The 144,179-nt window shown below is 39.6% G+C and overlaps 2 protein-coding genes across 2 annotated transcripts; both read left to right on the forward strand.

The window, feature by feature from the left end:
• The first annotated feature begins 13,203 nt into the window (after positions 1-13,203).
• LOC121359029 lies at positions 13,204-15,864 on the forward strand. The gene is given in 2 exon segments (XM_041477676.1): positions 13,204-14,877; positions 14,880-15,864. Coding segments are annotated over 2 exon segments (2,352 nt in total). The 3' UTR covers positions 15,558-15,864.
• A 5,367-nt stretch (positions 15,865-21,231) lies between these two features.
• On the forward strand, positions 21,232-98,410 carry SEMA3D (semaphorin 3D). Its single transcript, XM_041477719.1, has 16 exons — positions 21,232-21,388; positions 33,698-33,760; positions 35,361-35,480; positions 39,792-39,885; positions 43,139-43,267; positions 49,674-49,816; positions 61,779-61,893; positions 62,337-62,406; positions 64,206-64,350; positions 74,774-74,996; positions 78,019-78,107; positions 79,925-79,966; positions 81,190-81,347; positions 83,377-83,441; positions 85,644-85,783; positions 95,396-98,410. Exons 4-16 carry the CDS (start codon positions 39,795-39,797, stop codon positions 95,807-95,809), a joined length of 1,824 nt encoding a protein of 607 aa, XP_041333653.1. The 5' UTR covers positions 21,232-21,388; positions 33,698-33,760; positions 35,361-35,480; positions 39,792-39,794; the 3' UTR covers positions 95,810-98,410.
• Positions 98,411-144,179: the final 45,769 nt, after the last annotated feature.

A 144,179-nucleotide genomic window follows, 5' to 3' on the forward strand; every position in this document is an offset into this window, starting at 1 on the left:
AACGTGCATAGCTGGCTCCCAGCTGGAGTTGAAGCTGCAATGAAATGCATGTTTGTTATAGTCAGCAATCCCTATCCCTAAAGCTACACAAAGATTTTTCTGAGACCTCTTTCAGGTCCATTTACCTCTCTGTTTTAATTTTTCATCTGGAACAGCTTGTTTCTTCTAAGTCCAAGTAGCAGTCCAAAATTATTTTTTCCCTAGAAAATCCAATCTTCAAAAATAAGGGATGGCATTTTGCATTATTAGGAAGGCTACTGCTGAATCTCAAACACATTATGACTGAAGGATTTGGATGGCAGACACTTGAATGTAAATAGGCAGGTCAGAGAATTACTGGCAAGCAAGTGCAAACTTCACATATTTCACATCAGCCCACTTCTCAAGCCTGTTAAGGCCAAATGATAGCAATACTGGGGGATGTCAGATATTGCAGAGAAATTCTTCATAACAGTGCTGCAGGAAAGTTAACATATTTCCCTATAGGAAATTTCCATTACCTGCAAGAAGAAAAGGCCTCCCCATTCTCCCCTGTGAATTAAAGTTGTAGTGGAAATGGAGCAGTTAGAGCACTGTGAGGCTGGAGCAGAATTAGGGGAAAAGGTTGGGACAGTTGCTCTATCCCAGTGCTAGGAATCAGCAAATACCAGAAGTGGTAAAGCCCCTTTTTCCAAATATCTGCTTCCCTTTATGTAGGACTAGCTAATGGAAGCAGAGTCCTTTGGCTGTGAAAGGAAGCATCTGGCACCACAAAACACTTTCACTTATTTTGTCACCATCTTAGCATTGAATCATAGAATCAGTTCTATCATTTCACTGCTGTCCTCTCTCCAGACTGTTCAGTATTTGCCCAGAAAATGGAGCTACAAAGTGGAATCTCTTCTTTCCTCTGCCACTGCACAATTCAACATAACCGCTCTATCCCAGTGACACTGGGAAAGTGCCATTAAATGCCAAAATAATCTTAGCCCTGCTGTTGGGTTTTTGCTACATGAACCCACTGAGTTCCACAATGCTCACAGGCAGCTCCTTGCTGAGCAGGGAGTGCCAAACTTAGCACAGTCCTGAAATGATATTTGCTAGTCTTGGTACTCTTACATTCATTGCAGAGACCACAAGGAATAGGGGTTTAAACCACCAAGAACAGAAAAGATTAACTGAATTAGGGCTCTAGAGTGCAATCTGAGAGAGCTGGGTATTTTTTAAGCCCTTAGTGTTTGGTCCTTCTATCATACAAAGAAAGAGGCTTAATCTCTTCTTTCTCCATGTTTCTGCCCCAAACTGGGAGCTAAGGAGGAGTCTGTCCTTGTTGAAGATGTGCACAAATACCGTAACAGTAAGAATCAGAGGGGCAACAACAAACAAGATTTCCTCTGTGGAAACTTCAGATAGTGTGGAGGAAATGAGGCATAGTGTTATACTGAAGGATAAGAAATGGAAAGGAATCTCAGCAGTCTCACTCATGGAATACCATCCTGCATTAATGTAAGCTCATCCTGTGCTCTGCTGGATGCAGCCGTACTGCAGGAAAGAGAGGCTCACACAATAAAACAGGATCGCAATACACTTGTGCAAGGGGGCATGTAATGATCTGATTCTGAGTCCTGGTGACACGTCAAGGAGAACTTGGGATGGACTGTGTTATTTCATACTTTTATTCTCTCTGGTCATGCCTACAACCCAGAGCAATATAGTACTTAGGTTGGTTTATCATTTTTGCTCTCAGCCCAAGAAAGGGTTTTGCAATATTATCCATTTGTCTTGCAAATAATGTCCATTTCCAGGTGATTATGAGTAGTTCTTTGAATGTAGTATATACATCCAGATGGAGATTTTTAAAATAGTGATTATTTCATACTACTTATAACCAAATTTTGTTCTGTTTTACTCAATACAGAAATTAGGTAAAATACAGCATTCTTCTTACATCTGTGTTTATTGGCATGAATAAGAGTTTTCTACAAACAGGTAGATCAGGAGTCAGACCTTGCAAAAATAATAACATGAGTACAAAACACACAGGAATTTGCAGTGCTGTTGAGGTGTTTGCCTTCTGATTCACTGGCAATGTGGAAAACATAACCAGCTAGGCACTGGCTAAGGATTACAGGTCCTATTACAGGCTCCATTTCTAAACTATTGGAGTAATCTATGAATTTAAAATACTGCAAAGAACACATTTGCTTCTTTTCTTTGCCAGCTGCAAGTTTCCAAGTGCTCGGTCTGCCAGTCAATAATTTGTTTTCTTTTGAATTCTATGACTTCATTAAAATGCTTATAATATTTTTTGGCTGGTTATATTTAATTCTTTAACTATTATTCTTGATCTAGCATGACCTTTGAGTCTAATCAAGCTTCTGTTGGTTTGTTTTTCAAAGGCAGTTAACGAAGGCCAGACCTCTTTAAAAAAAAAAAAAAGTAATAATTTATGCTGGGGGTTTTTGTCAATTTTATCATAAATATAAGAAAACTAAATTATTACCTTCTTATTCTGTACTTTCCTAGGTCAAAGCTGGAAAAATTGAGAAGAAAAAGGGTGTAAAACTTAAAAAAAAAATCCAGCTGCAGCAAGTAGTTGCAGATACACACTTCAAAATTCTCAGTGAATCCAACACATTTTTGAATTAGCTCTGCTTTTCCTGTAATGCAGGAAAAAAGTCTTAGTGCCAGGTTATACTTGTATTTGAATTCAACTCAGGATATTACCCAGAAATCCAAACCAAGTGTGATTATTGATAGTCTCAGCATGTGTAGTGGAAGACAGCTGAGTGATAATGGATTTGTGTATATTTTGGTATCTCATCAAGTAGTATGGTACCTCATCAAGTATTGGATGTATTTGTGTCTCGTGCTACTTATCTCTAGCATGTCAAAAAAACATCTTGAGTACTTTAAGATGTGAAGCATGATGTGTGTATTTCCTCTCCAAGAAGCATGCTTTCCTCATTAGCATGAGGAGCACTTGCACATGCATGGGGAGGGATTCTGGGGATCTAGGTCAGGTGGAGCTACACAGTTTTACAAATTAACACTTACTGTACTGTACCGTTCACATTATTTACAGCAAAATCATCACACTTCTCAGAGAGATGAGGAGAAAGCACCACAAACCAGCATGTGAAGCATTATTTTTCTTTTGTAAATTAACAGATTAAATGACCTATGGGGGTAACTGCAGCAAGAGATATGCATAAGGATGAGTTCAAACAGTTCTTCACCCATGTGCACTGGAATGCTTTAGAAAACACAGGATGTGCACTCTTGTCCAAGGGATATTTCTCCAAATGCCTAAATGGTTCAGTCAGTGCAGGGGGGATACTCACACATTTGACAAAATTCAAATCTGCCTTTTACATCGGATCTCTGAGATTTTCAAGATCTGCCATCACAGTGGCTATTGTGTACCCAAGCTGCAAGAACGTCGCTAGAAACTTAGGGCCTTCATAAAGGGAGACAACACTGCAAAGGGCTTATCATCCTCAGTCAGATCAATATAAATACCCTGAAAACTCCCATGATAATATCATGGCAGATGTGTTGTTTTGGAGATGAACGTGTGGCTTCTGGAAGCTTGAAGAAACAGACAGCTGTGATCAATATGAATCCTATCTCTCTTGGATTATTACAGGGTAATGAAGAATGTGTTGGAAATGGATGTAACTGAGGGATGAAAAGTTTTAGGGAAAGGATCCCAGGTTTAATTTGCTGTGCCAGGACTGTCCATGAGACCCTTTCAGAAAAGTCCAGAGTACTGGCCCTGTGACAAGCCTCAGCAGCACGTGTATGACCTCTGGTTTTCCATTCCCACACTATCACCTCTTTCCCCCAAGCAACAACTGTCCACAACATACCCTCCTCCCACCTTCCGCGAGGATACTCTGAGGTAAAAATGAGAATCCAATATTTACACCCCTCTCTGTAAATGTCGGTGGTTGGTACTGTGAACAGAGTAATTACAAAATGCTGCTACCAGCAGATCAGTGATGGGACAGCCACACTTAGCACACTTAGCACAGGCTAAACCACAGTGTGGGTATGGAGCATGGAGGTGGCACCTGGGACTTGGAAATGCTTGGTTTGAAAGATAATTGATTCTCTTGCTCAGCAGTGAACCAGCATCATGAAAGTAATGGGGTTCTGCAGAGGAAGGACAAAACCTCTGCTGGAGTCCAGAGGCCACAAAGATGGTTTGTGGAACACATCTATGAGGAAAGGCTGAGGGGATTGTTCACCCTGGGGAAAACAAGGCTTCAAAGTGTTCTTATAGTGGCGTTCCAGAGCATAAAGGGCATCTACAAGCTGGAGAGGGATTTTTTCCAAGGACATGTAGAGATAGGACAAGGGGGGAGATGGCTTTAAACTGAAAGAGAGTAGATTTAGATAGATATAAAGAAGGAAGTATTCTGTGAGCATGGTTTGGCACTGGCACAGGTTGCCCAGAGAAGCTGTAGATGCCCCATCCCTGAAGTGTTCAAGGCTAGGTTGGATGGGGTTTTGAGCAACGTGAGCAACCAAGGACACAGTGGGAAGTGTCCTTGTCTGTGGTAGGAGGATTGAAACTAGGTGATCTGAAATGTCTCTTTCAGTCCCAACCATTCAACAATTCTGTTATTTTAAAGTGCAACTACTCTGAAAATAATCACAGTTTCCTCTCTATTCCTTGTTCACGAGGATAAAACATAGAACGTCTTTGTCCATATTCACTTATCTTATGGGGGTCAAAAGTGCAGATATAAAATCTAACAGCTTTCTTGGCCTCAGTCTGAGAAGCATCAGTACAGAGAGCAAAGGAAATGACTCCTAGTTGAGAAGTGGGAACAGATTCCTATGTTCCTCTTCTGCTATCATACATAGGGAAAAGTACATTTTGGTTTCTGGACCAGTGACTTCCCAGGAGCTTATACTGATTAAAAACAATCTTTTGCTTACAGCAAAAAGAAATCCAAAAGCCTATAAATATTTATGTCAGAGTCAAAGCCACAGAAAGATGAGTATGAAACAAATAAGGAAAAAAAAAAAAAAGCCTAGTACAATGGCTGGCACGTGAGGCAGACTGAATTCCATACTGCACTCAACCCCACTATGAGGATTCTGCAATAGGAAGAGGTGATGCAACAGAAGACTTTTGAAGAGATGCCCAAAGGAAGAAGAGACCTTGCTTTCTGTCTGCATGAAAAATTCTGGGTTGTGCTTTTTTCCACCTTCCCTGGATGGGAGAGGAGCCTCCCTGTGCCAAAGGTTCAAACAATACACGGCTGTTGGTGAAGAAGTAAGTGCTGTTCCCTGGATGTTTTCTGTTTTGCAGCAGGACTGTAACACTCTGTGTTCTATTGGATACAAACCTCTTTTAAAGGTATTTAAGTCACATGAAAGGAGACAACAGTCACTACTGACCTTCCACAGATCTTCCCTATTCATGTTCTTCTAATCAAGACAACATTCACCTTTCTTTTCTCTTCCACTGAAAGAAGAGATGAAACTTGCTCAAATTGCTGCAAATTTTACTGATATAAAGTCTTTACAACTGTAATTTGTATAAAAAGGACTCCAGCTCACTTTCCGTGTTCAGGGACAGGAGAGCGACAAACCAACATAGCCCTGAGGTAGGCAGTTCCAATGCATATTTTAAGTTTACTAATGACATATGCTGCTCAGAAAAATGAGTAGAATTCCATAGTTTTGAATAAATGGGGATTTTCCTTCCTGAAGACACAGAAGAACTTTCATAATTACACCACATTAGCTACATCTGGACAAAACTTGTCTTAAGAAGTGTATTCAAAATTGATTTATGTGACACGAGGTATGCATGTCAGGAGATTCCTGTAAATCTACTTTTTAAAAGAATAAATATTATATCTAATACTTACAGGCTCTATAAAGCTATTGTTAGAAATAATACTCACTTGCACAAATTTAAGAAGGTTTATTAAAACCTTATGAAAAAGATAACAGAAGACTGAATCGAGAAAATGTTACAGCTCCACAAGCAGAGAATCTTCCCCACCATGTTCTTGTCCACACAATGGAGGTTTTGCCTTTTAACCCTTTAGCCCCTCCCAAAGCTCTGTCCATCAACTCCTTCTTTGCTGTCCAGTGGTGGAGTTCACGTCCTTAAATCTTGATCTTGATCAGATGTTGCCATAGCAACAAGCCAACCCTCCCAAATCCAGGCCACCCCATGACAACAAGGCAAGCAGGGTAAAACATAAGTCTATAAAACTTCTCTTAACATACATATATACATAATATTTGCTTTTTAGTTGTGAGAGTCAACCACAGCATTACTCATCTATCACAGTATGTAAAATAAAATCTTCTTCAGCAAAAAAAGAAACATTAAGAAAATTAATGTCCTGTGTGACCAGCACAGTGTAGAGACACCCAAATGATGCATCTCATATTTGGTGTTATTTATAATTATGCAGATAAAAAAACACATTTTGGATACTCCATACAGTTTGAAAGAGTAACACATTTTAAAATAATCTAGATACAGTCTGCTTCTCAGACATTTCTGAACAACAGAGCAGTACTAATCAGTCTAGCTCTAAGAATGTTTTTTTTTTAAAGCTGCTGTGAACTTCACATTGTGATTTGAAAGGAATTCCCATCCCCTGCATCTTCATTAGTCATGGAGTTTTGAGACTCTCACACTGTGTGCAGCCCTGTGTTGCAGAGAGATTTCTTTCAGCCTAAACAGAGGACTCAGAAAGAGGAAAAGGAAGAGGTTCTATGTCTCCTGGTTAAGAAATATACAACAAACAGGAAAGATCTCAGGCGCCACACTGGTCTTGTATTCTTTAGGCCTTATTCCCAATCCACTCACTTGTCTGTGTTTTCAGAAAAGTATTATGGTAGCCTAAACTTTTTCAAGAAGATAAAAACACACTTACAGCAACTCTAAAACCAAAACCATTTGCTGGAATGCACTGAAAGTCAAGGACCCAATGGGACATGTGTTCAGGAAGACTGGTGAGCTGAGAAAAGCTGGACTGGATGCAGAGCTATAAAAACCACATGAGAGGAAGAGGAAACTGAGCAGCTATGAGGGCACTCCTGCCACACTTGCCAGGACAGGCTGCAAATGTGTATCCTCCCCTCCTTCTAAACACAGCCTGAAGGATATCTGAGAAACCCCTCTATGCCTAAAGGAACAAAGCATCTTTCATTTTGAGCTAAATGATACAGAAAGAGTTTCCAGAAGAATGGTGGTTGAAGACAGAGTATTTGAACACGTATAATTCAAGGTCATTTGAATGCTTGTCACATCATGTCCTGAAATCACATGATTTTTGTTGTCCAATTACTCCATTCTTACCTGAAGGCTCCTTGAGTTTGCTGTAGTCATTCAACAAATCTCTGCTTTTGTGCTTGTTTTACAGTTCATTTCTTCCCCCTCATTGCTTCATTTCAGAAATGAGGAAGCAGAAGGAGAGAGGAAATAAAAGCAAAAAAGCATATCTGGAAAATGCATTCAGTGATCAATCAAATCTGAGCAGGAAGCCTTCAGGAAGAGGAGCAGACTGGAAAGTGAGGATCACCTCTTATGAATCACAGGTCAAATCTCATAAAGGCTGCATCTGCTCCATTGTCATTGTGTTTCATGGGTGCAAATGCAGGGAGAAATGTTCAGGCTGCGTGAGTCACACTCCCCTGCAGGAAGAATCACCCAGAAAGGGCCATTGTGACAATGTGGATACCCATCCTTCATAACTGTGAGTGTCATAAGGGCAAGATAGTCATGCTGAAGGTCTCAACTCAATAATCAGAGGCCTTCAATACTATTATGTCACACTTTTGAAAGGGATAGGAAGCATGACAACAACTCACTATTACATCTGCCATTTCCCGGCCTCCCTCATGCTCGTTGTTGTACATTTTATCCAAGTCAGGAGGAAGGAAGAAGTCAAGACCAAATGGTTGATTTGGCTGGTTCTGCACACACAGATATTTGTTCAGAAAGATCTGAGCATAAAGAATACAGCAAATAAATTGTTTTTCCCTACTGTACTTCAATCTTGTTTCACTCCCATCTCCATTATGGCCTAGAAGTTCCCTAGATCTCTTTTCACAGAAAAACTTTTCCTCATAAGAACAAGGTGTTCAGAAATAGCAGAGCAAAAGCCCACCATATTCAGGTTTAGTAGAGGCTCTTTTAGATCCTTTCTAAAGGAGCAGGTTTCTATCCCAAAAGCTGAAAATATGTGAGCAGAGCAACAAGGTGGCTCTTCTCAGACTATGAAGAAGGAAACATGCTGGCATTAGCTCAAAATAATGTCTCAGACTTGAATTTCTTTAAGCCTTAATCATGCAATTTTTTCATTGGTAAATTTAACCTTTTCTTATCACTTTACCCTTCCTGGCAACTGTTTACATGCAGCACACATCATCATTGATAAAAGAATGGAACAGTTCCTGGAACTCTGGAACAAAAATTTTCAGTGCATTCTCTCCTGAAAACCCTGAAGTATTTATTGCCCTTACATTCAGCAGGGAGGAATCAAGCTGCAAGAGAATGAACTCTTCAAGCAATGCTTCTCCTTAATGTTTTATTGGCTAGAATGGAATTCCCCATTTTTCCTTGTCCCTTCCTCATCACTCAACACAGCTTCTTAGGAGCCAAATCACTTAATCCAGCAAACTCATGCCATCCCTAACACCTCCTCCTTTCTTGTCACACATTTAAACCTTCGCCTTCATAGTACCTCATGAGAACAATTTTTAAAATTTTTCTATAGGTTTTGAGAGTGATGAAACAAAGTTGCCATCAGGTTTTGTTTCTACGGACTCTTAAATCTTTCAGGTCTTTCCTTTTCATATGATGATTTTATATTGTGGATTTGCAAGCATTTTATTTTAGCTCTCCCATTACCATCATCTATTACAATGCACAGACTCAAGGAGACCTTCACTGGCTTCATTGTAGCTCTGTAGCTGTTTCTATTTACCCTTAATGAAGTCAGATTTCAGGATCAGAGACTTCAAAACCTGTTGGTCAGGAATCTGCATTGTGGTTTCCATGGAAGATCTTTCTACCATCATCTTGCCTCTCTAGAATAAAAAGCTGTATGTACAACTAAAACTGAAATTCACTGCATTTCAGGAAAGCCCGGAAAGTGCAATTTGTGCTTTCCTGATTAATTAGGAGATAAGACAGTCTTGTAATATCTGCTGAATAACTGATGAGTATCAGAATTGTTAAGACAATTTTTATCTTGGTTTCCAAGACTACTGAACTAAATAAACTGTTTCAGTTGTGCTGAGGAAGAAAGAAAGGGGGAAAGTAGAGAATAGTAAGGTGAGTAACATTTTTCACTGACAATTTGTTTTCTGCTCATTACTTACAAGACATAAAAAAAGATGAAAGGTGTTGTCATTAAGAATTAGAATGAGTGGGTTTCTTGGCAGAACCAAGAAAAAAACAATTAATATGCTGACCTATGAAATTTATAGGTAATATCAATTCAAATCAATATCAATTCAAATCAAATATCAAGTCAAACAACAATAAAATTTATTTGTCAAAATAGTAATAGATGTGAATAGTAAAAACAGTCCATGCTTTTTTATTTTTGACATCACTCTCTTCAGCCAAGACCATGATGTTCTTCATCTTTTCAATGGTTAAGAATCTAATTTGTGAGTAACAATGGTTATAAAGTAATGGCAAATTAATGAGAAACATAAATAGAAAACAATTATTTACATTTTCCTAGAAGGAAAAATTCACAATGAACATGACAAAGGAAAGCAACTAAGGAGCTGATTTTAAATTGTGTGTGACTACAATGAAAGAAAACCCTCCTTAATTGGGCTGTTATCTGTACCTTCAACACAGTGGTGCCTGTTATCATTCTTATAAAGTAGTGTCTGAAAGCCTTTCCTTTACAAACCTGTTTTTCAGGTATATGCAACTCTGCTCTTAAACAGAATGAGAGCCCACAATAGATTTAATTCATTTTCATTTGGCAAAAATACATTCCCTGATTTTTTTTTTCCATTTTATCTCAAGGACTGTGACTCCAGCCACAGAGATCTGGGCTATAAGATGTAGCAAAGTCATCTGTCTTGCCTCAGCATGCCATATTCATGTCCAAAAAATGGCCTGTTGTCAGAACCCTTTCTGAAGATGCAGTTAGTTGAAAATTGCAGGTGTAGGTGCTTGCAACTACTCCAAACATTTGTGCATCCTTCTGAGGGAAGCAAAGTCTGAAACATAGGAGTGGCAGTATTTTGAAGGCAAGTGCAATATAATGAGGGTAATTTGTTGGGAAAGGTAGGGATAGCACTACCTATAATTTCACAAAACATACTTTGAGAAGGAAGAGCTGCATGCCTTAAGGTGCTAAATATGATCAGCATGTTCCATTCTGAACACCTGGACATGCTTGCAAAATGCAGGGCATGTCTCTATCCAGCCTGGAAAGAAGGAGCCCACTGCTGCAGGGTGGAGTGGGTTCCTTTGTGCAAGTCAGCGCAAGTCCCAAAACCCTGAGGTGGTTTTGAAGGTACACAGCTTTTAGACACAAGCTATTGCCAGACTGTTTTTTAGTGTTGCCTGTTCTTCGGAGTGTGGACTAATCTCCACACTTCATTCCCCATGTCTGGTTTTTTTTTGTAAGACTCATGCCTTTCTGATTGGAGGTCATGGGCTTATGCAGCTGAAAGTAGCTGGGAGGTTGCTAAGCTGAGCTGAGCTGAGATGAGCTGAGCTGAGCTGAGGCGGTAGGCTAAGCGGAGCAGTAACAGTGATTCCCAGTCAGTGAGTTGACCTCAGGTCCTTCAAATAATGCAGTCCAAGAGGATTCTGCGAGTATTTCCACTGAAAGCTTAGCATGGGTATCTTGCTTTTTCTGTGTTTGACTGGCTGGTGCATTGGGAGGGACAAGAAACTGAGAAATGGCTGACCAGGGCATGAATGAAATTACTTTTTTCTTTAGCTGGTCCTAAGCATTTCAATCTGAAGTTCTAAGGGGAAAGACTAGGAGTAGCAGAGTTCATTTAAAGATGCGTTTTTCCCAGGCTCAGCAAATTCATAGGCTCTTTATCACTCTGGGTCTAATAATGTGGCCTTTCAGAATAGCTTTAGCTATAGGTGAATCTACAAACCACCTCCCTCAGAGTAGGGCAGAGTTTTCTCTTGTCTGCTTGATGCTCAAGTGACTGGAGGTTATAAGAAATTTTCCCTCCTATTCTTCATCTTAGCTACTCATGTGCCTCAGGTGAGCAGTGTGATGAGACTGGAAGCTTGTCATCAGAAGAGATATAAAAGGAGCAGGGTGATATGGGTTGCTGAAACACAATAGCCTATGAAATTCATGGCTCTCTCCTGTTTCTTCCTGGTGATGCCTGTGAATGACTGATCAGTGGCTGCTGTGATCCTGTCTTCCTCTGCTTCCCTCCCTGCTAGGTAACACTTGGGACATGAAGCTGTTCAATAGTGACCTCATTTAGATGGCAGAATATAGAAGACATTGTTTGTTATTATATAGGATAGTTCAGAAAACTGTGTTTTCTGAGTGCAGTCAGCCCTTGTGTCATGGGTGGAGAAGAGAAAGGCAATTATTCCGACATTCTGTGCTGTATCAGCCCTCAGCTGATAAAGAGATCATCCAAAAAGAATTTGAGAAGCCCAAGGGAGCAAAAACCTCCCGCTGTGCTGTGATCAGCATCAGAGAAACTCTTCCCAAGAAACAGCTCCATCATGTGCAGCAGCAAGGATCTCCAACCAGAAAAAAGCAAGGGAGGACGTTTGTACCCAGGATGCCGTCCAAATGCAGACATGTCTACATCCCATTCAAAAAAGAGTTTCCCTCAGAATGGCTGTCATGCTAGGGTAGCCAGTTGCAGCAAGTGGCAGGAGGGGCACATCTTTATGTGTTGTTGGGGGAGAGCACATTAGAGTGGAATGAGCTAAGCTTCAGAAGTTCTGTGTTTCAAGGACTTTTCTTTTTCCATTTTAAAACTTGTATTTCTTGATTACAGTGGCTTTCCCAATCTTCAGCCAGACTATTGATCAGCCATCTCTGGTGTAAGAAGTAGTTTGTATGGGCCTGAGGATTTTTACACTGCTGTGCAAACCATAAGTTGGTTGTGTGTGATCTTTCGTCAGTCAATAAACAGATCTTTGGAAGTGTTCCTAATTCAGGAGAGAAACCCTGACACATCTTTATTTTCACAAAAGATCTGTGAGGCAGGACAGTGCTGGTGTAAAGTAAGTGTAGGCCTTAAGACTGGATGATGTTACAACTTCCTGTGCATCATTCAAGCAGTGTGGATTTCTTTATTTCTCACTAAATCAGTAAATAAATATTAGCTGATATCACACGTTGCCCCAAAGTAATTGTCACAAATGGGTGTGCTTAAGATGGCCCAAAAAAAGAAAGAGCTGATCCCAGGTGGTGTGTCAAGGCCAAGGCCTAACAAGTATTTCTCAGACCAAACTGCAGCCTGGAAAGGAGCAAGGCGGGGGGAGATGCACCACCACAGTAATAAATGTCAATATTAATAGCAGAAAGTTCTGCCTTGAAATATAAATAAAAGCTTACACTTGTATACTGAAAAAATCCATGGGTCATGTCACCCAAATTTATATTTGACAAGAGTTGTGTGTCAGGGCACTTGTGCCTGCTTTGTCAAGGGAAGCTCTGGCGTTCCCAGGTTCCCGAGTGATGGGTCTGCACTTGGTGTCTCTTGGGGCTTTGGGTGCCCATGGCCATGATGAGTTCCCTGAGCAGGCTGGGGACAGCGGGCGGGGCTGGGTGATGCGCCCTGGGCTCTGTGACAGCACCGGGGCCGCATCACAATGGGGGCAACTATAAAAGGCCGCAGCGCAGGCTGCTGCCCCAGTAGAGCCTGGGCGAGCGGTGAGTGCAGAGCAGCGAGGAGACAGAGCTGGAGGAGAGCTGGGGCTGGAGGAAGGCTGCGGCTGGAGGAGAGCTGGGGCTGGAGGAAGGCTGCGGCTGGAGAAGGCAGAGGCTCCGCTACCGGGCCGTTCTGCCCCCGCAGCCAGGGCCCAGCGCCCGGCGGGAGCGCCTTGCTGAGGGCGCGGTGCTTGCCGGGCAGCGGTGCAGGCCTCGCGCCTGCCGGCCGCCGGGGGCCCTCTCCTTCCTGCCGCCACATCCCTGCGGCTCCTGACCCCCACTGTCTGTCTCCGTTCTGGCCCCACTGAACCCTTTCCTGTGTGTTCTCCTGCAGACCATGGCTTTACTACCGTTCCTGTTTGTGCTCGTGCAAAGCCTGATCCAGTACCCCCAGCCGGCTGGGGATGGGCTGGATGAGGCCACGCACCGGCGAATGCAGGAGCGTCAGGAGCTGCTGGACCATGAGATGGCTCGGCTGCTGCAGGAGCTGGAGCGGGGGCCCCCAGACAAGGGCTGGGGAGCCATGCTCTTTGGTGCCCTGCAGCAGTGGCCATTCTGGGTTCTTGCTGGACTCCTGCTCCTCTTGGGCCTGTGGTTTAGCTGCAGGAGAAGGAGCTGTGAGGCCAGCAGCAGCAGCAGCGAGGACCAGAGCTTCTGCAACACCTCGGGAGATGACGAGTGGGAAACAGAAGAGGAAGAAGTCTGTGTTGATTCAGAGGAAGATGGAGAAAACTCTGATGTGACTGTGGAGGCTGACGACAGCGGCAGTGGAAATGACGGAGAAGGCAGTCCTGTGACTGCAGATGAAGGAGACAACGATGATGCCATTGAAGGCAGTGATGATGTGAAGGTGAAGGAAGACAGAGATGTTAACAGTGACAATGGCCATGACTTAACGAAAGATGAAGGATGGAGTGATGGGAATGTGCCAGGAGACAATACTGCTGAAGGAGATGAAGAAGAACCTGGCAACGTTGCTGGAAAGGCAGAAGATCTGGATGAAGCAGATGAAGGAGAAAACAAGGATGTACAGGTGGAGCAAGACAAGGATGCTGGACAGGAAGAAGAAGGAGATGGAAGTGAAGAAAACACCAATGGTACAAATCTGAAGGTGGGCAACAATGATGATGTAAATGAAGGTGAAGACAACATAAACGGACAGGAAGAATACATGGATGTCAAGGTGCAGGAAAGCAGTGATGCCAGTGAACTGAGAAGCAGGGATTGCACTGGGCAGGAAGATAGCAGTGAACGTGGGAATGAAGCAGCCCATGGTGCTTTGGCTAAAACTGAGGAAGAAAATAAGGAAGTTACAGAAGATGGCAATGACAGAAACAAGGATGAAGAACAGGGTGATGTGAATGTGGAGGAAAACAAGAAGGAGGATAGAAAAGAAGACAAACAAGGTAATGTGGCTGCCAGTGAAAATGAAGACAGTGATGGTGACAAGGAAGAAAACAGCAGTGGTGGAATTGAAGATGGAGAAGACACCGAAGATATTGGGAATGAGGGAGCCATCCTTTTAGTTGACCGTGTAGAGTGGCCTGTTGAGGACCTGGAGAGAGGTTGCTCAGTGACAGCTGAGCTGATGGAGAGCTTCACGCGTGTCTTTGTGGACAGCGTGAGCAATAGCTTCTACCCAGTGCCTCAAGAAGCCATTGGTGTGGGCAGTGCCTTTGAGGGCTGGAGTCCCCGCGAGTGGGATGGGGTGTACCGTGTGCTGGTCCCACTGAATCCCCCGCCAGGGCACGCCTTCCACCTAGAGCTGAACAGCGCAGGGCAGATGGCAGCAAGGACCTTCAGCGTCCGCGTGGAGCTGGTGTGCACGTGCAAGAGGGAGCAGCTGGGCGAGAAGCTGTTGTGCTTCGTGCACGACTCGCAGGAGGAGCTGTGGCGGAAGCACAAGCGCAGCCTCCTAGAGACACTCTGCACCGGCTCCTACCTGGACGTGGAGAAGACCTCCCACTGGTTCCACCAGCTGGTGAGATGTTCGTGGCTCCATGTGCCTCAATCCATGTGCCTCATTCATACTCATGGCACTTGGTGTTTCAGTCCTGCAGCCGGTCCTGCCAATTCCAGCTGAGCAAAGGCAAGAAGAGCCTGATGGTGGAGATGCTCTTTGGGGTGCGCCAAGGGGACTCCGACATCTTTGTGGTCAGCCAGCCCACAGAGGCCCAGAAAGGTGGCTCCATCAACTTTGTGAGCAGTCAGCCTGCCAAGGCCAACATCATTGCAAGCACAGCGTGGCCTGAGACGTACGCTGTGGCAGAGGCGAAATTCTTCCAGCACATCGCCAGGAAGCTGCCATGTCAGAGCTTGCATCTGAAATGCCTGCAGGTCTTCACCTGCATCCTGAGGGGCACAGGGTTTTCCAGCTCTACCTGGAAGACTGTGGTCATGCACGTGCTGACCACAGTACCGGTGTCCCAGTGGCGCAGGCGGGAATTTGAGCGGCGGCTGTGGGACGTCATGGCGTACCTGCACCGCTGCCTGCAGTTGAAACGCCTGGAGCACTTTGTGCAAGGCAATGAGAGGCTTCCTGCAGAGATCAGCTTGCCGCCGGCAATGCGAGGGGTTGAGCCGCTCAACCTCTTCGAGCACCTGGCCCGAGATCCGGCCACCCACAGAGAGGCGATGCAAGCTTATGGCCAGCTGCGATATCGCCTCTGGATGATGCTCTCCAGCCACTGAGAGGAGTTCCCTGCACAGAGCTGTGCTGGGGGCATCACACCCGATGGCAGCCACGTGAACTCTGCACAATTGTTGCATTTGTCACTGGCAATCCCGAAGCTGCTTTCCTGCTCCTGCGGAAGGAAGATGCTGCAGCACGTGGATTCACTGTGCAGACGCATCTCGGAGTGGCCTTGTCCTTCACCTTCCAGTTAAAACGGTGACCAAGTCTGCGAGGCAGAAACTGGCTCCACCTGCACATCCTCATGGAAGACCGTGAAGCCGATAGAGGTTGCTTGGAACACCTCGAAGACAGCAACCTTTTAGGGTCTTAATGTAGTTATTTAGTTATAGCTGTAGTTTTAGTTGTAGTTGTAACTGTCGTTGTAGCTGTAGCTGTAGCTTTTGTTGTAGTTGTAACTGTAATTGTAGCTTTATTTGTAGTTCTAACTGTAGCTTTAATTAGACTTGCTTATAAGCGTTCCTTCCAGAGGCCCTTTAGTGTAGTCAGTTTTGTAAAATTACCCTTAGTTTTGTAAAATTTACCCTTCTTTACTGAATTGTCTGTTTTCAAACATATCTATGTTTGAAAAATTAATAAAAAGAGATGTTTCTCAAATTGCTTGAAATGTGTTATTCCTTGTACTTAACCCTCAGTATCTTAGAGGATGTCCTTCCTCTACCCTTATCTGAAATAAAGACTTTTTGCAATCAGATATGTTGGATATATTAAGTATGCGGTCTCTCAGGAATTCCCATAGAAATGCTTGAAGCTTGAATTAAAAAGAGCTTGAATTAAAAGTGCCTGAAATTTTGCAGCAGAGTACTCCTGAATTTTTTAGGAATCTTTGGAAAAGTTTTCTTTCCAGAGTCACTTTTATACACTCCTGGGGAACAATTCAGTCCAAAAAGAGGAAGACAGAGAAGTCCCTAACTGCAAAACATGTGGTTTAATACACCTTTCTTTCTCTTCTCATAACCAAGGTTTTGACACAAAATTGTGACAGCAGAACGTTATGTTTTCTCTATTCCTGTTTCTAGGAGTAGAGAAATATTTCTGTTTCTATTCCATTTTCTCTATGGTTATCTGTGTCCTTTTGGAGCAGCCCTGCTGATCTACAAATATAACCTTTTCCACCAGGCCTATGTAATATTGTATAGCAATGAGAGCCACTTGGCATGCACAGCTTTGTCCATGGTGAGATGCAGCTAAACAAAATATAATTTGCTTCTTGCAGTACATAGTAAGATTCATAGTAGTTTGGAAGTATTTATTCTCTTTGCCTTTGTACCAATACATCTGGGGTCAACTGGTCAATTTTAGAATACCTTAGGGATTGGATAAAGTGCTGCAGTTATGCTATAAATACTTTATCTCAAAAGTTTGGTTGAGAATTTCTACAATGCCCAGGTAAATCTTCATGTGTACTCTCCAACATGAGAAAGGACTTGTTCCTGCCTAAAGGAAAGTGAGGCGACCTCTGTTTTGTGCAGTATACGAACATTATACGACCTTAAATTTCAGAGGCCTTCAAAGGTGTCATTAGGTGTAACTGTTTTGAAGGACGTTGAGATGTTCCCTTTCTGCTAGTTTTGGTGTGGCTTGTCATTAAGAAAAGTCTGTAACTTGTCACAAAGGGAATTCTGAGTCTCAGCCAAGACATTGCTGCATTCTTACACTGTCCTGGAGCTGAGGAATGGTAGTAGCATGGTCACCACACATGTGACTTGATGCTAAGCAGTCTAAATATGTTTTATAAATGCAAATACGTATTATCAGAATGGTGTTTTTACTTTTGAAGCCTTTTTGCTGTGGCTCTGCTGCTGGAGGTGTTTTAAGTAAGCAATGATCATGCTGTTGTAAGCCAAGTCCACTGAGATACTGTGCTAAATGAATAAAATCCAGTCACTATTCCAGCTTCTACCACTCAGCAGTGAAATACTAACCCAGAAGGGGAGCTAGCTGGATGCTTATTTAATCACCAAGCTGGAAAAAAGTACTTAATTTTGAGGAAAACAGCAAATAGAGACTATAAAACTGAGTGCTGCACATGTACTCATGAAAGACCATCCCTGTAACTAACTTTGTTACTGTGCCTTGTGAGAATGCTGTTTCTGTGTTAGCCAGGCTGCAGAGATGCAGTGATTCAAATGGACAGCTTGCTCTAAGCTTGAAAATCATTGGGAAATGAGCTTTTCACAGTAAATTTTTCCAATGTAATGTCCTTGGTGATAGTAAATATGCCTCATTGTGAAGGGGAATTTCAACACATAAGATTGGATTGTGTTGTTTTATGGAGTGAGAACGGTGATTAATTTGGCTGCAATTTAATCAACCCTCTGTTAATGTTTACTTGTGAAGTTTTATTAGGTCATGTTACAGTTCCAGTCTTATCAACGCTCATGCTCAGAGTCTTACTTCCAAGCTGTGTTCAATAGTAAATGACTGGCCAAACCTGATTCTTCACTGCTTTGCAGCTTGTGTTGTCAGCTGCGTCAGTAAGAAAGGAGTGTGCTGTCTTGTCATTTCAATCTGGAATATTCTATGGATGTTTTCCTTATGATGTAGTGAAATAAATGATTGTACAAGGCATCAGACAGGGCTCACTCCCACTTGGGCATTTCAGTCATGAGGCAGCATTTTCCCTCACTGTTGTAGCTCTTCTAGGTGGGGTTTTCTTACTGAGAAATTCTAGAACTGTTAAACAACAGATGAGAAATGTCCATTTGGAGTGGTTTCTTCAGAGATCATTCCTTTCAAATAAAAAGGAAATGGGAAATAGAGAGGAGTCTCAGTCATAATCCTTCATGTATGTGTAGAATCAAATCCACATATTTTTGTAATTGACACTTTTGCAAAGGCCCATGCTTTTATTTGCACAAGCATATAATTTATCATTCCTTAGATCAAATTCCTGTGGCTGCAGATGGGAAGGAATTTTCCTAAATGATCTTGCTGGCAATTAATGAACAGATCTTTTAAAGTGTTACTAGTTTAGAAAACAAACCCTGACATCATTGTCTTCACAGAAAATATGAGAGAAAGGACAGTGCTGATGTAGAGCAGAGTAGTGCCCAGCATTGGATATAGTTTTTCAGTGTGAAGCAGGCTTTTTTTTCCAAAGAACTGCCAAATAAATCTCACCTAGGGGAACAGGAGTGGCAATACGCGACAATTTGTTTTCAGATTGTACCTTAACAACACCCTGCACTGAGCCAGACAAATGCACACAAACTTAAGTAGAAGTGACTGAGCCAAAAAATAACTGTCACAATTATATTCCAGTTAGTCAGATTAGTAATGATAAAATATTTTTCCTCCCAGAGTGCTGTTTTAGCCAGCACCAGAACTTAATTTTTTTCCCTGTCACATGGTTTGTGAGAGACCTTTGAGAAAAATGTTTAGGTGGGTTTTTTTTTCCCCCTTTATTTCATTCAGGACTTTTTTTTCCCCCTTTATTTCATTCAGGACATTTTCTCCAAAACACTGGCCCTAATTTTCATCATGATCAGGATGTGCAAATGACTTTCGCAGTAAGTCTGGCTTTTCTAGCAGGAATGCTACATTGTCCATCCAGTGCCAGGAAGGTGGAAATATCCTTAATTTTATGTTCCGTTAAAGACAGGATTTGCCTTTCTGTCTGATGATTTCCAAATAATTTAGCTTGGAGAGTTTGCTTGTGGAAGAACTGATTCACATGTTTATTTTCTTTTCCCCAAAGTAATGACTACCCAACAAGACTTAACTATGCTTCTGCTCTTTTCTATATGTTGTTTGTGTCCTCATCCAGAATTACGTCCACAGAGTATTCATTAGGCAGAATGTTACAGAATTTTTATTTTACAGCCCTTTAGTTTTTTTGTAGCTTTATAGATTCTTTCCTTAGTTTCATAGAGCATTTCTTTTTCCTAATTACGTTTTTAAAGAAATGTTCCGTTAAAGACAGGATTTGCCTTTCTGTCTGATGATTTCCAAATAATTTAGCTTGGAGAGTTTGCTTGTGGAAGAACTGATTCACATGTTTATTTTCTTTTCCCCAAAGTAATGACTACCCAACAAGACTTAACTATGCTTCTGCTCTTTTCTATATGTTGTTTGTGTCCTCATCCAGAATTACGTCCACAGAGTGAGTATTCATTAGGCAGAATGTTCCAGAATTTTTATTTTACAGCCCTTTAGCTTTTTTGCAGCTTTATAGATTCTTTCCTTAGTTTCATAGAGCATTTCTTTTTCCTAATTACGTTTTTAAAGAGATTTGAAGCTACTGTTAATTCACAGTAAAACTTTAGTGTCAAATTTTTTATTTTAATAGGGATCTTAGAGGTGTTGCTGCTGGATATTCCCCTTACTATACCATCCTCACTGAATTGGAATAAATTATCTTTGAAGATCCCTTGATTGGCTGGAGACAGAGGCCTGTGTAAGCGATGTGAAGTTCAACAAGGCCAAGTCCAAGATCCTACACTTGGGTCAGGGCAATCCTTGATATCAACACAGACTGGATGGTGGATGGATTGTGTGATGAATAGGTTGAGTGCAGCCCTGCAGAGAAGGACTTGGGCATACTGGTAAATGAATAAAAAATGGATTTGAGCTAGCAGTGTGTGCTCACAGGCTCCAAAGCCAGCTGTACCTTGGGCTGTACCACCAGAAGTGTGTTCAGCAGGTAGAGGAAGGGGATTCTGCCTCTGCAGTCTGCTCTGGTGAGATCCCACCTGCAGTCCTACATTCAGTTCTGGGTCAGCCACTTCAAGAAAGACTTGAACCTTGGAATGAATGTTGAGAAGAGCCCTGGTAATGGTCAGAGGGCTGTAACACCTTCCATATAAGGACAGGCTGAGAGGTTTGGGGTTGTTCCACCAGGAGACAAGATGGCTCTGAGGAGACCTTATTGTAGCTTTCCAGTTTATAAAGGGGCCTTGTAAAAAAGATGGGCAAGGACTTTTTACCAAAGCCTTTAGTACCCTTTAGGACAAGGGGCAATAATTTTAAACTGAAAGGGAGTAGATAGAAACTGGATATAAGAAAGACACTTTCTGTTATGAGAGTGGTGAGAAACTGGTGCAGGTTGCCCAGAGTTGTGGATGCCCCATTCTTGAAGTGATCATCTCCCTGTTAGGTGGGGCTTTGACCAAGCTGATCTAGTGAAAGATGTTCATCCTCATACTGCGGGGATTGATCTGGATGATCTTCAAACGTCCCTACCCACTATTTCCTGCTCCTAATTATTCTTGGCTGGGATTGACCTTCTTTGCTGCTTTGTATTTGGAGCACCAAATATGGTGAGGTATTGATCCTTGAGCATGTGTATCCATGAGTATGATAATATAAACATAATTAGTTTTCTTAGAATGAAAGATACAGCACACATTTTGCAAAGATCTGTCTTTCATGGTTTCTAATTTATGTTGAATTTCTGATTCTTCTGTGCCATACAGATTGTATATTAAGAAAATTTTACGTAGAAAAATGTTTTGTGAAAGGAAGTATTACCCAATTTGGAAGTTGAAAAAAAAGAGCCAGAGAGCCCTGAAGTTAATGGGAATTGTATTATGACTCTGGAAAGACGTGCTCCAAGACTGCACTTATCTCGCTGGTATACTCCATGCTGGTTGCATATATTTAGAAAAGACACTGATGAGTCATATATAAACATTTTGATTATAAAGATTTTCTTCGTTTTCCCACAGACTTGCTGCTTTCCAACAGCTGCATCCCATTCCTGGGCTCAACAGAGGGGCTTGATTTTCGAACCCTGCTGCTAGATGAGGAGAGGGGCCGGCTGCTAGTCGGGACAAAGGACCACATCTTCCAGCTCAACTTGGTTGATGTAAACAAAAATGTAAAAAAGGTCAGTGTGCTTTCCATGGAGTTTACCTCCTAAGTTAAATTTTGTTAAATTCCTTTTTTGTTTGTTTTGTTTTGTGTTTTTATTTATTTATTTATTTCTTCACTGGGTAACTGCATATTCATTTTGCAATGCAATTTACCAGGATTTGATAATCTCACCTCCCACAATTATACATATTATCTTTAAGCAATTGAATTTCTCATGCTGTATGGTCTCCTGTGTGACTGATGACCTGCAAGAGATTAGCTATGTGGAAGAGCCCTGCAGTGCATGAAAGTAGCATCAAAATATCAGCAAACAGGAAAATGTAGCTCAGAGTGTTCACTTCTCAACTCTTCTGGTCATGTTTACCCTCCCCATTTAAAAGCATTTGGAAGGAAATAACTGAAGACAGCTCTTTCATTGCTTCCTGGCATCACTGGGATTGCTTTACTGTAATACTGAACAGAGCAGAAGCAATTTGGATGGTTTAAATTATAGCAAAATATAAGTGGCAATTTTAGCATTTCTGTTAATATCTAGAATTACTAGTGATAGGAAAAGCTTCCACTGGGATCTGCTGTAGTCCCTTGCCTGTGCCCAGTGACAATGTGTTAAATTGAGATAATAAGATGACAATTTAGCCTTCAATATTTCTAGCAGACATGGTGAACTGGAGCTTTTGTAAGCGCAGTTGACTGCTATGAGTGAAAACCAGATGCTTGCACGGGAGCACATGAAAACTGGTTTCCTGCTTCTTCCAGATATGAAGAAAATTTGAATTCTCAGCTGTGTTTGGTATTTTCTTTAGGCACCAGAGGGGGGTTTTAAATTACTGCGTTCTGCTGCCAGCTCTGAAGAGGTAACTGACCCTGAATTAATGCGATTGCAGGCAGGGGCTGAACAGGTGGAACAAGAGACTATTTAGCCCACATGTTTGAGAGCAGCACTTGCTGTCATTGTACAGAAGAGATACAGTACCAGGCAGAATATCTTGTTCCTTATCTTGACTTCAGCAATGCTGCACATGCCAGTTTTTGTAAAACTCAGATTCTAAGTATTTCAGGAAATTTCTTCCTGGGATGCTTTATCAAGCACTTAACTTGCTTCTGTCATCTCAGTAACTGACTCAAAATCCACCACCCCCTCAGGATATTGCATTAATAACAGCACTGCTAATTATAATTGCAAATTTTCAGACTACAAATTGATTTTTGGTGTAGGCTTTCTGTACAAAGCAAGTTTTGTTTGTGTGAATAGCAGACTGCTGTTTCTATGGATGCTGCTTGCCTGCTGAGAGATGCTGAGTGCTGTCACTTCCCATTATGCTCAGTGCGGCTTTATGAGCCCAGACCTTGCTGGAGGTGGCAGCACCCTGTGTGAGCCACCCCTCAGTCCAAGCTGGTGACATTTTGCCTTTGGCCAAGCCCCCACTGATCATTATGGACCTGGTGCTTTCCAAGAAGAGCAGAACACAGAGCCAGGAGAACTGACCTGCAGTCAGACATTGGTATAGATGTTACAGAGAAAAGACTCTGTATTTGGAAGGAAAATTTGCATTTCCTAAGATGAATAGAGAATGTATGCTTACATATCTGTGGTAACCTGAAAGGAGGGAAAAAAATTCCTAAGCACTTGCATATCTAGACTAAATATGTGTGCAGGTTCAGATACTTCTTCTTCTTTTAGTAGTAAACTAATAACAATTTAACTATTCAGATAATATTTAACTTCTTAGAAAAAAACATATGAGGCAGAATATATCTAAGTGGGAAGAACTGACTTGAGAAGCCTTGCAGAGCATCCTGGTGTGATGATTTCCAAGGCCTCCATGGGCATCATAAATGTGTCTTGTTGCATAAATGCCCAGGTAACAGAAGGCAGTGTCACGCAAGTGTTTCTCTTTGATTCCACTGTGCTTGGCTGGTTGAATCTTGTCGGTGGAGGGAAGGGATGAGATGAAGGAAGTAGCCTGAGGAACTGTGTATAAATCTCAGTGCTGAGGAGGATGCTAGAGGATACTCTACAGTAGCAGGGAAGTGTCAGAAAGTAGCATTTGCCGGTGCTGTGTTTAGACTGACCGTAGTTTGGGTTGGCGCCGGGCCAGGCGGCTCCCTTCCAGGCTTTCCCAGCGTGAGGAAACCACACATGTTGGGACTACAAGGGTCTGAAGTGTGTCCTTTGTACTCCTCTGGAGTATGAGTCGTCTGGAAAAAATAATCTGCTTATACACAGCCACTAAAATGAGTAGAAATTGATTAGAATAATAAGTTTCTGCCTGTAAATGATGTGTTTATTAATGACTTTGAGGAAGGAGTGTTAAAAGCAAGCTGAGGGGGCAAGAGAGGTATAACAACTTTGAGACTAGAATGCAAGATTGTTCATAGTTTAGGGTTTCCTTTATTTAAAACAGAGCATTTAGAATGCTCTGTGCTGGGTAGATTCATCTTATTTTAATAAGGCTCTCAATTTCAGATATTTGTTTTGTTAGGAGCTACTGATACCTCCAAAAGCCAAGTCAGAATCCCCAGCAATTTATTCTCATATGAGGATATACTTACTTGGCAAGATTATATTTTAGAGTCTGAAGCTCTGTATTAAGACATTTCTGGAATAGTATCCAAAGAAGCATCCAAAGCATTGTATCCTGCTCCCTTCTCTAATGTATACATATATATAATTGAATAACTTCCTTTTTAAAACCTATTTATTTACCCAAATTAGTTAATTTGACTTACATATATTAAGTTATAGCTTTATTTCCTGGTGTATTTTTCCTTATGAAATAAATCAATAGTTCTGCTGGAGTCCCAATTTCTTAAATCACTCTAGTTGTTATTCAATTTATTGTGTAATAGGTTGAAAACTTCCTTAGCAGGCAGCTTGAAAAAAAGTCTGTCCGGTTTCCAGTGCTTGCAAACCTCATTATAAAACAACAGTAAGTACCACAGTGTAATAAGCAAGTCTCCCAGAATGACAGGCAAATGCAGAAAGCTAAAGTGATTATAGTCAATAAATATATAAAGTTTAGCAACAGATAATCATCTTTCTGTAGCAAGGATATATTTTTGCTGAAGTTTTCCTGTACAGAAGCCTTTAGCTTCTGTTGCTGGAGTGGCATTATCAAGTGCCATAGTCTTTTTTTGAAAGATCCTCGCATGCCTGACAAATTCTGCAAGCTGTTTGCAAACTGGAAGAATTGTGATTTCTTCCTATGAGTAAAATAAAGATGATCAGTGAAAGAAAGCAGCTCTGCTGAAGGCCTCTGTGCCATTACCCCAGAAGTGCTGTGGAAAACAAAAGGATGTTTAATAGCACGAGAGGCTGGAAGGCTGGAGAAGAAATTCTCTAGGAACACCAGGCTCTGGGATCCTAGTGGAAACATCACTTTAGTACATCAAGTTTTCTTGTGAGTTTGCTTAAAGCCTTTTCTCTTTTACTCCTTAAGCTAAATAAATAGGAAATACAAAATGTTGTCAGCTGGGTAAACAGTGGGTAAATATCTGCAAAGCCGTGGTGCCCCTTTCTGTGGCTGTGCTAACAGTGCACGCGGGGTTACATGTCAGCGCGATTATCACGGTGTGATCCGCAGCGCGACCCGCCCAGCTCCGCGGGAATAGGAATGCTATCAAGGCCTGACAAGCTTTTGAAAAGCTGCCAACCTGCAGGAGCTGTCAGTGCTAGAAGACACAGCCCCATGTGGGCCAAATAGATAAACATGTCAGATCCCCAATAGCAGCTTTGGAGCAAGTTGTTTTCATCTGTCCCAGTGTGCACTGGCTCCGGGTTACAAATTACCATCGCTTGGAGCATCCTTGGTTTGTAGTTGCTACTGTTTTTCTGGCATGTGCAGCCGTCTTGTGACATCCTTGAATGCCCTCTTGTATTGACTGTTTTCTGTATTTCACAGAGAAAAATATACATGTGCATAAATATATATTTATCTGCTGGGTAAATGCTTATGAAATAGCTGCACATATTTTTTTTCTGTAACTCCAGTGCTTGCCAGCAGTTCAAGTGGGCTTGTATTTCAGCACTGTTTGCAGTGTGACCCACCCATCTCTGCAGGAAGGGGAACATGTATGCAAATACATATGCATATTTATGTAAAACAGCACCCTTGAGATACAGGAGCAGAATTTTACATTCATTGCTCTGAGAAACTTTCTGTCAGTCTATATAAGCGTGGTCTCAATTAGCAATGAACCCAGTGGGAATTTAGCCAATACTGAAAGGAGGCTTTGGTTCTGGCCACCAGGCCTGAGCCTCAGGAATACATACAGAGTCTGAGGTGTTTATTGCAGCCTTGAAACACAGTAATACCAAGTTGGTCCTTCTTAAAAAATATGTGCTGCTTATTCTATAGCTCAAAGGAAGTTAGCTTCCTGCCTGTCAGCAAAACTGCAGACAGTCTGAGAGAAGCTTTCTTGACCTGTCAGAAGAAAAAGTTTGCTTCCAGGAAACATTACTGAAGGCCAGAGAGTCATGTGGAAACCACTGGAGATATCTAAACTTATGAAAGTGGGGCAGCAGGATAATCTAGGATAAACCCAGTGAAACTTCAGGTTAGGGACTTCCAGAGGCAGAGGTGATACCTTTGTGCTTGCGAGCCCTTGGAGGAGTCTTACCTCGGAGCTATTTACTCTACAAAGTTGTTTGACAGACTTAAATTTAGGCACCTGTGTAGACAAAGTGAAAGCTTTTGAAAAGTGTTTACAGTCACAAAAGCACAGATGGAGCAAAACGTGAAGAAAGCAGTATGAATCCAGAATGACAGCAGTCTTAGGTGGAAGAGAGTGTCTCTGTTATTTCCTTTTGCATTGTTGCTATAAATTATGTTCCCATAAACATCCGCTGTCATTTTTGTGTTTTGTCCGTGTGTTTAGCTATAAAGAATGGCCAGTATCCTGCTCTCTGAAAACATTTGGTTATATTGGTCATTGCCTTTTTCAAAGGTAGGATTTGTTTTTAGTCTGAAGTGGTAAACATGTCAGGAGCAACGCCATTTACCCTAAAAATCCTGGTGTATGGTTTCCTTTTAGGAGAAACAGACAATAGTCAGAAGTCTGCTGTGGTTACACTGTGGAAAATTAAGTGTAGAAGCACTGACACCTTTTAAGATTTCATCCAGTGTAAATGAAATCAGCATCTGGTCTATTTTCTTTAAGCTTTCACATGTGCTCATAACATACACATGAAAATGCACTTTTCAGAAAACCCTTGAGGATGGAAGTATTGGCTGCTACTTAAGCTGTGTTGGAGATCACAGTTTAAGAGGAGAACTGGGGCATGTGGAGATGTTGCTTTGTCGCAGACAGATGCAATATTAAAGCCCATTTGGTTCTAATATGAGGTTTCACTCTAACAGCCACCTGCCAAATTTGAGCTACCAAAATCTTGTGAATGTGTCTTCCAGATACGCAGCTTTTATTTTCCTCTGACTTCCAGTGCATTTTACTCAGTTTGACAGCACCATTAAAATAAAGAATGCTGTACACTAACACTGGCGTTCCTGCTGTGTTGTAAATCACTTTGAAACAAGCCTCATGGTCTCTCTTTCCCCCTTCCTGTTACATCAGATTATATCCATCAGAGATCCAATTTTCTGTTACTCTGAAATAATTGGAGATGGAAATTCTGGTAAGTTTATTTCCTGGATTCGTGTTGCAGGTATGGGAAATAGTACCAAAGGTGAAGGTCTGTGGCAGATATAAGAAATATTAAGGATACATTCTTGGCTTTTAAGGATCTCTTAAGTATTTCTGGGAGTTAGCTAAACCTTGATGAAACTGCTACGAGGAATGCTAGATGAAAAAACACTAAGGACAGCCTGGTTAGTTTTCAAATACAGGGAGAAATTTAGATTAGGAACTTAGATGTTTCAGCTTCTTTTGTTTGCTGATGACTTTAAAATATTGAATTCCAGAGTACAGCAATTACAGTGGGAGTCAGTAGCAAGACCTGCTTGGGGTAACCTTCCTGTTAGGGTTTGTGTGTGAGGACAATCTGTCCAGTTCCCCAAGCTGTGGACTTCCATACTGCCCACATTAATGCAGCAGATGTGAGATATTTAGAGAACAACTAGTGTACGAATATGGTGTGCTAAAATCAGATCATTTTTTCATTAATTAGTGCAGTTTGTTAGAGCATGGTGCTAATAATGTCAAGGTCACGGGGTCAGTCCCCATACAGGCCATTCATTTAAGAGTTGAACTCAATGATCCCTGTAGGTCCTTTCCAACTCAAAATATTCTGTGATTCTGTGATAATTGTAACACTCTTTGTTTTCCACAAAATAATGCAGAGAATGCATTAAATTCTTTCCAGTGTTTTCTGGGAAATTCAGTAAATTTTTAGTGCTTGCAGTAATTTTCAGTGAAGTGACCCGAGGTCAGTATACAGCAGTGACAAATGTCCTAGTTCTCAGGATACAATCCATGAACACCCACTCTTTTGCATTGGGGCATGACATTTGTGATATTGTCTTGTGCAGCAGGGTGACATTCTTATTGGATCACTGTCGTATGTTTTCTCAGTGCTCCTTGATCTTACTGTTTTTCTTTGCTTTTGATTTTTGAGCTATGAGTTACAAAGTTCTTCAGAAAATCAAGAAAATAAATTCAAAAAAAGAAAGTCACATTATGGTCATGTTACTGGTGGGAAAATTGAGACCTGACTGTCACATATAGTAAGGCAATAACAAAACTAGGATTAGATTGTCTCCTGGTTTTCTTCAGTCTGTTTGGCTCATGTTGCCCCCTTTACTGTACTCATTTTATGGTCCCATTGAGCTAAGTCATGAATCCTTTATTTTTATTTTTTTTTTCACACAGGGGGGTAGTTTTTCATGGAGAAGAGTTTCTCAAGGGGAGTATATTGCTTATGCCATTGTGACAAAGGGTTTACAACTCAATCTGGCTTTGTTCTTCAGCAGCTGCAGTTGGGACTGTCATATGGGGAATTTACCCATGCCAATGAGCCTAAGCTTCTGAGTTATAGTGTACATGCTTCACAAAGCCTTAATACGACATTTTGATGCCCAGAAAGCTGTAATTTTATTGCATACCTTCCCTCAAGCATCAATATGATGAATATCTAGTACTCAGAATGAAACAAGGGAAGAAAGCTGGCCTTCTCTTGCTGCATCAAGCAGTTGTTTAAAATCTGCATTTCCATTTAAATGCTTTTATCACTTTTTATTCCTTTAAAATAGGAAGGGAGCACTCCCTTTCTTCCCAAGCCCTAGATTCAGTGTGGGAGTATTTTGAGACCTGATGATCAGCTGATGCCCTTCGCTCCTGGCAGGGCCACACCCTGCTGATGCTCCATGCACCACTAGCAGAGCGCTTTGGGGTGTGTGGGACCAGGGGCTGCGCTGATTGAGAAGTGCTGCAGCACTTGCACAGCATCAGGCACAGGGAGAGGCTCTGGTGAAAACCCCAGGGCTGCTGAAAGCTGACAGCCTCAATGGGACACTCAAGTGCTTGCTGCTGGCATGAGCGTGGCTGTCCTGGGGATCTGAAACTGGAAGGAGTCACGTTGGTCAATTGGTCTCACTCCCTGCTATCAGCACCACCTACCTCATGGAGCAGTTATTCCTTTCATTACCCAGCTGTTGTAAGTGGCTCTTTGGGATACTTCATGCGACTTCTTTAGGAATGTTGTTGCCGTGGAACAGATCCTTGTTACTCCAATGTTTCAGATTTAATTTTTGCTAAAATCTACGATTTATGATAGATATTTATTTATGGGCAGTTTATACCCATTTCTGCTGGCTGTTGATATTTCTGGTCTTCAGAGCTCTTTGATTCTTCCTGCATAATTCAACTCCATTTGTATCACTGGTGCTTGTCAACTTTCTGTCACCTGCATGGGTTGTGACAGAGTTCTGAGTTTTTACCAAAGCTACTGAAGGGTACATGAAATAGGATGAGCTCTGTTCCTTGAGGGACGTCATGAGTAACTTTCTACCTCTTTACTTATCAGACCGTTTTTTTTTTTCTTGTACTAGTGCCTGTTTTTTGGAGCTGAGCTAATCAGTTTCCATGTGACAATTTAGTAAATACTTAAATGGAGCCATGAGGAAGAGCAGCTCTAGCACCTTAGTGTGCTTCAGCTGGGTTAATAAAGTGCAGTATTACAGTGAACCAATGTCTGTTTACCAAGTTATATCGTCTTCTCTACCACACTCCATTTTCATTGGAAACTTGTGTTTTCTTCCCTAACTAAAAACTTGTTTTGGAACCTTACAAACAGATGCAGTAAGACCAGTGGGTTTTTTAATGGTTTAGGTAGGTTATGATCTTTCTCTTTTGTATTGTGGACAATATATAGCATTTTCCACTCATTTTATGAAGTCCTGCACCATCCTAGATTTAGAAGACAAATTAGAAGTGATTCTTGAAAAAGCTGTAATTTCACACAACACTTTTTTTTTGTAATCAGACTTCACTGTTTTATTTTTGAGAATCCCTTCTCCTAAGGATTTAGAGTCTGAAGTGTTACCTTAGGAACAAAATCTGATAAAGATAGATACTGAAAAATGAGTAAAATACCAGTATTATTAATTCGTGACAGATAGCAGCTGAAATTAAGCTCTTTTGGAATGAGAAGGGTGGATCCATATATTTTTTATACATATATATGCACACACACATAGGTATATACACATGTGTATATATTTGTATATATATATATATATTTATCATCCACATACCAATTTTATATATATATATATATATATATACACACACATTTAAAATTTCTTTGCTTTCCTTTTCATTCCTTTCTTATAATAAAAATGCATATTTAGTGACAGGAAAATGTTACTTTTAGAAATCTGCTGCTCCTGATTTAGGAAAGACCTTTGTGGTTTTAAATGTTTTGTTTTAATTAGAAATCAATTTCCAGCTACCCTTTAAAGTGATACCTTATCTGTCCTACACTTATGTACTGCTTAATTTCATACTCCTGGGAGGTATTCTTTGTCTCTGATAAAAAAGAGCTTATTAACTTTCATTTATTAGGAGAATTTAATTTCTTTCCTGTTGCTAAATTTAAGAAAACATTTGAAGAATGATTTAAAAGTAATGGTAAGGTTGTTTTTTTTATTTTAATTGGGCAATAGAAGATAAAATCTGGAAATCATGACAGTAGCCAACCTTTGGAATTTTGATATGGTTATTTTAAAAGGAAAATAAACTGAAGATTAAGAAAAGTATTCTATTTTAAGTATATAGTTCACATATTCCAACTGGTTGGATTCTTGCCTTAAATTCAGTAACTCCACTAAGCTATTCTAAGATTTCACAATACATTTCAAATACAGATGCAACTATATATTAAATATATAATTTCTACTGTTTGTAACATGAAATGATTATAACTTAAGTCCGTGTTGTTGTCACCTTTAATAAATAGTGCCTGGTTATCTGGTTTTTGTTCCCATTCCTTGAAGTTTTTGCTTATTGAGGAATTTGGGGAAAAAATTTGTTAATAACCTGTTACCATTGTAAATAAAGCATGCAAATAAAAAAAAAATTGCCAATTTCAAAGCTTCAAACCATTTAAAAGCTCAATGATTTTAAATCTAGCAGAAACTGCAGGAGCATGTGGTCTTACTTTTTTGGGATATTGTAAAACTAAGTAACTCATCAGATTAAAATATAATAGTAAAACTTAATTTCACCCTCTACAGAAAAGTCAATACAGATGTGTGACGTTCCTTGTGTCAGTGTTTTCGGGAACCAGACCTGTAGTACTGTTACACAGCATGTCCTGTAATGAAAAATGAGGCTTATGCTTTCTTGCTCAGCATTTATTATGCAATTTTAGTGATCTATTACAATTTAGAACTGACAGTTTCTGGGAACCTCTCATTTCTCATTTATAAAGCAAATAAGCATCACTTTTACTCCTCCATATATAATTGAAAATTGATTTTCAAGTTGGATCACTTAGCTTCACTTTTCATTGTCTAATGTGGCCTTATATAATGCTAAATACTGAGACTGTTGAGTAACTAGAGAGTAAAACAATTGATTTTTTAATATAATGGTCTGTGGTCAATTACCATAGAAGTGGGAGTGTGTTTCAGCCTTGTAGGACAAACACTAGTTCCCATAAAGGAATCTGTAGAAGAATTGAGGTTAAGTCAAGTCCATTAACACTTCTGATGCCTTGAAGCAGATGTCTCTGTTTTTAACTCCTCCAGTTCTTCTGTGTATTTGACAAAGAGAGCTTGGCATTTTCAAAAGCCTACAAAGGGACATCTTGTCTGCCTAACTGGATAACTAAACTTTGGCCAAACATCTCCCAAGCCCCTTAGCCTCTAGTCTTTCCTGTAAATGATTCAGGGATCTTGGGCAGAATTTGGCATAAAGTTTGTGAACAAGAGAGCTGACAGCTCAGATAAATCTCCTTGGCCAGATGTGTTTGGAGATCCATGATCTTACATTCCTCTCTCTGTTCCTTCTCATCAGCTTTTCTTCACTGGTAACTTTTCATCAGCTCTTCTTCTTCAACTTAACTGTGTTGGTATCGAGACTCGTCCCACTCTGCCCAGGCAGAGACCAGACTGGACCTACCTTCAACCCTTCCTGACATTCCCAGTACTTGCCTTTGTGCTTCCTGGCACTGTGCACTGTGCCACCCACACACCCTGGCACGATTGGTTTCAGATTGCATTTTCATACCTGGATGCTATGACCACATCATTCTGAGAAAGTGCTCTGGGAAAGCAAAGTTGTGCTCCAGTGCTGCAATGCTGTTACACTGTCTTATCTCTGACTCCATGTAAATATTGTTGTAGAGGGTTCAGGTTTAAGTAACTTAAACTCCATTATCTCTACTAAGAGGTTTTTATCAGAAAGGTAACTAAATTCACGTGAGAGGAAATTAATTTCCTTGCAGAAATCCAATACATCCATTTTCACTGGGAATGAAAGAGGGAGAGGTAAAAAGTGTTTCCAGACTGAGAGAAACAGTGACTCTAGGTTTTGGGAAGTGATAAAGGTACTTGACACAGGACACTGGCTGTTTGCTTTCCTTACCCGTGTGGGACTGAGCCTGTGTATGTCAAGCCACTTCCTACAAGGTGCCAACAGCTGGGTGAAAGGGAATATGACAGCAGTCAACTCCTCTTGTATGCCTGTGGGTTATGCATCCTTCCTTGATGATGTTTTTATTCCTGATGCATATTGCAATAATTCTTCATTCTTATATATTTGCTATTTAAGATTTTGTAAAGAGTGATTGGAGACTACTCTCAGGCATTTGTGACTACTAATGACCTGCTGACTGGTGCCTGGGACTTGAGGAGTGTACTAATCAATATTTGCTTAAAAAAATTAGTGAGATTTATGGTGTTTTTGCTATTAGTTATGAGAAGTAACAATAGTTTTGTCTTGTCAAAATTAGAAGTACAGAATACCCATTTTTATCAGGGTGGTTGTAGAAGAATTTGTATTTAGCTTATATTTTAAATTTATGAGAATCAAACATGTACTAAATCATACCCAGTCTTGACTGCTTAATTGAAATCAATGAGACAGAACCTGAACTGTTGTTCATTGATATTTCTCCACTACCACAATTTGGATTACAGTAACTGATAGTATTTTGCCATCTGGATTCATCTACATCAAAACCTATTTTATAGAATTCTTCAGGGCAGATTAAAAAAGAAAGAGAAACGGTATCAATACTTAATGCCACTTATCTAAGGTCCATGATTGTACTCTAAACCTCTGTTTCATTTTCTCAGTAAACTCAGTTGATGTTGATGGGTGACATTTTTTAACCGTGCACTGTTGATTTCTGTCAGATGTACTTTTTGTTCTACAAATTTCCCTCGAGCTATCCTTAGTTTTTTTAATCTAATTCTTTTTATTTCAAAATAAAAGAGAAAGTATTGGCAGAAAGAGCTAAGTATTTTTTTATAACAGTTATGCCAAGTCCACTGGCCTAAATTCTTCACAAATGTAATTTGCCTGGCTTTGCAATCAGCTTAGTTTCCAGATGATTTGGCTCATCATAACTTTGAGGGAAACACATAATGGTGACAAGGTGCCCTGGCCAGATTAACTGAACACTTTTTAAAAGTACATGTAGCCAATGAAGAAATAAACAAAGGTCAGGGGGTTAATTTAAAACCTCTTAACTTTTTGCAATGGAATCTTGTATTTAAGTCATGTTCATTTCAATTTACAAGCAAGGTCTTTCAACATGCATAAATCTGTTTTAACTGTTTATTCATGTAATAATTAATCTGTCAGTCACAGGACAGGTTATAATCTTCATAATCTTTGTCTTTTTTTAACAATGTTACAGATTTACTGGCCTGCAGCAAAAGAAAAGGTAGAATTATGCAAATTAGCTGGGAAAGATGCCCAGGTAAGTATGATGTATATTTTTTTATTGTTGCTGAGATTTATGAATATCTGTGTTTGTTACTAAATGCACAAAATGCATTAGTAAGCTCTTGTTACACTTCTGAATTAATGTCCCAAGTGTTTTTTCTTAATTAAAAAAATTACATTTCTATTGTTTTTGAAATATTAATACTTCAAAAAAATACAATATTGGAGGCAGCAATCATGCTAGATTTTTCTTTGATGTAATAAATGCAGCTGAGAGATGAATGGACTTACCTCAGAAATGTATACCAGGCGATACTTCCATGAAATCTTCTTTTTTCGCATTAAAATGCTTCTTTTTTCTTGGGAGTGTCCTGATTGTAACTTCATTATAATTCTTTAAAGAAACAGAGAAGTAGAGCAGTGTACAAATCAACGTAACTTGCAGACAGCTTCAGCTAGGGTTAATAGAAAATCTCAGACTCAATGGCTTTTCCCTGGAACCACAAATTTTCTTTAGGAAGTATATTTAAGGTACATATGTGTCTACAATACAACTTTATATGTTTTGCTTAGCACAATGTCTAGAGCCTAGCCCCATAAATGTAAACATTTCCTGGATGTAAAATAAAATTTCCTCATTTTGTCTCAAAAAAATCTCCTAATTTCTGTCCAGCACATCAGTTACCAAGGTAAATTTCAGCTCAAAACACTCTCAGCTCTCTGCCTGAAGAATTTCAACTTCTTATTCTGACTTGTTGCTACCATTATATTTACAGCAGTCAAAACCTAAACAACACCTTTGCTGAGCACTGGGAATATTCTTATACTGGTGTATATGGGATCTTTGTGCTCTTCTATTTCTATACTAAGAGAAGGAAAGGGTCCTGGGAGGGAAATACTTGTTTTGGACTCTCACTTAGGTGTAGGGTGATGTCTAGAAAGTATGTGTATTCCCTCTGAAGTACTTGTTTTGTGTTTCTGTATTAATTTCATTCTGGGGAAAGCTAGAGCAAGCCTTTTCCTCCAGCCCTCTATCATCCTTGTAGCACACAGCATCTGCCTGTGCTTCACAGCAAGGACCAAGCCCAGCTAGAGCCAGGACAGCCCACTGAACTCAGAAGTGATCAAATAAAAGTCACCAGTAAAATGTGGTTGGTGCAGAGACAAAGCATACCCTTGGAAGTGTGTTGAAGCCTTTCAGCCCACCACAGTTACTTTAACAATGCAATATTTGGTGTTAAAGCATGTGCAGCATCCTGAGCTGGGAGCAAAGGCAGGAGGACTGGTAGCCAGACAAACCCAGTGGCTCTGCGACCTCTGCCCAGTTGTTGGCAGGTGTTGTTTGCTACGACACAGGCTGAACAGATACCCTCCAAACCTTTGTGCTGTGGGCACACAGCTTCTTGTGGCTGTAAGCCTTACTGCAGAATTAGGTTTGCAGGTCTGATTGATGAAGTGTCTGGTTCGTAGCCACTGTCAAACTGTAGTTGTCACAGCTTTGAGCTACTTCATAAACAGTCTCTGCTACAGTAGTTTTAAGTACACCAGTGCTATGGCTGTAACTTAGTGAAATGTATAATGTAAAAAAGAAGAATAAATATGAAAAGTAACCTTTCTCTTTCTCTTCCCAACAGACAGAATGTGCCAATTTTATCCGTGTTCTTCAGCCGTACAACCGGACCCATGTTTATGTCTGTGGCACAGGAGCGTTTCACCCTCTCTGTGGGTACATTGAACTTGGAACTCACAAAGAGGTAATTTAACTTTCTCACTAGTGTGACATGTCAAGGAATAGCCCTCATCTTGTTTAGCATTCATCACAGATTGGAAAATACTATGTGAGTGTGTAAAAAATGACCTGACAGCAGCTTGCATAAATAACAGGATAAATGGTGGATTCTGCAGGTCAGACGGGAACTCTCGTTCTCACATTTGGTATGTGCATATCAGTTTTGAACAAAGCACTTTCCTCAGGCTTAATACACAAAGTTCTTTGGAATGACACTTCCCTGTGATTAACTAAGTGAAGAGAACATCTAACCCAGATGTCTTCCTTTCTAGTAAGTCATTTCTGCGCATACTTTCCTTACACACATACATTCAGAGTTCAAGATGAAACTTGTAGTTCTATTTTTTAATGTACATATACCCTTGGCCCACAGAGGGATTCCTATGCCTCGTGCATGAGAGTAATGAACACTTTGAAAGGTCTCTGAGCCTGAGTGCAAGGGCAACATCTCAGGACTTTGTAATGTGTTGCAGTCTGGTCACTAAGGAGGTGTTGGGTGTTGTCCATCACTGGTGGCATATTCCTGAGCTGAAGTTTAGCAGCTGATTGGTTTTCATTTGCTGGTGACAAAGAAATCTCTATCCTAAGTGGTAAATGTTTGAGACCTAACCCCCAAAACAGAAGAATTTTGGTGTTGTGTCAAGCAGCCACTTAGTACACAAGTCTCTTTTTAACTCCTATATGTGTCACACCTTGGCTATATTTATCCCACTGGCGCGGTTCTCAGATAGTGTTGAGATGTGACCTGTCTGGTTGGTTGCCTGTGGTGCAGGCTTCCTGTGCTGCTATAGAAATAGCTTTCTCTTTTCTTCAAGGCTGGGTAAAATTCTGGAGTATAAGAAATGGCACATAAAGTTACTAAGTGGATTAACCTGAAACAGAATAAGAATCATAGAACAGTTTGGGTGGAAAGGGCTCTTAAAGACCACCCAATTTCACCCCCCCTGCCATGGGCAGGGACACTTTCCACTATACCAGGTTGCTCAAAGCTCACTCCAGCCTGTCCTTGAACAATTCCAGGGATGGAGCATCCACAGCTTCTTTGGGTAACCGGTGGTGGTGCCTTTACCACCCTCACAAGGAAAAATTTCTTTCCAAAATCTAATCTAAACCTATCCTATTTCATTTAAAGTTGTTCCACCTTGTTCTGTCACTGATACATGGAATCAAGGGAAGATCCTAATGGAAGAAAAAAGGGATTAATGCTTGCCCAGACTGAGATCTGTCATTATGTACCCCACAATCTGTGGGTTGGATGACCAATGTGTTTTCCGTGCAACAGAAAACTGAAGCTGTGAGAAATGTACACAGTAGTGTTCTTTGCCTAATAAACCATTAATGCTCTTGGTATTGTCTGGTATGTGGTGTATAATTTGGCTTACAGTGAAATAAGTCTGTAGACTTCTTTGCTTTGCTACTTTAAATATTCCAGTTGAAGCAACTGGGTATAAGATCCATTGTATCATGCTGATTTCTTAGCTGAATGATCAAATACACAGCTGAATAGGCCAGAACAGCTCTCAGCAAGAGTATACATAAGGCTCTGGTTTACCTCTGGGTCATTAGCAAGATTCCTTATTCACTCTATCATTGCCCTACTTCATTTCATCTACTTCATTTGTGAAGGTTGTTTTCACCAGACCTTATGAAATTATGGATTTGGTCTGACTGTTCAGTCCAGCAGCCAGTCTAGACAAGGGGTCTGTCTCAGCTAGACATGACCAATTACCTTGTGAGAGGAAATGGAAGAAGAATCCTGGTATTGTATTTCCTAATCCCCTCACTGTCCCCCAGTCCTGCCTCTCCCACATTCCTCCTGGTTGCTCAGCTGCAGGGGTAGGTTGGACAGTGTTCAGCACTGCTCCTGCCTCTTCTGGCAGAGCAGCTTTTCTACAGCCTCCTACTGACTTATCATCCTTGAATGGCATCAGGCATATTTTCCCTTTCCTTCTTGGAGGCCCAAACACTCTTCAGCCAGCATCCTTCCACTGCCTCTCCAGATAAATGTGACAAGGCAGGAGGGTGCTGAGGATAGGCCCAGTGATATGCTTTTGACAGGCAGTTGAAAATGTCTCCTTGTAGGAACTGAAGCCAGGAAATCCATTCTCTTAATTTTTTTTCTTCTTTCTGTCCCTCACCTTTTTAAAAAAAAAATTTAAAAATTTAAATCTCTGGGTTATAGTAACAGGCAATGAGTGTCTGGTAATTAGCAACCTCTCCAGGAAGATGTGGGATTCTTGGGAGAGCCTGGCCCTGAGATAGCCTCATGGTGAAGCCAGGCAGTGCTCTGCTGACCTTTGAAAGCTGCTGGTGGATCTGCACAGTGCTCTCCTGGACAGTGCCAGTGCTGTGAAAACAGAGAGGAAAATGCTGTGGATCAGGTGACTCAAAACCACAGCAGCCACTGCTTTTGAAGCAGTACAAATCCCCAACGGAATCACACAATTAAAGGGGATTAAAGTCCTCGTCTTGTTGTTGCTCGAGTCGCTGCCAAAACTTCTCTTGGCTGGTGAAGAAGAGGCTTGGCCTGGTTGATGCTGTTAGCCACAGCTCTCCAAGGGATGCTCTTTTCTTTGAAAGCTTTGCCTGAAGTGAAAGCAGGAGGTTAATTCTGTGTGAATGCCTGGTAGTGTCCATTAGTTTGTCTGGGTGAAGTCTGAAATATTTGATGTTGATCTGTAACTCTCTTGGTCCCCCGAGTACTGCTGGGCCTGCAGACAGCCTCTTCCCGTGTGATAAGGCAAAGGTTCTCTGAGCTGCTCAGGCTTCCACATCCTAGAACAAAGAACAATAGGACACCAGCCTTGTCAGAAAAAAAAAAAGCCTAATTTTTAGCTTAGTTTTGTCCTTGCTATGCTCACTTCAGCAGCCTGAGAATTTAGTTTCCCTGATATTCCACAGATTTGGGAAGGTAACGAGTTTTTCGGTGATTAAATTCCGCTTCCTACGAGCTAGGATTGCTGGAGGAAATTGAATTTATGTTCCCAGATTGGAATTGATTTTTCTTTTCTCTTAAGGAGCTTAATTATTCAATATCCTGGGCTTTTGTCTTCTGAGCCTAGAGTGTTTAGGAGGCACCTCAGTAACATAGAAAGGTTTGGTCATTTATAATCTGATGTGCATTAAGGATGAATTGATGTGTTGCGAAGTCTAATCCTATGTGGCCATCTTTGGACATACTCGCTTGTCATTTGTACTCTCCTGGCCTCTTGCAAGGTAGAGATATGGAATAATTAAAATAATTAAAATCACTTAACCCATTTTTAATTGATGAAATCATGGAGATGTTTTGATTTTTTAAAAACTAGCTTCTAAATTTTTGTTTCTATAATACATTGATTCGATTTCTGAGCACTAGTGGGATTTTAAATATCATTGTTGGTAGAAAAGCATGTTAAAGGAAAATGTTAAAAGCACTTCTGTAGGAAATCTCCCCTCTCTTAAAGGCAGCAGAATTCTGAAGATGAACTCCCTGTACCTGTAGAGAATTCACTTTACACCTATGAGCGATCAATTTGCCTTCAGCAGGACTTACTGTGGATTTCAGGTTAACTGCACTTTCAGGAAACCATTGAAAAGGTCAAGTAAAAGAGCCCCTGCTGGCAATGCAAAACTATAATAAAGCTTCAAATGGATGCCTACGGGAATCGAGTTGTTGATTGCCCACTGAAAACATTGGCAATAATTTTTAAATAAGTTATTTTCTTTATCTTCCTCTATGCTCTTGTTCTGTGGCCCAGGAATTAATCATACTGTATTTGGAAGCTACAAGGAAGAAACTATTCTGATATCTCTTGTATCTTTAGCCTTGTTAAAAATAATAAGACAGAGCATATGCTTGTTTCATTTTAAAAGGGTCTGAACTATGTCTGTTGTGAACATTATTCAGCAGTCCCTGGAGAAATTTCAGAGTCAGCCAGAATCCCTGCAGGGTCTCCTGTTGCAACACAGTCTATCAGCATTTTCCCAAATAGAAGCCAGTGCCTTTTAAGTACAATTCAGCTTTTAATTGGAGTAGAAATGAACAATGCATCTGTTTTTTTCGGAAAATAATTGTATTTTTTTTAAGATTGGTGTTTCACTATAGAGTGACCAGGATACAGTAAAACACTGAGTGAAAAAATCCAGATATGAAACAGACACGGACTGTAAACATCAATGCTGAGATGACAGCTGCATGATCTAACAAACCACTTTGTATGCTTGCAGAACAGGCTGTCTAAGTGAGTTTTTCTCTGTAGCCACACCAGGATAATGAATTTGTGTTTATTCTCAGGAGATGGTGTTCCGTTTGGATACCCAGAACCTGGAGTCTGGCAGGTTAAAGTGCCCCTTCGATCCCCAGCAGCCGTTTGCTTCGGTGATGGCAGGTAAGGAGCCACCAGGGCCAGGTGCTGCCCTCGGAGCTGTGATGGCTCTGTGCGAGCCCAGGGGCTCAGCAGATGCCACTGCTGGAGCTCCTCTGGCACTGGTCATGTTTCCAGTGCTGGTTTGTGCTCCCAGAGCTGGGGAAGCCTTCAGGCTGCAGACACCAGAGAGCTGGAAGGGCAGCAGTGCAAACAGAGGCATTAGAATGGCAGTGAAGCCTCTGTCAGCTGGGCAGGAAGGCGTTTTCACCCTCACCCAGTCATTGCTCCTTTAAGAGAGCAACAAAAAAACCCACACGGACAGAGAGTGTTTGAAGCCCTTGTGGGCCTCTTTCTGCAATTATCAATATGTTCTGCCCTTTGAAGTCTGCTGACATACACTCTTTCCATAAATACGTTTCTGAGGTTTCTATTTACTCGAGTAGCCACTTCTGAAGCCGGGAGCCGAGGAGCAGATAGTGCACTCTGCCTGCTGCGTGCATCACAGCACTGTGTGGTCTGACATTTGGGGCTGAGGAATGTCAGCTTGACCTCTGGATTTCAAATCACTATAAGAGATACTTTTGTCATGGTTTGGTTCATAGCTTTGGACAATTTTCATTTAACTTGTCCGTCGAGCATATGAATACAAGATAAGAGTGAAGCACCATGACGTTTTCATTTACAGCCAAAGAGCAGTGGTGACAGTGCTTTGAAGTATCGGTCACTCTGTGTTATAAAAAGAATATGACTAATGATCAGTCTTTATTCTCAGATAATAAGATAGATGATTTGTGATTCTGACCCTACGGATGGGGCAGGACTTCCTTTATTAAAAACAATAGATTAAAGCCTGTGCTTATTCTTCTCAGAGACCCCTAGTACTCTTTAATGACCGTGAAGTCTATTTTTGAAATGGGGTTCCAGAAACTTTAACTTCTTTTTTAACTTTTTTTTTTAATGCAAGCAGTAGAACTCTGTGATTTATTACAGCATTGCCTAATTTCAGTAGCAGTCTCATGCTTTGACTGTTCTATTAAATCTTGTGAAATGAAGAAGCTGCTGTCTTTGAGCTAGCTAAGACATGAACTTTGCTGCATAACAATTTTTGAGTGAGATAAAATTAATGGTCAGGGTATTCTAGTATTCCTTTTTTGACTGTGGCTGGTGTCCAGTGCTTCACGGTAAAGTACAGGGAGCACTGTAAAGGGTTACAGGCCTAAGCAGAGAATGTGGTTTTGGTCTATCAGTGGATATTATTCCCAAGTGAACTAGGAGAGCAGTATAGTTCATGGGTAAGATGTTGCCCTGGAGCTCAGGTGAGATCATTTCCCATCTCTGCCACTAATGAGCAGAGTAACCTTGGCATGTCACTTCTCTCCATCTACTTTTTATTTATCTGCCAAATGGCAGTAAAGATTACTTATATCCTTCAGAGAACACTTTCTATTCAGGTATACATTTATGAGCTAAGTAATATCTAACTATATTTTCACTCATATATGTAAGTTAATGCAACTGAGTAATTTTCAATCTTTGCAGAAATAAGTAATCTGAGTACTACATGACATATCTTCAAGTAGACCTATAGATAAATTTGAAAAACTGGTTTTTTCCACTGAAAAATCACCTGCTCGTCATCCATCCTCTATTATAAATTACCACTCACCAAAACTGTTCACGACATAACAAGAACTTGGAATGAGAGATACCAAATGCCAAGAGGAGTGCTGAAAATGCCTTGTCAGCAGAGCCTAAGCAAGGATGGAGAATTTCTGTTGGCCCTTCAGATGTATCGATCACCGAGCGCCTGTCAGTTAGCAAACACCAATTACCCTGCCCATTCCTCATTATGACAAATACCTTTCAGAATGCACTTTTGTTTCTTTACAAAGGCAACATGCTGTCTGAAAGATGTGCTTTCCACAACTGTCATGGAAATAATACAGAAGTAACAATAATAATGAGGTAAAAAGAAAGATGATAGATCTTTTTTGGACAAATAAAGGGCCTTGTGGATCATGGGTTGTGGGTTGGTTTGTTGATTTTTTTTCCCCCCTTGATCTTATTTTTTTAAGTGCATTTACATCTTTTGCAAATGAAAGCACAAATATCAGTGTTGAATGGTATTTATTCTGCATTCACATTCAACAAAGGCTTCTCTCGGAAAGATCTTGTGAAATGTTTCAACCCAGGAGTATCAGAAAACCTGGATAAGGAACTTTTGGAGAGGGATTTTTATGTATCATATAGATTTTTATAAAATTATAATCTATGAACATGAACTTTTTTGTTTTTATGAATTCTAGGGATTTATTTCTGCAAGTTATTAAGCAAAAAAATACCAAAAAACCCTGTCCCACAAATAAAATTTGTTATTTTACAGAAAAAAGAGTATTTTAAAATGCACTATGTGGTAAAAAACAAAAAGAGGTTTACAGTGATACTGTCTCTTTGCTTCTTTTTGAAAAGTACTGAGATCTGAAGGGAAACAGAAAATATTGTGCATTTCTTAGCATTTTCATTGCCCACAAAAGGGGTAGAAGAGAAAATAGTAACTGCAGTTGTAGCAAGCTCAAGGCACTGTGTTACAGATGTAGTGTCCTTGTCACAGAGGCAAATTCTGGGTGCCTTATTCAAGCGACGTGTCATTTATTTTAGGGAGACCACTCTGTGTTAAAATGATGATGATTTGTGTCTGTAGCCATATTCCTGCCATTAACATAAATTCCCTGAATTTGTGCCTGAATTCCTCGTTGTGAATTAAGTTTTGGATGGAGATTCTTGTTGCAGGAGTGGGCCAAGCTGCAACATTCCAGTGGAGAAGCATCCATGCTGTTTTTGTGGCTCAGGAGCAGCAAAGCCATTGGGGCCATGGCAGTCCTGGGACACAGGAGTAGCTGGAATGGACAGGTGGCCATGCCCTCACCATGGCTCCCAGGTGTATGGGACAGGGTGTTCAGATTAAATAGATCTTTATATACTTAAGGGCCCAGTACCCACTAAAGCCTGGGAAATTTAGTTTTCTGGATGCCTAAAAGATCTGAAAATTAGGCTTTGACTATGTTACTTCTCAGATATATAAATATCACTCTCATTTAAATGTAAATTACTTCACAGAACCAAAACCCATTAAAATATGACCAATAATATTTTAAAGCATTAAATTAGTTTATAGACCAATTATACACAGGTGTTGTCCACCCAACAAAATGTAAATATTCTTAATTTTTTTTATGCCACAGCTGTAGGAACCCTATTTCTTTTTCATTTGCAGATGAGTATCTTTATGCTGGAACAGCTTCTGATTTCCTTGGCAAAGACACTGCTCTGACACGTTCTCTGGGCCCTTCTCACGACCACCATTACATCAGAACTGACATTTCTGAACATTACTGGCTTACTGGTAAGATCCCAAACATATGCTGTTGTCATTTGCATTGTCCCTGCCTCTCTGAAGCTAATAGCGCCTTCCTTATATAAATATATGTCCAGTAACTATAAATATAGATATTGTATCATGGAGGCTTTGGATTACGTAGGCTTTTTTTACAAAGCTCAGTGGAACAGAAGTGCACTTGAGAAAAGTCACAGAGGTGAAAATGCTAATTAAGGGAAGAGTGGGAGCATCAGACTTAATCATAGTTTCTGTCTTTGATCTGTATATCTGTGTATAATCCTACAATGGAAATAATATCATGACTTAAATGCTTCTATATCCAGTCTTGTCAGAATAATTTTTTTAAACTGTATTTTCAGTCACTTTTAAGAAGCTGTTCCGTATAGCTAGTTGAAACGACCGACTAGAAATCCCACATTTTTTGCTAGGAGATCTTTTTTTTTTTTTCCTTTTCCTTTTTTAGGGGGAAAAATACCCTTTGTTGCTGCGAGGATCATTTTAAAACCACTAAGGGCACACTAAAATAGCTTCCCAAGCAAAACACTGCTTTTTCTTGCCCGTTAAAAAACATTGTGAGCTAGTAAACCCTCTAAAAAACTGGCTGCATTTGCACCCAGCCAGTCTCAAACCACACACAGAGTAACATGGAAAACTTCACTCACAAGCTAACCCTGCACAATTAAAGCATCCCCCGTTTAGCTGTCAACTGTCTTTAAAGATGTGGCAACACTGGCCCTGGCTCAGGATGCCTGTGTGACTATTATGGGTGCAGTGTAAGGCCAGGGCCTGCTGACCACAGGGTTAAGTTGTCTTCCCAGCAGAAACTTCTAAAAAGGATAATTTTGCCTCTTAACTCTTTGAGACCTCAGCAAGAGGAAATGTTCTTTTTTTTCTTAATAATTTTTCCCTACCCCTTCTCTGCCTTCTTCTGTATCGTTGCCTTAAATTTCTATCTAGATGCAACTCTATAACCCCTGTATTTCTGCTGTGAGATAAGGAGAAAAAGAAAAAGCCACTTAAAAGTCAGGTTTACCTTTCCAAATAGGAGATTGAAGAATCTCACTCCACTGACCTATCCCACTTTCATTTCCTGTGCTGAAAGTGTTTCTTGTTCCATCTCTCTTATCTCATCTCTCGTTTCCACATACCCCTTGTGCAGTGCAGAGCAGAAATGGACTGTCATATGGACCACGATGGGTCCTTCCAGCAGTCAGTGCTCTAATTCTGATTAGCCATGCAACTCCATATCCAGTTTTATCACTGATGGCCTGCAGATGCTCAGCATGGAAAGGTGGCTGGGTAGCTGCTTTCCTAAGGGATGCAGTAATAAGGTAAAAACAAAGGTTTACTGTGGTTTGGCCCTGAGGAGCATCTGGTGTAATCATTAGTATAGATCCACATTGATGAGCATTACAGGGTTCAGTTGCCAGTCCAAAAGAACTTGTAGCTTAAAAATACAGTTCCAAACATTTCTTTCTCTTATTATTGTTTCTTCACGAGCAGTTTGAGGCAAGGGAACAGTACAAGAAAACAGAATAAACTGTAGGTTTGAGAAATGTTTAGGTGTTTTAGTTTGAGGTGGAGGGGGGGGGTTTGCCTTTCCCCTCTCATTTAGATTGATTCATGATTTATTCTGTTTTCACTTAAAGCATCTGTATTTGTGAAGCTTTTCTAAGGAGAACAGTGTATTAATATGTCTGGGTCTGAAAAACAGCTTTAGTGTGCTAGACTGTGAGGTGAAAATTGCCCCACACTATATAAACACTGAAGACCCTATATTTTCTTCAGGTTTACCTTGTTTCCAGCCATATAAAACCCTGCAGCCACAATTCTGTCTAAGACTTAACAAACACAATCCATTCAGTGTTACACTAAGAGGCATAGACATAAACTAGGTGCTTTTAATATTTTGAAACAGTCCTTTTAAGGTTGGAGAAAATTTTAAGTGCAACTTGAAATGACAGCGTCATTTCTGCTATAAGCCATAGGGTGGCCAATATATTTCTAGTTTATTGTGTAATGTTACCAATTACATACTTCTGTGCTTTCAGCCGATATTGGTATAAAGAAAATATTTACGTGATTTCAGATTCAAAGCTCCCATCTCATGTAAATTCCCTCTTCCCTAAATCAACTGCCCATTTATGAAGCATGTGTTAGACCTCCAGTAAAAGTTGTACATACTTGGATAATTGTACAATTGGAAATAAATTATTACCATGCATGAGTCATGTTTTACTTAGGATAAGCATAAAATGTGCACCTAGTTTTCTTCCAGAGGGCCAAGGAAGTTTTGCTATAATGCACCTTAATATTTTTAAAGTTTAGTCTTATTCTGTTTCTGGAAACAAAATAATCCTTCCCTGAGGGAAGGGAGGTAAAGACAAAGCACGAGGGAAAAATGTGTGGGATACCTTCCAGTTCCTTGCAGGGCATCTCTATCTTGGCTAATTAAGACATGTCCTAATCTCAGTGACTGAATAGCAGCTCCACAGAGGGGAAGGAGGAAGGCAGCTAATCTTTCCCATGACTCAGGCTCACTCGTGCTCATACTCCCGCCAGGGTGGCACTGGAGCAGAGGGGAGCAGGGCTGGGCTGTCAGGCCTTCCCACAGCTGCTCACTGGAGCTGTCTCGCCCGGGGACGAGGCACATGGGGCTGGTGGCCCCTCTCCGGATGGCAAAGCCACCCGCTGGAACTGAGTCTGCCCCGTGCCAGCCCCGTGGGCAGAGGAGAGCCCCCCGCCAGCCCTACACACAGGCATCCACTGAGCAGCTGCACATTGCTCCCTCCTTCCTAGGAAGAGAAGGCCATAGCTGGAACGAGGGCTTCCTTGAATTGCATTCGTCTCTTTTTTTTTTTTTCCTTTTCACTTTTTTTCATAGCAATTTAGTCGTCTTTTCCAGGGCAAAGTCTTGGAGGCAATGAGTTCTTTATATCCTGCGAACTTTGGATGGGATTCAGCTCCCTGAGCTCTAAAAGGCAAAAGCTAGCATCCTGTCTGAGCTCAGTCCTTTCGCTTGCCTCTGTAATTTACTGAGCGAGGTGACACTTCCAGAGGGTGACTCACCCCGCCTATTGTAGGAATCTGCCTTAAAATAGGATTATTCATTGTCACTTTGTCCCTCCCTGAGAGGGAACCTGGCTGAGAATGGGTTAGGAGCTTGACTTCTAGGTGGTTATGGTAAATGAGGTAAGCACTGTCCTTTGTATTCTGTCAATGCCATGTATTTCTGGCAGCCCAAGTACACAGAGGTGCTGCTTCCCACTGTTTCTTTTTAATTTCTTTGCTTTTTCATTTGCTTTTTCATTTCTTTGTTTTCTGGGACAGCCACTCCTTTGTGGTTCTCTTTTTCTGAGCGTAAGTTCTCCATAGGTTGCACTGCCAAAAATCACTGCTGGTTTCAGAAGGGGGTGATGGCCAGCAGGTAACCAACAGCCACCCCAGCAGTGAAGGACCAGCTGTATCAGCTTTTCCCATCAGACCACATAAAAAAAAGCACTAGCAACATATGTACCATCTATTGCCAGAGCTCATGAAGCCATTAATCCCTGGGCTGGTCACATGAAATCTAGCCATGAACTTAACATGTGGGAAGATCTGCTGCTGAAGCAAATAATGGAGGGATAACTATGTCTATAGGAAAACAAACAGTAGTTTAAAATCATCATAATTAGTTTTTTTCTCCCATGAAAAGAATCCAAAAGCCTAATTCACAGTTAGATTAAATGCATTTTTGTATGTTGGATAGATGGGCTAGAAAAGATGAGACAAAGATCTCAATTACAGAACATTATGTGCTTTTGAGAGCATAATCTCTTCTATTTAATTATTTTCAATTCATCTTCATATCTTTTAATATGTATTTCTGTTCAAATTTAACTTTCAACTTCAGTGTTTTTAGTTGTGATTTAAAATTGTTAAATATTGGTGTTCCTTTAATTCGTTAGAGATTCTTCTAAATCTGTTCCAGAAATTGGTATTGCAACATTCAGTTTTTCATTTGGCTTGCCAAGGAAAGCAATGAAGTGTAATCTTCAACCCCCCATACATTCAGTGCTTTGTTCTGTGAGTGTGGATTAAGAAAAAAGGGGATGTGACTTTCAAAAACATGGTACAGAAGAATTTCACAGGTTTCCTCTTAAATGTCTATTTTGCTAACCACATATTTAAGAAACCATACTAGAAGCATATTTATGTATTTATTCATGCTTAGAGATCTAATCTTCAAAGTAGCCTTACAGGCCCTGAGGGGTAATGGAATATTTTCCTCAAGCTCATTTTGAAATCCTGACTTAAATTTATAGATCTTGATGCCTGCATCATTTCATTTTTTCTGCTGACACCATTCTCTAGTGTCAGAAAGGTTTAAAATGGAAGCAGCACTGTGACTATTTTCACCCATAAATTTACTCTTCTGTCACAAAGGTGCACACTGAGCACTTAAACACATTCCATTTTGTCTCAGACCCTTTGTCTCAGACTGCAAACTTTTGAATCAAGGACTCTCTTTTTCTTCTATGTGTACTGTGGAGTTGATGGTGAAAATTCCTCAAGGCTAATATAAAGTAACAATCATTATGAAAAGGACACAGGCATGAAGATATATTGAAAGCTGATAATAGTATTCCCCCACATAAACAGTGTGCTCTGTTTGCTCTGCATTCTTACACCACCCTCCTTATTGCTTTCTACTGCGGCCTACCTGATACTGGGGGACAAAGACTGTGTATTTTATTCCTGAAAGAATGTATTTTAGAGTCAAGGGTCTCTCTGCACTGTATTTGTATAGCCACTTCTGTTTAAAGAAAAACATCATTGATCCAAGTGCCCTGAGAAGAGCTCATCTATTGCAGCACACTGGGGAATGTCTTAAAAATCACTGCCCCAGGTAGCTGGTTCACTTTTGCAAGGCAGGGTCCTTGGTTCTGCTGCAGTCATGGACCCTGGAATTGCTTCAATTTCTGATTTTAGTGCAAAATTAAAAGGAAAACAAACAAGAAACCCCAACACTGGAAACAAAAGAGCAGGTAGAGCAGGATTGGCGGCCGTGGATGAGGGAGCTTGGGGGCAGTGAGGAACATCTTGGCCCAGTAAGCATGCCTGCAAGATGCAGGCAGACACCCACGCTTGCCTTGGAGGAGACCAGGAATAACGTAATGGCCCAGCATGACACAGCAAGGCATTTTTTGCAAAAAGCAGATTAAAATAACCCAAACAAACCATTACATTGATATAGCCAATCTGTTTTCAAGCACAGGGAACTGAATCCTTAAGACTGGCCAGCCAGTTTTGGAGGTTGCTGTGCTAACTGGGGAATCCCATCGTGGCACTGTGCTGGATTTGTGTTGGAACCCTGGTTACTGAGAATTTTAGACTTTCTGTGCTGACAAACACTGACTCCTAAGAGAGCTCTACATTTGACCTCAGGCCACAGAGAAAATTTCCAAAATTAAATTATGAAACTAAGATTATTAGTGTAGAGTTTAAATAGAGGTGTGTAATATCACACAGTAAAAAACTTAGAATTTAAAGCTTTAGAAATAGTAATATATAAAACAAGACAGAAGTTTTAAAGCAGAAGCTAGTCCTTCTTCACCTTCTTCTTCATGGGTTTGGGTGATATTGTATAATTAAATAAAAAAGTCCACTTTACAAACTACAAGTAGTTAGTTATTGAGCTAAAAGTAAAAATAATTTAAATATCATTTCTTAATTAAATAGTTTATCCATAAAAAGCCTCATAGAGAGAGAGATATGGCTCTATTTTTCAGGTTGTTAAAATGATGTACAACAGAACTCACAGTTTGTGAGACTATAATGTAAATATGAACTAATAAACATCTAAATCCAAACAAAAAAGTACCATCTCACATATTTAATCCAAACTCTGACAAAAAAAAAAGTTTAAAACTCCACAGATTTGGTAGATATAGTCAGTAAGATTGCTGTATCACAGATATGTGGGAAACATTCCTTTGCAAGCTATCTCTAGTAAATAGTAGTATATTTCTGTGTTCATAACTGCTGCCATGAGTAATTAAATTAATTTAAATTCTACCAGGTGATTTCAGAAAATCCACTTAGCTTCATTTTGGTGGCAAAAGCAGTAAGGTAGATTTGTGTAGACAATACTTTGTTCTGAGAGTTAATCTGTTTCCAAACAGAGAATGATAACCAGTGCTGAATACTTTTGCAAGTGTTAGTAAGTTCTACACACAAAAACATCAGCCTAAGAGTAAATACTTCAGACTCCATGGTGCTTTTCACTTGGAGTTCGTAAAAAACTCGCTGCTACATATCTACATAATATTTTTATTTCACTGAAAGATGTAACATAAGTGCAGAGTTTAACAGCAAGTACTGAGTCTTTTCTTCAGATTTTTAATCCCCTTTTTCTTTTAATTTCCAGGAGCGAAATTCATTGGAACTTTCCCTATCCCAGATACCTATAACCCAGATGATGATAAAATCTACTTCTTTTTTCGAGAAATATCACAAGATAGTGGCACATCTGACAAGACAATCCTTTCCAGAGTTGGGAGAGTTTGTAAGGTGAGGACTCTATCTTTTTGATAAAAATTAAGCAAGCGTGGTGTGGTTTATTTCTATGAGAAACATGTTTTCTCCTTTGTTACCCAATGAGCCACTGTAGTAATTTTTCTGAACATCAATTACTAATGCCATCTCAAATTTACTTGACAAGAAATAGACTTGATATTGACGGTGCACCTCTTTTAAAATGCTAATATGTTTATAAATTATAATTTTGTGTCCAAAAAGTAAAGTTTTGGCCTTCGGTGCAACAATGTCATGTCTTGTTTCATGAGTTTCCAGTGAGGGTGGATGAGCCAAAGTGTACATGGTGGCAAGGTATTTGGGGTTTTGTGGAAAGTGCCCATTGATGTATGGACACAGAAGCCCATTCCTTCAGCTTGGCTCTGTACACCATTCCTGGGCATTGCTGAGAGCTGGGGTCAATCATTTGTTTCTGCACATTCCTGATAACCCGCTGGGATGAGGGGAGGCTAAGGAAATACACAGTTTCTGAGATACACCCACATCTGCCTAGAGGTTTCCTCCCTTTGGAAGAAGAGCAATCCTTGACCCATTGACCAGGAGGAACGAGACCCCAGGTCTCCTGCAATGTAAAAAGTTAATTTGGCTGGTGCCCTGACCTCCTTTGAATGATTACTCCTTCACTTTCTCCTTCGTTCTGCTTGGGTTTGCCCTTTATGAAAGATTTGTGCCTCAGTGTTATATACAGACACAGGCTTTCATGAGCTTCAGTCTTCTTGGAACAGCATCTCTGTCCAGAGCAGAAGCCTCCTCAAAAGATGAGAAGAAAAACATCATTCCTGCAAATGAAGACAGCAGTCAGTGTAGCTTGCTGTTTAGCAGCCTGATGTTCACTGAGGTCTCTACCCACAGGGTTTGTAGACTTCTGTGTCAAACACACTCTATCCAATCCCTTGTCCCCAAGGACATTCTGTCCCTCTATTCTGTAGTAACAGAAGCATTTAGTAGAAGTGCTCCCATCCTGTCCTAGGGTCCTCAGGAATCACTGGTAAAAATCAGGAAAATGGAACTTGAAAGCTGCTTGCACATTAGTAAAATATAAACATAAGCTTTCAGCAAATGTTTATCTTGTGATAAATTAGATATAAGCAACACTACAGAAGTCACACAAGTAGGTACATTTCTATGATTTTGTTCAGAAGTTTTAACTGACTTTCTGAGCAGTGTGACTATGCTGGCAGTTTCTTGAGAAACTTGAAAATTAGTACATGAACAAAAGTGTTTGTGATTTACAATAAGATGTGTGTGGGAGAAGAGCACTCATTCAGCTATGGACACACACTGGAAACAAAGAGTGGACAAGTGTATGGATGTGTAGATCTACAACTGCTCTGCAGTCCAGCAGACTCCCAGCTCCAGCTGAGATTTCAGTGGCCACAGCCATTTCACACTTCTGTCCTTGACCTAAAGTGTTAAGATAACAAAACATTCATTCATAAATCAGATCTCTAGTAGGTTTTTAGCCAGACGAAAGAATGGATAATCTTTAGTTGGGTATTTCACAGCAGAGTGATTAATGACAGAATGGAAATGCAAACATTTATGATTTGCTGCTAGACATGGCATTTGCTGATTATGAGAGAGCACTTAATGCATTAGGAGAAATTGATAGACAACATTTTCAAGCCAAGGCACATGAGAGAGTATAGTAAACTAAGATATATTGGCTAGAGAAAACCAGCATCCTTTACCTAGAGAAAAAGGGAGATAAGCTATCATAATAAAAGCAAATGTATTGTAAGGAAATCCTAATGACTGTATATAATCATACCTCAAATGAGAATGAATTTGTAGAGTAATCATGTTAACGGGAAAAATGTCATGAATTTTATTTTTAGTAGTCAAACCAAAACAATGAAAGCTGATAAGCAAGGTGATTATTATTAATTGTTCTACACTGTCTACTTTATGTACTGAGCGCTTCCCACTGGTTGCAGAATTCTTTGACAATCCAGACTCCTGCTTTTTTATATTTGTCTTAATTACCTACAAATTAAAAAAATATATTGCTAATTATTATAATGAAAATAGGATTATTATGGGTATTTGATATAAATTAAATATGCAAATAGACTTGTCTGTTCATGGACTGAGATATTTTGGATCTGTGCTGTGGCATGAAACATCTGCTGTGCTTAATTGTCTCTGACATGGGAACAATGCCTTTGATTGCAACAATTGATAACAACAATTTCTTATTGCACTGTCTCATTAATGTGATCTGTGCTGCACAAAGTTAAGCCTTTGCCTTCATACCCTGTCAAGCAAAGAATAACAGTATTTGGGAGGAGCTCAGCAACTTCTGAAGTAGTTTGCTTGGTGTAAACACAGTTTTTTTCTGCTGGAACTTGATTGCTCTCTACCTCGTTATGCCTTAGGGCTCCTGTCCATTAATGCCAGAAACACATGCTGAAATTGGAATAGGCTTTGTTTTTAGTAAGAAGCTTAGTCAATGCAGCCTATTCTTTGGCGAATTTTCAAGGGTTCAACAATATGGTCTCTCAGTGATCCCCTCCCTTAGGGAAAATCTCTGGAAAGCATTCCCCTTTCCCAGCTACTTTCAGACCCAGAAGACTGCAGTGCTCTTGCTGGCAGCTCTTTGCCCAGAGTCCAGCAGCTGTCACTTGTCCTGTTCAGCAGAGCATCTGCACCCAGTGCCCTGCAGCCTGTGCTGCAAGAGCGCAGCTGCTGCAGCCCTGCACAGCCTCACTCGGCTCACATCATCTCTTCTGTGTCACTGGTGGGTGTCATGGCACTGGGGAGGAACTGCTTTCAACAGTCACTCTCAGAACCAGTTGTGTCATTTATCATGGCAAATGGCATTTCCTGTTTTTGGTTTGAGCAAGGCAGAAAAAGTATCATTGCCCTGTCTGCAATACCTGATCCTACTTCTGGTGCATTCATACTTTCATAAATTGGAATGTTTGGGGTTATTTGTGTTCTTTTCAAGTAAGGCCATAATCAAAAAGAAAAATCACTATTTCAGCCAGAAAAATTTATTTCGTTTTTAAAATGCATGCAGTTAGACATATGTATATGAATTGATCACACAAACCTTAACTTCTTAAGAACATGCATCCACTTACTCCTATTTCTAGAAACACAGGCATGAGCTTTTACAGCTACACTGTCTTCAAGCCCACAATGCTGAACCACTTTGCATCAGGTAAAGACAGGACACAGTCATTGCACATTGAGGAAGATCTTGAAAAAAAATACAATTTCATCATCCATATACTATGCTCTATGCAGTCCAGTACCAAGTCAGCTTCATTTTTGTACATATTCACCGCTAAATGGTGTCAGAATTATAATTCTACTTTGTTGACACCTCGTATGTGTACAAGTATAGCCCTAGAAAAGACAGTTTTCCCTCCTATTTTCCCCACTCAAATAAAGGGAGAAATAAAAATCTAACGTAGAAGAGTCTCAGAAAAAGTTTTGAAGAGGGAGGAAAGTTGTTGGAGCTTTTGTTTGTTTGTTATCTATATAGAAACACATCTTCTCATAGTTACAACCTCATCCTATTGGAATGAAGTGGAAATTAGCCAAAAGCAGTAGTCTCTCTGCTGCAGTATGAAAATCCTGTTTATTATTACAGCGGTTTGCATTTGCTGTGTTACAGGCTTTTTTTTAATGGTTTTGGTGATGTATTGCAAAAGTTAAAGCTTGCAGTCTTAGAGGCTGGTTTCCGAGACCTCAACTGCCAAGAAATCAGACTTCAGCTCCTGATGTTTTCCCATATTTCCCAAAGTGTTTGGTATCCAGAAGCAGCCTTTGTTCTAGTGGGAACAAGTGAGCTCTTTGTCTTTTTATTTTCCTTTTTTTCCCTTTTTTCTTTTTCTTAATGCCATTCCACCCCTATATATACACCAAGCTGTACCTGGGGAAAAGAATACTGCAATTAGGCACAGCCCTCTTGGTTAAACTGTGCTTTCTAAGCACAGTGGAATGTAATCATTTTAAGAGCTCTTGAGTCGAGAGCCCTGGACACACCCTGCATTCCACCTTTGGGTAATGTAATTTATTTCCAAAGCCATGAACATCAGCAGAGTTCAAGGCTGTGACCTTGCCTCCCGTCTGGTGCTCAGAGCAATTTGTATTCCCAGGATGGCAGGAGGGAGCTATTCCTCTGCAGCTTCAATTCCAGAGTCTCCGTGGGCTTTGCCACAGGGCTGCTGGTGTGTGGAAGTTAAGAGGTGTTTTTCTTACCCTGGATGTAGTCTAGCCATGCCTTTACTGTGACTGGGGATAACTGGCCCATTGTCATTATTGGTATTTCTGTATTGTGTAGGTAATTGATCTCTCCCCACAGCCCTTGGAGCTGTCCTGGCAGTGTCCTGCTTTCCCGTTCAGCCGCACTAGCGGGGTCCCGGAAGCCAAATAGCCATGTTCACATGTTCTCAGCTGGGCTAATTAATCTGGGCTCAGAGCCATGCTCGTGCAGCTATCCTGCTTCCAGTTCTGGAGGCAACTCATTCCAGACGACATTTAACTTCCTGTGTGTTACATGCTTACATATCTCCTTTGTCACCATAATATTGCCTGCCCACAACTCCAGCCATGGGAAATAGTTTTTTTCTTGATTTCTCAATAAAAAAGTCATCCCTTGAACAACCTTGGCCCTCATTTGCCCACTGAGTGTCTTTGCAGCCGTGAGTCCTTTGGCAGCCAACTCCTCTTGGACTTCCAAATTTGATATTTGCACATTATGTGCCATTTGAAAGTTTTCAAATTATGTAGAAAAGCAGATGCTCATCATGATTATTTCATTTTTAAGGGCTGATGTGTTGGAGATGGTCCAGTTCCATAGAGTATCTCCTTCTAACTGTGATGGATTAAGAGATACAACATCAGGACTTGTCAGATTTTTTGGTCCAAGTTTCCTTATTGGCAAGGGTTATATAAGTATAGGAAGTTTTGTAAATTTCTGTCCCTCATGGGTGTGTTTCAATAATTGGTGTTTTGAAAGGGGAAATCATGATTTACAGATGAGGCAAAAATATGTGAGATATGCTTATATGTAAAGAGGTGTGACTGAATTTTACTGAGCCTCAGGGAAAGTGAGAAAGAAGTTGCAGTGTCAAGATAGATCTTTAAAAACTGAACTTTGGAAATGCAGCTGCACAACCTCTGAAGCAAACTTTGGAAACCATCCTAGTTGCCAGAGAGACATTGCATAAGACACTGCCAGCACACCTTGGCTCAGAAGTGGAAGTCTCTAGAGTTAATTGATGTTCCTATGGCTAATCCAAAGTCTCTGACTTGTGAGTGCTTTGGCTCAGATGTTCAAATATCTGTAAGAGTACAAATAATGATTTTCTGATTTCGAAGTTTCCTCACATGATTGAATTATCTTCCTGTCTTTTTTTTCCCTGTAAGTACATTTATGATAAAAATGTACCAAGGTTTGCAGTTTTGCTATTGTTGATTGAGTAAAGTGTTGTAAATACAGATGTTTCAGGATTCCAGATTCCAGAGGACTCTCTAAGATGATGACCTTCCTTTTTTCTTTGATCTCATGTCCTTCCCAGCTCTCAACCTGTGGTTGTCAATGCTGTGGTCACAAAATGTCATGCAAGTGACTTCAGGCACTTGTATATACCCAAGTGAGGAATCTAATTATCAGGCATTCCCTTCCTTCACTAAAGGCAGACAACCGGTTTTTGGAGGAAGACTCCTTCCATCTCAACCCAAATCACTCTCTGAAGGACATATTTTCCACTGACTATAAAGGGAGCTCTGCCCTACTGAGTCCCTGGAACCTGAAATGCAAAACATGCTTATGTAAGAATGTGAAATTCTGAATGGCAAATTCAATCTTATTTGTTCATAAAGAAACCAGTTTATCCCAGTGCTGGGTCTCATACTTCTCCAGTTTCACAGTGCTGTCAATCTGTTCAAATCATAAAAATTCTGATTTCCTGTTTGACATTAATTGCATGATCCATCTAATTACTTGACTTGCCCTCATTATTAAGAATGCTGCCTTTCATAACCTGAAGATTTTGTTCTCTGTCTTTTTATATATTTCTTATGCATATATATAGTATAATTTATGTTATGCATATATGAAAACTTAAATGAGAGACAGGTAAAGGCAAGTCAAACACACTGGAATAAACCATGTACAATTTATACTCAAAATTTTAAGTAGATTTTCCTGAGAATCCCATAACGTATTTTATTTCTTCAGCCATAAAACTTTGCTAACTTCAGATTCCAATTGAAGTTAGATTGAACAGATTAGTGGTGGATATAATAGAGTACATTTAATTTGTGGTAGCATTTGGACAGTTTAGGGGAATATTCTTAATACTAGCATGCCTGCTGGAGATAATCTGAGCAGGATTGCTGCATGGCCTTAAGGTAAAATGGTGCTTAGTTTTATTCTTTTATTCGTCCCAAGCCATCTTTGTCTTTACCTGAGCCTGTTAGTTTCTGGATTGTGGAGATTTTTTCATGGTACGTTTAGTAACAACCCAGAATTTTTCTTTGATGTGTAGTTAGATTTTCCAGTCTGGATCCCATCCAGAGATAATTTGGTAGAAACTTCTGGGTGTGATATTTAAATATTTTCCAAAATAAAAATCAGCATTTTCCATGGTGAACCAAACAGTTATGCATGCTCAGTGTACTTTCTCAATGAAATAAAAACAAGCCTGGTTGAGGAGCAGGAACTAAACAGAGTCCCCACCTCACTGTCAGATGGGAACTGCAGACACAGAGGAGAAGTAACTTCCCAAGTTTACTTGATGTATCCATAGGAGAGCAGCCAAAGTTCTGATGTCTCATGTGCCTTCTTTCCCTTGCTTATAATTCAAGTGTGCTTTTATTCTCTCTCAAGTTACACTTCATGGGTAGCTTGATGTTTTCACCCTTAGCCTGATGAAATCACGAGAGGAATCTTCATCTACATTCGTATGGTTTTGACAAGAAATTTTGCACGTGAATTCCTGAAGGAGCAATTTAACTTTCCTGTGTTAGGTTGGTACCTAAGAGAGTTGAGTGGGGACAGAATATGTAAATAAAACAAAATAATTATAGAAAGAACTGTGAACCTGAAGACAGAAGTTGAAAGGAGACTGTTGGCTGTTTGTCCATTTATAAAGTCAGCTACAAGGCTGGAGGTTTTTTCCTCCATGTTACAAGGCTTTGCTTCAGGGGATGCCATTTGTTTCTGGTAGCTTTGTCACATAGCTAAGCTTCAATAAGAGAAAGGCTCCAGGGCCTTTTGCAGTTTCAGCACTTTTCCTCTCTGTTCTCCAGCATTTCCTTTTATTCAGGCCAGGAATTCTCTTTGGGTAGTCCTTTTGCACATCTTGCCACTGGCTGTAATTAATAACCTGCTTCTAGAAATTCCATTCATTGTCTTTTTTCTTTTTTCTTCCTTTTTTTTTTTTCTTCCTTTTAGAGGCTGTTCAGGATAATTACTGTCTTTAAAGTTTTATGAATCACAGTGTTTGACATCTTTGATGTAGACTGATTTTTCAGATAACTGCACTTTTTGTTCTAATGTTCAATTTGTCACTGTTACTTACAAGCAAATAAGAGATTTAAATCCCCAAAGATGCAGATGTTCTTTAGTTTCGTTGCCATCTGTTTTCCTGCCTACTGGATTCCAAGACTAACATTTGTTCATTTTAATGAAGCTATATTTATATAGCATACGAGATACAACAGAATAGGAAATAGATATGACAGAAAGTCTTTAATATAAGTTGATTTTTAAATCACTTGATCAGAGGGCAGTATCTTTTCTGATGGCTTTTACTCTTATGTGAACTTATATGGTTTGAAAAACCCGTTGTTTTGTTTAATTGCACATGAATTTCAGATCAGAAAACTGAAATTTCCATGGAAGACTCCCAAAAGAGGTGCATGACATGACCTTAAATTACTTCACAAAATTTACACTGTGCCATTTAAACAGCAATCTTCCTGAATGTCAGAAATTACCATACAATTACCTATGCTCACGGAAGTGGGACATCTGATATTTGAATTCTCAATGTAATTTGGTAGAAATCTGATTTCTCACGCCAACAAATTGTTTTCTGCAACCAGAAATGAAAAAGGATGAAATTTTAGGATTTCTGTAAATAACAGTCTGCCTGATTTATTAAAGTCCTATTGGATTACTTCTCCATTTATCTAAGTAATTTGTAGTTAAAATTTTTTGTGATATTTTGGGGTAGTATTTCCTCAACAGGTGACAGATTGAAGAGCCCCCCTTCTAGCTGGTAATTATCTACATTTCTAACTCAGGCAAGCACAAGTAACCATGATTTTACAGGTACTTCTTTCTGTTAAAAAGAAGGTATTTCAGGCAGAAGTGTTGGTATTTGTTACAGCTTGTGAGATTACAAAGCAGTAAGTGCTAATTAAAGCTTTATTTATATTCAAAATGAAATATGCAGTCCCTAAGTGCCTTCATCTGTCCAGTAACAAAGTTTATAGTAAACACAGCTAATCCGGTGTGCTTAGAAGTGATATTTTGGGAGATAAGATTTCAGATACTCAAAGCTGGTTGGCTGTTAAAAGATTAGCCATATTTTTTGGAATGAAAGGCTTGTTCAAGCTGCCTTCCCCTTCTCTCAGCACTTAAATTTATCTTGTCTCCATGTCCAATCTCCCTGAAATATTTAGAGTTCTTTGTATTCAGACCACATCTCTTGTCAAAAATCATTTCAGTACATCCAGTCAATTACTTAAACAGGCTGGAGGCAAACCTTTGCTTGGTATAAATCAGCTGAATGGGCTTCTTAGGAGTCTATGAATTTGTGTTTAGTCCTTACTGCTGTCCACCTGTGCACTAACTGGACTTTGCTTTGGTGATTTTCACTCTGCCGTGCCTTTCTTCTAACCCACTGACTTCCCAGCCTGTACATCCTCCTGTGTTTATGTCCTGCTCTACAGCCAGCTCACAGCATTTGAGCACATCAATGATTCATTCCAGACTGCTACTATTAAACAATCTATTTGGCAAAAGAGATTGTCTTTTTTCTGTAGCAGCCCAGTCTCAAAAATAACTTGGGTCAGTATTTCCTTTGTGCATTCTCTCAGAGGCACGTAATCAGGAATGATGAGGGTCCAAGGAATCTCCACCAGAGTGGGCAGATACAATGCAAAGTGTGTGAGTACACATCAACATGGTCTGAAGGAAAGGAGAATAACTGCATCTTATCCATCATCTGAAGCCTCAAGATGAGTCAGAGGCTGACCCAATATGCACCAAAAAATAGTATGAGGAAGGAAGGGGTGCCCTTTCTTAAAAAAATTGACACTTACAGAGCTTAGTGAGATCAATATTACTTGAGACTTAAGGAGCAAAGACTCGTTTCAGCTGAACTAATTCTGTATGTAGATAAAATCATGGCCTTTGTCAGTTCCTGCACTTTCTCAGTCAATCTCAATGAATCCTGGGCACGTTATAGGAAAGGAAAGATACAAACAGAGATGACATATAGAATTGAGTACTATATGGTTACTGATCAAAAAAATCCCCCAAAACCACAAACAAAAATATCTTCCTAGTAAAATGTGCTTTTTATTTCACTCAGCCATGGCAGTAGGAAGAAGCATGTTGAAGGATATGTCAGCATATTATATGTGCAACTGTCTAAATCAGTGAAAGGTCTTTTCAGTCTCTCAGTGCCATAAATTTGTCACTCTGGCTTCAGAAGGACATGGTAGCTCCTGGAATGCTGACTGGTCACTGAATCCCCTTTGCTCCATTATAAAGTGTACAGTGTTATTTTGGCAGCTTTTGGATATGTAAAACATACCTAGTGAATGTCTGTTCTAATGTCTCTTAAATTCAAATAGCATGGTTAACATAATGTCCTGGCTTGAGAGCAAACAAGTGTGGATACATCTTAAATTCATATATTTTATACTTTAATGCACATAGCACTTGCTAAGATTGCTTCCTTTGAGCACAGTGGTTCATACTGCTCTCTAGCAACTCAGTGGAACTACTGATACATTTAAAATAAGCATTTGTGAAAAGGCCATGGTGGATCACAGCTTAAGGCTGGTAAAACACAAGTACACATCTTCCCATCTCTTGCAGAAGCTGAACGCTGCAGTGACAGGAGTAGGAACTAGACAAGGGTCCTTCTTCTATTCCAGCCCCATCACTTGCTCCACGCTTTCTTCCTGTTCCCAGATATTAGTCAGGTAGTTAGAGACACCTCATCTCCTGTGATGCTGCACTGCATCCACCAGAAATCAAAGTGGGAGCCCTGCAATGTGAGATTTGCTTAGCTAATCTGAATTGCCAGAGGAAGGAAAAGCTTAACACTCTTTGCTTTTTAACATTCTTTGTTGCATCTTTGTAGTTGTTTGGTTTCAGCTGCACCACAAAGTCTGTTTGCTCTGCCTTTGAACAGAACACACACATGCAGAGGGTTTTTTTTGCTATTGGCTTCAGGCTGCTAATTTTGACACCTTTGTAATAAATCTGTTGGGGAGATGCAAAGCTTCAGGCTTGGCAGAACCTCAGGAAATCAATAGAGGAGGCAACAATTCTTGTAAGAGCAGGAGTTCCAAAGGCCATACATTAACAGGAATAATTTCCAACTGAGCTAATCTGTTTGAAAGTAGCAGGTACATGAAAAGGAAAAGCAGTTAGAGTGCATTACCAGAGAAGTGTTACTCCTTGTGAAGTGATTTCAGCACTTAAAACCATCTTTCTGAATGCCTGTAGTATGTATGATACAGCCCTGAAGGGCCAAATACAGTCTGTGGTGATGACATTTAATTCCCACCACCCAGTATTTCCTACTCTGGCTGGTTCTGTGCCTTCAGATTGCAAAGTGAATTAACAAAAAAGTGGTTTTTCCTAATGAATCTGAAGGGGCTGAATATTTATGGCTAAATTTGCGGTCCTTAAACTTATAGCACAGATCCCCTAAGCTTCAGAGTTTATAACTGAGGGGAGCAGGCACCTTCCTGACATCATTCAGAACCTACAGCTGGGAGACTACTGCTGATAATAACATTTCTTTTAATTGTTTCAATTCTTGATTCCTGCTGGTACATCATTGCCCTTACCATTTTTAGGATAAAGAGTTCTGGAGCTCAAATAGCTTTGCAAAACCTAAATCATTCTGCTGTTGGGAACCAGCAGGGTCTTTCATGTAGTCCATGGAAGAACATGAGCAAACTCCTCATTTGCCTTCTTAAATTTTAAATCTTCTGAAATCTACTATCCATACATCTCTGCTGATCCAAGTCAGTAGAAGGTCACTTACCCTTCAGAAAGGTAATTCCACCCTTTATAAATTTTCTTTTTCTGCAGTGGCGAAAGGAAATTTGGGCAAGCATGCTTATGTTTTGGAATCCCACAGTAAAATAAATGAAAAAAAAAATCCCTGTTGCAGGAGGACAGACTGATATTTCTGTAACAGTAATTATTAGAATAGTATGACCAGTTTTGCCTGGAATGCATTTTTCTCTGTACTGTGTACACAAAAGAAACAGTGCAGTATTTGCGTTGTAAGCTTCTGATGAATATAGTTTTCCTTTTTCTTTTGCAAAATCTATCAAAAATGTTCTGTTCTATTATTTGGTTTGTAAAGAATTTTGAAGAACAACTGATTATAAAAATCAGCCTCACAGAGAGCAAGAAATCATGTGATATGGATATTCCAGTTAAAAAGCTGGTGAAGGAACTTCACAATCAGTTTTGGGTATAATTAGAAAATTAGAATTGCCCTCTCTCTGAGCTGATAAGTAACTATAGAAACTACTTAGAAAAAGGCTCTCCTGCACTCTTTTAGGAAAAAGAAAATGAAAAAAAAAAAGATTTTTATGTTGTTGTGGTTAGAGCAAACTGTGGAATCAGACAGAAGATGCACAGTCCATACTGTGCTGTCATGTGTTAAAGCCCTTACTTTGTTAATATTCAAGAATTCAATTTTATTTTTCTTAGAATGATATGGGAGGCCAAAGAAGCCTAATAAACAAGTGGACAACTTTTCTGAAAGCCAGGCTTGTGTGTTCCATACCTGGTCCTGAAGGGGCAGACACACATTTCGATGAGCTGCGTAAGTTGATTTATCTTTAATGGTTTATTTTGATATTAGTGATACCTGCTTTTGTTGGGCTTTTTTCCCCTCTGGTTTATAGAAGAACTATGTCTTGTTTTGATTTTACTCCTCTTCCAAACCATGCTGGTAATACCTCTGACTTTGATCAGAAGTCCCTGATTATAACTAATATTGATCTGATCAGAATTACAGTGTTCTTCCCTTTCCCTCCAAAAGCTGGAAAGTAAAAATCTGATTTGGTATAAAACCCACACTATCTGCAAATGAACACATTTCAGAATATTGCTACAAATTCACATGGCAGAAATTAAAATTCCAACAACAATAAAACCTGGTTATATTTTTACAAATTTCCTAGTTACAGATGGTTAATGTAGAAACAGTCAATGGATGTTTAACTAAAAAAATTAAAATCCCCAAGTATATTTTTCTCATTGCAGAAGATATATTCTTACTTTCTACAAGAGATGAGAGGAACCCTCTTGTGTATGGAGTCTTCACTACAACAAGGTATGTGTTGGGATCATGTTTGCGTTTGGAAACAAATTATGAACATCTTACTCAGAAATTTTATACTTTTGTATATTCTGAGGTCTTCTAGACTAGATCCTGATTCCTGAGAGCAGTCAGGAACTGCTGGAATAAGGTGTCCAATGTCAGGGCTGTAGTCACTGAGGACAATATTTTTCAGAACTGGAAATAATAAATTATGTTCCTAAACCTTTGTGTATCTAACTTTTGAGAGTGATTGTAAAAAGTAATATAAATGTAACAATCAAAAGCAAACTAGATTATTTCAACCTCATCCAGTTGAATTTGTGAATTTCTATATTTATTGAGCAACCAGTAGTTACAATTTTAGGCAAATTGTTGTTGTGGTGCCTCATTTCTGTAAGCAACACTTTGACATCTGCTATTTTCTAGTATCAAAATTACTCTATAAACTGATAGTTAAGTGATTTTATAGTTCAGAGTTAATAAAAGGATAACCCAACTTCATCTTAGAGGGTTGCACTAATTAATTGATGACCTTTCAGATCAGTAGTGAGGTGCTCTCTATAAAAAGTCAGAAAGAGAATTAAAAATTCTTTCTTTTGTCTCCAGAACCTTTGAATTAAGTGTAAATAGTTACTAGCCAAATGCTGACGAGTAGGAGTATGATAAGGGATTGCCAAGACACTCCTTAATTCAGAAGCAGTTACCACATAGCTCTCTAGAATATATAACCACAGAAAATACTTAAAATTGAAGTAAATATTGCACAATAAATGAAATGGTTTGTGAAGGAACTAAAGTACATGCTACTCAGCAACATGGTGTGGTGTACTCTGGAAAACTGAAATGTTTTAGAATTTTTAGACAAGCGCATTTAAAAAAGGGAAAATGCATGAAAATTAAATAAGTGTTTATTTTTGTATCTTATTTTTTTGGTCTTTCCAATGCAACTTTTAATTCTCAGGGACCTCACCTATATCACTAATATATTTGCTTCCAGATGTGAACACATTGTAAATGAATGTCCTTCACTGGATAAAATTCTAATCAAAATAGGTAGTAAAAATAAAGCTAGTAAATGATAGTTGGAAACTGTCAGCCACTAGAAAAAATGACACTCTTTCAAGTAGTCCCAAAGGCCAAACCAGGTTTCAACTGAGCAAAGCTTAAAACTGTAACAAATATACCTTAAGTTCTAGCTTTCATATTTTCCAGATTCTGTACTGCTTTAATATATAACTCTGAACTTCATATAAAGTGTTAACAAGTTCTCTTCACAGTTTAGTTGTACAAAAGAATAATTTTCCAGCCCAAGAACGAACGGCAGCATTGCAGCTTCAGGCCCAAAAAGTAAAAACAGGGAATTGAGAAGAGCAATCTGTGAGGATGGGACTTCCTAAGCTGAAGCTGTAACTGGGCAATTAACCCCAATATGTAAATGGACCCAAACTTACAAAAATGTGAAAACTCATGACCGGTCATCCATCTTGGGTAGAGCCCCAGCCGGCCTCTTGCACTGCCCAAGGTGTATCCTTTAAAGGCCTTTTAATACATACCTACTTTATTCCTTTAACACTGTCTAGCCTCTGTTCCAGGTAGCCTCTCAAGGCATCAACAGCAGTGACATTAAATATCTGTAGTTAGCAGATCTGTGCACATTGATGTTCAGCAGCATGTCAGCCGCGGGGATTGAGCAGGTGTGGGATTGATCCCAGCCCATCAGGTGTGGGATTGACCCCAGCCCCATCCCTGACTCCCTGGCTGAGGCACGGGGGGTGTTGGCAGCCTGCCCATGCTTGCCTCTTCCCTTTCAGCTCGGTGTTCAAGGGCTCTGCAGTGTGTGTGTACAGCATGGCCGAGATCAGGGCCGTGTTCAACGGGCCCTACGCGCACAAGGAGAGCGCAGATCACCGCTGGGTGCAGTACGAGGGCCGCATCCCCTACCCCAGGCCTGGCACAGTAAGTCTCTCCTTAATTACACACCTCTGTAATTAAGAGACTCTCTTTTACTCAAAAGCAAACATGCTTCACACCCCTCCCCAGGCTGGTAATTTGTATTTTCCTCTTTCCCAGGCCTGGCACAGTAAGTCTCTCCTTAATTACACACCTCTGTGTAATTAAGAGACTCTGTTTTACTCAAAAGCAATCGCGCTTCACACCCCTCGCCACGCTGGTAATTTCTATTTTCCGCTCCGGATGTTTCAAATTACCCTCTCAACTCTTCCCCTTTCTGTTGATAGCTCAGACTTCTACCTACACTGTAAGTATATAAATATACATTTTTCCATGTCTCTGAGATAACATTGTGTCCAGACTATTTCCTGATTGTCTCTCATATTGTGGTCTCCCACTGTACAGCTATATTTCTGTCTGTTGGGATCTCCACTAAAGCATCAATGCTTCACAGAAAGCCAAAGGCATTTCTCTATATAGTGCTAAGTTATCATGAGGTTTTTAATTTGTATTTCTATTACTTCATGTCTGTTAAAATCATTGAGATACTGTCATTGATTCTGTTGTGTGTATTTGTGCATGTGTTGTGTTTTGAAGTAAAATGAGGAGCTAACTGCTGGACATGTTATGTGATAAAAAGTAAGTGACAGGAAGGAAAGAGAAATTTGGTATCTGGAAATACTTTTAAGCCTAATCTCTTAGACTTCAGCTGTAACAGGCCGAAACAAGGAAAAAACTGAAAAACTCATTAAAGTTTTCTTTTCCCATTTCTGTCACAGTATTAAATTTGGAAAATCACAAGCCAACATTACAGATGAGGAAGAAATGGTATTTTCAAAAAACACGTTGACTTTAAAAGGATCATCACCATTTTAAACAAATCTTAATACATAAAAATGTAAAAGAGCAACAATTTTATCTGGAATAGTTCTTCATTCTCTTGGTCAGGTATTCAGTGAAGAAGAATTAGGCAGCCAGCCATGAGCTGTCAGTGCTGGATGTGGCCTAGAAGCCATGTGGCCATTTCTGCACTATTTCTCTGACCTCAGCGCTGGTGTAACCTTTGCCTCAAGCCACATTATCTAGTTAATTTAGTACATATTTTCACACATTTTCTTGTGTCTCTGTGTTTCCTTCTTCATCCTTCCACTGGGCTGAACTGCGTGGCCCAAGCTGATGCTGTTTGTTGCACGTGTTGGTCCCAGCACTCGGCAGGTCAGGCCCCAAATGCTGATTCCCTTCTTTCAGCTGAGGATGAGCCTCAGAAAAGCTCTCTCTTCAGAGACCAGGACAGCTCAGAGACTGATTTAGCCTGCCCATGATTTGCCCTGATGGAGCAAATCTCAACTTCTTTGGACATTGCCAGCTTACACATCTCTCTGTCATGTGAAATACACAGTGCCCCCAAAAAGAAGATTAAATTTAATTTTGTGTGTGTGTGTGCAACTTCCACGGGTGGTTAACAAGATCAGATGAATTTAATTTTAGCTACAAAAATGGTGCCAGGGAGAACAATAGCTGGTCCCATGGCATCTAAAGAGATTAAAATAACTCTCTTGAAAAACTCAGAGTGCCCCATAAGGATGAACACTTTGCACAGATAGACGGGTCATAAGCTCATTGCATTTTTGAGTGTATTAGCCATCACGTGGTTGAGCTGGGATTCACAAGGAAGGAAACATGCCATGCTGAAGCATGTCAGTGTTGATCTTTATCACTGATTTGAATATCCATGGTTGCAAGTTTTGTAAAAGCTGGAAAGTTAAATATTTTCTGTAAGACAGCCCTTAGGTCTCCAACTGCTTCCTTTAAGCACCTGACAACAGCTGTGAAAAACAGTGTCTTAAAAGTCCTCCAAGCCTTCATAGTCAGTGGATTTCTGTAGGAGTTTGTCTGACCAAGGACTGAGAAAGGAAGTCGATTTACGAAGGAAAGCTGTCAGGCGAAAGATATCTATCATATATACTATGTAGATTAGGTAAACATATTGCTGCATAACTTTTTTTCTGTTCCCTTAGTGAGCTGGATTGCAAAATACTTCAGGCTCAGTAGTTTGATGTAGGGTGTCCAAATAAGTAGATTCATGCCATGCTCTTGGCTTGTGATGGGCTATGCCATACTTGGATATGAATGGATTCAGGATGGGATCTGGACAAGCAGTACTGTGATAAAAGGCAAGGAAAAGAAGCAGCATGAACCTTGAAGAGCACTACAGTGCGAATGCGGAAATGCTCTTCCTTAAAGATTAATTCCATAGTCTTTTGCCAGCTGTGAGGTGGTTCAGGAATGCTCAGAACAAAGCCAGGGGGATAATATACCCTTTTTTAAGTTACTAGAACCTTATTGAAATTTAAGCTCCTCGTAAGGGTTGCCTACAGTTGGCAAAGCTAACACGGCTCTGATTCTATATTTCCTATACTTTTAAGTTCCTGGCAAAGTCTAAAAATGGCTATTCTAGGAAATGCATTTCTTTTGGTGGTTGGCTTTGAGAAATGCATTGACTTCCTTTCAGCATTTATACAGAAGCAGGAGACTGCATACCGTAATTTAACTTTCTGCTCTGCTGCCTTTATCTCCTAAGTAAATAAAGCTGCTCACTATAGAGACTGTGACTACTTTGATTTTGAAATTTTGACAAAATGCTTCCTGTGGCAGTTTGTGTGTGAGATAAACTCCCAACATGACCATGATATCATGCCTTCGCAATGCTGAGTGGGTTCAGGCAGCAGCAGCCCCTCTCTGCTCATGTCCCTGCGCTGGGGCAGGCTCTGCCTGCCCTCTGCTGTCATCAAAACACCCCTGGGCATGGTGGCAGGGCACCTCTGGCACACTCCACACCACTGACACTGCAGAACATGCAGCTCTTTAACTTCCCTCAGCGGTATTAAAGCGCAAGTGGAAATAACGGGAATTAAAGAGGCTAGGCTTCAAGTCTGTTTCCATTTGGAAGGTGAAAATGAAAAGAGACAGAAAGAAAAGCATGAAGGAGGCAGCCCCGACACAAAGGGTGAGTTGACCCTAGGGAGGTTTTGCTCTATCTGCTTTAGCTGTTTAAAAAATTGGACTTGCATATCTGCAGCTGTCCCCAGATAACAAATCCAGTTTTATTCCAGTCTCTTAGGGTTTCTCTCAGGAAATTATCCATTAATAAAGAAACCATGGAGAACTTCCTTTAAAATGTATTCTGTATTCTGAAGCAGAGTATTCATAATGCCCTCCCGGAAATCACAGACTGCATTTGAATAAGATTTCCAGTGAATTAGGAGGAAGAAAACTTTTCTGGTTTATTTCTTGAGCTGTAGCAATTGCAGTATCACAGCAACTCATAATGCCCATTTGGAAATTCTGATGGGGTACACAGGACTCATACTCATTCCATTGATGGTGAGTAAATGTTGTTAAGGTCAGATTTTTAGAGGAATGTTGGTGTTTAAAGATGCAGATTAACACTCAGTCTGATCTACTGCAGAATGCAGGACTGCTAAATGCTAGCCAAGGCAACAGCAAGTGTTTTTGATGGGTCTAGATATCTTACTGATCTGATTTGTCAAAATATCAAAACAAACATCTGAATGAGCAAAGCAAGAACCTGGCAGTCTGAGTCACGTAGCTACAAGAAGAAGCACCCCAACACATTGGTCTTGTCCATTTGAAGAGTTTAATGTCTCACCTCTTTCTACTCCAGGTCTGAGTATGGTTCTGGGCTCTTGAATTCTTTGTGTTTTCTTTTTATTAAATGAGTTCCCTTACAATCCCTCAGATTTTCCTGTAATCATGGAATTTTAAAATCATAGAATCCACTGAGTTTGAAGAGATCCATTTGGATCATGGAGTTCAACTCCTGACCCTGTGCAGGACACCCAGGAGTCACAGGATGTACATAAGAACATTGTCCAAATGCTTCCAGAGCTCTGTCAGGCTGGTTCTGTGACCTCTTCTCTCGGAGCCTGTTCCAGTGCCCAGCCACCCTCTGGGTGAATAACCTTTTCCTGATGCCCAGCCTAAACTTCCCCTGACTCAGCTTCATCCTTCTTCATCTTCTCTCTTAGTTGCTTTCTCTCCCCTTCTTCAGTGAAACCCCTTCCTTTTTTTCTTCTGGTAGTGCAGTGTGCAGGCTGATCACTGGGACTTGGCTGTGCCACAGAGAAATACTGCCTGCCAAAAGCCTCCCTTGTCCTCCCTTCTGGTTAGTTTTGCTGCTTTAATAAGCTCGTTCATAAAACATTTGAGGTTGCACAGGTTTCCCTTGTTATTTTTAGACTTATCTTCCCCTTTCACCTATCTTTTATGGGACAGACGGCATTCTTTGCTTCTCCAATTCCTCTCTCCTTTGATCTCCCTACTGTAAAATGGGGCAGCTTAATTAAGTGAAATGTTTCACTTTATGGTTTTATTTTCCTCAGAAAGCCTCCTACACCTCCTGTTACTTACCAACCTGTTTTCCCCAACATGAATCACCTTCCAGCTTGTAACAGCCTTTTGCAATGCTGCAAACCTTGTCACCTTTCTTCATGGCAGAGGTCAGCAGAGAATTGCAAAGTGCCACCTGCAAAGTCAAGTTCATTCATCCAGCTGGTCTCAGCTCAGCTAGCCTCAGATTAATGCTCTATTTTCTCAGCTTTTTCTATCAAGAGCACAGGTGTGTTAAATGGGAAAGCAATACACAGTGCTTAAGAAAAATCACAAGAACAAATCTTGCACAAGCAATGGGATACAACCAATAAAAAAATAATAGGGGACTTAAAATTTCGGTTTGCTTTGTTTGTGCTTTTGTTGCAAGGGAAGAGTGAGTTTGATTCCATTTAAAATTGGCAAAAACTGTTTGTTTTTCTCCTACAAACCTGATTTGTTCCCCTCATCCCAGCCTCAGGCTCACTGAGTAGCTTCAAGGTTACTGTGGAAGTCTCCCCACTGAGTGTTCAGTCCTCCTGGCACTCATCTTGTAGAGAGCATTAAGGGTTTTTGTAGACCTTGTAGACAAATACAGAATGGGTTGTGCAGATCTGATCAGTCTACAGAAGCCACATGGTATTTAGTCCTCTCAAGAACCCAAGTTCCATCTTGAGTGCATTGGCTGTGTTGGAGGTCCCCATTTAACACAGAAGTGAGAGGATGAAGGTAGTTCTCTATTTTATCTGCTGTTTGCTTGATGAATCAGTGATAAGACAACTTATTTAGAGCCTGGAAGACATAACTTATTAGTTACTAGTTTTGGCTGCGAGGTAATTAACCTGTGAAAAGTAAAACACCTTCAACAGGAAGGAGTAAGGAGTTCCCAGGATAAGGGACACCTGCTCAAGGAAGGAAGCCCAGACTAAGATATCTAATTCCCTGATATGAGAGAGGTTTAAGAAATACTTCACTCATTCATGTTTCATACTGGATACTTCCAGTACTCACAAGAGTAACTTACTGGCATGGTTCTCAGTTGTCCTTCTGAAATCCATAAAAATCCCCAGCCTGGACATTATAAAAGCAAACAGATGCCTACTTCACTCAGTATAATCAATCTGCCCTACACTGTAGGCGCTTGAGTCACGCTGCTAAGTGGGTCTCAGGATACATGTGACAAGACACTTTTAAACTGGGATTTTCAGCACACTTGTAATAGAAACCCTTCTGAAGTTCCCAGGGAAAAATATTCTCTTTTTAGTTTGTCAGTAGACACCAGCGCTGCTAAACTACAGATGCATCATTAATGAAAAGGATATGTGTTCACATACCTTATAGCTAAATTCCCAAATAATTGCCACCATTTTAATAGGTGTTAGATCCAGCAGCTCTTACTAAGTTCACTAGATGGTGTGAAGCATTATCCAGTTGGGCAAATTGGAAGTTTATTTAGGAGACCAGCTTCTGGCATCAGCTTTTGAGAAACTTGGCCATGTTTCCCACATAATGTTAACACAGTCACACTGTATGTCTCAGCATTGTGTGAGATCCACGCATCCAGCACTCTGCTAAGCTGCAAATTTAATAAGACAAGTGAAAAAGGAGAAAATCTTACATATGTGTGGTGGTGTTAATTTCGTGTGTATTTGCTTTTATTTAAGCAAGATTAGCCTTGACTTACCGCTGTGTGACCACATTCAGATACAAATATCAGGTGAGGGAAGAGAAGGCATCTTTGTAGATCACATGGGATCAGCACTTAGTCCAGACTGATTACTGTCAAACTGAGCTCACACAGAAGGCATTTCAGTAAATTTAAGTAACTACTGATTTTTCAAAAGATTTGTGCCCACAGACTTTATACAGCAGTTGAATAGAGATGCCCTTAGTATTTCCAGCTCTGTTCCTGTTGGGTTTGGGGATTTTTGTTTGTTTGTTTTGAGTGCATGTCTTGTTTTGTTTTATCCTTCATTTCTGACACATATATTTTTATCAGTTTATCAAGTTATTATTTATGGCAGCAAAGGCCTAAGCAACCTCTGAAGAATAGATTATATGGTGAACAAGCTTCTTGCAAAATTCTTACCTAGTGGTAGGAACTTCACTGATATGATGTGATTAATTTTGTTTGATATCAGCTATCTAGAAGAAGAGCATCAAATCTGAGCTGCTTGTTTAGAATTCTGTATCAGAGAGAGAAAGATAGCCTTCTGTGAGAAGAGAAGCTGCTCTTCTGTGCAGTTCACATGCAGCCAAGATTAAAATCTAGATCAGGTGAGATGAATCCCACCATATAACAAAAGCTGAAGGTGCTGAGAGAGCACAGTGATAGTGTTATGAGAACTTTTACGAAGCCAGATTCTCTTGTAGTCCACATGAAACAACTCTGCCAACCTATTCCTGTGACATTTGATATAAAAGCCAGTATCTTATTGTCCCCAGTAGGAGATGTCACATATCTGAGACAGCATCTGGTGCTGATGATGTGAATAAATGAACTATGAACTGGGCAGAGAACTCGGTACCGCTGTCATGAGACCTGCAACAGGATGTGAACTCACATTTTCAGACATGAAAGGTTGTTTCACTCACCCACTTGACCATCCTACATCCTACTGATTGCTAGGGAAGGAAGCACAAGCCTACAGGAATTGTTCTGCAGTGATGGGTGGACACAGCTTTTAAAAAACTGCCTGAGAACTTTGCCAAAGGGTGGCTAAAATGACTTTCTGATTCCCCTGTTCCATCCATCACGCGACAGTGAGTGATGCCTCTGGAAATAACTCCCTTGGCCAAGCATAACAGTCGCACCTGCCCAGCTGTTCTTGGTGGTCATGCTGTCTTAGGATAGGGTCCAAAGCCCACTGAACTAATTGGAAAAGACCCTGTTGACTGAAGCAGATCTCTGGATCAAACCCTTAGTCCTTATTTTTATTGAATTAACGATGCAAGCTGGCAGAAGATTTCCCTGTATCATGCATGGTAGGGCTTGGGCCTTTGGGATTACTGTAGCAGCTCTATAGTTCCATATTGTCAGAAATTTTATCCCAGTGGTTTTTAGTAAGTGATGTCACTGCTCTCATCTTCCTCTGATGATAGCTTTTTGGCAAAAATCTAGGAGATCTTTAAGACTGAAGGGGCTACTCCCATTTTTCACATAGAAATGGGCTTCTGGAATTGAGTTGTTAATAGGTGAGCAGTCAGCACATTTCCAGTAGATGCAAATGGTCACTCTGAGTAATGAGAGCATGAACCACAGAAAAGGGACGTGTGGGGAAAATCAACCTGTAGTCCACCATGAGGGGGAAGAGAGTTACTGCGTGGTTGGGAAGTTGAAGAGGTGAATTTTTTTCTCATCCTTTATAGAATAAATTAATGCAAAACTCTGATTCAAAGAAAATTAAAGTTATCACATGTTTCTCTCTGTTTATTCCAAAAAGCTTTTTTTTCAACACCTGTAAAGGTAAACATAATTTTTGAATCCCAAAGTCTACTTTTTTCCCAAAGTCATGTTTCTTTGTGAAATTATTTTACTGATATTGTTCTCTTCAAAAGGCAAGCTGATTACAGCGCACTGCAAGGATGTAACCTTGTAAAGACTTTGTAAAAGCACAGCAGAAAACAGAATGTGGGAGATGGTACCCAGCAAGCCAGAGGGTGAAGTTCTTACAGGACTGCTGGCACAAAGCCCCTAGGGATAGCTCCCTGCAATATGTGTTTCCAGTGGAACTGGTTTTTTCAACAGGATTTTCCTTTTTTTCTTTCTTGCTTGTATTCAGCTGTATCTTCAAGGAATGTCTTTTGGGTGGTTATCACATGACAATGCAATCCTTTTTTTTCTTTTCCTTGTCTGTTCTTTCACAGCCATAAATGGAATTGTACAATGAAACAAAAATGACTGTGTGATGGAATTTATCTTAATTCAAATTGGCACAGGTTTACTGTCCATGGGGAAATTGTCAAAAGCTATTAGGTGATCCTGGGGCTTAAGATGTTTTTCAATAAACTATTTCAGATCCATTATGAAGATGGGCATGCAGAGACTTAACTCCCACAGTCTGAAACAACACTAAGCAAGTGAACACTTGCACAAAGTCTGTTAGCACTCTAGATAGCCATAAAATTCAATTCAAGCAAGGAATGGAAATAGGCTGCAGACTCTTAAATCACCGGGGCTACAGCTCTGTTAACTAAAACCAGAGGTCAGGTTCCAGTGCAGACCCCTAGTCAGTCTTTTGTTTAATGTTAAGATGGGCTTTGCTGTAGTTTAGGCATGCTCCAAGTGTCACCTTCCCCATGGCAGTGCTGTGGCAGTGTTTGGGGTCTAAGGTAGACCAGGAATTGACCCAAACAGACCTTTCAGATGTGGTCATAGGTGTGGATGTATAGCATCAGCTGGTCTGTGCTTTGCTGGCCTGTTTTGTTTCTGAATATACAGGTAGTCTCAGATACTTCTGTGAAGCTTTTTCCTCAGTCAGAAATTTGTGTTTCGTTGCCACTCTACCTTACATGGTGGAAGAAATCCTAACCACAAGTCTTTAACTGGCATCATAGATTCAACACGTATCAAACTGGGTGGCTGGGAATGTGAACTAAAGTCTTCTCTGTCAAAAATTGTTATGAAGGACTGTGGAGCAACTTCACCGCGAATCTTAACTTAGTCTTGAAAGAATACAGAGGTGTTAGCAGATCACATTTCTTTCTTCACAGGCTGTGTTAGAGCTCCACCTGGCAGTAAACACAGGGATTGCTTCATTAAACACAGTATTGAAAAAGAAGCAATAGATAGTTCATATGTGAAAGGTTGTCACCAGCTGGAATAATGTGTCCAGTTCATCTTATCCAGAATTTTAGTTCCCCAGTAACACATCTAGATGCCTCCAGATTCAAAACGGAAGTTTTCTCAGTCTTAGATTCGAGACTGATTGTAAAAGAAGGGACAGAAAAGATAGGCAAACAGTTGTGGAAAGAACGCAGAGATAGGTGATGAGAGATGAGGGGACACCAAAATGAACCACCTTGCACATATGCACTTGGCCTTACCCTGTAAGGCACAGAAGGGAAAAAGTCTGATGGAGGTTGAAGAGGTAGGTTTGTGGGTGGTTTTGAGGCAAGATGTGTTGGAACCAACTTTGTGTAAGCTAAAGAAATCAGTTTGTCCGTAGGGGTCTCTCAGAGGTGGGAGTGAACCCCAGCATGGAGAATTGTCTGAAGGAGCAGAAGAGGATGAGACTGTGCAGTTAAAAGCTAGAGAAAAGGATGCTGCAGCAGCTGAGCCATGAGCCTGGCCAAGAGTGTCAGCTCAGTGAATGAGTAAGGAAGTAAATTTTGAGAAATAATGAGCCACAGGGCTTGTCTGACATCTGGAGAATACACCTTTTTTTAAAGAAAAAAAAAATGTGATCTGTAGGAAGTACAGTTCACTGAAAATGAATTGATTTCAGGCCATATACAGGGAAAAGCTATGGCCTCTGATTTCAGACCAGAGGTAGAAATTCAGGCAGAAACTCGGGCAGCTTTGGAAAGAGGAACAGAAACACTAGAAGCAGGAAAACCTTGTGATGCTGCAGCTAAAGTACATGTGCTCCTCCTGCAGCAGCCACGGGAGGGCAGCCCAGGCTTGCTGTTGGCTGCCCCTGCTCTGGTACCTGCTCTGCTCCGAGCAGCCTGCAGCAAACTGAACTGTGCTACTAGCACAGCTAAAGTGAATCCTACAGATCATGGCAGGTCTTCTTTCTTCTCCTTGTTTCTGTAAAATACCAAACGTGGTGTTACGGCTGTGAGTTTGGCAGAGAACAAGGAGGTAAAATTCTCTGCACCCATACTCATACTCATCATGAGAATTTCTCTGGTTTTAGAGCAATTCTTTCAAAAAATGATGTATTGGTGACCATGTGCTGCTTTGGGATGAGAAGAACCACTGAAAAATATGATTATTACCAGCTTTGCAAATGTTACTTGTTATTGCGGAAAACTTGATTTCTACTTGAACTTCTTTCCTAAAATTCCTCTCATCTCCTTGTTCTCTGTCATTCAGTGTCCAAGCAAAACCTACGATCCGCTCATAAAGTCTACCAGGGACTTCCCTGACGAAGTCATCAGCTTCATCAGGCGGCACCCGCTGATGTACAAGTCGGTTTACCCGGTGACGGGAGCGCCGGTGTTCACGCGCATCAACGTGGACTATCGCCTCACGCAGATCGTGGTGGACCACGTCATGGCAGAGGACGGGCAGTATGATGTCATTTTCCTAGGAACAGGTATGGTGGAGAACTTCCAGTGTCACTCTGCACAAACCCCGTCCTTTTAGAGCACCTTTAGTCCAGTAGGTCCTGAATAAACCTGAATAAAACTCTAGATTAATATCTTTTTCCTCTGCATGTGGCTTCAGGAAGCACATAGGTGCTCCTGGTTCTGATCCAGGCCTCCATGCAAGTGCTTAAATTAAATTAATTTGTCAGTTCAGGATATTACTACTGCTGGGATTTAAATGCCTCCTGCTGCCTAGGTGATAAACCATTTAGGGGTCAGAGTACCTGAACTTTCCTACCCTCCAAGTACTGCCTGTCTTTACATTACATGGTAGTCTCATATCCTGCTGAAAGCACATCAATAAAACTATTAAAAGAAATTACCTTGATAGCTTCAAGGAGTATTTCCTATTATCAGTAGTGACATGGTGCTTCAGCATTTTATCTCATGTGATACTGAACAGTTCAAGATTTCAAACTGAGCCTTAGGCAACAGTTCCACTCAACTAATTTTGAAGATAAAAATTAGCAACATGATAGCTCCAAATGTGACAACCAGGATTGAACAGAGAGAGGTTAAGCTATTCTGACAGGGAATAAACTGCTTTGCTGTTTTTCTATGGATAATTATTTATCTGTTACATGTTTATAATAGATAAATGCCTTAAGGAAAAGGCCTAATTTTCCCATAGTAATTAAATCTAGAATCACTGGATGAATCACCCTACAGTGAGGTGTGCTAAGGAATGTGAATATACCTATTCATAACATTTCTGAAGTAATAATCTACCACATTACTCCACTGGGGTTTTTTGTTCTTATTCCATAATTCAACATTGTCTCACTCCATTCTGTGTAGGTCTTACAAAGCACTTTCCACTGGTGGATCTGAGTGCTTTAGCAAGGAGGTCATTGCCATTATCCCCATCTCAGAGAAAGTGAAACTGAGGTACATAAAGGTGGCAAGGTTTATCCAAGTGCAGTGGATGAGCTACTGCCATGAGCTGCAGGGAAATTAAAATTTCAGTTTGAATCCCACCCCAGTGCTATTGGATTGCCCAGCATTTTATCTGGCTTGTGACCAAATTTTGTCATATATGATATGTGTGGGTATTCTGAAGTAATTTGAGGAAAGGAGTGAATTGTCAGAGAGCATAATCTCTTGTAATGTGGGTTGTCTCAGCCTTGAAGAGTTTTCTACCTATGTTACCCCACTCAGGAGTCTAGAGACAGCCTCTGTCTCAGAACTTTTATGTCTTTCAGCAAAAGTGGTTTCACAACCCTTGTCTTCAAAAAACAGACAACGTCACAGACTCTATGTGATCCCAAATTAGTACAGTCAGAGAAAAAAACACTGTTTCATTAAAAAGAGACCATTGAAGTGCTGATTTCTCCCCTGCTGGCTGAGAAGGCTGGAGATGAGCTTTAGGTATGATGATGGAAAATCCTTGTTGCTTTCTGAGAGCAGTATGAATACAGTCAAAAAAGTAAAAGGAACTCATTCCCAAACTGTGTCATGCCTAGGATTTCAGAATGCTCACTGCAACTTACTTTCCTTGTGATAAGAGTGAGAAGAAATAATTTGAAATTCAGTGGTCTGAGAAGATGAGTTCACTTGTAAAAATGTACAAAATATTATTTTAGTGGCTGTAGAGGCTGCTTTCGGATGTTTGCTGTCCTCCTCCATTTTAAAGCTTTTTGTAGAAATAAAATTATATTGAGAGACCAGCAATCAAATACTCCGAGGTTAATGTTCCTACCTGGCATTAAGAGAAACACTTTAAGTGGTCAGGTTTAGAGGTGTCAAGGCCAGCAAGTACCATGCAGTCACTAGATGGCACTCCACAATATGCAGACATTTATTTTTCTGCAATGCCTTCTTTAAAAGTGAGTTTTCTTTCCTTTAAGTGCATGGTTTTGTTCTGTTTTATCCTCTAAATTCATTGTAAGGAAAGAAATTAACACAAAGATAAAATTTCAGTTATATAGAGAGACTGAATAGGGATATAACAAGTAACCCTGGAGATGTTGAGCAGCAGCAGGTCAGTTGCTTATTATGTTTGAATGTACACAGCCAACTTGTACATGTGCAGACTTTGGCAATTATGTCAAACAAACTCTGGAAAAAACCTCTAATTCATAAGGAAAACTGTAATAATTTGGCTTGATTGGTAATATGAACTTCAGTAGTTCGGGAAGAATGAAAATCTCTTTCTTTCCCGTATAATGTATTATTTTTCATTATTTCACTGCTATGTGTAGAGCTTAGGACTAAGCTGCACTGCATCATTCCCACATCCCAGCACCCAATCCACTTCCCTTGAGCAATTTCTGAGCTCTTTTTAAGGCCATTCAAGGTTCACTGATGTGTAATGGTCTGACATGAAGTGAGCAGCTATTTTTTTCACCAAGCAAGAATCCACGTTAAAATTGATGAATAGATTTAACTTTTTAAAAAATCCCTAAATAACTCCAAAGAAGTAATGAATAAATTAAGATTTTGATACTGAAAGAAGTCACTTAAAAAAAGTCCTTAAATGAAAAAATAAATTTAAAAAGTTTTTAAAATTGCTTAACTCATTGCATTAAAATGAAGCTTACTTCTGATTAAGGAGCTATACTGGAAACAAATGAATTCTATAAAAAAGAGGAAATCATTTTCTGCCAATTTAGTCCCCTGAGCCAGTTCTCTTTGGGGTCAGATGGGCCCCAGTTCTGGCTCAGGGAAATGTGCAGAAACTTGTAGCTGGCAGCATGGACGTGCTTGTCTGTGTTTGAGTGTTTGTGTAGCAGGAGAGCTGGACCATCCCTGCCAGGAGCAGCCTGTGACTGTGTTGGCTCAGCCATACAGTGAAACCATAAATGCACTGTATGGAGAGAGCTCTGCAGGCAGCCGTGGATGCAGTGGGGATAGGTGTTCTTGGAAAGCAGCATCCCTCATGGATTAGCTTTATCTACAGGGCAGGAAATGGAGTGGCCCATACATATTGAAACATACTTGTGGGTTTTACATGAGGCACGTTTGTTTCAGATGTGGGCACAGTCCTGAAGGTTGTCAGTATCACAAAGGAGAAGTGGACCAAGGAGGAGGTGGTCCTGGAAGAGCTGCAGATATTCAAGGTAAGCATTAATAGCCACAACATCAATTAAATATTATTCAGGGGACTTCGTGGCCTAAACTGGCTTTGTCTGTCTGGTTGTTTGTTTACTGGAACTCATTCAAGTTTCCAGAGGGACACTATGTAAATTTTTAAATGCCTTGGTATTTTTTGGGCAAGTCAATTGAAAAATGTCCAAAACCAAACAGACCGTGATTTTTCAAACCTGTAGAAAGTGTCATTTAGCCTGCTTTGTTCTAGTTTGAAATCTTACTGTGAGCCCACATTTTTTATTATTTATACATATTAAAATAGTAGTATTGTATTTTTAATGTAAAATTTTCTATGGCCCAATTGGCATTGACAGTATTCCAGGTACAACCATAATTTTTAAAAGACAAGCGCACAGAATTCCATGGGTGCAGAGAAATCCTTTAAAATAACAACACTGGGAATTGAAAACATAAGGAAAATAAAAAAGAAGTTAGTTTTGATTATAAGTGTGCCTTTATTTATTGGTGAAGGCTGACTCAGCATTTTTGACCATTTTGACTTGGTTATTCTGTAACTGGAACCCTGCTAACACCAACGACTTCTTCATAAATACAGCTTGTGAAAAGCCCAAGATTCTTTTTGTTGCACAGGCGCAATTTGTGATTAACTTTAGTGCTGGTAAAGGAGCTGACATCAACATTTACATCAGAAAAATGGAAACCTTTGTCTTCCCTACTGATTTTCTTTTCCATTTATTAGTTTCTTCTTAGTTCTTTGCGTTCTCACTTTGCTTTCTTCTCATGCTGTGCAGCTCTTCTTCAGTTTTCACTTTGCTTTTCCATCAAAGTGCATCTGCATCCACAGCATTTTGATTAATTTCACACATATCTTCTCTCCTATGCTCTGTCCAGCCCAAATTGTTGTTCATACTGAACAAATGAATTTGGGAGTTTTCCAAGTGTAAGCATAGGATCATTAACAATTATTTCAAAGAGTTCATTTCTTTACATGCCTTTTGATATGTCATGTGTATGATGAAACTTTGATTTAAGAAACTTTGATTTAAAGTATCTCTATGTCTTCTTCCCACTGTCTTGGACACCAATTATAAATATCACTCAGAAAATGCCAAGATTACTCAGTGGCCTGCCAAATAATGAGCAGTTCCAGTACGTGCACCAATTTGCTGCATTCTTAAAACATAACGTCAAGGGAAAATGTGCCATATCATATTTAAAACAAAAAGAGGTCATTTTTTTCTGCTCTGCAGACATTCCTTCACATTTTTATTGGTAATGTTTATAACTGCTACCTCTGTGTTTTTGAATCCAGAAAATTGAAGGGGGTAATGGCTGAAAAAATGTGCTTTATTTCCTCAAACTGCATTAATATTAAACAATAGGCTTAGATTAATCTTCTATTGGGTGATAGTTAATACCCTGAGCTTTGTGCTGCTCTTACATCAGTTACAGGCAAAAATTTCACTGTCTCTCATAGCCATGAATATATCCTGGTGCAGAGATCTGCCTATGTATCCCTTAAATGGCAGCTAAGCCTTTCAGATAGTGCTTAATATGAACTAAAGTTGATGCAAAGGCTCATTGCCAGGATGGGGTAGATAGCAAACTCTGAGAAGCTAATTCCCTCCTTCCAGCTGGGGAAATTTATGGGAGTTCTTTTTGGCAACATGAATTTCTTGATTTTCTGTTGTTTGGGATTTTTTTTGTTTAAACCATGCAAACGAACCTGCAATTTTATTTGCTTATTGTGTGTTAAGTTTTGCTCTCTTTTTCGCTAAGAGCAGGGAATTTGTAAACTGATACACTTTGCTGTTTTATTTTTCAGCATCCTTCATTTATCTCGACCATGGAGATTTCTCAGAAACAGGTAATCATAATCTTGTTTAACTACTGGAGGATATGGGGTACACTGAACACCTATTTTCAGGTGACGCCTGTTGCTTAGTTGCCAAGCTTTCCACGGATGTCTCTTAAAATGTAACTGGAAGGAAGGAGATATATGTTTGAAATTGTTTGCTTGCCTAATTCCTATTTGCTTACAAACAGTAATTTGTGTACCCAGGCTCGTAATTATTCAGGGAAACAAACCTTTAGTCATATGGTAGTGGGATTGTAAGTGAAGCCAATGCACATTCTTTTTCCAGCCTCCAGAAATACTTGTCTCTTTACAATCTAGTAATAAATTATTATTACTATTTTTGTTTTTATTTTTATTAGTAGTCAGGAGAGATCAGGGCCTCACTGTGCTAAAATTTGTATGCACACAACCAGTCCCCCTCCTCTAAAATTGCAGCCTGAATCTGGGTGGTCCAACCCTGGCAGCGCAGGGGCCGGTCCCAGCACAGTATCTCCTGATGGGAAAGAGTTTTATGGCAGCTCCAAGCTCTGGGATGGCTCCTTGCATGTTCAGGAGGCAGTGTGACACCAGAGCCACCCGTCCCTGACCCGCAGAAGTGGCCAGAGCAGCTCTGGCACAACACGGCTCACTCACACGGGAGGAGGTATTTTGCCTTTCAGGCACGCACAGCACAGCTGGGTCCCATCTCCCATGAAAAAGGTGGCAGGCCAGATGGAAGGGCTGCATGAGCCAGCTCCAGCTTGGACCACCCTTGGCTCCACAGACGATCCACTTGCACGCTGGGGAGAGGGGAGTAACATTATCCCTGTCCTACCTCAGGATCAGAAGCAGAACATGAAGTTTATTCACGCAAGGTCACCCCTAGTTCCCAGATTGTTAACATCATGACTATCCAGCCCTTGTTTTTAAATGTGTTATTAAGCCATTCTTTCCGTGGTTTGGTTCTGATCTTTTACTACAGCACACATCTGAAGGTGTGAGGGTGTTGAGTGCTGGTGTCTTTCCAGGACTGCAGTCCCCTTTCCTCTCTGCTGTATAGCTGGGATGGATGGGCACTGGCCAATTCACACTGAGCCCTGAGAAACATTTCACACTAAAGGAGGAATTTTCCCCTTGTTTTACAAAATGTGGGATAAGGTTAAAAGTCTGCAACTGTGGTACTGAAGAAGGGAACTTTTTACACTGGCTACTTGGAGAACACTTCTAATTAATTCGCTTTGCCTGATTTGCAGCAACAATTGTACATTGGTTCCAGGGATGGATTGGTTCAGCTCTCTCTGCACAGATGTCACACGTATGGGAAGGCTTGTGCAGACTGCTGCCTTGCCAGAGACCCATACTGTGCCTGGGATGGAAACTCTTGTTCCAGATATGCCCCCACTTCTAAAAGGTAAGAAAAAACCACAACGTGCTGTAAAAGATCTTGCTGCTTCCAAGAATTTTAGATGTTCCAATTCATAACTTGTTGCCTTTTTACTTAGCATATCATTTGCCTTAAAATGCCATCATACTCTGGCCATGTTTCACATTTCTGCTCGAAGAGCTGTGAAGACAACATAGCTTTGTTTAAGTGTGTGTGACAGTAACTTGGCCATGGCAGCTAGCATCATAAATCCATCACTTTCCTTTTTTATGCTGAATGCTTTAAGACACAAGATGCTCAGATGGAGGTCCAGGTTGTGGCTAACTCTACCCAAGAGGCAAGAGCCTCTCTTAAGCTTCTGACTTTTTCAGAGTAGTTAGAAAGCAGAGTTTAACATAGCATCCCAGAGTGGTCAATAATAAAATATATTTAATTCCCTGACCTAACCCAACAATTGTATTTGTGGTCTAGCCATGAGAGGGAGACAGAGATTTACGTACCATGATTTGACCACATTGGCAGCAGTCTTTCCACAGTGAAAGAAGCTTCATCTGAATTTTCTGTACCCACCAGCTAGGACAACACCTTGGGTCTGGATGGAGGGAGAGCACACAGCAGGGTCTAGCAGTGCAGTGCCTAAGCTGCTGGATGTGCCTCCTGAAGGTTTTGGCTGATTTAGCTGGAATCAGAGTCCTTCACAGCCTCTTTATTCTGCTTTGGACAAAGTCCTCCTGACAGTAATTCTTGCAGTGGGGTTGTAGTTAGAGCTCAGGCTCTGGAATGACACTTTCTACCTTAGGGGTCACAGGGCTGGGTCCTGAGCCATTGAAGTTAATGACTCATAAGTTATCATGTCATGGTGTCAAGAAACTTTATGTGTTCTCCCTCATAACCAAAGCAAACTAAATTCAGAGAAGCATAAAAGAAAGGAGAAAAGCAAGTGTTCAGGCTCACTGCAAAGTTAGTGACACATGAGGCTTGCTGAAGTCTGGGGTGGGCTGGGACACGGAGATCGATGGTCCATGCTTTTTAACAGATGTGCAGCTTGGAGGGAAGGCCAAAAGTCTGTGTCTCCAAAACAAAAGATGGGTGACTGGCCCTGGGAATCCTGCAGCAGATCAGTTACTTGAATGTTTTCCTTCTGTGCTGAAGGCTGTGCTTCCAGCATGTCTACAGCTTTTGCTCAGTGAACAGATCAGCCTTAGCAACCTGCTCTCCTTCTGAGGCCGTGCTCTGCACATGGGAGGTCCCACTGCTGCTGCTTGTGAGGAAAGAACCAGTTCTTTCCTGGGTCTCCAATTCTTCTACTGAAAAAATTGAAAAAAGTTTCCATTTTTTTCCCATAGCTCTTGTGAAATAAATCCAGTCATACACAGAGGAAGAGTTTGCTTTTTTTTTTAGTGCTCTTACACTGAAATGACAGTAAATCATGGTGAGTTCATGTGACAAACTCAGAGATTGTTAAGCAAGTTAGTAGATCATCTCAGACCATAGCCTTATGTTTTTTTCTGTCCATTAAGATGAAAGATAACCAGATTTGTCAATTGTTTTTTAACAAACTAAAATACATGCTATTCTCTCTACATTTTAATAATTGGTTTATTAGTCAGTATTATCTTGGGCTAATGCTGAGCTTAATTTTGAATATTACCTGTTGAACTTCAGATGTTTTTCATTCTGCAACATGAAATGTTTTTAGGTATTTGCAACACAGTCAACCCCACCATCAGACCTGTGCTCCTAAAGCAAGTTTAGACACTCTTTCTGTCACTGCTTTACACATTCTTTATTTTAGGCAGATAGTTTTCTGTTGCTTTTTCTCTTTTCCCTCCCAGTGGTTTTCCCAAATCACAGGCTCTTCCCTTGATGTCAGTCATACAAATCTCTCTAGGCCACATGCTGCTTTGAGGGTGAGACTGTTTCTAGTTAAGACTGTAATTGTCAGCAGTAGGATGGGAGCAATGCAAGTCCACATCTGCTGAGCTCCTCTGTATTTTGTTGTTGCATTCCAGCAATTATGTCTGAAGTGTTACAAGTTTGCATGCTCTTCCCATAGGCGAGCCAGAAGGCAGGATGTCAAGTATGGAGACCCAGTTGCACAGTGCTGGGATGTGGAAGACAGTGAGTATTTTTCACCTTTCTTGCTTTTTTGTCACTTAGGCAGCAGATTTTGCTGTGAGGGTCTCTGTCTCCAAAAACTTGCTAAGCTCAACAGAACAGTTGCCGTTGCCACACTTCATCTCCATTACCCCTCACACAGTTAAATTTTCAGAGCTGGAGCTGGTAAGAGACAGCCACCATGGGATGTCACCCTGGCATCCCTTATGGACAACCCTCCCCAGCACTCACACCAGGCAGGGAGATATGCCCCTGACACCAAAACATCACACATCCCTGAAGGCAGCTAATGGGGTGTGCATGATGTTCCATCCAGAAACAGGGCAGCAAATCCCACAGGAAGCTTGCAGGGTTGGGTGGGGAACATGCCATCTCTCCTCTGCCACTTGACACAGGCCCCAAGGCTGAGCTGCAGCTGCCAAACCAGCCCCTTCCCCTTCCCACAGCTACTTAAATACTCCTGTTATTAACAAGAACCTACCCCTTTCCCCCTGCCTGTTTCCCCCTCCCTTTCCCACACCCTCTTTTCAGATGCCAAAGGGTCTGGCTGCTCCTCTGGCATCTGCAGCCCTTCTCTCTCAGCGAGCACTGTCAGTGTGAAACCCTGCGGTTACACAGCAATGTCTGTGGCAGCATAAAATAAATGAATAGCATTCAAACCCAAGCGTGGCTTTGTCTGGGGTTCTTCTAGCTGCTTATTAAAGTGAACAAGCCAGACAAAACAGTATTGATTGTATCACCACGTTGAGCACTGGCTTTGGGACAAGCCACCCCTTCCCATTGATCTCCGGTTATTCCGTGCCGCTGCGGTGCTGAGTCCCTGCTGCAGACCTCAGTGGGAGGCAGTGCAGAAATCAGAGCTGCTTGCCATGGGATCAAAGCCTGAAGTCTGTTGCACAGTCTAGAGGGCTCTGACTGTGCATGTGTGCTTGCAGACATAGTTAAAAAGTTAGAGTAAGATCTCATTTCCATCAAAGTCAATGGCAAAACCCCTGTGTTCATCCCAAGGGCCAGAATTTCCTTGCTTGCTGCTTGCCACGACTCTCCAAACACTGATATCTGAGACTGTGAAAAGCTCAAGGTTATAGAAACCCTAGCAGAAAGGCTGACAGTGTCACATTTTCCTGGAAGGATAAAGAGATACTGGAAGAGTGCGCTTTGTTAGACAAATCTACAGTCTTGTAGCACAGCAATTGGTATGAATTCTTTGCCCTGACACAGTGCCACCAATAGCAATTTTATCCACCTGGGAGTGACTCCTGTGTGCCATAAACCCATGAAGATGACCTTTGCTACTCCAGGCTCTTGGCTTATTTAGGCCATTTGTGATAATCAGTAATATTATGGCCCCCAAACTTATTTAAATCCACTGCTCCACTGTGTGAGATTCTCTCCCAGAGACTTTGTTGGCTGAATGAAGTTGTTTGGCTCTACTGAAATCTTAGTGGCACAGGGAAATGATGCAGAGAGCTTGAATTTCTATACATCTCATACAGGTACTTGTCGTATTGAAAGCATGATCCAAAATTGTTTTAATTCTGATGTGGAGCTAACTTTTGATTCAGGAGACACCATTGTTTTCACCTTCATTTCTGTTATTCACAAGACATAAGAAACAGCTTTAGTCTCTTGCTAAGGTAGGTAAGACACAGATAAGACAGACTAGAAGGAAAAATGAAGATGCAGAGATCAGAAATTACTTGCTCAGATTTACAGAAGACCAAGAAAGGATTTCAGATCTTTTCATGGCTCCTTCAGTATTTGTTCTGAAACATACTACAGAGCATTTCAAGTTGGACCGAAGGGAGGCAAACTTCAGTTTACTTTAGCCCTGTGACTCCTTTGGGTGAACAAACCAGACCATACAATCTAACTTAACAGGTTTAGCTCAGGTTTAGTAGTTGCATTACTTAAAGGGAAAATACAGGTCAGCTTTTAAATTCCTCATAGGTGAAAGCCCCAAGTTTAAAATGGAGCAAGCTCATGATACAGATTTTATTGACCTCCTTAAAAACCAGTTGCACTGAAGGAAGGTTAGCAGCCGCCTCTAAATCCTCATAGTTATAGTTTAAGCTAAAAGTTAAGTTTCCTTTTGCGTTTTTATAATTCACTCACTCTTATAGCATCTGTTCTGAATCAGGCTGTTTTCCCATTGCTTTAAAAAGCAGGTCAGGGTTAATCTCCTGTACCATGTTTGCTTTCCAGGCATTAGTCATGAAACTGCTGATGAAAAGGTGATTTTTGGCATTGAATTTAATTCCACTTTTCTGGAATGTACTCCTAAGTCCCAGCAAGCCTCTATTAGGTGGTATGTTCAACGCTCTGGAGAAGAACATCGAGAAGAGGTAAGTTATAATCATCAAGGCAGGTTTCCTCCATAGGGAATTCAGCTGAGCATTGAGAGGCAGGAGTTACTGGGACTAGTGGATGTTTTACTTTCCCTGCCTCACCTTGGGTATCACATAGCATTCTGCTATCACCATTTGGGGCATGCAGTGGGGAAGAGAGAAGCCATTTGCACTGTATCATAAGCAGATTTTGATATTTATTTTGACTTACCTGGTTATCCTCTTTAATAAAAAGGGAGATAATATAGATCAGTGATAAAAAGTCAAAGCTGTTTTGTCCTATAATTAACACATCTGCTTCTGTAGGCAAAAGTATGTTCAAAACCCTGTGTTTCAGTGAAGTCTCAGCTCTATTTAGTGTCTGATTGCTTTCCCTTACCATGTTAAGCAGTGTAGCTAAGAACTGCATGTATGGTTTGCTGCTTCTCTCCATCTCTCCCAGAGGAGGAATGGTCTGTGGTTAAAAGGCTTTTTATTTGCTTTTTTTCTTGTTAGTGGAGTCTGAGATTTTTTGCTTAAATGGCATTTAGAGAATTCAGGTTAAGGATTGCTCCATGCATCTGGTGTAGAAAGCAGTGAGATTTGTCATGGCCCTTAATTCCTTTGGGATGCAACTTTGGGGTCCTCACTGATGGAGAAGCTCTGGAGAAGCCTCCAGATTGCTGCAAACCTTGTGCACAATTTCCTGATGATTCCTCTCTGAGCTAGTGACAAAGGGGCTCTCCAACATGACTAAAAGGTCAATGTGTACTGGGACTGGTTTGGACTGGGTTTGTGAGTGAGTTTCAAACCTCAGGAGTTTTCATAGCCTTTCTCTTACATGAGTGATTTTGTGTCTGAGGCCAAGTCCTGCTGTGAAGGCAACCATGGCAACAGGGAAGGAGAAGGGAAATGAGCTGCCCTTTCAAAGGATCTGGTCCCAGGTGCTAGATATGCCTTTCTGTTAGATGTTCATCCAAGACAAAAATTAGTTTAAATGACAGGAACTATCAAACATAAAACTGGTCAGAGATAATTCATCCTATGAGTGTTCCTGAGTGCAGAGGACGTGCTGGTCCTTTCCAAAGGCTGGGGAGATGCTGGCCAGTGCAGGTGTCTGTGAGGGAATCACCTCTGGGTGAGATGTGACTCATGGTAGTCACCCCAAAGTTGCATCCCCAGTTATGTCTTGGCCCAGAAAGCCAGAGTTAGGGAATACTTCTGATTTTCTACCACATAACATAACAACCTACAAGGCTGTATGTTGACTGTAACACTCCAGTACTTTTAGTTTATTCCCCTTCTTTTACGCATGTTTTGGATTGGCAAAACTTTTTTCCTCTGCTGGGGGGAAAAAATGTAATTAACTTTTAGACAGGTGCATTAACACCAAAAGAAAGATATTACTACTTTGAAATACTACCTGTAATTCCCATTATAGCTGTATGTGGAGAAAAATTGTCTTCTGATCAGATGGCCAAGCACTCTCTCAGACACAGGAGGTTGAAGAGCACAGCCAGCTATTATTGTATTGGCATTTAAAGACCTACACCTACAGTCATTCATTTTACTGAAATGGAGTTACCTTTACTCTCCTGTACAGGAGACTCTGTGCTCACCTTCCCTAAGGGAGCAGTTTGTAAATGCACTCACATATTTGGTCAGGGAAACAAGTAAAGTACTTTCTTAATTATTACTATGTATTTAAGACTAATTCTAAAGTAAATTTAAGCAGATAGTTAACAGGTTTCTGACTTGGAGGAGAGGGGGTGTTTTTTTCTTGTTGTTTTTCTTCCCTTTTGTGTGGTTTTCTTTCTTTTTTTTATGAATGAGAAGTCAAGTTTTTAGAAGACTCAGTCTTTTTAAAAGGAATGTGTTGCAACTATACCATGAACTAAAAACTTTGCATAAAGGAGCCAGTTTCCTGTGAAGAATGTAATATTTCTATATCATAAGAGATTACACTTTGAAGACTTAAAAGCCTCTTTTGAAGGGCTGCTTTTGAGTCTTTATCTGTGTCAATTTAAGGAAAAAGATATTATCAGTTGATTTTCTCATAAATCACAGGTTCAGCTAGGCCTCTGAAGGTCGTGGAACCAAGCTCAAGCTGTCTTTCTTGTTTGATCATAGAACAAACTGCAGGTCAAACCAACTTTTGAGCAAATTTACAGCATGCTAACATGTATGGCATAGCCTAAATAAAGGCTATACTCCTTCTTGATATACATTGTATTTCCAAGAGGTTTTTTGTGGCAGTGGCTCCTCCTATTTGTTCAGATCCAAATGCCCCTTTCCCAGGCCTGGTGATGTCCAGTACAGCAGGACTGCCCAGCAAGCCAAGGATGTGCACGTTGGGAGGGATTTAGGGAATGTGTGCACATGTGTGGTGGCATTAGGAGCCCCAGCAGGCACACAGAATTCATCTTTGCACATTAACAGCAATGTTTACTGGGCTTGCTCTGTGTAAACAGTCTGACATCTGTTTGCATGAGAAAAGTAAATCTTTCCTAAAAGGCTGGATTAACCTCTGAGGCAAATTTAGTAGAAAATTTGAAGGAGAAATGTGCACAGATTTTCTACAATATGAATGTTAAAAGTAGGCAAGGAGCTTCTTGCCACACTTTGTGCCTTAACCCACAGCAGTGCCTCTGTGTTCTGGTTTTGGTAAAACTCAGCTCTTGGGGTGGTTTTGGGGTTTTTTTGGTTGGGGTTTTGGGGGGTTTTTTGGTTGTTTGGTTTTTTCAGTCTGAAGATAATAGCCTGTAGAAATGCATATGCACACATTGATGATTAGAGGATCAAGTCACTTAAAGACAGTGTATAGATATTAGTTTTGTTTGAAGTTTGCCATAAAATTCTACTAATAACAATTTATAGTATTTTGACCCAGCTTAGTTTGAGGATCCTGAGAAATTGAACTCCTGAACAAAATCTATTTGCTTATATTGGTATACATCATTTTTAGAAGAAACAAAAAAAAAAGGAAACTTTTTATTTACTTTTTAAGATAACTATATTAATGTAGAAATTACAGGTTTTCAAATGCGGGAAGTTAAATTCCTAATTTCATTCATGGATCCCGAAATGATTGACCAGGTCTGTAGAGATGCTGAGCAATCATTCCTCTTATTTGATGGAATAAGGGTGAAATGGTTAAAATGTTAATCCCTCGATAATTTGCAGATGCAGAAACTGAGGTTTCCAGGTTTTCTAACTTGACTTACCAGTGAAAATGAGTTCACAAGTATAAAAACCTGATTGGAGACCTTCATAGAAAATCTAAAGAGCAGAGTAATTGACTTTCTTTTCAAAGTACTTCAATTTGACAAAAATACTATATGTGACAGAAACAGTGAGGTCATATTTAATGTATATCTTGATCTTTGCTCAACCAATGCATTACCATAACTTTTCCCATTACAATTATATTTTCTGCTTTCTCTGTCTCCCTTCCTGCAGCAGATTTCTCAAATAACACTGTGCATTCTTTTGGTGCATGTCTTAGCAGTATAACTTATTGTGATGACGATACCATGCTTTGGAAATGACTCCACGCACCTGGAACTTAGGTTACGGACTTTTAGTTCCAGGGCTGGAGCTGTAATGTCTTAGCAAGTCTTTAAACTTGGCTTTACAAAGAGATGGCTTTGCACTGTCCCAGACATGCACTGCAGCTTCCTGAGGGAAGGGAAAGGGCAAAATCCAGACTAGATGGGAAGCATTTGGCCCAGCAGGATGTCCCCGACATTTCACCCTTAAGGTCACAGTTCAGAATGTGACTTCCAGGCAGAGCAACCTGTGGGGAGGGACAGGATCTCCTGTGGTACAGAAGCTGTCACCAGGTCATTTTGCTGCCAGTGGGAGTACATTTCCCTGTAGTTTAGGGCTGTTTTAAGGTCAGGAGTCAAATATCTAGTGCTTTTGTGGTTAGTATTGCTCACGCAATTGATCATGTTTGTTCCTGTGCGTGCAGCGTTAGTCACTGGGATGACGGAGAGTGTTTCAGTGCCTGGAGTTCATAAAAAACTCTGGGGACGTCATCTGTTCTTAGTGTCTTAAACTGCTGGAGCTCTCTGAAGCTTTAAACAGATACTAGTTATTTCTCAAAAAAAGTCCTGTGTTATTTTATGTATATGATAAGTGTCAGGACCGCAAAAAGCAAATGCGTGGCTCCCTACAAAGGCATTCGTTTTGGTGCCTCGTTGCTCTAAAAAGCTTCAGCCCCTTTGCTTTAGGCTGCATTTCACCCTCAGTCCCCTATGGCTCCCAATCTACCAAGCTGCCACCTCGGCATCAGGGGACAGAGCAAACCATATGGTCTAAAGTGACAAAATAGGTGCAGATCACTTTTAACTTTCTTCTTTCTGCGCTGCTTATACCTGGTGGTGAAAATAAATCCACCAAAATGCCAGGGACATTCCAGTTTCTCCTTCAGCAGTTCTCAACCTTTCCACATTCCTGCCCCACAGCTCAGACTGTGTTTTCCTGATGGACCAAACTTAAAGACCATCTGATATTTTGGTAGATACAAGAGCTGGACCCACTTTTGGGCAGGACATTTTGCAGGGCACAACACTGACCTAGCCCCCCCAGCAGAGCAGGGGGATGTTGTTTCATTCGACATTTTAGGCATTTTTTTTTCAATTTATCCAAGAGATAAGTTTTAGTATCCTTTTGCATCTGGAGGTTTTTACATCGTGATGGCAACTTTGTAACAAATATCTGGTCTAGCAGAATCTTAAGAATAAAGGCCATGGATTCAGTGCCAGCGCTGAAATCCAAAAGTTGGGTGGGTGGCTGAGTAAGGCAGAGGACATGCAGCAAGGACTGAATTTCCAGTAGTACCTTCTGCCACGGGAGTGAATTCAGTGTTTGAATCTTTAGGTCAGTGAGAAAAAGAAAGTCAAGAATGTTGGGAAAGAAAAAAGAAAAGAGATGAATTCTGCAGCCTAAGGACTACTTATAGTTCTCATGCTTTCGTTCTTTTATTTTACTTTATAACTTCTTTTTCTTCTAATACCTTGAGTGTCTTAAGTAAGACTAATATTTTTGACAGTTTCATGGGGAAAGAAGTAACTCTGAACTGAGTGACATTTCTGATTTGATTTGGATATATTGGAGAAGTGATAGGAATGGAGGAATTTCAAGTTTAGACTCAGAGCAAGAAGTAAACTTCACCTTGAAACTAATAGGAATCATGCGTGTCCATAATGCCATTGTACCAGCAACATGTTCTTCATTTTTCCTGAGGCTGGTGGTGGTTGAATTAAAAAAAAAATGTTAAAAAAATTAACTGTACAGCTGTGTTGTAGCTAAATTGTTATTTTCCCATACAAGAGAAACAGTCATGTGTAACAATAATGTCAGAAAAACCCTAGAGTGATCTTTATTTCCAGTCAAATGATGAGGATGAAGAAGAGAACAATAGAAAAAACAAAGATGAATGTGAATTCTCTGCAAATGTTCCTCATTTTCTTTTCTCCTTCTCTCAATTTGTTCAGGGGTTGCAGCTACCCCATGATTAGTCTAGCTTTACCTCTAACATTTTTTCACATGTTGATTAATGAGAAAAGGCAGGCTTTGAAGCCACTTTCTTCTCCCAGACAGGTGCAGTGTTTTAACTGTGAAAGAGCTGACATGTGAATTATTTGTAAAGAGGGAGCTATCTAAACACATCATTAGCAAAGGACAAAAAGCATTGACCTAACCTGGTGCCACAGCACTTTCAAATCTTTGGTTGTTTTCCAACTTACTGATTGTTGAAAGATTTGCCATCATTATTGGCAATACTTTTTTTTTTCTTCATTGTTAAATTCAGGTTGTGAAAATCAAATGTTAGATTTGCATGGAGTTCTTTTCTCTTTGTCATACATTGCCAGAATCTATGGCATGTGCCATAATTCAGTTAATGTAAATTTTGGAAAACTTACGTGCTTATCATGAAGGATGAAAGTACAATTTGTTGATACAATCTCATCAAAAATCTGCTTCCACTTCACTAAGAAAAGAAAGTGATTGGTAATCAATTGCTTCATTTTTTGTGATTTTTAAGTTGTTTCCTGTGGAACAAAGCTGTCTTTCATGTTGAAGTTGTATTGTATGTTCAAATTTAAGGACATGTCAGCAAGCTTTTATGAATTTAAGCCTGTGTACTTCTGAATTGCTAAATCCTATTTAGAAATATTTTAGAAGAGTTAATGATTTTGACATGGTGGGGGGTGAAACAGTGAATCCACAATTGAACAAAACAAAATTTCTTTTATCTAAGTAATCTTTTCACTTTCCTCAGAATTTAATAAAATACATTTTACATCTATAGGTCAGGAACCAAAGACCACATTAAACATTCAAGTGAAAGGTTAAAGATCTACTACCAAGTAATGAAATGCCAGGTGTTTATGAAACTCCAGAGCCCTGTGGGGAGGAAAGCAGAGAGGAAAGACAGGAGGAGTTCTGAACCTATGGGTAAAACAACATAAACAGGATACCAAAAAGAGAAGTGAGGGGGGAAAGCAGTAATGAAGTGTTGCTCAATATGTGTGAAATCGGAGCCATAATTTTATCCTGCCAGAGGATAAGAAAGGAATGAAGAATGAAGGAACAGAGGAAGAGGTGACAGTCACCCTAAATCAATGTCCAAGGTTAACACAGGACACTGTGTAGGAGCACTGCTTCATTAAAAATAGGAGTAATGATGGGCTGGGATTAAGGGACATAACCAATTTAGACTTTACCTTTCTCCGCAGTATCCCAAGGCAGAGGGGGGGACAGCTCCATCAGTTAACACATTTATGACTAAAAAGTGATGGCTGTTACACAAATGGCAAATAGTTGTGAGTAGCAGGGTGCTGGACTTGGGGGTCCGGTGATCTTTTCAAGTCTAGATCTGCCATTATTCTGCCTTTCTTTCACTGAAAAGAGGCAAAGCCCTAGAGAGGGCACTTTGGACTGGCACCCAGCCAGCCCAAACAGCCAGCTGGAGCTCTTCCAAGAGTGGGAGGTGCACAGCTGTCAAGAGGCTCTAGACTACAATACTGGCAGAGCCACCGGCAGGCAGATGCTACTGCTGCGATTGCATCAAGCCCCAAGCTCAAAGACATCAGTCCTGTTTTCACTCAGGCAATGTGGGAACTTGGTCTTTGCACAGTGCCTTATGAAACCCAAATGTCTGGAAGTTAGCTGCTTCTTCCCAGGCTTCTCCCCTCAATTTCAGAAACTTGGATCTTCATGTTGACATGAAGCCTGAGCAGAAGAAAGGGATTTCCTTGTTGTCTTGCAAAAGCCAGGCCTCCAAGCACTTCCAAGCTACTCTCTGTGAAGCACAGCACCACAACACAAGGAAACACCTGTCCTAGACATATTTCTGCCTACAGTGCCTTATTTGTAGATTCTTTTGTAAATTTTATGCTCCTGTTTTTACTGTAAAAAAGGAGCATTTACTTAGAGTGAAGTGTCACTAGCTGATCCAGTTGAGGACTAGTGCCCTGTGCCGTGGGTTCTGCAAAAGAAGAGCAGCCTTTTCTAGTTTGTCTCCCTGTTATCTTGTGTGCATGTGGCTTGACCATAATTTATCTGGTTTAAACTCAGTGTGGTAAATCAGAAGTAGCTTGTGCTCATGTAGCACCTGTTGTCAGGGCAATCGATTTTCCAGGAATTTCCTGAAATTTGTATAATTTCACCCTCCGGGTACTGAGTAGACATGCTTATATACAGTTTACAAACAGTGAAACTAAAGCTCTCAACACCAACAACTGGGGGCAGGAGCCAAAAAATACTTGGCCAGAGAAACAGGCAACCAGAGCTGCAAAATCTGACCTGCTTTTGTTGGAGCTGATTTCTTGTGTCTGCTGCTCTCCTATCTGTGGCAGTACACAGGCCTGTATCCATCCATCCATATGACTTTCCTGCATACCTGTCTGATGCATATATTACTGAAGACTTTTACAGCTGAAGCAGTAGGAAACAAAAATCTCTGTCTCTGGTTGTATTATATTTATGTGTATTGTTTTTTCTGGTGATCTCAATATGGTGTCTAAAACTTTTTTAATGATTTCAAAGTCATTGTCATAGAAACTTAGAAAAGGGTAAAGCTAAAAGCACTGTAAGGTCATCTCATCCATCTCTTTGCTCCAAGAGACTCTATTATGATAAAGTACTAGTGAGTTAGAATCATAACAGATGGAGAATCATATGTATGTATAATTTTTTTCCCATGGAGTAGCAGAGGGAATCGTGTGCAGATTTTTTACATAAAGAAACAGTGTGTAGCTTACCCACTGTGAATAAATCTAATTTAATCATCTTTATGCCTCCCCGATCTTCACCCTCTGAAGTTTGCTGGAGGGTCAGATGTGCGCTCTGGGAAACTTTGCAGATTCTGTGTTGGTTCTTTCCTCCCCCAGGCCCCTCCTTCTCAAACCCACTACCCAGCCTTGAGCTGAATTTTTCCCCCTCGGCAGTGATGCCAGCAGCAGAGCCGAGGCTGCCTCCAGCAGCAGTGCAGGTCTGTGGGTTCCAGCTGTGCTGCAGCCTCTGTGTGGCAGCAGAACACAGCACGCCTGGGAGGGAACAGCCTGGGACAAACCGGCATCGTTTTCAAAGGAAATGCTGGTGTTGGATGTCAGGAGTTAGGGCTCTGCTTTCTACTTCCACCTTTGCTACTAATCTTTATATGGTCTTTGGCAAATCACTTACCTTCTATGTTTCCCAGATGCAAAAATACTTAGGTGCCCAGTGCCCCATCCTGATTTTTGGTTTGGTTTATTCTTTTGATTTTTTTTTTTTTTGAGGAGAGCTATTTTTTGATTTAGGTTGTTTTTTAATTTTCAAATTACCAGATACATAACTTACCTGACAGTGTTACTAGTCTAAGGTAGACCTTACTTTTAACATGTGAGACCCTGTATTTTTGAAATATATCTGTTCGCAAATTAAATTACACCTCTATGCTGTCAGGCTTCAGCTCCCACTTGCAATCTTATTCTTTTCTTTGGGGTTTTGGTTTTTTTAAAATTCTTATTTTTCTCTAAGTTATTCTCCACAGATCTTAGCAATAAAAGAACAGTACTTTGTTGTATCCATCCAGTCTTATTGCCTGCTTTTAATCACATCTCAGTGAGTCAAAGCCAGGATCAATTTCCTTTTGTAAAACTTGGTTGAAGAAGATCAGAAACACAACATTTCACTGTAAAGATCAGTAGTAGTATTCATATTCATCATAACAGGGCCTCAGCACTGCAAGCACTCTGGTATTTTGGGTGTATTACAGATAACTCAAAAGCAGCAGTTAAAAAAATGGTGGGATTTGTGGCAGTAAATAGCTCCCCTTCCTTGGAGAATGCAGCCTCACTCACTGCATGGTGCTGAGTGTTGCTGTCTGTCCTGTCAGCTGTACAGCATGTGTCTTTTGCTACTGCATGCTGAGTGTCCATGATCCAGATGTTGCAGTTAGGAACAGGACTCGGGCCTTGAGGGAACTGCTGGTTTCTGTCCCAGCTGCACCGTAGGGATGGGATACCCTGGCTATGTGCCAGCCAGGCCATGTCTCTACCTCAGCATAGCACTGACACACACATCTCATTTTGACAATGAGGCTCACCTCCTGTGTTCTTTCCTTGTCCAACCCCACAGCTGAAGGCTGATGAAAGGATCATTAAGACAGAGCATGGGCTGCTGATCCGCAGCTTGCAGAAAAGGGACGCGGGAGCCTATTTCTGCAAAGCCCAGGAGCACACCTTTGTCCACACCATCGTGAAGCTGAATTTGAACGTCATCGAGAACGGACAGATGGAAAGCACTCAGAAGACTGAGGATGAGGAGGGCCGGGTGAGGGATCTGCTGACGGAGTCCCGGCTGAGGTACAAGGACTACATCCAGCTGGTCAGCAGCCCCAGCTTTAGCCTGGATGAGTACTGTGAACAGATGTGGCACCGGGAGAAGCGGCGGCAGCGGAACAAAGGTGGTGCCAAGTGGAAGCATGTGCAGGAGATGAAAAAAAAGCGAAACCGAAGGCACCACGAGCCAGCCAGGCCACCATCGACGTAGTTTGTAAATGCTATTTAAAGAAAGGACATTTTCCATTAAAAAAAAAAAATACTGTGTTCTGGTTTTGTGCATCTTGCCTATGAATTAGTACTGCTTCTTCTTGAAATCAGAAAATTTACCATCACTATTAATCTGTGTGAGAATGTACAGTGGGATTCAATGCCAAATGACATGTTCCTTATTGGAGTGCCGCAAACCAGGCAATCATTTCAAATGCATTCATTAAAAAAGAAAAAGTGTACACTTTTAGCTAATTTCTGGGTAGCCTTAGACTGCGTGAGCTGTGTTCTTTACTTCCTTTGTAATTTTCACATAGGGTTTAGTGTTTGTGTTCCCATATTAACATTTGCTGCCACATTCCACCCCAGAGGTGGCTGCGTTTCAGGGGAAGGCAGATGTACTTCCAGTTCTTTGGCATCTTTCTGAATAAGAAGCATGGTAGAAATGTGTGACAGATCTGCAAAAATACCCCTAATTTACCCACTGGGCCTGTATACAGGCACATGGGTGGGGTTTGCTAGCACAGAGAGGCACAGCAAAAAATCAAATTAAGTTTTGGCTTAGGGACAGCATTCATTCTGCCCATAAAAAAGAGAAAGGATAATCATAGTTTAAGAGAGGGGAATTTTCGAGTGTTACTCGTTAGTGTTTGAGTAGCCACCAGTTTGCAGTCCATCTGCTGAAATGAAATGCTGACTCTAATTGAAATTGCCACCGAGATGCTTGGGAGTAAATTTCCTAAGTGGTCCGTGGGAGGTATGTGCACAAATCCTATTAACAAATAATGGGACTCCTGCCTGCACCTCTCCTATGTCTCTAATGGTTTGACTCTGATTGTTTCTCTGGCCCTTTGCTGGCTTTGTTTTATGCAGAGGAAAAGAAAATTAAAAGACAACAACAAGGCTAAAATGAAAGACGATGAGGGAAATATGTAGTGGCTGAGACCAGTGCTCTTGACATGGAGCTGACATTCCTCAGATGTGTGTATTCTTTGGGATTCTTTCTCAAAGATCTTATGTAATTTTAAGTTGAAAAATTGTATTGTTGGAATTAATACTTTTATTATAATTAAATAAGAGATGTCCACGTGTAAATAAAACTTGTAAGTTAGAAATTTGCTGTATACCATAATTTCATTTGTAAAGTGTTCCTTGTTCCTTGGTTTATATTTTGGGTTTAATAATGTAAATTTTTACACATAAGCAAGAAATACTGGCCTCATCCTTGTCTGTTTTACATCAGTATTATTCAATTGATTTTATTCCTGATATGCAGCAACAAACACAAGCTCAAAATCAGGCCTACTGTCTCCTCTCATGGCTGAGTCACAGCCCCCCTTTCCTCTGTTCCATCTAACCTCCTTCCCTTTTGCCTTTCACGCCTTTTTGAGTGTGAAATGACAAATTAGCCACTTCCTCACATGGAAGACAGCTTTGATGGATACCAAAATGACAGACTTTGCTTGTTTCTCATGCATTCTACAGATCTTGAGAGCAAAGTCTGTGGGAAACGCATGCAATTGATGTGCACCTCATTAAGGGACCAAAACTGTTGGCTCTGAAGCCCTCGCCCGTGCTGGTGTTTGTGTGCGCATTCAGTCACAGATCTGAAATTGTGAAGGTCCAATTTGCATCGTTGTTCATTTCCTCTCTGTTGAAAGTCGGATATGGCAAAGTGTTTGTCAGATTTCAGAAAGGAATCTCAGCTTACCCACGTTTCTTGTAAAACCTGAAAGCTGCCTTTGCATGTGTTGTACAAAAGCCAGCGATACCATATGTCATTAATTTTAGATGCTTTTTTAATAGGAGATGTATGAGTTAATTAGGAGATATTAGATAGCATGCTTACAATGCTTTGATAGTGTAAAGCACTGAGTGCTAAATATTATAAAATACATCTGTGGGGAGGAGGGAATTTCTTAGCGCAGGACTTTTAATCAGCAGAAAGACTGATGCTGAAGATACTAACCAGTTGTACAGTACTTTGAGAACATGCAGAGAACTTTTTGGCATTTTTGCTGCAAAATAATGTAGACCAGGCATTTCACAAGAGGCTCATCAATTTGGGTACCTTGATTTTAAGGCCAATTAAGACTACTTAGGGAAGGTATGGGGGTATTAAACTACTACATATAAAGCGCAGGGATACTTAATATTCTTGGCTGGAAGATTATGCTGTCACCATACAGAACCTGCCTAGTTATTATTAGATTTTTATCAGTCCACAAAGTCCCATTTCTCTGGCTTGGGCATTAAGGAAATGAGTGGAACCACACCAAGGCTATGGAATGGCAGGTGGGCTGCATTTCCAGGCACTGGCAAAGGATCCACTCTTCTCATCAGTGGTGACAAGGTACTTCAGTTGACAACTCTCCTCACATGTTTGCCTACTCCATAAAAAAAGCAAAGCAAGGTCTTTTTTCATACTTTTTCTCCTCCATGAAAACTAAATCATTTGATTAATGTTTGGGTATGATTGGGGGTTTGTGTTCTACAAATGAAACCCCTCCCAACTGACTTCAGTAGAAATATGGGGTAAGGGTCTCAGTACTGGGAACATTAGATTTCAATGGTTGAATTAAAATGTTATTGCTCTTAAAAACTACTTTCATTTATTTTATTTCAAATATTCTTGCAATGAGATTCTTCTTAAAGAAATTACCTCATCAGTCTGGGGTACAGTGGTAGCATAAAACCCCAAGTGATATATAAGACCTCTTCCATCATGGGAAATAAATTCAATATCCTCCAAACCAGTGTGTTGCATTGGGTTCATGCCACCCCAGGGAACATATTTAATAATCCCACATAGATAAAAGTCTGTGGTTTGATACACTGGGTAAGATGAATGCTGTAGCTGGCAGGGGTAGCACACCTCATACAGTTCAGGTAACTGAACATGCAAGGAATCCACAGGACCTTGGGGACCAAGGAATGAGAGGGATAGATTGAGAATCAGTACTGGAAGTAAGGCAGGGTTTTGTTAGGTGGAACTCAGCAATGCAAACCCAGGAACAGGAGGAGCCATGGGTCTTTTTTGCAAACCAGTTCCAGAGGGAGGTTCAGAAGATGAGCTAGACCAGAAACTCTAACAGAGGAGTAGCCCCCACTTTTCAAAGGGGTTTCATCTTTAATGTAATTTAGAGGCTCAACTTGAAGTCTGCTTGAATTTCAATTTTGTGATTTGGGGGTCAGCTGGGCTGCTGTGAGCTGTACTATGAGCCACAACAGGCCCATAGTTAAAATGAAACTGAGCCCCACCTCTTTCAAGAGTGCCATAAAAATTTAAATTGAGTGAATTTTTGATGCAGAGTGGAAAAAAAAGTTGCCTCCACATTAATAACTGTAGCTTTTAAGCAGATCCCTTAGTGCATTGTTTCAAATGTCATGAGGTTCAACAAGGCCAAATGCCAGGCACTGCACTTTGGCCAGAAAAAAACACTGCAACGCTACAGGCCGGGGTAGAGGAGTTGGAAAGTGGCCCAATGGAAAAGGACCTGGGAGTGCTGGTCCACTGTGGTTGAACATGAGCCAGCATGTCCCCAGGTGGCCAAGGAGGCCAATGGCACCTGGCCTGTGTTGGGAATAGCGTGGCCAGCAGGACCAGGGAAGAGATTCCCCCCTGTACTCAGCGCCGGTGGGGCCACACCTCGAGCGCTGCATCCACTTCTGCTCCCCCCAGTCTGAAAAGGACAAGGAGATACTGGTGTGTGTCCAGCAAAGGGTAAAAATTACTACAGAACTTCTTTTGGGGAATGATTGAGGGAGCTGGGAGTGTTTGGTCTTGAGGAGACTCACGTGGGACATCATCACTCTCCACAACTCCTGAAAGGAGGGAGGAGTGGGGTGTGGGCCAGCTTTTCTGCTGTGCCTGCAGTGGGGGGATGAGAAGAAACGGCCTTAAGCTGAGGCAGGAGCAATTCAAATTAGATATTAGAAAAAATGTTTTGGCTGCCTGGGTGGTCAGGCATTGGAATGGGCTTCCCAGAATGCTGGTGGAGTGACCATCCCTGGAGGGGTTTAAGAGGCACCTGGATCTGGCACTGGGGGATGTGGTTCAGTGGTTCAAGGCTTGCAGGGACAGTGCTGGGCTGACAGCTGGACTAAATGGTCTAAAAGGGCTCTTCCAATTTTATGGTTCTATGGTTCTAATCTTTGCTTCTATATGATATATTTATTTGAATATGCATTCAACAGGGATTACAGTTATTAATACAGGTCAGTGCTCGACTGAACCAAAGTGGTTTCAAGCAGATTCTTAGAATAACCAATACAATGTGAGCTGAAGTTATAAAAATGCTGAAAACTGATATAAGCTTTAAAGCCCAACAGGGCTCTAAACTTTGCAGCAATCTTGCAGTCAGTTAAAACACAAAATGGGATTAGCAGAAAAAGGAATAAAGTATTAACACTTACTCTGATAAACTGGTTCTGTTACTGGAAACCATTCCAACAACAGGTGTGAATGTGTGTTCATGCCATAAGAAAATACTTTCCCCTCTAAGCAGTTAAGCTGCTTGAGGTATCTAAGAACCTGAGTACTTTCCAGTTCATATGTAGATTTTGTCCCCAGTTCTTATGTCACTCATAATGAAGTTATTAGGCTAAATGCAACAGATACCCCCTGGTTCATGTGCTTTTGAGATCAGAAGATTCCTACAGTTCAAATGGTATGAACCTCTTGTTCGAACCATTATGGCTATTGATCTTCATTTAACATTTCAGATAATGAATAATTATTATCATTGCTCATTGATCAATCCTGTAATCAGCCTGTGTCCCATAATAATGTCTCAATATTTAATAACAGCTAATGGAAATTGAGTTGTCTGACATTCTTTCATACAAGCTTATGTGTACAGGAGTGCATGTACAAATGTCTTATTTTCTATTTATTTGGTAACAGAGGTTAATTTGCAAAAAGCAAATATGATTTCAAGAGTCAGGGTTCATCTCAGCCTCCACTGACAGCAGAGATTAAAATCTTTCTGGAACTGAACTGAAGCCTAAGTACACTATAATCTATTTATAGTCTGGTAGCCAAATCCCAAATCTGTGTGTTGCTCTGTGGAATATATTGGCCTGGTTCTTTTTGCACACAGTTATAGACGAGACATGGAGGTCTAAGAAATTACATCTACATGAATGGAAAATTAAGCCCACATGTCTCTCTAATATATTCTGTTACATTTTATAAACTTTAAATGGTCTTTCTTGTAATATTTCACCGTAGTGTTGCTAATATTACCCTGAACTAGGCTGCTGTCACTAGCTGAAGCGTGACATTCTTTTCAGTTGTAATCCAGATTTCAAGGTTGGTAAAGTAAGTACATTACAGCAGAAAAAATGAAGTCATGTGAAAAAAAGTTTAATTACTAATTCTACAAAACAGATTTATAGTATTTTATTTCCACATAACAAAATAGTGGTTATACTAGAATGTGTGAGAAACACCATTTGTTTTCCATGCAGGTAAGGATACATAACAAATTGTAATCTTGAGGGTCTCACTTGCCAATGTGTGTTTGGAACAGCTGGTGTGACAGCTGTGGAGAGACTCATTTTTTACTTGCTTGATCTTTTCTTCTCCCAGTAAGCCCATTGTCTCCTACCTTTCAGACTCTGGTCTAGCAGATAACCCCACTTTTACATGGAGGAGGGCTTTGGAATCAGGTATTTTGTGACATGTGCACACCCCTACACAGTCATGGTATCGCAGTCTGCCTCCAGGTGAAGATTTCCCTTAGCTTTAAGTTCAGCATTCAGTTGTAGATGCAAACCAGACACTGTGAGGTAAACTGGAGACCAGATGCAGTTTTCGTTCACAAAAAAATTTTTTTGGGACTGGTGCTGAGAAGTCTCCTTTCTCTTTTTTCTCATGTGGTTGCTGTGTAAAATTTAAAATTAAAGTATTTTGTGCTTAAAAGCATAAGATTTTCCGCATGATGTAAAAAAAAACAGAACAAACAAACATTTCTAGGTGATTGGTTTTTTATTTTAATATGGACTGCTCGTCCAATGTCAATGCATTAGTCCAGATAGTACAAGCCACGAAAATAATGTATCCAAACAGTTTGTTGTGATATCTGTAAGGACCCCAGACACATCTCAGTTTGGGTGGTATTTCATATTCTTCTCCTTTCCCTCTGTGGTATAGAAGTGGATTTGGCTGGATTTTGGGAATTTTTTTTTGGAGTGATGGAGTGTTTTTTGTCAGTTTAATTTTTTTAAGAGGGCCTCTTGGTTGTCGGGGTTTTTCAGACTTTTTGGGTTTTTTCCTTGATTGGATGGTTGGGTTTTTTCTGCTTTGTTTTGTATGCATATGTGTGTTTGGTTTGCTTTTGTGTTCTACTCATCTGTTCTTTCATGTTATTTCTCCTACTAAAAGGGACCATGCCCAAGGCCAGATGCTTTCTGGTGGTGTAATATATGACAAAGAAATAAGAGGAACAGAAGGCTTGGCAGGTATTTTGGTATGGAGACAGCACAGTCTGTTTGCAAGACACAAAATCTTAAGGCTTAAATGACTCTGCTGAGAGTTCAGAGAACATAGAGTACTTCCCTGGCCGAAGTTGAAAATTCAGTTAGATTTGTAGAAGGTGTATTTTTTTACTTTATGAAATTTTTTTCTTAAAATATGTTTTAAATCTTCACTTTCAGACCTCTAAAAAAAAAAAAAAAAAAAAAAAAAAAAAAGAAATCCAAGCCAAACAAACTAAAAAAAATCCCCAGAAGTCCAAAGAGATATCAGCATCAGAGGTTTTTCATATCCTCCTTCAGAGATTTCATGTAACTTCCTCCCAGGATGCTTTTTGTTGAAATTAATTGTAATAATCTCATATTAAGACTACTTGTGAACATGTCTTGGCTGTAAAAACTGGATGCACAGCACATGAGTCTATGAAAACATAAATGAAAAAAAATGAAAAAAAAAATCCAAATATTTACATTACTTTTCAGTTTTGGTGATGATGCATCTCCATCCCATCTTCCCCAGTAACTGTCTCAGAATGTCACTTGGCTGGGAAGAAAGGAGGAGATTGCAAAAGTGTATTATCTCCAAATTATAAATTCCAAAATGAAAAGTCGCATTAAATGGACTGACTGCAAGGATTATGATTAATACTTCACTTTTGATAAGAAAGACTATTTTTTTTCTCTTAAAGTGAAATTTATCACTCTGCCCAGCATAGGAATTGTATGCCATTTGGCTTATTTTTAATTTATAAGGCATGAGTGGTTCTCAGGTTGATTTTGAGAGTTGGGGTGATTTTCACTCTATAATACAACTATTTATACAGCAATAAGACCGAAGTATCTATTTGTACATGTTGCAGCTCATTGACTTGATATTATTACAGAAGTAGATCTTAAATAATCTACATTTTTGCCCAGCCTGCTAGCTTATTACATATTTCAATTTTATATGTAAAGGTAACTGAAACAAATCTAGATTTTATTAGTATTATAATAAAACAGAAAAATCTGAGGTTTTGCCTCTTTTTTAAACCCATGTAAAACTAAAGCATAAAACATAAGATTTCAGAGAAACACAGTCCACAGCATGCTAGAGAAATAGCAAGGGTGCTAAGGCAAGGTTCAGTAATCTGAAGTGTGTTTCTTAGAAGGCTTTCCTAAGTGAGGATGGATTGAGATTCACCACTCCACTGAGAATGTGCTCAAGGCCAACAGAGTGAGTTTACAGACAGCTTAGAGAAGCTATGGGCTGCACAGTGGTTGATGCAGAGCAATACACAATAGGTAGCTCTATGCTTATTAATTTAAATTCAATAATAGCTTTTTAATGCCTGCATTTCTAGATGATTAGCAGCAACCATTTTCCTGAAAGTCTACGCTGACATTGTGCTTTTAAGTTACCCACAAGCCAAATTGATCACCCATCCATCTTGGGCTGTCTCTGGAGTACCTTTGGCTCTAGAGTGTGATTGTCTCCCTCAAAGTGTTTTCAGGACGGGGGTAACTGGGGAGAAGGAAGTTTTGTTCATTTTTTTAGTCAGTCATTGCTGCATCTCTCCACAGTGACGGAGTGAAAGTAATTTTTTGAGAAAAAAAATATCTCTAGGCAGGAAAATAAATAGGCTGACTGGTCCACCTCCTGTTCTAGCCTTCAGCACAGCACCCTGGGTTTCAGGGGATTTATGGAAGGTTAAAGAGGCTAATTTGTTAGCAGACGGTCAGCATGTTACTTCCAAGGACAGCCGCATCGCTGCTCTCAAGGATGCCTGTTTCCCAGTCCCATGCTGTGTCCATTAGACCACAGTGCTCCTGACCCTTTGCTGGGAAAGGTCTCAGGGTACTGCTGGCCTGAAAGCTGATGCCAAATCCCAACTGCGGCAGTAGCATTCTGCTCACCTAAATTCCACCTGCAGCTGCAATTGGATACGGCATTCTTCATTTCCGCGCCTGAACTCTTGTTTCTGCGTTACCGCGCGCTGCTCAACAGCTGCGCTCCCCCACTCCCGCCCCGCAGGTGGCTGCAGTTGATAATGTCTCATGTAGGATCAATCTTGGTCCCATTGAAGTAAGTGGGAATTCTGCCAGCGTGTCCCAGATCTGGCTCTGCATCCAGCTGGTAAAGCACTTCCAGCTCCTGCAGGAGAAGAGGTGCTCCGCACAGCCTGGCTGATTAGCCGCGTTCATTAGCAGGGGCGGGTGTCAGAGGGAGAGAAAGAACGAGAGAAACACTTCAGCTTCCTTCTGACACCACAGGCTCGGTAAGAGCTCAAATGCAGTACTGGTTTGTGTGTGCTCGAGGAAACAAAAGCTAATTAAGCTGAAATCTGTCATTTTCTCTGTAAGAGTTTAGCAGGGTCAGACTTCAAGACAATTAGTGATGAGTCTCAGGAAGATGCACACAAGCTCTTCTCTAGCTGCTCAGAAACATTTTCAGAGCTGATTGGCTTCCTGAGCTCCCCCTGCTTCACTGTTTTTTCCACCTGTGATGCCTCTTTTCAGGCCCTTGGAATCCAGGAGAGCTGTTAGCTGAGGAAGTCTGTGCTTAAAGTAAGAGCTATGAGGTAAAATCCGGCCCTTCATGATTCAAATGGCGGGAAGTGTTCTGGGACGTGCTCACACACAAAGTCCATGTGCACTGTGAAAACAAGCTAGCAGGCTGTTCATAATCATTTCTACTTCTGCAGTGTAAAACATAGTCCAGGGGATACTTAGGGGTTCATATATTTTGCACCACTGCGTCCATGTAGTTACTGTGCAGAGTAACAAGGGATAGAGTTGCAGAATGGGAGAATCTGCAGTTCCCAAGCCCATTTCTGCAGGAATGCTCATCAAACACTGAACAAAAATGCACACCAGCTTAGACAGGACAATTTATGAATTGCTAATACACATTATCTCCTTCCCTGGTTTTGCTTTAAATTCTTTGTAACAATTTGTAACTGAATATATAAACGGAAAAAGTTAGCAAGCAGTTTTAAGAGTTGCTAGATGAAACTGAAGTGTTGTTAGGACAGGAAATGACAAATCTTGACTCTTCGGCCAAAGTTTGATTCTTTCCCTTGCAATAAAAGTGTTAATGGCTATCCTTCTTAACATCTTCCAGTGTTGCAATTACATGTCATTGCAATTACGTGTCATTACAATTCCATCTTCCAGTGTTAGGTGCATTTCCACATGAAGGAAGGAGCAAGCTGTTTCTTCTCTGCTTCTCTCATGGGTAGGTGGGGTTCTTAACTTTCTCCCAAGAAAACTTAGCTGTTGTTTTTTTCCTTCATGAAGAAAACAACCATAAACACTCAGTGTTTGGACTGTATCTACTAACACATACTAGAGTTGATTCTCTCTGTGGATGGATCAATGTCAGGGATTTCAAGTTGAGCACAGGTGTTGGCATGTGCACAGCCCTGAAACTGTTGTTTTAGCTTTGGAAGCTGACAGCTTGGGCACATAGGACATGTTTAAAAACACTCACATGAGAGCTACTGTCATTAAGGTTTATTAGTTAAGGAAACAATGCTTTGTTATTAAATCAAAGCAATGTACATACAGGGAAGATGGGTAGCAGAATGAAATTGTTGCTGTCCTTTAAAGAAAAGCCCTCAAATGTCAACAGCTAAGGTAAACTCCTCCATTTCCCAAAGCACAGCTGTGGACTGAAGACTTTTGAAGAAAATTTTTCCAGATTAGTAATAGGAAAGTTGAGGGAAACACAGATAATTCCCTTTTAATGAAGAGAAGACTAGAAATTCCATTTCTTAATCTGATACAAGTCAGATATTTGCTGCCAGGTCAGCAAATCATAATCATATTCTCAAGGAATGTACTTTTAGCAAAGTATGTTGCATGAAAGAGGCTGTGCTGGTTTCATCTGGGGCATATTGCACCTTTCACTTCATATTATTTTATTTGTAAAAGAAATACTAGGAGGACAGAACAGGCAACAATCAACCTGCATCTGCATATTGTTTTCTTTGTATCTTTCCCTTGCACCTGGTAAGTATTTTTACTTCTTGTTATATTTTTCTCTTACTTGATCCTGAGGAGATGTCATATTCTCACATGGGGTATATTTCAATGTGCATTCCTGATCGTAGGACTTAAAACATGCTGAAGAGGGTAACAATGTTTTCACTTAATACTGTCTAAACTCCATTTTGTAGAGGTGCCTTTATCTCAGGAGCTCATAATTCACTTGTTGCATACTTCACCTTCCCTCCTTTTCCATGTCACTAAAATGGCCTGTGAAGGTCCTCTTTGACAAATGAAAATGCTCTGGAATATGAGCAGTAGGAAGCACATGCTATTTTATGCACCAATGCAACTCCATTTTGTTCCTATTAAAAGGATTTTTTCATCATGAGTGTTCTTGTCCTTTTTCTCCACACACAACGCTAAAACTTCTGGGTCTTATTTTCTAGCTTTTGTTGTTTGTGATATACGTTCTGCTTTTGTTTAGACTGGAAGGAGACCTTTTTTATTCATAACAGAATGTAGGATTACATTCATGTATAGAAGTTTTTTGAAAGAGGAAAACAATATTAAGAAACTGCCAAAATTTCAGACATAATACGAGAAGCTTGTTTTATGCAATGTGCAGCCAGTTGGTTAAATGAAGAGACAGGAACTCAAAGACCAGGAAAGTATGTGTGGAAGGCAGCTGCATGTCTCATACTATGTTGCATTGTGTCACACACTGTGGTTTTTCAAAGATGAATCTTTTCATTGGCATAATACATTGAATCACAAATCTGAACTTTGGCTGAGGCACACATATAAATAATTACAATAACAGGAGAAGTTTTAGGAACATAGTGACAGCAATATATGTGTTAGGAAAGCTGAGATTTAAAATTTGGTGTTTTGGACAGTGATTTGATATATTATACTTGCAGGAGAGAGAAATCCAAAATGTGGACCATTGATCATAGCTTTTGGGGAACAATGAGAGATAATGTGTGATGCATTTTTAATGACAGATCCTAAAATATATTAGGACAAGTTCAGTCCTAAACTAGCTGAGTGACTAGGACTGTGTTGTAAAGAGTGTCATAAGCATTAGTGTTTCAAGGGTGGCAGAATGGATAAAAATTTTACACTGAAATCAAAAATTTTTTTTCCTTTCTCTTGATAAAGAACTAATGGAAATGATAATGTGTTTTCTGCTTTGTATTATTTCGGGGAAAATACATCTGTGAATGTGCGAAGTGTCTGTTCAAAATAAGAAACAAGATTTACAGATGTTGAGTATTTGGACTATGTCTTTGTAGATATTGTTGCAGAAGCACATTATTTAAAAGGAAAAAATAAAAATCTTTCAAAGCCTTTTGTGAAATGCTGTTTTATAGACCATACACAAGGATCTTATTTTATTACAAAAGATATTCTATCAAAGGCTATTGGCAAAAGCCATCATTATCTGGCTGTGTCATTTGTAGCTTTACTTCCTATTGAAATATGGGATCCATCTGCTCACTGATCACAGGATAACAGCCATCATTCCCACTTGCTTATCATAAATGATAGATCTGAAAATACCAGAAATGTGATGGAGTACAATCCCAACCCCTGGTCAGTTTCTTAAATCATTCATAGTTATCTTAATTTAGGCCAGGCTGATATGCCTCCAGCATATTGACTGAATTCCAGCTTCACTAAATTCAGTTTGATCCACTTGAAATTTCCAAGGCATGCCTAAAATTCCCATCCTGATTTATTTTTTTTATAATAGCCTATTTGCATTGATGCTCCATTCTGGTCCTGTGTTGTTACATGAGAATCTGGCTCATGTTTTAGCTTACTGCTATGCTGTAGAGACTGCTTTGTTGTTTAATCTTAAAATGAGTGTGTCACAGAATTTGAAGAATCATAGCTATGAAATCTGGCACACTAAGCACTGAGTCCATCACTAAACAGCTACATGGGAGTTGGTCCCAGACTAAAAGGATTTGAATGTCACTAAAAAGTGTAAGTTATTTGTCTGTTGCCACGTTGATCTGTTCTCAAATTCCAAGATGCCTGTATCTTATTTTCTAAATAAGAAAACTTTATTTAGAGTTTGGCTTGAGAATGTGGAGTCAGCACCAAAAATTTGGTCTTTTGCACTCTGATTGACATGAGTGATACAGTACAGAGCTAGAATTCAAACTGCAAGAAGAAAAGTTTCCCAATCTGTAGTGTGATTCATAGGTTATCTGAAACTTCATCCTATAAACAGATTTCATTCAACTGCCATTAACTCTCTGTCCCTCTCCATAATCACTTGTCCAACCTTTTAAATATCTTAAACTCCCAGAATTTAAAATGGTGTTTTGGAGCTTTGAAGCTTTGAAGAATCTTTTGGATATACCAATCACCAGCTTTGCTTCTGATAACTGCTATCAATATAGATTTATCTGCTCTGCTTAGCCAAAATTGTTATTCAAAGTTTTTTCACTCAAAACCCTTCTCCTGATGAACCCACCCCTGAAGTGCCAGTGAACATTATTTATGCATGAGTGGCACAGAAATCTGCTGAGAATGGCCAAGTGCTGCTGCCTGTGGTTCCCTGTAAAGTGCACACAACCAGTGATCTCTCAAGCCCCGTACCAAAATTGCCTAAATCAAGTGTTGAGGACAAATGACTAAAGAAACATCCTTTTATTATTCAAAATTCCTTCCAAAATAATTGCTTGAAGTGATTTAAGAGAGCTCGCAAGATATAATACACCTGGAGCCCTTATCAGCTAAGAGAATATTCTTCTTCCACCTTAAGGCAGGATGTGTAAGCAAAGTACAGAATTATTTGTGCTACTGAGAGATTGCTGCTTGATGCATCCATTTAACACACACATAACGCGGCACATGGGCATGGTCATAAATTCATTTTGCTTGAAAGTGGAAAAAAAAGCCCCAGACCTGCACATCTATTCCATGTGACTTGACCAAAGACACACTTGGACTGCATAACTTCAGAATCCCATTTTGCTGTCTGACCTGTGCTAACAGGACTCTATTAAGTCAGTTGTCTTCTTGAAATCTTTTGACCTCTCCATGATTAGTTACGAGATGATGTAAGTGGTGCTGAAGAAATGGGTTATAAGTCACAATCTGACATTATTCCTCACTAAGAAGCTTCTGCATCAGAAAATAGTTATAATGAGGCAGCTTCTCTCCTATAGCAGCATCTGAAAAGGCTTGGGCAAATTTCATCTGAACTTGAACCTAGAGTTAACATTGTTACTTCACAAACTGTAGATACATCTAATTTTAGGTTAAAAGCTTCAAATTGAGCCATGTAGCCAGAATTTTTTAAAAAAATAATTTCCTGCCAATTACTTAAAATATATATGCTAACAATTTAAATTTGAGACTCCTCCTATGGAATTTTTAAATATGGTGTGTTTCATTATTTCATTGTTTTAAATGCCAAGTCTAAAATTCAAACAGCTTCTGTGTTTCCAGGGATGAGCTGGGGTAGAAAGTAACAAAAACTAAACTCTCATTTGCTGATCAAAATGTAGCTTGCTCTGAAGCACTCGTTTCATGTGTTTGTTTATTTTTTTCCTAAAAGCAGTGATTTCGTATTGAACAGAAAATATTTCTATTTGTTTTGGAGTGCAAGAATAAGAATCCAGTAGAATGATTTGTTGATTTACATTAAAACATTGCCACAAACTGTGAATTCAGTGCTTCCAGGGAGTCTGACTTCAAAGAAAAGATTTTCAGAACCATGGCATTAAAAAATTGCTAGCATGATCATGGGGATTTGACAGAAATACTTTCCTTTTTCTTACTTCCAGCTAGGAAAACATGGCTAAGCATCATTCCAACTCTTTGTGGAAACAGATGGTTTGTGATAGCGAAAGACTATTTCAGACTGAAATATGCTCACTTTTTTTCCTTATCATTCTTATCATTTTTGCCAACTGTCCTTCATTATAGTAATTTGTGTGCATATTTTCTATGGAGTCTTCTTTCAAAAACATAACCCAGACCTTTAACATTTTCTGTGCTTCTGTGCTGAATCAAATCAAACCTAGGTCAGAAAGGAAAGATGCTTGTATTTTCTGTGTGTGCATTTTGCCACCCTGTTCATATCATTTTAAAAATCTAGTTAAATCCACACAGGCTGGTTTCATTTGTGCATTTAACCTCTGCAAAGGTAAGACCAATAAAGATTATATCCAACTGTCACTGTGTTAGATCAAAATCTCAGGCTAAACATATGGTACAGAAAGGTTTGGGTATATAACCCTTGAATCTGGATTTGTGGCGTAGAATTTCTGCTCTTGGTAAAAGATGTGACTGTCAACAGTGCAATTTTCTCAGCTTATGTAGCTGTGAGTCTGGCATGGTGATATATCAGTACATATTATAAATAGAAAAAGACCAGGCTTTAGTGTGTACTTTTTCCAAATGCCCACCAGTAACAGTGAATAATTTAGTAATTAGACATGTCTTTATCCAATATAGAACAATTTCACTAATTCCTACTATCCTTGCAGGGTAAATGGTGGCTGACAGAAGAAGCTTTTTTGCTGTTTGTTTTCTGTAGGATAGTATGGAATTATAAAGTGCATTTCTAATGAGTTCCTTTCACTAAACCCCTCAACTTCTGGAGACAAAGAACAATGTCAGGATGAGCAGCTAATCAATTTAGTATAGCAATTCCTGTAAGAATAAAAATCTCCCTTGAGTTAGTTATAAAAATAATTTAAAAAATAACTCTTAAAAGAACACTTTTAAAGTTATTTAAATATCCTCCTTTCTTCTGCCTTCTTTACCAAAATCCAGCACTTTGGCTAAAATGACAATAAAAAACAACAAACAAAGAAACAGATCAGGTAAAAGCATGGAAGCAGAAGGAAGACAAAAAGTATTTTTTGCTTAAGGGTTTGTTTGTTTGTTTGTTTTTTCTATGCTGGATTTTACCCTGGATTTCTTCTCTCTAGTAAGTTTCTTGAGCGGGGAGGAATTGAGGAGCAGAGAAAGTACTAGAACTCAGTAAGGTACTCAGAAATACAGTATTAAAGAGGAACAAATGGAAAATTCTGATTTCCAAAAGGAATAAAATTTAACATTCATTATATTTATGTGTCATAATAAATAGCAAAATCTTTCCATTACTGATATATGTATGGCTTTTCAGGCTGAATTTTATAACAAGGGAAAGCTTCTTAGTTGAGGATAGTTAATCTCACTCACAGATTTTTTTTATAGATCACAGGCAGGGGTTTTTTTCATAATTCATGTTATTAATGTAGATTCCATCTTCCACTGTGAAGTTATACTAAGCTGAGTAACTATTTAGATAACCCTCAAAGGCAATATTTTCCTGCAGACATTTGACTATTGTGGAATGAATCATTAAAGCAATTTACTTTAGCAAAAAGAAAAAAATAAAGACTATTTCTGAAAGAGAAGAAGTTTTCATTCCCATGCTGTTTCAGAATTTATTTGCCTATTATGATTCCATAATAACTTAACTGGTCCCATTCCATTCCTGATTCATGCAATAACTTCTTTGAAAGTTGGAAAGCTAATTGCAAAAGTGATTATTTATAATATCTGAGTGCTTTATTCAGGGGGCCCATTAAAAGCATAAACACTGGGGACAGAGAAAGGTTACAACTGTTTTAATGAAAAGAAACATATGAAAGTTTTATACAAATATCACTCTTAGACTTTTCCAGATTTTAAATAAAAACTTCTAATGAAAATCATGTTTTTCTTCAGAGTGTCCAGTATGTTCTATTCTAACCAAACTTGATTATTTTACTCCCAATATAGCTATTCCACTTTACTTGACAGTGTTGTTGTCAAGATTTTGTGGTATTCCCAAAATCAAATGTTTTCTTAAAGCCATGATGTAGTGAAGTAGTGAGAATTTCAGCTTGTACTTACAAAAAAAAAAAAAAAGAGAAGGGCCTCAAAGCACACTACTTCATCTTCAAGTGATTTTTGTTTGGTTTGTGGTTTAGCCTTCTGTTTTTAAAGAATCATACCACTAGTAAATCAATGTGGTGACTGTCTGAGATCAGAATATTTTACATTTGTGCTGTTACCAATCTGCTTTTAGATGAATATGGCACCTCTGAGGGCCAGCAGGACAAGTGACATTCTACACCATCTGTTGTTCTCTTGGACAGACTGGATCATCCAGAAGTATTTTATTTATCACAGCCATGATTCATTTGTGAAATGATGAACTGTTTAAAAATGATGGGTTTTACTTTCATATGTTTCACTTTTTTCATGGTGTTTAAAAAACCAAACCAAAACAACCCTTAGGTTCTAGTGCCAAGTGTTCACAAAGAGATAGGCAACACTTTTGGTTAGTTTTTTGTTGTTAAAATATGATATTTTGTAAAGACAGAAAAGCCTTGCTATTCAGTTTCAACTATTTCAGTTTTAGTTTCACAAAAGATGATTTTGGATGGAAAGACGAAAGCAGAGGTCTGTTAAACCCTCCTTTCTTTCTGCGTATTGGTCTTATGTGTTAATGCACAATGACACTAAGGAGGGATGAGACCTCAGTTTAATCCATCTGCAACTGGCAGATTTTGCATGTGTGCAGAGCCAAAAAGACGATTTGGAAATCTGAATATTTCATATCCTCTGCCCTATGTGCACATTCAATTCAGACTAACATTTGAAATCATCCTCTGGGGCAAGGTCATAAAGATTTAATTTCCAAAGTGTTGTTTTCATACAACTTGGAGTTTTTCAGCTTCTGTGAAGCATTGTTTTCCTTTCTAATATAGAATAACTGTTGTGAACAATATCATGAGAGGCAATTCCAATCTCCCATATAGACCCAATCCTGAATATTTCCTAACCCCACTGGAACCAATTGTATTTTGGAGTATTCAGTGACTCTAAGGTATTTTTATAGTGAATTAATATTTTTCTAATAGATACGAACATGCTAGTGCAGTCTATTGCATCTTATCTTCAATTTAACTAGCACTCTAATTTTTATATCACTTCTGTTCTAATCCATGGCATTTCTGTCTTCTTTCTTTTGCTTCCCAGCCTTTGGACAATAAAGATCCTGAGACATTGTATGAGCCATTATTTTATTTTGCAGTGCCAGGTCTCTGCTGTGTCAATAGACAGAAGTGGGGGGCATGTGAAGACAGTAAGGGAATAGAAACTTCTGTGGATGGACTTGGGAGGATAAGGACACTGCCTGAGGACAAGGACATGGACATCCTTGAAATTGTGAGGCAACCCATGCTTTCAGTATAGCTAAGTGTTTTATGCTACATCCCTCAGGCTACATCTGGAAAATAATCAAGACTATGGCACGTAATGCCAGCATGATCTGAACAAGAATCCACATCTGGAATGTAGATGGCCTCCTGCAGAGTTAGGTAGCCCAGACATCTGTATCACGATACATCCTGGAGCAAAAACAGACCCTTACATAGGGAATAGTGCAATGTCTTGACCTTGGAAACATTCATTATGGTTGGAGAGGGATTTTTTTTTAGACAGCATGTTCTTACCAACCCTAATTTTTTAGTTGATGGGTAGGCCAGGGGATAGACTGTGTTTGATGTGGGGAGGAGGAAACCATGGCAAAACTCTCCACTGAGCTCCTCCTGGGAGACCAGAAATGAATTGCATGTGAGCGATGTTAGTTACTCAATGAATAATTGGAAGGGCTTCAGATACAACAGTGATGAGAGCACTGTAAGAACCCATGGAGAGTGCAATCATGAAGGTAACAAAAGATGGGGGGTGTTCAGCTTCAGAGCAACATGCCAAGAACATGATATAAGATGTTAAACTGGCTAAAATATCAACAGATCAAACTGAGCGAGGCTGAGACATAATGTCATCCTTCAAACTGCAGATTTGGGACTGAATTTACACTTAACAGTTTGAGACTCTTCCCACTGAAGTCTGTGGCAAGCTGCCAGCTGACCTCAGTGGGAACAGACTTAGGCCAGAAGCTACTGTGCAAGAAGAATTCACAAATGAATCGATGCATAAGAAATAAAAGTCACGGTTTGCATGCCGGAGAAAAGGGAGAAGGGCAGGGAGAAATGCACAAATATCTAAAACAAAGGATAAAGGACAACAATCCAGGGTGGAGAGTCAGTGGCTCCAGGTAGTTGCAGAAGATAAGGTAATAAAAGATGGATTAGAGAAAGAGAGTGAAACCAGCATCAACATCTACTTGTAAGAGAAGGTTTAGGTTTTCCAGCCAGTCAAGGGGCACAGCAAAGGTGTTCTGGCTCCTGACAGTGGCAATGTGGAGCTGGATCAACCCTGTAGAGGAGAGATTCAATGGAATACTGAAACCAATTCTACTTATTTCTGTTACTGTGGGCATGATTGGGAATTAAAAATATGCTGACTTTGTAGGAAACTCTACTTTTGTGGACACTGGGTAACCACAGTAATCAGATGAAAATTCTGAATAAAAGACCTCCCTACCTGAAAGGAAGGATAGAGCAATGCAGGTTTGAAAGAAACTATAATACTGAAGGAAACACTGGTATAAAACAAAGGAATAAATCCATTTTTTTTCAAGAAGAAGAAATGCTAATGTAAAATAGAGCTGCTGCACTGATGTCAGCTAATGCTGTGACCTGCACTTGGGGGAAATCAGCAATGTTAGAAACAACCTCAGTGCTCTGACCAAACAGCAAATGACATGTAATGTGATTTGATTGAACAGTTTAAATTAAAATGTCACATTACCGACAACCTATGCTTCTTTGAGTGAATGCATTAGGAAATTGTCACAATGGATCTGCCTTGGAATATGGCACAACAAATGGAAATCACCACAAATGGAAATCACCAAGGACACTGCCATTGTTGTCACTAATTCCAGGCATTAGCTTCTTGACTTTGATGTGTGTTTGAGCTCTTCAGCCTATTAGCTTCCATTTCCTACAAGTGCCCAAGCATTCCTAACAGCAGCTTTTCATGGAAATCTCCCTGGTATGTGCAATCACTGGAGCATGGATCCCCCATCACTGGAGCACGTAATGGGGGTGCTGGAGCTAGTGGTGATGCACACTGTCCCTGCTGGGACACCAGGATGGCACAAGGTCACCAGCTCTGGCAGCATGACCGTGACAGCTCTATTTATGCCACTGCGGGGGCCAGAGTCTTTGGTCTGGGTCTCCTCTTTCATCAGAAATGGGCTAGCACAGAATTTTGTCTACAAAGAAACCACATGTTCCTAGTGAGCTGTATTTTTATTAGCAACCAAAATTGCTGGTTGTTTGTGTTGTTACTTTTGGACTTTGTTTTAGAAGCAAGTTTGTCAGCATTTTTGGTTCAGAAGATTGAAAAAATATGGTAACTTCAAAATAAAAGCAATTAGTTCACAAAAAATGCTTAATTTCTAAGGTATATGCTTACCTAAGGTAAGCACATCCACATTAACCTAAGGTAAGATGTATACATTGACCTCACTTTTGTTAACACATATATCTGAAATCAAATGTGTCAGTGAAACTTGACACATGAAAATGACAAATGAACAAATGACGAATGACAAGTGAACTTGACTTGAAAAATAAAAGCTTTTCTTTGAAACCAATGATTTTATGTTTTTAATGCTTAATTTTCAATGCTAGTTCTTTTTTTTTTCATTACTTAGGACAGCACAAATCTGTAACATGCTTTAATTAGAAAATATTTTCAATTTTTTTCTTCTATCTGAATCTAGGTGTGACAAACAATAGCAGAATTCTCATTAACAGAGTTTGTTCTATGGAGCTGAATTGAACTCTACAGGCTTCAAATTCTTGACTATTTGGCTTCCATGGACTGAATGGTCTTTTTGCCCTTTATCAGTTTTTGTGGGCAAATAGGGGGAAAAAAAACAACAACAAAAACATTATTTGCTCTTGTACATTGTGGATGAGCTAATATCAGTTGAAAGTGAGGCATATTTCTATAGTTATTGGAATAGTAAATCTGTCTTTACAAATCTGAATACAGAAGCATGATGGACATGTTAGAACAGCAGATAACAAGATGAAGGATCAGAGGCTTAACCAATTGCTCCCTAATGTCAAACTGAGAACCAGCAGAAATAATCATTTTGGCATCAGACAGGAAATGTCAAAGGTCAGGATTTAATGCCATCACAGAAGGATTCTTCAAATAAGCCAAGCAGGTGCTTACTAAAGCATGATTATTTGTTGTGTTTAGGGATTCAGAGAAAAGCATGATGTGAATGGGAACACAAGGTCTCTGTGTAAAAACAGGGAGAACTGTCTTATCTGGAAAATCTTTCCCACAGTAAGTTTTACTTGGACAATTCCAAAGAAAGCAGGTGAGTAGGCTTCTCCTCTTTCCTACTGCTTCTCCTCTTTCCTACTTTTCTTCTCCTCAGCTAATAAGATCTGCATTTAAAAGATTTTCCTTTTTACAATGAAATAAAACCAACGTCCTGCTTTTCTGAAAGCTGGATGTGCTGTTGAACAGGAAGCACAAAATTGCTCAAGTTCCAGCTTGTCAGATCAGAAGCAATGTCTTAGTTTTGTTCCACCACAGAACACCAAGTATGACTCCAATTGCCAAGGATATTCTGCTGTGGAACACCAGCAAAACTCTTCTCTGCACTGATATCCCCCAACACAAGAAGGTGCAGTCCTGCTTCTTATCAGTCAACACATCAGTGCCAAGTTGAATGGAATCTTGGATGAGGTTCTTGGATGTACAGAGCTGTGCTTTGGATGCTGGTTTCCACAGAACCTCAGAATCTCAGTTGTTAACTTATGAACAGATAGTCACCTTTATAAAGCCCTCTAAGTATCCACAGCCTATTGATAGTTGAAATGTGAGCTTGATACATCTGCTTAATTCAAAAAACTGCTATCACACATTCCTCAGCAGCTCCTAATGTATTCGTCTGTCAGAACTGCTGTGAGAAATGGAACAGAAGGAAGGAAATGAACAGTTCATGCAGTACAATTTACCTGTGTCTGATATCAGTCCTCGTTCTGGCTTTTGAATAAAAATAAAGCAGACATATAGACATGCCGTTGCTTGAGGGTTAGAGGTAATGAGAAAGCAGATCTGGGTCAGGTTAAAAGTGGTTGGAGTATTAAGCATCAAATCTGACACTGAAACACTGTCGTTCAGTGATGAAACTTTGAATTTGAATTACTTATGTAGTTTCCCTCATTCCACAGGGTGCTTAGGAGGGAGGGGTGGGATTGGAGTAACCTCAGACTGCTTCTGCAGGACAGGACAAGCAAAAAGCTTTGCTTTTCAATGCTAGTTCTTCTTCAGAGTTGGTTGTATCTTCAGAGTTCACTTGATTCCCTTCCCCAGCCTTACAACACAAATTAGTGTGTATATGCAAACTGTGTAATCAGCTGGAGGTTTCAGAAGTTGAATTTTCTGCCAAGTCTTGGAGAATGTCTCACGTTCATTGCTCTTCAATCTCTATTGCCATCAGAGGCAATACAACAAATTCCCTGTACATATAATAGGAGCAAAAAAAATGCTCAGGATAGCTCAACATGGAGTGCATTGAAAGCCAAGAGATTAAGGAAGAAAATGAGACTATAGGGACAGCAATTGGAAAGATAAATAGTGAGACTGCTACAGGTAGCATTGACCATGCCATGAACCTTGTCCTCAAACCTTGAACGAATTGATCTATAAACTTTTAGATCCTTGAGAAGATGTCCTTTCTGATTTCTTAGATGTCCATGTGATGTCCACGTGGAGCCCATCCTTGAGTACATACAAGTTTTCCATTTCTATATTTCAAAATTTTTTTCCCTTATTTTTTCTTCATCATTCTCCCCCCGGCCCTTAGAGTATATTTAGCACATGCTGCAAACCAAGGGATGAATCTCCAGAAGGACTTGAGCACCTGCTGCTTCTGTTGACACTGGCTGGAGGGTTTAAATGTTCTGCTAATAAAGTTCCTAATGGTTTCTAAAATTATCAAATAAAGTAATAATTTCCCATTTGAAGCAAGCAAGGAAGTTTCCTGATCCCTTTCCATGGCTCGCTGTGCTGTCTATTTAAGACATCCAAGTTGGAGCTGCTGGATTCCATTGCATGAAATGAGTCATTGGGGTGAGGAATATAATAGCAGAGGAACTGCTTTAACAGAACAGATCAAAAATCCATCTTATCCAGCATCTTGTCTCAATTCAGAATACTTCAGAAGAAGGTGTTAAACCCACTTAGTGCATGCGATATTATGTGATATTATACAACAGGGGATATTTCTTCCTTACTCTATCTGGTGATCAATTTATACCCTGAGGCTTATGGATTGAATTCAGATTGGAACTATTCAATTCTTTAATTTTCAAGATCCAGAAAGAGTACATTTCTAAATGCTGCTGCTACATCTGACTGCCAGACACAGCAGGTCTGTAGTTTCAAGCAAATATCCTGTAGCATTTTGTTAAAAAACAAGAACAAAACCAAAAATTAACAAACAAACAAACAAAAACCCAAACAAAAAGCAATCAAAATCAAAATACAAGCAGGCAAATAAAAAGAAAACATATCACAAAAAAAATCCATCCTCAAAGCAGAAATAAGATCATGGAGGAAAATAATCTAATAACCTTTTAATCCAAAATTTTACTAGTTTCTTCAATTATATTTGAAAAAAAAACCAAAAAAATTTGCAACTACTCTAAAACATGCTTTTGTTTGAGTAATTCTATGATTAACTTCCAATCATTTCAAGCTGAAGTTCTGATTCATGTTCTTTTCACTAATGTTGTGACACTGTGAAATTACGTGTTTCCACTACTTGAAAGAAGAATAAAGGTTAAATGTCAATGAAGTTGTTCTACTTACAGGGTGGAATCAGGACATTAAACTTTTTTTTTATCTCCTCATTATTCTAGGGCCAAAACTTCAGCAATCTGTTGTAGTTGAGGGTGCAACCTGCTCTAAGCTCTTCCTTCCTTTGTTCTTTGTTGCTAAGAATTTCAAAGGAGTGGAAGGATGATTGTGATCTAATTCCATTCAATTCTTTATGTGGTTCCCAGGTCCCAACATCACTTTTGATGCTCATTATTTTATCCAGAAGGATGTGATCCCAAACTGCACTTTAGTCTTCATTTTCACAAGTTACTGCAGAGGCTTGTCCAAAGAGTGAGCTCTAAAACAGTGTCCTAACCCACAGGAAATTCTGACATTTTGACATTTGTTTTCCTTCTGAATTGTTACATCAATATATCAAATAGTTTGAAACTTTTTGTCAAACAAACTGCTGAAATATTTCTGTCCTGAACTTATTAAAATGTTTTAAGGTAGATTGTATTTTAAAGGTTATTTAGCCAGATAAAGCAAGCGTTCTGATGTGATCCTAAAAAAAAAAAATAAATTGTTGATAAAAATGTCATGCTCCTATGAAATTTTCAAGCTCATTTAATCAATGTTTTGGTGCAAAACTGTTCCTTCAGGAAAATAATAATGCCTACCTCTTCTGTAGCTGATCACTGCAGTGTTGGACTGTCAAACTATGGTGAAAAAGAGTAAATTTATATTCCTATTGCCATGGATATTCTTATTAAGATACAGATCACTTGAAACTTGACTAATCAATCATAAATCTGAATAGTCACTTTAAGTAATATAGGCAGAACTTGATTGTTCTTACTTAACTGTTTAATAAAGTAGCAATGTTGCTGATACTGGCTGTGATTTGCAATTAAAAGCATTTTGTATTTATCTGAGTGGTTGAAATGCTAGTTCAAATTCCACTGAAAAAGAAACTATGCCGAAACATAAAGCCTTTCAGCTAGTTGTAGAAGGTGTTTTTCATGATTTTTCTTCAAGTGACATGTGAAAATTTACTTATTTTTAAACTTCTGTTATGTATGGTGTAATGCATTTGCCTCATCCTATTACAACCCCCATGGCATCACTAGAAATTGGGAAAGCAGAAAAAGAGGATGAGATTTGTTCTCAAGCCCTACAGTTAGGTTTTAATCAACATGTAAAAAATATATGTGGTCCCACAGCAATGAAAAGAAGAATGATACCAACGGGAGAACTTTGCCCTCCAGAACTAAGTACCATGAAGGTGGGTGTTAAAGGAGGCAGAATATTCAGGAGCAGTCAGCACAGGGCTAACACAACTTCTGCTGAAAGCAAAACAAGCAGGTTTGACCATAATCTCTTGTGTCCTGTCCAAATAGCAAAGTGTCAGAACTGAAAAACATGATCTGTGTACCTGTGTATTTCCCCGACTAAAGTTTATCTTTACATTCTAGCAGTAACTTAGAACAAGCCTTCTAAAATTGCAGTGCAATTTCTTGAAGGGGAATAAGTTACAGATGATGTGTTACATTCTGGGGTATTCCCACGTGGGGTTAAATGATACCCTCTGTGGCACCCACTTATGCCACGAGCAGTTGGTGTTATCTCAAAAATGCAGACTGCTTGCCAGCAGGCATTTCTGGTCATTCAAGTCTGGGCAAAACTGAACATCACAGAGAGGGCACATGCTTTGATTTATGTCTGAGATACTCTTATGCTCCATTACTCACGCACTTTAATAGCAAACACTGCACGAGCACATGTGTTGGAGGACGGAACTCATTTACTGCGCAGCCCAAAGGGGAAGCATCAGGTTTTCTGGGCTGATATTTAGTACTCAAACAATGTAAAATGGATGATATCTAGTACTTGAACAATGTAAAATCTTGTGTCAAAGCCAAGGAGCTTGGGTGATTGTCAGCTGATGTCGTTTTGCTCTGGCTTTCAGGCCCTTTCTGTAATTAGATATATTTTGTGCAGGATACACTTGATACTCCAAACATGTCACCTCTGTTAAATTAAATACAATCCAGGATATAAGGCAGAAAGCCTAGGAGTTTTGGCCAGCCTTGAAATCAAATGTTTACCTAAAAGTCTTCCTATTTTTTTCTTTTTCTTTTTTTAAATTTGAAAAGGTTGAAACTCAAACAGCTGACACATTCCTGGGGACTGCTGAGTCAGTTAGAATGTTACTGAATTATGTTCTTGAGTCTAGTGAATTAGAAAATGTGGATTAATGGCACCCTACGATCTTCAAAGACTGATTTACAGCTAATAGCTTAAAGCTGTATCTGCTGATTCAGCTTAAAGAAAGTTTCCTGGTTTGAGTCTCAGAGTAAGATATTTAAATATGCCTTTTAAATTAATTCAATTAAAGTCTATTGCTTCCCTGTGACTTTAAACTTGCAACGTAGGACCTTTAAATTATAAAGCTAAGGGGAGATCAGATCTAATCCCTTTGCTGTCCTAGTGTCTAAAGTTGTTCTTTAAGTTTTACAAGTCTGAAGTTGGGTGCTCAAACCTGCAACTTCAGTATTTTTAATAATATTCTGCCCGTAGTATACCTTTATATGATATACCTGTACTCTACCTGTATAGAGTACATTAAAAAAATAAAAAGAAGTAAGCTCAGTCTTTTCTGGAGTAGATATTTGATGCTTAACATGAGTTATTGACTCATAAAATCTATAAAACACTGCTGTATTCATTTGCTTTCTGAAACTTCTCTGGTCACAGCAAAGTTTTAGGTATACATAACTTCTAACTGAACTAGCAGCTAGAAAAAATCATGGAACAGAGGCAGAGAAAACCTGAGATTAAATTTACCATAAATCCAATTGTGAATCAAAGACAAAAGCAGAGCTAGTGAAGTGTTGGAGACAAAATCCATGAAATAAGGAGAGTTTACACCACTTCAAAATCTGACCCTTAATCTACTTCATTAAATAGTATGCAGTTTGCACCATGGGTCCCACATTACAATCACATTTTTCTTCCTATCTAATTTGCTATTATGATTAATTCCTAGTACTTCTGTTATTAACTATTTATTAAACATAAATAGATCTTAAGTGAACTCCAGGAAGGGACTGCTGAAACTCGCTTTTAGTGTAATGAAGTGGTATTTTCTTGCTTGCATGCTTTCCAGAGTTATTTATAGTTTGACTCTATCTATCTGTCTGTCTATCTGTCTATCTATCTATCTATCTATCTATCTATCTAATCTGAATGAGGGTTCATCACATGATGTGTAGTCTTTTCATTTCTGAAATAAATAAGAAGGAAAGAAGAGATAGAAAAAGAGAGAAAGCACCACATTACGGTGGTCATGCAGGCTTCCTACTCAATTACTTAGAAGCAAATATACAAACTAAGTCTGCTTTATGCTTTAAATACCCATGGAAAATATAACTGCCACAATAGTAATAAAATTCTTTTGTCAATACATGGGAAGTGTGGGGAAAGACAATGGAAAAGGTGAGGGAGAACTGCAGAGAAAGACTGAGACGCAGTTCTTACTTTTTAATAAGCCTCACAAATCACTTGATATTCTCTAAACCACGGTCACACCTTGGACTCCTGTTGAGCCCCTCCCCACTGATATTGCCAGTGCGACACCTCTTATCCCTTTATTAACCCCACATTTTATGATCTGTTAGTCAGGGACACACAATTGCTTCGCAGGCCATAACCACACCACCTGCCCAAGCATCTGAAAACCAAGATATCCGAGTGCAGAGCAGGACATGTGCTGCCTGCATGGGGATCCCAGCACGCTGGAACAGCCTCAGCTGCTCAAGTGGGGCACACTTGTGGTTGGCTGGCACGGGGCTTGGTGGAAAGTGAGCAACTCTCAGGTTCCAACAGTTGCAAATTATCTAAAGGGAATAGGGCTGTGAATTTGTTATGTGATCACGTAATGCAAGAGCCTCTCATGACACAAATGTGCAAGCCACAGGGTCAGGGCTGTGAATACTAAGCCCAAATCCCTGTTTCATGGAGTAGTACTGCAGCTTTTGGCTCAGTAAAAATAATCTGTGAAAGTTCAAATGAGTCCTCTTATTTAAAGTTCAGGCGAGATAGCTTTGATATCCTGAATATTCTAGCCACCAACCAGTTCTGTAAAGAAATATGTTCTAGCTTTGAATTCATCCATCCCACCTCTCCTTTCTCAGATACTTCAGAAACTCCAGCTATTGCTGAGATGGTGAATGAATATTCTTGCTAGAAGACAAGTTATAGGAAATAGCTTCTTGGCAGCCATACATTGGAAAGAATCTATCTGCTGTCTTTTGGGTTTTTTCCTCTCTTTTTTTTTTTTTTTCTTTTTTTTTCATTAGTATAAGTGTCCTTTGAAATAGCATCATGGCTCTCTTATACAGGGTAATTTAAAATAATGTTGTGAAAGTGAGGCACACTTCTGTCCATATTCCTATTTTTAGACACAAGTATTGATAAAGGGACAGGGAATGGGGGCAGAAAACCTGAACAAGCTCCACCATTGGTTTTTGTGTTGTGCAAAAATGCAAGCCCCCTGGCCCAGCCACGGTTTATAATGGCATGACTGGTGAGACAAGCCTGTGTTAATTTTTGAAGCAGGAGAAAGCTGACTCTGCTCTATGTATCCCTGAGAAATCAGTCTGAGAGCAGGGATTGGTGCTTCCTGCTGGCAGTGCAGCCTGCACCAGGAACAACAGCCTGAAGACAGAGGAGTGACCTTGTATCACCCTTCATCTGGAATGAGAGGCAGCCTGGCACCGACCTTGCAATCTGAGAGCTTGTTTGCTCCATGCAACTGTTCCAGCAATTCTGCTCATAAGCTGCTGTGTGCTTCCTGCTCTCAGCATGGATCCTTCCTTACCTGTCCATTCTGCCCAGAATGCCCAATGCCAAATTGTATAATGCAGAAATTTCAAAGTCATTATTTCTTGTGGATGAAACCAGGATGATTTTTAATAGAATCATGGTTTAGTTGATGTTATTTCCTGGTTTAGAAGCTACAAACATGTGAAGAAGACAAAGTTTTTCCAGAAGTAATGTTTTGAATGGTTTTCAGTGGAGAACTACTGCCCTGTAACCAACAAAACAGTTCATTTAGTTTCTGTCTTTTTGAGACTTTCTTACCTGACTTCAATTACTAAAACACTCTGAAGGAAATCCTGGTCTTTCCTAAGGCTGTTAGCAGCCCTCCCCTGGATTCCTCCAGGGCCAGGATTCCACCCTCTTCCTCACATTCTTACTTTGGCCTCCAAGCTTTGTAGCTGAGAAATTCATAACTGAATTGCTCATCTCAGCCCAGAGGGCATGGCTGTTGACCCCACTTTTACACAGCTGGTGAGGAATACAAGGACATTTCCGGAAATTTCATCTGCCAGGAGGTGCTTTCTGCCACACTATCTATCACCTTAACAACTGCAGGGGAGTGAGTGCATAATGTGCTTGACATTAGCACCTGTTTTTATAACACTCCAGTTAAATACCAGAGGCCAAGACTACTGGGTTTTATTCAAAGTACTGCTTTACCCTCAAACCAGACAGTTTCCTGGATGCTGGAGAAGGAAATGACTCTCAAAGAGAGTCAGCCTCTTTAATCTACTGGTGTGATTGCTTGTGAAAAACTACTGATTGCACATTGAAGTTGAAATTAGTAGTGTTTAAATGTCACTGATTGGAATACCTGATTCTGCAAACCTAGATGAAGGAAAGATTGACAAAATATTCTAATCAGGAAAGCAGAGCATTACATTAACTTAATATTCTAATGTACGTTATGAATTATACAAAGGATAATTAATTCAACTCTAAACCAAATCAGTAGTGACAGACAGTGGATTTTTTTTAGTTCTTACTTTAGTGTCTACTTAGAAGTCTGTGGCAATGGTAAAATCCTTGCTCAGTTCTTCAAGTTAAGATATCCAAACCAGATAATTACTTAAGTAAAAAACCAATCAAACTACCCCATCTGCACCAAGCAGTGGAGGCAGCATCCTCACCTCAGAGCAGTCAAACAAGGACAGGCTGTCTACAGTCTTCACCTATAACCAGAAAGAGGAGTTATCATCATGTGGTTCTATTGTTCACTTTACTTACACATTGCCCTGCAAAGTCCACCACGACCAACCCATGCACATGTTTTTCTTGTCATACCTTATATTTAATGTTCTGGTAACTTTACCACAGTCCTAGAGAAATTTTTACAGTGACAAATAACCTTAGTGTTTGTACTGCATCCTAGTGTCTGGTCTTTGTGTTATGGCATTCATGTACTTGCCTTATAAATAGAATACCTTAATTTAAAGCTCTGATTGCATTGATAATTATGGATCATAGTAACACATAGGTTTTTCAGTTATTAAGTCGGATAGGCCTTGCATTCCTAATGCTGTTTCAGTATCAAATTGCAATGAAAAAACCTTCACCACTCTGTAACTGTTCTGCAAGTAAAAGTTTGATACACCTATGTTAGTGATGTTGTTTATGTGCTATGTCCTTCCCACCATGAAATAACAGAAATGTAACAAAGTCAGATTACTGCCCCATATTTTAATTTATTTTTTAAATGTTAGCCTTACACAATCTTTTGTATATGTAACATTTATGCATTATGGAGCAGATAAAGATTAGATAGACATCTAATTTATTCCTTAGTAAAACATGTGACATGAGTAATAGGGCACTAACCCCAGGATTTTTTTGAATAGTCAAACTGCCCCTTGTCCCCACTGACAAATGTCTCTGATTTCACAGCCATTGGTGGTTGTCTATTTGTCTACATAGGCTGTAATATTTGATTTTTTAGATTTCCTTTCTTATTTTTCAAGTCAAATTCAATACTAGGAAGCTACCATATCTGTACAGGTGAAAAGAACATGAAATGTTGGTGTCACAGATTAATAAAACTGATATAAGATGACCCTCTTCTTTGTCTGGCCAGGTTCACCCTGTCTTGTGATTAAAATATCACAGAGAATTAAACTGTCAGGAGTTCAGCAAAAAGGATATGATTTGTTGCCTCTTCATTACTTCACATAACTCTTAAGATGACTATTGGCTTAAATACAGGTGTTTGTGGTTATCAATCACCTTGGAAAACAAACCTCCAGGCCAGTTTTCACTGTTTTGTTGATGGGGTGAGCACATCTGCCTGCAGCCAGTAGTTAGCAAGCACATGTAATTCAGAATAAACACTTGCTATTGTCTATGTCGGAGCATTAAAATTACAAGCATTTGCTCTATTGGAAAGGTTTATGGGCAGAGGAGAGAAGTTCAGCAAATTATTTCCCAGAGAAAACACTTTAATGACATTCTTAATAATTCAGTTTTTTTTTCCCTAAGGTATATAGTTCATTATTTTGTGTCGCAGAGAGCTGTAATCCTGTAAATCCAGAAAGTTTTACAATATCTTAGATATGGAACAATATTGGAGAGAATAGCAAGGGAAACTTGACTTGTGCTTCTGGAGCAGGACTGCCTCTAAGTCAGGGAGCAGGGAGCAAAGTGGCCCAATGACTGTCCAATCACTCTTGTTCACTGGGTCACGAGTCTTTTTCTAAGGAGTAGAACAAAGTCAATATTTTCACCTGAAACACAGTTTCACCATTCTTATCTGGGCGAGTGAGAGGTGTGGATTTGAAATTAATAATTTCTGAGAGATGAGCTTTGAGCACAGGTTTTCTGATTCCCCCTGAATTATCTGGACAGGAAGATAATGTATAGAAGAGATTTCATTGTGCTTTAAGAAACTGGCAACTTGGACATCCAGCCCCAGAAGACAAATCCAAACTCTGAACTCTGACTGAACATTATAATGAACTTCGTCATAAACATAGAATATGATCTTCCTTAGGAGGCTCTGGTGGTCTCTTTCGAAATATCTCTTGCTGTCTCTTTTAGTTGGTGATCTCAGGTGGCTTTTGCACTTACCTTGAGGAGCACTGTACACAGAACTCAAAGATCTAACCAAAGTCTTGCCACAGACTGCATCATGGGCACACTTAGAAGTTAAGTATGGTACCAAAAAATGCAGCGATCTGAAGTTAAGCATTGTATCAGCACATGTAGAATTGCTAAGTTCCTTTGCAGATTCAGATTTTAACTTAATTTCTCAATTTTAACACTGATTTCTGAAAACTGGTCACCTAGAGCTCTTCAGATTATCAGTGGAGACAGACAGGCAGCTCCAGGGGACAGTGACCTCATCCATGCTATCTCAGAGTCACTTCCTTAAGGAAATTCTTCCTGTTTAAACCAAGCTTCTTTCTGTTTATATCTTTTTGGTTGTTTCCATTATTGTTATTCTTATTGTTGTTATTATTTTTGATATTTTTTAAGATTACCACTGAAAGGTAAAATCTATTTCTGTTGACTAGGGCAGCCTAAAGGATCAGTTTAGACTAAATACCTAATTTTCAGTAGGTGGGACCAGTTAACTGAATCCTTCATGACTTACTTTCCCATCTGTAAAATCAACACTGTTCTCTGCCTCACTAGGAGGCTGCAAAGCTAAATAAGTAGAATATTGAGAAATGTTTGAAAATTGAGGTTCTGTATGATCTATGAACCCAGAAGTCAGCGGGAATTTTGCTACTGACTTCATTTGTGCCAGGATTTAGCCTGAATAATTTAACTTTTATTTGGAGGAAGCTTTTATTGTTTTTTTTTTCTTTTTACTTTTTATGTTCTAGTATACATGCAACAGGTAAAAAAGTCAGTATTTGATGGCTTTCAGAAAAGCAGTCTTTCTTATTATGAACTGCTTACTAAAGAGAATAATAGAACTCTGAATAACAAACAAGGCTTAAATAACCCCTTGACCATACAGCCTGTATTATATTTTATAACATTTTTAAGTATGATCACTTTTGCAGATGCTGGCTGTGTGGTTCTCACATGGGGACTTCAGCTATTTGGAGATGTATGGATGTATATAGCATATTGTTTCCCTGAATGTCAGCTACTGCGCCACTTTCTCCACACAACTGGAGAAAAAAAGTTTCACCACTCTACAGGAGTGTGATAAATTCACAGAAGAGTTTTGGTCTTGATAATCTCAAAACAATAACAGCCTTAAAACCATTTTTATATTTCCTTAAGCAATAAACATGCAAAGCAAACGTGGTTGTGTTCTGCCTAACATCATCAGATGCCGGAGCAGTTCCCAGTTCCTACACCATGCTGCGCGCTCCAATACATTCCAGCTCTGTGGGACAGCACCCATTTTTCTCCCCTACCTTCTGCCTAGGCAGAGGAATGGGCCAGCAAACCCTTGTTGCATGCTAAAAAGTTGTTTGGCCAATGGCATATGTACCCAGACTTTTGTGTCAGAGGTTGTTTTCTTTGTAACAAAAGTCAAGTTTTTGCAGACAGGCCAAATTGGGTGCTGCTGACTGATGACAATGGATGACTTCTCAAGAAGTTTCCTGTCAGCCTCTTTCTCTGAAGTTTCTGGAGAACTTGAAAACAAACAAGCATTAAAAAAACCAGGGCACATTAAAATGCCTCCATATGTAGGTTTAGGTATGCATTCAGTGTGTAAAGCCAGACTCTGCTGGGCTGTAGGAATACCCTATCCAGTAGCTCTTTCTATGGCTATGGCAGTAGGTTTGCTCTCTGCACCTGAAGGATGATATCTTACCAAGAATATGTGTGGTACGCCCAAAGTCTTGCAAGGAATCTAGAGGTAGTCTAAGTATTAATTATGCATTTTAGCAGGCAATTTAAATTGTCTGGTGGAATAATATAATAAGAGTACCTTATGAAAGGATAAAAAAAGCAAAATGTTCCTTTTACCTTGAAACATTTCCCAAAAGACCTTGTGAGATAATAAGATTTTGCTTTCACAAAGAGGAAAGGAAAATAAATGTTTACATTTTTCCAAATATAGAGAAATACTCCACAGTACTCAGCAGAACTCAAGGAATTTAAGAGGCAAACTCCTCTCCTTCTGGAGTTACGGAAAACATATAATTCCCAGCTGACTGCAGTTTTTCAGCTCTGACCTCCAAGATTTGAATATTGTGTGTTTTGAAACCCCCACTATCCACAAGAGAAAGCCTGGCAGAGAGAGAAGTGTGGGTTGCTAAGGGAGTTCTATGGTAAAAAAAAGACCACATGCTATCTGTGAGTGAGAGGGTAACCCCTAAATCACACACTGGAGTGGGACCAAATTTCAGCTACTTATGGGTCAGTAGAGCAGAATAACACCAGCAGCTTTAGAGAAATCTCTGGTGCTTGAGAGGATGTGAAGTGGAAATGGCTGAAAAGCTTTTATCTTTAACCTCTTGTTTACTGTTGCAGTAAGTCCAAACCTTACCCAAGCTGAAAGATGACCTTGATGTAAAACATATGTAGTTATTGGAGGATGATGGTCAGTATCACCATGATAGAAACCCCCATACATGAGTCAGGGAAGTATTAAACCTGGCCAAGATGTTCAAGCTCAGCCCGTTTGCCTGGAGTACCCAGAAGTTCTTTATTCAGCAACAAATTAAGTAAATATTTCTGTAATTGCCTATGCCTGTCATGTGAAAGCCTCTAATCCCCTGCACTCTTCTTTTGCAGAACATTCCCCTTTTTCCAGACATATGAAATGTCTGCAATGTAGAGCTGGAGAACATTCCCAGAGTCATGTGTGAGCCTTAGATACATCTCCACTCTGATTTATACAGTGCAGGAATATATTCTGAAGTGCCTATGGCTTGTGATGTTTTGTAAACTGAAAAATTCTTTTTTAATGTGGTAAGACTAACCTAGTTGAATTTTTATGCTGACATCTGTCAGTGACATGAGTCTAGACTGTCTGGTAGCCATCCGTTATGGATACATGTTGGTAATAATAAAAAATGATCTGTGTGGCCCAGGAATGAATGCACATATGGAGTCTGTGGGCTTAAACTTCGGTCTCATGTACTCTGAAAAGAAAGAAAAATTCAAATATTCATGAAAATTGTCTAAGCTTTCCAGTGTTGCTGTGGGAGAGCATCATTTTTGTTAACATAAAAAAACCAAAACAGAAATATTGTATGTGAAAAACTCTTTAAAATGGTATTTTATTTCTTTCATGTCATATTCCTAGAGAGTTGTTTATACTAAGGCAGCTCCCTTCTTTCATTAACCCTGTAACGATTTTGGACTTTCAACCAGGTTTAAATAGTAGCTACTATTCTCTTCTAGTAATTGAAAAGAAATGGAGTCACAATACATAGATCAGGGTAAAAGAATTGTGCAATAACTCAACAAAGAGAAGTAGGATTCTCTTTTACTTGTGGAAAACTGATTTAAAAGTTGTCTGTTTCACATCAAAATGTCGTCCACAAAACTGATTCATTCCACTTTCTAAATTAAACAACAGAACTAAGGGGTTTGGGATTTTTTATTTTTTTTTTCTTTTTACAATGTCCTAGCTACTCACATAGAATGCTTTACAATGGTGATCAAATCTGATGCCCAGAAAAAGCTGTGGGAATTGAGGCCCATGAAATCTTGTTTCAACTGCTTTTATATTTGCTGTCGGAGATGGATATCATTCTCAAAAGGAGAAGGGCGTTACTTTGGCTCCTGGTGTATTGCTGATCCCTCCCTTGTGTGCTTGCCTCAGGAGAAGCAGGAATAATTGCACAGCTTAGCTCTCAACCAGTGATCAGTAAAACCATTTATTGGCCATCCCTCTATAGTCAGTAACAGAGCAGTTTGGGAGCCTGTTAGACCAGGACTTTCCCAAACTGGAAAAAAAGGGACAGTTATCTGCCCCAAGACCCTTATTATTGTGCTTTTTAATAATTAAATAGGTTGTTGGAGCTTTCAATCACTATCCTCTAGCACTTTGCTTGGACTCCAGATGGTGGAAGTAAAGGTAATAATTCAGCAGTTTCAAGGAAGGAATGAGTCATTTGGCTGGTAACAGATCTATCTGCTATGGACAGTTCAGGTGTTCACCAGCAACTTGCAGCCAGCTCTTGAAATTAGGGAAGAGAGCAAATACCTAAAAGCAGGAGATGCAGGAACTCTTTGCATTATTTAGGGCATGTAACTCATGCTGAGTACTTGTTTCTATAAAAGAAGGCCACTGAAACCATGAGGTCTGTTGCTGAAACATAGTTATTACTTCTTGTGAGGAAGAGTCTGACTCATGTGGTTGAATTTTTGATTGCTTACAATAAAAAGAAATTATCTTCTGATAAGCCCTCTGATCATTCTATTTCAAAACCCTATATTCCATAAAGAGGATTAGAAATGTTTTTTATGTTCAATTAAATATTTTAGTGTGTTTATTTTTGCTTACAGGTACGTTCCTCTTCTACACTGGCTGCATGTAACTTTTGCTTAGTTTTCTTTTTTTGAGCTGACATGAGATACCTTTTCTAATTCTCATCAAGAAGCTGTAGAACTGATTTAAAAGTAATTTTCTAAAAGTATTATATAGAAACATAGTGCAAAAGCTGTGATTTCACCACCTGAGTCTATCGCACATGCTCTGCTGACAGAAACTCCAAAGGAAGGCTGTGGAGTAGAAATGCAATAGTTAAGCCACCTATGAGGATATGGGCTTTTCTAGCAAACTCACTGAGAGCTGTGCCTTGGAACTTGGGAATGTTTACATTTGAAGAAAGCGCTATGGTCACTGTCAACAAAACTTAGAGCACAGTCACTGTGTGAACCAGCACAAAGGAAGCAGCCAGATAACCCTGGAACACACTGCCTGGCCCAGTTGGGTGGTCTTGTAGATTGTCACTTGGTTTGCCCTTTCTGTTTACATCTCTTGGTTATTTTTTCCATTAGAGAAGACCTTCAGATGCGGGGCTGATGGGTGTGTTTTCTTAGTTTCGTGCACATTCATCATGTTCTAAATATTGATTCTGCAGCTAGGGTCCTGTGTCACTGAGATGCTGGTTACTCACAGAATCAATAAAGGATATTTTTGTTACTGGGCATAGAGGATTTGGATGTCTTTGACAGGCCTTTGATTTTCACTGCTATGGCCGTCGCTATGTGAGACAAATTTTCATGTGAAGGACCTTGTTTTAAAAATACTGGCACACAGAGTGAATGTACTGTGCCCAGAGTTGAGGGAGAAGCACCTTTTTTGCCCCTCAATCTGAAATCTCTTCCATGTTTCATGCTACTGCAGATTTCATGGAGGCATTGGGGAACAAAGGGACTACAGCTCACATCCTACAATAGGCAGCAATCTAGGACAGCACACACACTCGCACACTCGCACATTCACTCATCTAATATTACATTTAGGAAAGACTGCTTCCAGCTTGGACCCCCAAATGTTTCCATTGGGAGACAAAAGATACTCCATTTGTGTAGCATGAGAATTTGGTGTATTTGCAACCACTGTCTAATGAGATAAAATACAAGCTGAAGATCCGGATGGGTCTTGGATATACTTACAGAATAAACACTGATCCGTATGTCTGCAAAAAGCAGCAAAACTTCACTGTACTGGAAGAGAAATCAGCCAAGGAAAATATAACAAATCTGCGCGTCAGTTCTCTAGTGGATGTTGCCTGGTAAACCATATTTCATTTAAAATGAGGATACCAGTAAAGATAAAAGCAAAGATAAAGTTTTATCTCTAAAAAATTTTTCACACCAAGAATCTGAGAGATTTGGCTGTGTTAAACTGCAGAATAAATAACAAAGAAACCTACCTTTTAGGTACTTTAAGGTTTAGTTTTTACTATTTTCAGCTGAAGTATCTGGCTGTTGTTTGAGGCACAACTCATGAGTAGCAGGGCAAGGAGGGGACCAGTTAGCATTGCTGGAGTTGCTGAGTGCAAAGATGTCACTCGCCAGAGAGCAAGGAGGGAACAGAAATTTTCTAACTGGTCTTAACAGTTAAGATTTACTTTTGTGTGTGAAAAGTCAATTGCTTTCATTAAAAAAAAAAAGTTTGCAAACTTTTCAGCCAGTGATCAGCACTTTTTTCCTCAAATCCAATGGCAAAATTTCTCATTAAATGAAAAATCATTTCACATTCAAAGATTTTCCCATTGAAAATACTACATTTGATAAAAATTGGTCTTTCTTGGTAGGTGTAAATAAATAAATAAATAAATAAATAAATATAAAGAAACTTTAGATTTTCAAAAATTTTTTAAAATCGGTTTTCTGAAAGGAAAAATCCACATGAGGGAATGTGATATTGAATAAGGGGCTACAACCAAGGTTTAGAAAAAGGCAGAAAGAAAGGATGTAGAGAAGCTTTTTGTTAGAGTTCAAATGCTGGACTGGAGCCTTAGTTTGGGTGTTTTGTCTGAATCAGTTCACTTGTCACTAACTCATTTCCGTATAGTGAACAAATGAATACATTTGCTTTTGAGTCCTGGTATGGTCAATATGTGATCATTCTTGTTGATAAATGGACTCTTAAAACTGAAGTGAAGAAGTTATAAGTAAGAGCTGAGTGTTTAAGAATTCAAATAAATAATTTGTCAGGAAACTGTAACCATCTGTCTGTTCCCTGCACTGTTAGGCTTTTCCTTCTTTTTTCCCAGGCCACTAGAGAGGATGACCAAACTGCCTAAAACAAATAAAGAACATACCTTTTAGGCTTTTGATCAAAACAAGTGAGAAGATGATCAGTCTCATAAAGGAAAAAAATTAAGATCATGAAAGGATTACTTAGATTGTCAAAATGAATCACACATTTACACTATAAAATGGAGGCCAAAAGCACATTCCTGAGTTATTCTATGTCAACAGCCATTTTAGCTGGCATGAAAGTTATTCTCTATTTCTATTTCACAATCTGTTTGAAAGAAGTAAGGCCAAGATGGAAATGATAGGTGTTTGATATGAAACAGCTATTTGAAAATACTGGTATCTTGTTAAAAATATCCTGACTTTCCAAGGTGTAAAGTTGCATGAGAAACCACTCAGACTCTGGCTCCTTTAGAATTTAGATGCCATATGCTGCTGGGAAACTACACGTACCCCTGAGAGGTTAAGGCTGACTCTTCACCTTCACAAAATCATAAAATCATTAAGCTTGAAAAGCACCTCTAAGAACATTGAGTACAGCCATTAACCCAGCACTGCCAGGTCCACCACCGAATCCTATGTCCAAGTACCACATCTACATGGTTTTTAAACACTTCCAGGGAGGGTGATTCCATCACTCCCTGGCCAGTCTCTTCGAATGACTTATCACTTTTTCTGTGAAGAAATTTTTCCTAATATTCGCTCTAAACCTCCCTTAGTGCTACCTGAGACAATTTCCTCTTGTCCTATCAGGTTTTACCTGGGAGAAAAAAACATATCCTTTTTTTACATACAGAAATGATAAAAACAATCCATGACGAAAACAGGCAGTGTAGACCAGCTCAGCTTTATTGGTGTTAACTCAAATACCAGAAGCAGCATTATTACCAAAAAACAGGGCACACTGTTCTGCACAGCCTGCTTCTCTCACAAGTGGACTTTGCTACCCAGAGTAGGATCAGTTTCATCTACTACAGACACCCACAGCTCCTCCTCAGGCTCTCCTCTTGGGTCAAGGTCGTGTGAGAGGAGAGAAATATGCTCTTTTAGGGAGTAATTCATCTGCTTCATTGTAAACATCTATTTTCAGAAGGAATCAGGGAATTCTGTGCTAGGGGAATGCCCTGGGGTTTCTTAAGCCTTACACTGAATACACTGCATGATGATTCAGTGAACAGGGAATCACTCTTCTTGCCTGTAGGCCATTCACATATCTAAGGAAAAGGCTGCTAATTACAGTGAGTCGCTGCTACAATTAGAAGTTTCTCAAATTAAAATGATGGTGAATTTATTATTTTTCTCCTTTCATGGCTTCTCCTTTTTTTTTTTTTCCAGACAGATACACAAAATTACCTATATGCTGGATATTTCCCCAGCAATGTATGATGGCAGGCAAATTAAAAAAATCAGAGTTGCCAGAGACAAGACAGTAATTACAGACTTTGTGTGGTCTCCTCTTCTTGGCACATATTGACACTCCCTAAAGACATGAAGCTCTATTAGCAGACCTCTAGTACTCTACAATCTCTTCCATCCTCAGTGTAAGCAGGAAATGTTCTTAGATTTTTCAGCATTTTGAAATGTTTTTAGCAATAATACAACTTTTGCAGTCATTTTTCAAGGTATACATAAATGTGTTGCTTGATTTTTCAGTCTTTGCTGTTTGTTTCTGATCAAGAAGGAGGGAAAATTATCTCTCCTTTTTCTCTACTTCCTTCTCAGTGAAAAGTCAGTTAATTGCATACCTCTGTTTTAGGAGCCACCAAATTGACTGGCCAAAAATTAGAATGAGAAATGAAGCAAAATCACAAGAAATGGAAAAACTGTTTTCCACAACACAACAAGTTTGTAGTAAGAAATAAAAAAAAAAAAAAAATTTGTTTTTTGAAATCTTTGTTTTGCTGTGAACAACTCAAGCATGCTAATGTAAATTACGTAGAGAACTTCCTTGTGGTCCATCTGTTAGAATACTTTCAGCACAGTCTTAATGTTCATTAGGAAGCCATAAATAGAAAGAATAGTGCAGAGCCAGCTATTTAGCTTAGAACATTTTCAGTAAAATATTTATTCTAATTGTCTCCCCTAGCTTGTTGAAATGAGATAGGTGTTTGAAGATACAGGTATAATGTATGGTGGAGCCTCTGCCAGTTAGACCATTAAGATCTTCAAAGCATATTCCAGGATAATCATGGCTCAAGGACGGGTCTAAATAAAATGGAGAAAATTTTTAAGTTGGCGTCTTGACTGCCCATGATTTTACTTAGAAGTATTTCAATGAGGAGGCAAGAGGCCTGCTTTATCCTCTCTGAGCTTCAGGGCATCACATCAGAGAAAATCACCCCATACCTATTTAATTTGCATTCTAACTCTGAGATCATTGTATATGGATACCTTTTGATCCTATAAATAATGACTTCACTTTCAAATGTGCCATTTCCAAACATTGACACAACCATTATTTTTCATGATCTGCTATTGTGATGAAATATTGTCCAGTCCTGGCCTAAGTCCCATGGATAGGAAAATATTATAAATTTCTAGGCTGGCTAAAAAAATAAATATAGGAAAAGAAAGAAATAGTTTGTGGAAATCTATGTGGAATGAGTCCAAGTTCTTATACCAGGCAATACTTAAACAGCTTAAAATAAAGCAAAATATGAGATACTGAAGATTTTACTATACAGTATCCATCAGGTACTTGCCTTATATAGAAGGATGTGTAATTCCATTGAAAGTATCTTCATTGTCCCATGGAGAGTATATTTCAGAAACATTTATGGATTTTAAGGAAAAAAATTATTTAGGTAGCAAACAGATGTATTGACTGAGATAAAAATTCTTGACTCTGCCTCAAGCTTCACATGCAATGTAGGGAAAACTCAGAAAATAATGTTTCTGCTCTTGGGGATTTTTTTCTCTTGAGATCCTTGACTTGCTCATGGCTGTGGCTGCATAAACACCTCAGTACTGCACTCAGCAACCAGGTGTGGGAGTGCTGGTGTCCATGAGATCTAGCCAAGCCCTCCTGTTCTCACAGGGTAGAAAATTAATACAGTGTCATAGACATGCTTAATGGATGCAGTGGTCCAGTCTCTAGATTTAATTTTTCAATATTTAAATAAAATGTTCTGTCCTTTCATTTTCCTATCTATATTTTGTTTTGACTTTTCTAGTAAGACAGATTAGATGTTCTCATTGCTTTGAAAAGGGCCTTTTGGTACTTTTCTTACTTAGATATTGCTGTTAACATTCTACACATTGCTAAAAATTGGTGTAAAATCACTTCAGGGACAAGCTAAATATAGTAGATTTTCTTCATATTATGACTATTGAAAAACAGTACAAAAGATGTCTGCTGAACTACTCAAAAAACCCGCTGCAAGCCATGGCTACAGAGACAGCTATGTCCTAGTAAATTCTGAGCTGTGAATCCTTTTCTCTCTTATTTTGTTATCAATGCCTAAAAATTTAGTTTTGTTAGAGCACAGCAAGATTCCAATGCGTTGACATGGAGAAACATCACAATTTCTGTTTCCTTTTAGTGTGCTACTGATGTCTGCCTGACAATCAGACACGGGCAAAAACTGGAACAAACTTGAAGTGGTTTGTTTTCCATCATGTAGTATCTGAGATGCTGCATCACCTAAAAGGTGATGGATGGAAGGAAGAAGGAAGGAAGGAAGGAAGGAAGGAAGGAAGGAAGGAAGGAAGGAAGGAAGGAAGGAAGGAAGGAAGGAAGGAAGGAAGGAAGGAAGGAAGGAAGGAAGGTGCAGCACTTCCCAGTCCTATCTGGAGAACTGACTCATGATGAAGTTGGTAACAAAGTGAGTCCTTCTTGTCAGTGCTACAGAATGCCCGAAAAAGGCAGTTTCCACCTGCGAGTACTCTGTCTCCTCTACCAGAACACATACCTTCCACTTCTGGTGCAGAAATTATCCCCTCATAGACTTTACTAATGTGTTTCTCCATTTCCAGGAATGAAGTTTCATAAACCAAGAAAGACAATATTTGTTTGAAGCACAACAGCAGGCTCTGTCTAGCAACCTGCTACCCTGAACTCACCACCAGGATTTTCTTCTCTGACCATGGGGATCACAGGGGCATATTTAGGACCTCTTTTCTGAGGTTTTCATGTACACATACAAACAAATGGTTGATTTGCTGATTTGGTTAATTACCATCGTTTTCACAGAAGATTAATTGGATATAAGGTATCTGTGAATGTTTGTACTTTTCCAAAGTAGAGACTATAATATCTGGAGGAAAAAAGGCGAGAAGAAACTGAGGAAATCTCCAAAGGAAAATGGGAAAACTCCATGATGATGGAAGAGACAGGTTGTAGCAAGAGATGCTGCTTCACCTCAGAGCATTCTGCCTAGCTACAGGACACTCATTTGGGGTTTATGTCCTTGAGATCTTGGGAAAAATTCCTAATCCCTGCCTGCCCCCAGAGGGAGAAATATCACTGAAGACAATTAGCAAGGTTTGGAGTAGGCAGTGGAGCTGGCCAGGCAGGAGCCATGGATGTGATGCAGTGCTGAGTGGATCTGGTCCAGGCACGAGCAGCCTGGGAGAGAAGATGTGTGTGTGCAGCTCACCCCTGAGAGAGCACGGCTGCAGCCCTCATCACATTTGGAACAAAACAGTGAAATTCTCCTACTTAATTTATGGCTTGTCTATTCTACAGGCCACACTGGAGAGGAGGATCAGCCCAAGGTAGCTGTAAAGGAACCAATTCATGCTTGAGACAGCGTGGCCACAGCAGGATGCAACTCAGAGGTATGAGCTTTGCTCCTCAGGAGTGCGTAACAGCCTCCAGCTTGTTTGAAAACTAGTTTGGGTTTCTCTAAATTATTCTTCAGAAAGAGTGTATTTTCTTTTTTTCTTTAAGCTTTTATTCAAGCAGAATTTAAAAAAAGGAATGAAAAGAAAAGAAAAAAAAAAGCCGAACAAATGAATCAAACCATGTTCTCTAGACTGGAAAGACAGGAAATAAGAAAGAGAGATTTATGGGTTTTAATTTTTAAATCTTGGGTGGTGCTCAAAAGCTGCACTGATGGGACCATACTGGTAGCTAGATAGAGACAGTAAATATCAGGAGAATCAATGATAAATCTCATTCATGTTTTTATTGGGTGAAATCCTGAGTTTATATAGCTGAATTACATGCCAAAAAATTTCAAAGTTGTGTGTCCAGAAATAAGTACCTATATTCATTTGGGAATCAGTGAGAACTGTGAATTCTCAGTACCTCTGAAAATTGCTTTCACATAGATACAATTTATAGAGCTACCTTCAGACATCAAGCTTTGAAAAAATTGGCTAAGATTTCTACCTATTTATTGTTTCCTGGGCCAAAAAGAGTGATGAAAGTAGCTGGATTTTTCTGTTATTATTTCCATATGCATTATATTTATAAGAATATTTATGCAAGGAATGTTACAGAAATTCCATGCTTTGTTTCCTTTGTGAAAGATACCTTCCTCATAAGAAACACATTATGCTTGGTCAAATATTTCTCTCTATGGGAGGATTAGATCCACAATACTGCAGGGTTCTCATTTATCAGAAGCACTTACTTTATCACCTGGCTTTTATTAAAAAAAAAAAAAAAAGAAAAAGAAAGAGATCTATTCTGTTTGGACGGCCACTGTACACTGGATTTAGGAGATTAAGGTTTACTCTAGAAAAGTGTTATTGTGAGATATGATATGAATAGCATGACATCATTTCTGGCAATACAGTATCAGTGAGTGAAAGGGAAAAACCTAACATGCAGACAGCTTTCTGATAAGAGGAAAGAGTTCTACACTCTTCAAAATTTACTGTGTTTTAAGATTGTGTATGTTATATACCAGTCTAGAAATGAGAATAGACAAAACAGCAATAAATTCTTCTGGGGTCATTATTTGAAAATATATTGAAGTTTCTAACTGCGAGAGAAAGTGGAGTTTAGTGCAGATTAATGAGGAGCCAGTGGGTTTGTATTTTGTTACTTACCAGAAAGCAAAGGATTTCCAACTTTTACTTTAAATCTTTGTATGGATACAGTAGTTTAGATTTTGAAGCAACATTATGTCTTTTTTGATAAGCTGCATGACCTTTTCATAATTTACATGATGTAATGGGAAGACATATTTACTCAAAAATTAGTTCATTATAATAACTGAATTCTTCCCCAAAAGAGGACAAACTTTTATTACATCATTTTGGTTATTGCCCTCAATAGGTCAATTTGTATGGAATAACTAAATATGAATTACCTATAACAAAGTGTATTTAGTTGTACAAATTTTACTCTAGGTAACAGAATTTTGATTTACTTGCTTTTGTCATTGCTATATAATTTCTAGAACACATTTTCCCTACTTTTAAATCCATCTAGAATCACTTCAGAAACATGTGTCAGAATATTATCTGGTTTATCAATACTAAATTCCATGCCAGAATGGTTTTTAATATTCACTGGATTCAAGGTGAATAGAAAAGTGTCATAAACAGTAATGTAACTGCATGGTCTTAAAAACAAAGTGTGTGCATATAAAGGAAATATGTGAATAGTGAGTGCATATAAAGGAAAAAAATATATAGTTTTCCTGAGATTTTGGACTGGCGTATATCAAAATTTAAAGTTTATTTTATTGGTTCTAATGCTGGTGGCTCAGAGGTGTAGTGTACACACAAAGAGACATTCTACCCCAGAAAGTCTTTAGCAGAAAGTTTAGATATGAGACTCAATGTCTTCAAATTCAAAGACAGATTCTTTTTGCCAATTTCATAACTTCAATGTCTTAACTATTATGTCACAGTGTAACAACACTGAGTTTTTATTGAGTTTGTGTTATTTTCATAGATTTAGGTACTAAATGTAGCCTTACGTGTCTTTAGCGTATCCTCTAAATAAACCTTCCTTAACAATAATTGGCATTCTTTGCCATCTTTGAGCTTAACAGCAGCCATGTAGATGCCTCTAAAGTGTAAGTATTCTTTACCAGAAATAAGTTTTAGATATAACTCCATTTTTGCAGTTTAGTTGGAACTGATCAATTATATAATTCCTGTAACAAGCTATTCTCAAAATTAAGTGTCTTATGATCTATTTATAATTTTATTCACCCTGTATTTTAACAGTCTTTGACAACTTCCTTACATTCCTAGGATTAGTTTATATATTTCTTTGTCTTATGTTAATATTTGCAATCCTTTCTGTTATGTCAATTAACTGCCAGGACATCCATCTAGACACAGTGTACTAAAGCATAATAAAGAAAAGAAAAATACTTCAAGATGCTAACAAACTATAACCATACCCAGATATAAACCAGATGTATGAGTGATAAACACAGAGATACAAAATTGTCACCACCCTTCAAAATCACAATTTTAAATGTCTCCACCTTTGACCTGTGTCTATAAGCTTTACTAGGGTGTGAGACAGAAATCTATCCTTGCGTTTTCTTGCACTGAATTTTTGAAAACTTTTTGTTGTTTTCTTTCTTTTTCAGTTGTTGTTTCTTTGGTAGGTTACATGTCTCAGAAATTGCTAAAAAAACCTAACAAGCATGGGGGAAAAAGAAGCGGCTGATGGAGCTGTGGTTGCCTGTTAGCAGTGCCCAATGCAAACATGTGCTTTGGGTTAGGAAACGGAGAAGTGCTCTCACTACCACACAGCCTTCTTCCTTCACTCACTACTTCACAGCTGTGTTTAGTGCTGGAGAATATATGTGCTGATATAAACCAAGAGCACACATAGGCCAAATGCGTTTTATCCCTGCTATGTAGTAACAGCACAGTGCCTTAAAGAAAAAATGGGTCACTTTTGATTTGGAAATCATGGAAGCACGTTGACTTTTCTTTAGCAATCTGAAGAAAATACATATAATTTTAGAAGATTTTTTTTCTTTTTATCTCTCTGAAGCAGTTTTTGTGAAAAGTGCATCCTCTGGCAGCATCCTCTGTATTTCAGGGATTTTTTAATAACTGAAAAATGAAAGCAGATTCTTTAAATCAAGACTGGTTCATGTTTTGATTTGCTTTCACCTCGAAGATTCATTTTAGTATAATGGCATTCAACCTGTACCTCATGTGCCCTTGGTGTTCCAAGAAGAACTCATAAGGGTTTAGAAAAGGTGACTAAGGAGAGCAAAACCAGTTCTCAAAGGGCTTCACTTCATACTTCAACTGCAGTTACTGGGGGTTGAGTCAGAAGAGATGTCAAAGTTTTAGTTAAATGATAGCCAGGAGTCTTCAGGTTTCTGCTGAGCAGGATGGAGACTCAGACTGACCTCCTGACCCTTTAGGCTGTCAGACTTGGCTGTGCCTCACATGAACTTGGACCAAATTTCAAGCATCACAGATCATACATCTATAAGAAAATAATGAAATTGACTCATCCAATATAGATTTTCTCAAAAGTGAGAAAACAATAAAAGCTTTTATTTTCCTATCAGATTTAACAATAGGATAGTCTGGTTGTACTTTTGAATGCATCTGTGAAGGATCAGCATCAATATAAAAGCTGGGAAGAAAAAAAAACAACAACAAAAAAAATCAAAATAAAAAACCCTACTGTGAACTGAAGACAATATGATTAAAGATGTGTCATTCATCCAGTCAGTGCTATAAATAAATAGAGTACAATATAATTCTATGAAGATAAAAAAGTAGAGCACAATTTACAATTTTCCTTGAAAAAAAATTAGTCTTTGTTCAACTCTTTGTTGCACAAAGAAGTCAAACTAAATCTCAAATTGTGCTTTGAATTTTGGAGAAAATAAGTAAATTTAAGTCTCAGTCTAGCAGTGAGTATGTGTTATATGCAATGCAAAGAAAAAACCAAACCGTTGATAATATCCAGGGAAAATTGCTAAGTACGGGCCAAATATGTTAATAGCCAGTCACATTGAAAGGAAGTAACTAATTTTGAACAGGAGGTATCAAAAGCCAGGAGGGAATCCCCTTTCTTATTCCTGGTATTATATAGGAGCATTTATATTTAGAACTGAAATCCGTGAGAGACAAAGAGAGCATTTCAGATGCATGACTCACCTTAGCATTTCTAATTTAAATACCCACTGCTCTGCAGGCATTGTACCCTGTTTTATTTACCAGCAGAGACATCACCATAGTGCCTGGTGCCTCTAAGTCTGGATGGAGCATCAAATTTAAGCTGGAGCTCCTGAACTGAATCTAGATGCTGTCAGCATCAAGAGGCTGCCAACACAGGCATTGCATATCAAAGACAGAATTAGCTGTCATTTAAAAAATCAACAAAAATGCTGCAATTTTTAATCCTTTAAAGGATGGCTGTATCATTTCACCCAGTGCAGGCTGCATATATCTATTGTTCCAAGGATATTATGTAAACTGCCAAAGTCCCCATAACACCAGGGATAGTTAAACGTGTAAACAGAAATAATTCTATATTTAAACATTGTAGTTCTTCTGGTTGTTAAACTATCATTAGAACAGGATGGAAGCTGGTTTACAAGCTTCACTGTTGTATTTCTACACTGTGGGTGGTAGAAGCCAAGCCATGTTAAAACAATAAAATTTCTTTGTCAAATATACTGCAGATGACTGTTTATACATAGCAAGATTTGCCTCTCACCTCCTGAACCTTCAGGATAGAGCATGGGTGAAATGGATATGTTGTTTTTAGTTGTTGCAGCAGCCTGGAAAGTCAGGGCTTGAATCTGCTGACATGGCTGTGGTTATTTGCCAGTTCTTTTCCTGTGTTGGAGAATCAGCCCTACTTTCTGCCTGACTCCAGAAGACATGCTGGAAGATGTCCTCTTTAATGAAAACATACAAAGTTTAAGCCTACACAGACATACAGGTGCTCTAATCTCTAAAAGTAGTACCAGTTTATTGAGGAAACCATCTCTTGCTGTGTAAAAGAAGTTAGAAATTTACTGAAAATACCCAAGTGGTGTGACAGCATTTAGCACATTTCTTTGGTCCTCAAATAGAAGTGATATTTACCACATAATTCATTACTTCATGGAAAGCAATATGGTTTAATATCTATTGACAAAATTTAATCCTATTAGCAGGGTATTAGGTCTTAAATCCAACAAATTTCAGCTGCCATAAATCAGTGCTTAGTAGGCTGAAACCCTTAAAAGTGGGGTCCCAAATCTGCAAATGGATTCAATCATTTTATCATCATTTAAAACAGTTGTTTTTTAATGGGAATCAAATCAGTAGCATTGTAGATTTGGGCCAAACAACCTTCACAGTGAGTTGCAGCAGCAGAATCTCAAATTCACAGAGGTGTTTCTTCCACTTTGCTGTGTCATCCTTGCAGAGTTGCCTTTTAAGACCATTCATGACAAGAGAAACATCAAAAATGCCCACAGCGTCAGTTATGTGCCTTGATTCTTGATTCCTTCTCCCTTGGTCATACAGCATAACAGGATATGGGAAACAGGAACAGGGAAATTTCTCCCGAGGAAAGAGGATTGCAATTAAGTTTTGAAAGTGCAGGCCAGGATGTTTATTTTAAAACATGTTATCAACCCACCACTTTACTCCATAATAGCTTGGTGTTTAGTGTCCTTATCCAGCACTGAGACAAGGGACTGATGCCCTTCTGACCAAACCCATGTCAAATGTGCTGACTTTAAGGACTGTTCTGAATA

Source organism: Pyrgilauda ruficollis, unplaced genomic scaffold, assembly GCF_017590135.1.
Source record: "Pyrgilauda ruficollis isolate IOZ18807 unplaced genomic scaffold, ASM1759013v1 scaffold112, whole genome shotgun sequence".
NCBI lineage: Eukaryota > Metazoa > Chordata > Aves > Passeriformes > Passeridae > Pyrgilauda > Pyrgilauda ruficollis.

Bases quoted from the DNA above. Each gene is read 5' to 3' on its own strand.
- SEMA3D (XM_041477719.1), top strand. From the start codon at position 39,795: ATGGTGTTCCGTTTGGATACCCAGAACCTGGAGTCTGGCAGGTTAAAG. The intron at 49,817-61,778 runs GTGAGGACTCTA...TATTTTTCTTAG, and splicing joins GAGTTGGGAGAGTTTGTAAG to AATGATATGGGAGGCCAAAG. The intron at 62,407-64,205 runs GTATGTGTTGGG...CTTCCCTTTCAG, and splicing joins GGAGTCTTCACTACAACAAG to CTCGGTGTTCAAGGGCTCTG.